This window comes from Panicum virgatum, chromosome 9N, assembly GCF_016808335.1.
Source record: "Panicum virgatum strain AP13 chromosome 9N, P.virgatum_v5, whole genome shotgun sequence".
NCBI classification, from domain to species: Eukaryota; Viridiplantae; Streptophyta; class Magnoliopsida; order Poales; family Poaceae; genus Panicum; species Panicum virgatum.
In genome coordinates, this window is record NC_053153.1 from 82610313 (window position 1) to 82752156 (window position 141844).

The window sequence follows — 141844 nt, forward strand, 5'->3', positions numbered from 1 at the left end:
ATACCGCCTCCGTGGGTGTGGTTGGACTTGCTGAGTATGTTTGTACTCACCCCATTCTTAATTTTTACAGAGGAAGATCCCGACTTTGTTCTCGAAGACGTTGAGTAGGAGTCCGTCCTGCACCCAACCTTGCCTGTGGATAGGGTCACCCGAAGGAAGTTCCGTATGGCGCAAGACTCTGATGACCCCCTCTTCGTAGTTAATATCGTTGTGTGTGTGTGTTAGTTGTTATCCTCGCGACAGTGGCACTTCACTACCCCGCGTAGAGTTGTACGGTGATGTACCATCTGATGTAATAAAAGTGTTATCAGCCTCCTGGGACTGATATTGTATCACTTTTAAGTCTTCTCTTATCAGAGCCGTAGGTTGGCCGTAGAACGTGATCCTAGGATCTAGACCCCTTTTTCGAGCCTTTCCACATTAGGACTTTCTTTGCTTAATCCTTTATCCACTCATACACTCACCATTGACTCTTGCTCTGTTCCAGATGGCTGACAATGGATGGAGTGGCAGAATCGCCCATGCAAAGGCTGGCCTTCCTAAGTTATTGATACTCAGCCTGGAACGCATCGGAGTGGTGGACCCACCAGAGTACGTTTACCGGGAGTACGACTCCAGGGGCACTCTTCGGTGCGACATGATGATTTTTGTGGGAAAGAGCACCCGCTACCCTAACGTGGACCCCTGGTTCATCTCCACCACTGGCTTTCGCTTCCCAGACACCTACCGAAAAGCCCTGCGACGTCTGCGTGTGATCTACAAGCATCATCTTCAGCGGACTTCTATGGGATTTTTCCCGCCTACTGGAGAAAAAGGACGCTCATGGATTCCGAATGAGGGGACTTGGAAGAAAAGAAGAAGACTTAGAAGATACAGTCTCCCACCTATCCATCTACCTCACCGGCCTGGATGAACTCTACCGTGAACAGGTGGCACAACTGAAGCACCAAATCCACAGGGCAGAAAAGGCAACCCAAGAAATGGAGGAACAACGGACCAGAGCCATGCGAGCCGAGTATTCCCTAGCCACTCTCCAAGCCCAATGGCAAGAATACGAGGCTCACAGAGGAGTAGAAGGGTGGATAGAAGAAGAACCCGAACAAACCCATTGGGATAGAGGTACTCAGACCGAAGATAATGTGATGGAGCAGTGTCTTCCATTAAAGAAGCGCCCTATCCAGATCGAGGAAGAGTCCCCATGATAGGAGTAGCACTCCAAGCTAGAACCCCTATCCTAATAATCATGTATCCATGGAAACTGTACCCCTCCATATTGCAATAATAAGTACCATCTGTCCCCTTTGTATCCAAATACTTGTGCAAAATTTGTTCACCCTAGCTTTGTTTTCAGATGGCTGAGGAAGGATGGACCCAGGGCAATTGCCAAGCTGCACCTGGCTTCCCCAGCCTCTTGATCAATGCCCTGGAAAACCTTGGCGTTACGGAACGCCCAAGGTACTACAACAGAGAGTACGAGCACCATGGTACCCTCCGCTGCAGGGTGATCCTGGTCATCGCCAGAAGTGACCGCTACCCCGACATCCAGCCATGGCGAGTGACCGCCACAGGGTTTAGGCACCAAGACACCTATCCCTTGGCTATCAAAAAGGTGCTCCGTTATCTATGCCGGATTTTTGAAAGACGCCTAGCCCCCACACCAATGAGGTTCTTCCCTCCGGCCATCAGAACTCAAGTTTGGGAAGCTCGTATGAGAAGCCTAGAACGGCGCCGCCACGAAGAAGACTCCCTGTACCAAGTGGCTACTTACCTAGCCTCCTTGGATCAGCTCTTTGACGAGCAAGCCAGCATCCTGAGGGAGCAGACCCATCGAGCCGAGCAAGCAGAGCTTGTGGTAAGACTGCAATAGATCCGGGCAGCCCAAGCCGAGGCAAGAGCCGCAGCCACGGTCAGAAGCGAAGTGGTCGCCCAGGAGAGCCTCAGGCAGGCCCGGGACCGGGACCGGCGTATGCAAGAATGGACCAGAAGTGGAACGCCAGTCCCGACCATTGGGGAAGACCATGTTCTACTCGGGACGCCCTTCATAGGATGGGGACCACTCTTGAGAACCCCACAAACTCCACCAGAGAACCCTGAAGGGTCTACTGCCGCCGTTGAAAGAGAAGCTGCTGTGCAACCCTTGGAAAATGGAAACCTAGAGTATGGCGAGCAAAGACTACTCGTACACTCCGCCCCGGAATGAGGCTCGCCCCGCGAGTAGAACACCCGACGCCACCCTAGTGTTATACCCTCCCAGCCCCTTTGGCTTAACTTGTACCCTTAAGTGTGAACCGATACCCAGACGTGTAGTACGCATTTTAGTGTTGCCTCGTGTTGTACCCTCCCTTGCAGTAATAAAGTTGTGTGTGCTTATTGTTTGCTTATTTGTATGACTGTGTGCTTTTTGGCGGAAGGTGAATTCTGCCTTTTCAAAAATATGAATTAAACAACTTAAACATCACTTAATCCTAATCCCAATCTCACAAAACTCTACTCAATCTACAGATGGCTTCCTGAAGCGGTACGAGGGCCTCCCGCAACCGGACCTCTGCGGCCGCTGATGCAGGAGTACAGCCTAATGGACATAACCCTCCTCAGGAAGAACAGGAAGTGAGCCAGAACAGAGGTGAAAATCAAGGATAAGTGCCACTACCACCACCACCACCCCTCGGGGACCTGGCACAGATAATACACAACCAGACCCTCATACTGGAAACACTGGCCAATGCCCTCGTCAACAAGCGGCCACGAGAGCAAACCATGAATGACAACCTGACAGCTTTTCTGAGGACCAAGCCGCCCACCTTTGCCGGATCCAGCAACCCCTTGGATGCAGACGACTGGCTGTGTGTGATCCAGAGGAAGCTCGAGCCGTTCTAATGTCAAGATCGAGACAAAGTTCTCCTGGCAGCCCACCAACTCACTGGGACTGCCTTAGCCTGGTGGGAGAATTACTGTGCCGCTGCCGAAGATGCCTCCACCATCACTTGAAAAGAATTTGTGAAGGAGTTCCGCTGCTATCATATCCCCTCAGCCACCATGAAGCGCAAGGCGGATGAGTTCCGCGCACTGCAGCAATGAAGCATGTCAGTTGAATAGTACACCCACCAGTTCATGGAACTGGCCCGATATGCACCAGAGGAAGTGGACGATGATGAAAAGAAGCAGGACATGTTCAAGAAGGGATTGAACCCAGAACTCCGGACCTTGCTTACCCCTCAGATCTACCTGGACTTCAACACTCTGATGAACAAGGCCATTCTCACAGAAAGGGCCAAAGCGGAAGAAAGGAAGGATAACAAGCGCAAGTTTCTGGAAAGAAAGGCCCGCCAGCAGGACTGCTTCCAGAAACCAAGGAATTCCGGCTACATGGCACCAAGATATCAGGCCCCAATGCAGTATAGGACCCAGTCACAAGTGATGGGATCCCAAACCCTAACACACAGTTCAGAAGCCAGAACACCATGGAGGCCCCGCAGAGCAATGCCAGCCAAGTCACCACCAACAACAGCAATGCTAGGGCCTGTTTCAACTGCCGAGAGACAGGGCATTTCATTGCTAACTGCCCATATGCCAAGAACAAGCCTGCTACATCAGCCTTCTCCAACTCTGTGAATGGACCAAGTCCAGTTCTGTCAGGTGCCAACCGAGTGCCCATCCGCAACAACAACAACACCAACAACAACAGTCAGCAGATGAGGCAGCCCCAGCAGTCATTTGGACGAGCCCGCGTCAACCACATCAACGCGCAGGAGGCTCAAGGAGCTCAGGGCATTGTGCTCGGTGAGTACCTAGTCAGCTCAGCTCTTGCAATAGTACTATTTGATTCTAGAGCATCACACTCGTTCATATCCTCAAGTTTTGTGGTAAAGCACAATATACCTACAGTACTACTAAAAACACCCCTATTAACCCGGACACCTGGAGGTGACATCAAGTGTAAACTGGGTTGTCTACGGGTTAGGATCAATTTAAGTGGGGTAGAATTTCTAGCAGACCTAGTAGTACTTAAGTCTAAGGGAATAGACGTGATCCTTGGAATGGACTGGTTAAGCCGACACAATGGTCTCATAGGTTGTACTGACAAAGTGGTTCACCTAACGAACCAGAGGGAGTACGAGTGACCTGCCATACCCAGGGAAGTGGATCTGACCCAATGGTGTTTAGCATGGAAGCCAAGTCCTTGGAAGAAGTTCTGGTAGTAAACGAATACCCAGATGTTTTACCTGAAGAACTTCCCGGAATGCCACCAGATAGGGATATAGAGTTTGTCATCGATCTTGTCCCTGGAACCTCTCCTATAGCCAAGAGACCCTATGGGATGGCAGCCTCTGAATTGGTAGAACTAAAGAAGTAACTGGAAGAACTACAACGAATTAGCTTCGTCAGGCCAAGCTCGTCGCCTTGGGGAGCCCCAGTACTATTTGTCAAGAAGAAGGATGGGAGTATGAGGTTGTGTGTAGATTACCGGGCGCTGAATGAAGTTACCATCAAGAATAAGTACCCCCTCCCCAGGATTGATGACCTTTTCGATCAACTAAAAAGAGCCAAGTACTTCTCCAAAATTGATCTGAGGTCAGGATATTTTCAGCTCAAGATTAGAGAAAGTGACATTCCAAAGACAGCTTTTGTCACCCGTTACAGGCAGTTTGAGTTTACGGTGATGTCTTTTGGACTCACCAATGCACCTGCATATTTCATGAATCTCATGAACAAGGTGTTTATGGACGAGTTAGATAAGTTTGTCGTAGTCTTTATCGACAACATACTTATTTACTCCAAGAGTGTTCAGGAACACGAGCAACATCTGCGAGTAGTATTGGAAAAGCTGAGAGTACATAAGCTTTATGCCAAATTCAGCAAGTGTGAATTCTGGCTTGAAAAAGTAGCTTTTCTTGGTCATATTCTGACCGTAGAAGGAGTAGCAGTGGACCCTGAGAAAGTCGAAGCAGTCTCCAACTGGCAGCAACCAACCAATGTTAGTGAAATCAGAAGCTTTCTTGGATTAGCTGGGTATTATCGGAGGTTCATTGAAAGGTTTTCCAAGGTGGCCCGGCCCATGACAGAGCTGCTCAAGAAGGATAAGAAATTCACCTTGACAGAGTCATGTGAAAGAAGTTTTCAAGAATTGAAGAATAGGTTGACGACCGCCCCAGTGCTGACCCTACCGGATATTCATCGAGATTTTGTTATTTATTGTGATGCATCCCGACAAGGATTAGGATGTGTCCTCATGCAAGACGGGAAAGTTGTTGCATACGCTCTCCGCCAACTCAGGCCGCATGAGCAGAATTACCCAACACATGATCTGGAGTTTGCAGCCGTAGTGCATGCCCTCAAGATTTGGAGGCATTATCTAATTGGAAATAAGTGCGAGATCTATACAGACCATAAGAGTTTGAAGTATATTTTCACCCAACCAAATTTGAACTTAAGGCAAAGAAGGTGGTTAGAACTGGTTAAGGATTATAATGTGGAAATTCATTACCACCCTGGCAAAGCTAATGTGGTAGCCGATGCCTTAAGCCGGAAATCTTATGGACCCAAGGATGCCCATCTACAGGAAGAAATGGCATGATTGAATGTGCACATTGTCCCTCGAGGTTCCATTCGCAAGATGAGCATTCAATCCACTCTGGAAGATAAAATTAGAAAAGCCCAAAGTTCGGACAAGGACTTGATGGAAATCCGAATGCAGACTGGAGAAAATAAGGCACCGGATTTTAGAGTGGATAATGAAGGAACTTTATGGTATAAAAATAGGATTTGTGTGCCCCAGAAATGAGACTTCCGGCCCCAAAAAGGAGACTTCCGGCAAATAATCATGGATGAAGCCCATAACTCGGCCTACTCCATCCACCCAGGATCCACCAAGATGTATATGGACTTAAAACAAAGATATTGGTGGAAAGGAATGAAGGCGGATATTGCACAGTTTGTCGCCCATTGTGATACTTGTCAAAGGATCAAGGCCGAACATCAGAAGCCAACAGGATTGTTGCAACCCCTACCCATCCCGGTTTGGAAATGGGACGAGATAGGAATAGACTTTGTAGTGGGTTTGCCCAGAACACAGAAAGGACATGACTCCATATGGGTAATAGTGGACCGACTCACTAAAGCGGCTCATTTCATACCTGTGCAGACCAATTACAGTGGAGAAAAGCTAGCTAAGCTTTATGTGGAAAACATAGTAAAGTTGCATGGTGTGCCTAGCTGAATTGTCTCAGATAGAGGGACCCAATTCACATCGAGATTTTGGAAAAGTTTGCATAAAGCTATGGGCACCAAATTGGATTTCAGCTCCGCCTATCACCCGCAAACGGATGGCCAAACAGAAAGGGTAAATCAGATCATGGAGGATATGTTGAGAGCATGCGTCCTTACCTATGGCAAGGATTGGGAGCAGAGTTTGTCCTATGCGGATTTTTCATACAACAACGGTTATCAGGCAAGCTTTGGCATGTCACCGTTCGAGGCTCTTTATGGAAGAAAATGCAGAACTCCCCTGATGTGGTCAGAAGTTGGAGAACGTGCCCTAGTTGGACCCGCACTCATAAAAGAAGCCGAATAAAGAGTGGCTGAGATTAGAGAAAAGCTTAAGGCCGCCCAGTCTCGACAGAAGAGCTACGCAGACAAGAAGAAACGATAATTAAGTTTCAACCCGGGAGAGTTCGTCTACCTTAAAGTTTCACCTATTCGGGGAACTCGAAGGTTTTAAGTACAAGGAAAGTTGGCCCCTCTATACATTGGACCGTACCAAGTTCTGAGGAAAGTCGGAGCCGTAGCATACCGACTGGAGCTACCAGAAGGAATGTCAGATATACACCCGGTGTTCCATGTATCTTAGCTAAGGAGATGTTTGAGGGTACCCGAGAAAGAGCATGTGCCAGAAGAAGAAATAGATCTGCAAACAGACCTTCGGTACCAGGAAGTACCCGTCAAGATTTTGGACACAGCCACTAGGAGGACAAGGAACTCAGAAGTACAGATTTGCAAAGTGCAATGGAGCAGACACGGAGTAGAAGAAGCTACGTGGGAACGCGAAGATGCCTTGAAGAAGGAGTTTCCCCATCTCTTTAGGAGCCAGCCGAAAATTCATTTTAAGTGGGGTAGGTTTGTAACAGCCCGAAAATTCATATTAAAAAATCATTCGAATTCAAGACTTTTTTAAAATCTAATTGCATAAACTCTTTCTTGAGCTCAACTCCTTGTGCGCCTAATCTTCCTCAAACTTAATCATCATTGTCTCTCACACACACTTGAACCAATCAGCATCCCTTTATCTCCAAATTTCTATTTCTCTCTTCATCAAGTGAGCTCACACGTACCCCATCCACACATGCAGCAGCACACTTAAGCATGCGCATGCAGCCACTTGCATGGATGCGAGCTTCTCGGACCAAACTATGCACCACCTGCTCTCGAAGACATTGAGACACAGCGGCAGCATGCACGCGCACACTCGAAACAGCGTCGCCGGCGTCTTTTACTTCTTGGCCTCACCTGCCCGTCACTCGCGACCACACGCGCCACAGTTAGCTCTGCCGCACCCGTCACCTCGCCACAGTTCGCTCTGCCGCACCCGTCACCTCGCCACAGTTCCCTCTGCCGCACCCGTCACCTCGCCACAGTTCGCCCTGCCGCACCCGTCACCTCGCCGCAGACCGCCGCGCATCCCGCTGCCGGCCACCAGCGTGCCGCTCCACGCCAACCAGCTCTGCGCACGCATAGCTGCAGCGCCATCAAGCACAGCGCCGCGTTCGGCCGCACATGCCCGGCTGCATCCCCATCCCCGGCCTATAAAAGGCGATGTCGAGTTCTCTTCCCCGCCGCGCCATCCAGTGCTCGCTAAGCCTTCCCGCTCCACTAGCTAATCCAACGCTCACAAGAACCGAGAGTCGTCCCCTCGCTCGAACTGTTCCCGGTGAATGTGAGACCCATGACAGCTTCTCTCATCAACTCCACACATCCCCATTGTAGCCTCCTCTCCTGAGCTGAGCTCAACGAAGCTCAGGAAGCCACAGCCATGGCTGCCACGCGGCCGGAGCCGACTTGCGCCTCCCATGCTCAAAACTGCCAAACCGGAACCCCCTCGGCCTCCTCTTTCTCCCCATGATCTCAATTTCTTTTTACGATGGCTGTGCTGCCGTTTGGCAAGCTGCAGAAGTTTCACATGCCTCCCATGGTGGCCAACGGAGGGAGCACGAAGCCCCTGTATGTCGTGCCCTTTCTGTTGCTTTCTTCTTGGGCCAAGGTGTTAATCACATCTAAAACCCCAAGTACAGATAACACATGCTCAGCCCATCACGTACAAACCATGCCCGTGATTGGAGCTGATCCATTTTATTTAATCACCACACCCTATATTACACTTCTCATATTTCACCCACCCAAGCTCCAATTCAATTAATTCTTTTTCCTAAATTTTTCTTCTAAAATCACATACTATCTATTACTCCTATTTTATTTCCTTTCCTTCCGAGCTAATTTTATTTTTATATGTTGTGCTTGTTTGTGTGCCGTTCTCGCTCGTAGCCGACGGAGTGACCGAGGAGGAGAACGCCCAGGAGTTTGGTGGACAGTACCGCGAGCCGGAGTACACAGAGCAGTACTGCGAGCCGGAGCCCGAGAACGAGTACCACGAGCAGGAGCTCGACTTTGAGAACGGCAAGTTCAATCCCGCCCTTTGATGCATATTTTGTCCTAGTTTTTATAAACACAACCTATTGGCCTGTTTTATAAAATTGCATATGTTCTGCCTGCTGAAAACATGGTTGGATAGCCACCCCTTGATTTGTTATAAACATTCCTTGACCACCTAGATTAATGTCTGGATGTGATTTGTTTGGACGTTAATCACTGCTAGAACGCTTAGAACCTTATACATGGTACAACTTGTTTCATAAATAAAATACGTGAGTGTGTGTGGGATGGGAAAACGTGGAATTTTCGAAAGATAAGTTTAGACAGGATGGATGACACTTCTGTGTGAATTGCCAAATGGTGTGCTCGTGCCTGTGTGGTTGAGCAAGGAAGGGAGATATCCACCTTGTCACAATTAAGGACCGAGTTGGTGTGTCATCTCACCTAACTCCACTATCATGCAAACCACTCGACCGTCGTATGGGCAACGACTTAGCATAAACCCCACTAGTTAGTCTAATAGCCATCAGGAGAGCTGAGAGCAACGGGTGATCAGGGAGAAGGGATTAGCTCTGTGTGACTTTTGCCCCGGTTAAAACCTATGTGATAGATCAATGACCCCTTGGTGGATCCCGTGATGGCTAGTCAAGTCTAGCTAGGGTGGGTAATGGTTTTGTTGGGATCTGCGTCGACACTAAGGTGATCGAGTTGCGGTACCCGCTTGTGGGTAAAGTTGCACACCTCTGCAGAATTAAGAATCTATTCGAATAGCTGTGCCCACGGTACTGGGCGAGTTACGGTGTGGTCACATAACTAGTGTTTCTTCTGGGATTGGATGGGTTGGCGTGAGTTATTTTGGAAAAGTGTCCGGCAGCTGTGGCGTGTGCTACGGCGGATGAGGAGTCCGGTAGCAACTTAAAACTGGGATCATGTGTGCATCAACCCTACGTGCTACTCAGTGCAAGATGATGGCTTTGAAAACCCCTTTCTTTCAAATAAACCTCTGCATAAAAATTAGCTTTCCGCAAATTAAACCCTACCCTTATCCTTGATTTATTCCGTGCATTATATTCTGTTTATACCCTCTCCGTGGGTGTGGTTGGACTTGCTGAGTACGTTTGTACTCGCCCCATTCTTAATTTTTAAAGAGGAAGATCCAGATTTTGTTCCCGAAGACATTGAGTAGGAGTCCGTCCTGCACCCAACCCTGCCTGTGGATAGGGTCACCCGCATGAAGTTCCGTATGTCGCAAGACTCTAATGACCCCCTCTTCATAGTTAATATCGTTGTGTGGGTGTTAGTTGTTATCCTCGTGATAGTGGCGCTTTACTGCCCACTTCCGCGTAGAGTTGTATGGTGATGTACCATCTGATGTAATAAAAGTGTTATCAGCCTCCTGGGACTGATATTGCATCACTTTTATGTCTTCTCTTATGAGAGGACGCTTCAATAATATACTAATAAATAAATTAAATCTTTAGTAGTATTGATGAAATCAAATTATTTTTAAATAATTTTTCTTTAAATACGTGTCTGTGGCACGTGCGTTTCCACTAGTTACTATATAAAAGAATTAGTTAGTAGCTATTTTTCTGCTAGTAATAAATAAGATCAAACACGAAAGAAAAGGATGAAGTTCTTTAGGCTGAATCTTAGCCCACCTGGCCCACCCCTAGAACCGCCCATTAGTAGGAGTACTCCAGCTCTATTGCCACTCTTGTTTCTATCCTCCCTTCTAGCAAGGATAAAATCGATCTGGCTCGAGTGTTGTCCACTCCGGAAGGTCACAAATGGGATTCTCTCTTCCTAAACAGGGTATTCGCTATCAACAAGTCGTAGGCCAATGCGAAGTTCAAAACATCCTCCCCTTCTTGACTCCTACTATCATACCCAAAACCCCCGTGCCCCCGCTCAAACCCTACATTAGTCGCACCCACATGGCCGTTGAGATCTCCTATGAGGAGTTTCTCGCTAACTGTTGTCGGTCGAAACCCACCAGCGAGCAGCGACAGGCAACACGAAGAGCCGGGAGGTCGCCGGGGCGCTGGCAGGCACTGCTCCCTCGTCGACGGCCCGCAATTCCGTCACGCGCCCGGAGAATGTATGGAAAGCCGGGCGTGCCACCTGACCTATACCCGATCAGGAGGGTGCGAACGTGCTCCAAACAGTTTCCTGCATAAAAAAACACGTGTAAACATAAGTCCGAGCCGTGGTCGGCTCCCCGGGACAACTCTTGCATCGGCTTTAAAGAGCTGATCGAGTCCCGGTGTCAGATGGGATCTGTTGCATCCAGATATTGTTGAATAAAGCAAATAACTATAAAGCTGCTTCAAATAAATCTAATTAATCTAATCCATGATGATAAAAGCCTCACTGCTAGATCGGAACATCCTACACGTGACTAGGCCTAATGAACATAACGGACAACTAAACCATAACCCAAAACAGAGGCCTAAGAACTAGCAAGAGCCGATTACCGGAACAATCCCTATCAAGGCTAAGGTAAAGCATCTACTACACCACCGGATCATCCAACCCGTTTGCAAGGCCTAACCTAGCAGATATTATGCAAACTCTTAAGATAAGAGCAAATCATAACAGATTAGATCTATTAGACTCAAAAGAAGCAGGGTGTTGCCTCTGTGCAACTAATTCTATGCGACAAGAACTAGTATGAGATTGAAACGTGACTGCACAGAGACAACATGATGTTCATAGATGATAAGCAACGAAGCACAAAAGATCTACTAAAAGCCATGCTACGAACATCAAGATAACTAGCATTACTCGCCATAAAAAACACTTCAGTACGAGTAATACTAAGGTAAAAGCAAGTACAACGCTGCCCTGATCGCTTCGCGATCAGGGCAGCATGGCACTTACTTGGATGAAACCCTAGGATTAGGGGTGGCGATGCGCCGAGAGTTGTTGTTTGCGAGACGTGATGACGCTCTCCTTTACGAATAACAAAGGATACATATTTATAGTCCGGAGACTTGGGAAACAATCTAAACTAATCTTGTCCCGATCGGACTCTATCTCTAATCTTAAACTAAATCTAAGGATACATGGCCCATGTGGCCCAGATGCTCACGCAGGAGCCGATTTATAAGTCTTCTTAGTCTTCTGCTTTGAGCCCATCTTGCTTTCGGCCCATAAATTAATCCTGTTAATTTATGGCGATACCACATGCCCCCCTGGTTTTGGCAATGATAGTTCCAAAACCAATCCGTCGCTTCATCTTCCCGTTAATGCTCATTAAACACACTGCAACAACCATGAAAGACGCAACGTCTCTGCAACTGGCTCCTCGTAGAACGTGAAAACTGCCGATCCGTCTTCCATCTTTTCACTATTTAATCTCGCCCGAATCGGCTCTTCTCCACAGCAAACTCCTTCTTCCTCCCAGAGCCAGTAGCGCAGAAAACCCCAATCCTCCAGCACCAACAATGGCGATCTCTTCTTCCTCCGGCTCCAACTCCTTTGGAGATTCCTCTTCTTCCTCTTCTCCCTCTTCCTCTTCTTCCCTTTCCGCCTCCTCCATTGATCCTACTTCAGAGAGCCGAGAGCCGACCCCTGAATGGGACCCAACAGCAGCCTACGAGGCGCTGGCTCCTCTGCACTGGGATGCAGAGGAGTTCGACTTCGGGGTCGCCTCTGAGGAGGACGAACCCATGACTGAAGGAGAGGAAGACCTCCAATTCCTCTTCCAAGAGGAACTAGAGAGTAGTGAAGACGACGCCTTCTCCTGGGAAGGAGCCGACTCCTCTGAAGAGATCGGCTCTTCTTCCAGCGACGATACGGCGGCAGGAGGAAACCCCCACCAGTTCCTCAAAACCCCCATGGAGGGAAGCGAAGAGGGAAGCAGCAGCAGCGGCGGGCGAAGCAGCAGCAGCGCCGAGGACGATGGCAGCGGGGATGTGCCAGCCCGAAGCCCCAAGCGCCGTAGGTACTAGGTACCTACGAGCAATAGTAGTAGGTAGCATCGTATGGGTAGAATCACAAAGCCGAAGGATTATTCCTTTGTAAAATCGGCTTTCCTTGTAATGAACTTTCTTTTAATGAAATCAAGTTCCCTTTAATTCCATGTGTCTCCGTTCACTTTCCAAAAAGCCGATGGCAACGCATCAGGCTTCTATAAATATCCAAGAGCCGACGGAATTCAAACTAAAAGCAATCCGCACAAGAGTAGAGTATTCCTTCCACCTTGAACTCGACAAACTCTTGAAACCGAGCATAATTCGAAAACCAAGCTCTACAAATCCGACCAAGAACTCTCCAAGTAGTCGGAATTCGAATCAGAACCCATAGCAACTAAACTTCGAGTCAACAGATCTGAATATTGGTGGATTCTGCAGCTCAGATGACAAGCTCAGCAAACGACGATGCGGTAATCTGTGGCCTGAAGGTAATATTCAGCCCAATCCTTTAGTTTTCTTTAGCTTCCCAAGCTTCTGAAACTAAAACTTTAAACTTGACACCATACGCATACTTCTGAACTTCAGGTGTCAGACATCCTTTTGTTGCATCCCTTCAATCCAAAATCTTTCTGTCTTGGCCCACAAACCCATGAAAATCCCACAGATTTGATCTCTTGTGAAGCAAATAGGATTCCTTTTGTGAGTCAAAACATCGATCTGAACCTCTGGGCCAACTGCTTAAGAGCCTGGCCTAATCCCCCTGAGAGTTGGATTACATTGTACAACAGAGTAGCAAAAGCTCACATGCCCCTATGGCAGGATTTGAACATAGCCGATGCACTTAGTTTATCACTGTCTCCACTTGACAAAGATGAAAATCTTCTGAAAACCATCGGCTACTTCTGGTCTGATGCCCTGAATTGTTTCCTCTTTGGTCATGGACCCATGACCATTACTCTGCTGGATGTTACCATGATCACTGGCCTAGACATTAATTCTCCTAATCCTGCTGCTCACAAAATGGCAGAAGTCCCCTTCAAGCTTTCTTCCAAAGTTAACTGCACAAACTGGGGCACTTACATGAGTCAGCACATGAAAACAAAAGGTCCAGTGACTGAGAAGGAACACACAGCCTTCTTAAATCTTTGGCTAGAGCACTTCATCTTCTGTGGTCCTTCTTTAGCTCCGACTAAGAACTATCTTCCCTTAGCCTATCACCTGGCCCATGGCAATCGCACCGGCCTAGGTAAACTTTTCCTTGGAGAAACCTACAGATATCTCCATTTGATGACATCTAACTTGCTTAACCAAAAGAAACTGAGAACTGGAGGCCCTTGGTGGTTTATTCAGTTGTGGGCACAACTGTACTTTCAGCACCATATCCCAAACTTCCAAGGCCTGACCAAGAACTCTTTCCCTGATGAGAATGGCAAACCAATTAGATGTACTAGCTACGGCCAAGCTTTGTTCAGCCTTCCTGGCAGTAAATTGAACTCAACAGATGCAGCAAATTGGTTCAGAGTCTTCTACAAAGGACTAGATAATCCTCTCTACTTCCCATTTACTGAATCTGAATCCTTTGAGAACCCAACTGCCTTCAGATTAGATAACTTTGCCGATGACGACAGCACTCGGCATCTATATTCTCTGATGATTCGACCTGGCTTCCTCCCTGTTGGCATCAGCACCTCTAATAGAATTATCAAGCCAGGTTATGAATCTTACCAGCCAGCCATAGCAGCTCGGCAATTTGGCCTAGGACAGGTCCCTCCCCACTTCCATATTCACCACTTGGTGGAGAGCAGAGCCGATCTGCCTGACGGTCTCACCAGTTCAAGATGCTACAGCATGTTTGATGACCTCCACATCCCAATACCAGCCGATCTGTCCTTTACCTCCTCATCAATCGGCTTTGATACTTGGTGGATCATGTGGAAAACTCATGTCTTCAGAAAAGCTCTAGGTCCTCCACTGCAGCAAATCGATCTTGAATACGTAATCCCCGAGAAAGAGGTACTGAATTTATGCATTTTATTCCTTCTAAGTCCTCTATCCCTTTCTCTTGGCTAATCCCGCTCATCCTGTTAGCAGCAACAAGATGGTCCAGAACCTACGACCAGCACTGGGAAGCCATTCCACTTTCTTCCAACTGCTCCTGATGCACTCTTCTGCAAAGGATCACCACCAATGAAGAAAGTGATAATGTCTATTCAGCCAGACTTACTTCAGTCGGTTTCCAAGCGAAGACAAACTTCTGCAAGCGTTGCCCCCCGAGTCTTGACCAAGAAAAGGAAGATGATCACGAGGCGAGTGATCAAGAAACCAGCACCAGCTTCTTCGAGTCCATCAGAGTCCAATACCAACCAGGTAACTCATTTCTCTGAAACTTCTTCTTTATCTCATACATGTGTGCTCTGGTTGACTGTAACTTTGCCTCCAGGACGCAGTCGAAGAAAACCCCAATGCAGAAAGCCTGGATCAACATGAGCTGGCTGCAACTCCTGATACACTGATGAACGTAAACGAAGAACAAGCCGATATGGTCAATGTTCTCGATGTCAACACAAGCTCTAACAGGACGATTGCTCCTGAATCGCCCAACACTTCTTCAGAACAGGTAACATTACAAAACCAATTCTGAATCAGCCGATAGCCCCATTAATGTATCTTGCCCTAACTCCAGAAATGTCCATAGGATTTTGACATTTCAGGTTTACTTTCCTTTGACCCGGCATCAATGGGTCTGACTCTCCCTGGAGCAGAAACATCATCTTTACAGCAATCGGCTAACTTGGCACACCAGCTTCAACTCATCAAGGATCTACTATCTGCTCCGATCACTGCTCTGGTTGATGATTCCAGCAAGATAAAGAACATCTTCGAGCAAATAGAAACCCAACTCCCGGAGCCGTTGCAAATCAAGCTCTGGCCAGCCAGCAACCTTCCATTCTTTCGGATAGAAGTGAATAAAGCACAACAACGAATGGAAGCACGCCGCTCTCAAGCTTCTCTGAAAGCTGACATTACCCAAAAGTGCAAGGCCCTCAACCAGAAGAAGGCAACTCTAGATACCAAAGCTGACGTGTCTGCCAACAAGAAGCGACTTGACCTCCTGAAGAAAGAACTGGCAGAACTCGAAGAAAAGGTCCGTACCACCAAGAAGCTCATCCAGGCTGAAGAAACTTCCATCGCAAACTCCGAACAAGAGACCCAGGAAATAACCGAGCAGATTCAAGCAGAGTTTGCAGAGATAAGCACCTTGAGTCGGCAGATAGTAACAGGCGATGACAAGGATGACGAAGCAATCATAGCATGAGCAGACGCCGTCCAAATAGAAGCCATCCATGTCATAGAAGAATTCCTGAACCAGTAGATAGGCTCAAGATACAATTAGTACTGCCTGTTAACCTGAAACTTGTAACTGTTTTAAAAACGTCTTAAGTCGATGGTTACACATCAGCTGTTTCGTTCCTCATATATCTTTTTTTTGCGGCCAACTCAACGTGTTGGCCTATCTTTTTTTTTCTTTTTTTTACTGGCCAACTCAACGTGTTGGCCTATCATGATTTTTTTTTGCGGCCAACTCAACGTGTTGGCCTATTACACTGCAGCCAGATGGATCTCATCGGCTTTTCGTTACTCGCCTTCCCACATGCTCGGGAAATACTTCTTGAGATGTTGGCCATTCACAGCAACAGGAAACATGACGCCATCCAATTCCTCGAGCATGTATGCATTGCCAGGCAAGACCTGATCAACCTTGTACGGACCATGCCAAGTTGGAGACCATTTACCAAACTTTTTATCTTTAGTTCCTAATGGCAATACTGCCTCCCAAACCAAGTGTCCAACCTGGAAATCCTTAGGCCTGACCTTCTTGTTGTACGCACGAGCAACCTTAGCCTTATTTTCTTTGATCTTCTCCAGCGACCAAAGCCTTAGTTCTGTCAGGTCCTCCACATTATCGTTCATCAAGGCTGCATACTGTTTGGCGGATAAATCATTCTGAAACTCGACACGCCTTGATCCGGCTGTGATCTCCCATGGTAACACAGCGTCTTGGCCATAAACTAGATGGTACGGCGACGTCTTGGTGGACCCATGACATAAAATACGATATGCCCACAAAGCTTCTGATAACACCTCATGCCAGCACCTAGGATATTCATCGATTTTTCTCTTTATGAGCTTGATGAGGCTCTGGTTGGATGCTTCAACCTGTCCATTAGCTTGGGCATAATATGGAGATGATCTGATCAGCTTAATTCCCATGTCGTCGGCAAACTTTCTGAACTCCTCCGATATGAAGACCGATCCTCCATCGGTCGTAATAGTTTGAGGAATTCCAAATCTATGGATGATGTGCTCTTTAACAAAGCTGATCACATCTCTTGATGCTACTGATCTCATGGGCACTGCCTCCACCCACTTTGTGAAATAATCTGTAGCAGCTAGAACCCATTGGTGACCCTTGCTAGACGACGGGTTGATCTGTCCAATCGTATCCATGCCCCAACCTCTGAATGGCCACGGCTTGATGATAGGATTCATTACTGATGCTGGCACTATCTGAATTTTGCCAAATCTTTGACATGCCTGACATCCTTTATAATATTTGAAACAATCTTCAAGCATGGTAGGCCAATAATATCCCGATCGCCTAATCAGTCACTTCATCTTATGAGCCGATTGGTGAGTACCGCAAGCTCCTTCATGAACCTCATGCAAGAGCCGATTTGACTCTGAAGGTCCCAGACATTTAAGCAGTAGTCCTTCTAAGGTCCTGTAGAACATGTCATCCCCTATCAGAACATACTTCATGGCCTTGAGTCTTATCCTTCTGGGTGCCCCCCGAGCCGAATCCTTCAAGTAATTGAAGATATCGGCTCTCCAGTCTCCGGGTTCTAGAAACTGAACCTCCACGTCAACTCCATCGGCTGCTTCCCTGTACCTGGAAGCCATATGTGCCAAATCATTGGCTTCATTGTTCAGAGTTCTGCGTATCCAGTGAAAATTGATGTACCTGAATTGCGACATCAACTCACGACACTGCATCCATATTGGGAAAAGAGCCTCGCTCTCGCATCTATATTCTTCCGTGAGCTGAGAGATCACCAGCTTTGAATCTCCAAAAATTTCCACCGCTTCTGCACCAGCTTCAAGGAGCAGTTCCATCCCTTTGCGAACGGCTTCATATTCCACCAAATTATTTGTGCATGGGGCAGTCATTCTAATGGAAAAAGGAGTAAGTCGCTCCACGAGGCGAGACCAACAGAATTCCCACACTGCACCCATCATCACAAGCCGATCCGTCGAAGAACACAGCCCAAGCATGAACAAATAGTGCAGCAATATCCGTGCTGATCCTGTCTGCAACAAGATCCGCCAGTGCCTGCCCTTTGATTGCTTTTGCAGGCTGATACCGAATATCGAACTCTGACAATGCAAACATCCATTTTCCCAGCCGGCCTTTCAGGACAGGAGCCGACAGCATGTGCTTTATGACATCCGATTTGCATATGACAATTGTTTCCGCCGAGAGCAAAATATGGCAAAGCTTTGTACATGTAAAGTATAAGCAAAGACAAAGCTTCTCGATTTCAGGATACCTGGTCTTGGCGTCTAACATGCGCCTGCTGAGGTAGAAAACCACCCTCTCCTGGCCGTCGTGCTTCTGGATCAACACCGAAGCAATAGAAGTGTCACCCACGAATAGGTACACGTAGAACGGCCTATCTTGCTGAGGAGGAACCAACACTGGAGGCTTCGATAAATATTCCTTGATTTCATCGAAAGCTTGCTGCTGTTCTGCCCCCCAGCAAAACTCATCATCGGATTTGATCTTTACTAAACCCATGAACGGCTCAATGCGCCCAGACAGATTAGAAATAAATCGTCTGACAAAATTAATTTTACCGATAATCCTCTGTAACTCTTTCTTTGTAGTAGGTGGCTTCATCGTCTTCACAGCTTCTTGACTTTTCAGGCCGATCTCGATTCCCCGTTCATGCACCAGGAATCCCAAAAATTGACCGGCTGATACTCCAAAGGCACACTTCTTTGGGTTCATTTTGAGCCCAAACCTTCGAGTTCGCTCCAGAACTTGACGTAGATCTTCTAGATGCCCCCCAGCTGATTTGAACATGACCACAACATCATCAATATAAATCTCTACCAACTTGCCGATGAGATCATGAAAAATATAATTCATGGCACGTTGGTACGTTGCACCGGCATTTTTCAGTCCAAAGGTCATCACCAAATATTCGAACAAGCCGACCGCGCCTGGTACTCTGAACGCGGTTTTGTTCACGTCTTCTGGGGCCATGAAGATCTGGTTGTAACCGGCATTACCGTCCATAAAACTCATCATCTTGTGGCCGGCAGCTGCGTTGATCAATGTCTCTGCAATAGGCATCGGGTACTCGTCTTTTGGCGTCGCTCTGTTGAGATCTCTAAAATCGACGCAAACACGCCATCGGCCATCCTTCTTTTGCACCGGTACCACGCTAGAGATCCATTCTGCATACCGGCACGGCCTGATGAACCCAGCATCCAACATTTTCTCCACCTCTTTCTTGACTTCTTCTAGGACTTCGGCCTTCATCTGACGTGCTCGTTGCTGAAACGGCCGAAACCCTTTCTTAAGCGGGAGCCGATGCTCGATGATGTTTCTATCCAGACCGGGCATCTCGGTGTAATCTCATGCAAAACAGTCCCGGTACTCTTTTAGTAGTGCAATCATCTCCTCTCGCAATGCCGGATCCAACTTCTTGCTGATAAATGTCGGCCGTGGCTTATCCCCAGGACCGATGTCAACCTCTTCCAAGTCATCAGCTGACGTGAACCCGTATCCGAGTTTGCCATCGTCTGAAAAATCAGCTGCGAATGCAAGCGAGTCTTCGTTGTCCACAACATCAACGGCAAACACAGGGAGATGACAGGAAAAATTATTTGGCCAACCGCGTGGGCTGGCCGCTTCTACACTTCCATTATCATTCGAAACCCAATAGTCGATAAGTGGCCAACTGCCAGAGCAGGCCATCGTGTGTACATGATGTAACAATTCCGAACCCAAACAAGATTTTCCTATTTTTTTGGGGCCGATCGCTGGGATCGGCCTCTCTATTTCTATTACATCCCGTAGCATGCCAGGATGCGTCTACTCTGTGAGGCCAGTGGATAAGACCAGCCTCAGTCCTTTTTTTGTCGCCTCGATCTGATCACAGTCTTCCAGGGCGATGCCTGAGATCGGCTCTTGCCCATCTGCATCCCAGGCATTCATATCTGCGAGTGAGACTTCGCTGGAATCGTCTGCATGGACCACTTCTACTTCATCGCCATCCCATTGGACCATATACTGATGCATTGTGGAAGGGATACAGCAGTTGGCATGAATCCAGCCCCTCCCAAGCAGTACTGTGTATGTACTCTTGCTGTTGACGATGAAGAACGATGTTGGCACAGTCTTGCGACCCACTTTCAGCTCCACGTTTAGGACCCCCATCACCTCTGATGGCTGTCCATTGAAGTCATTAAGCATCACATTGGTCTTGATCAGATCGGCAGAAGAACGACCCAATCGGCGCAGCACAGAGTATGGCATCAGGTTGACTGCGGCGCCAGTGTCGACCAACATCCTGTTCACAGGCTTGCCATTGTTGAAGCCCTTGAGATACAATCCCTTCAGGTGCTTGTAGCTTTTCTCCTTGGGCTTCTCGAAGATGATCGGCTGTGGGCCCAGATCCAACTGTGCGATGGCCGATTCTTCCGGTTGGGGTGCCCGAAACTCCGATGGGAGCACGAACACCATGTTCACATCAGTCGATGGCTTCTCATCGGCTTTTGTCTGCTTGGGGCGCCACTCTTTTCTTGGAGGGCGCCTCTCCTCCCTTTGCGGTCGCCTGACTTGCTCCGCGAGATCCGGACGTGCCTTCCTTAGCACGTCGAGGTACTTTGCTTCTGCCTCTTCCAGATTGCGCAAGCACTGTACTTTGCGCTTCTGTGACCGATTAAGCCCGTCAGGACACCACCGTGGGCGATGGTACCTATCTTCTTCTTCTTCTTGCTCGGAATCGCCCCTGGTTGGCCTCTTCATACGGTCATCATGATGTGTTCCGGGACCCAAGCGCCGGAACACTGATGTCTTGTCCTGCTGGTGTCCTCGAGGCCTGCACTCCAAGCAATCATCTATAGTAGGCAATCGGCTCATGCCGGAATTCCAACAGTACCTGAAGAACGGGCAATGCCAGTGGTCGCGTATAGCCTGGCGTCTCCCCAATGTCCTTCCTGAGCGGTGCTCATACTCGTCTTCTTCCGATTCATATCGGCGTCGCAATTGGTACTGGTACTGGTATTTTTCCAGAAGCCGATTAGAAGCTGGAAGCTGATTGCGGATGTGGCGCACCTGCCGCTGTTCCAGCTCACGTTCATCTTGCGGCCGTTTGCTAGAAGCGGCCTCTCTCCTCTGCTTATCATGGCGGCGCATAGGTCCCACCATGTTGATCTGGAATGCCAAGTCCTGGCCCTCGGATCTGAAAGCTGACAGCTCCACCATGTTAGCTTGCGGGAAGGGCTTGGTGTCAACCTTCATCGTGTGTTGAGCCAGGATTAATCGGCCTTGCTCGATAGCCGATTGTATCTAACGACGTAGCTCCTTGCGTTCACCCGTGGAATGAGTGAACGAGTGGTGCCATTTGCAGTACAGTCTTCCCTGCAGCTCTTGGGCCGTCGGCAACTTGTGATTCTCTGGGAGCTTCAGCTGTTTTTCTTTGAGGAGTAGATCAAATATCTGCTCCGCCTTGGTCACGTCAAAGTCGAAGCCCTTCACAAGTCCCTGCTATTTGACCCACTTGCACGGGACAGGGTTTGCCCCCCGGGTCCACTCTGCCACGGCTACTTCTTGCTCCTCGCCAGAGTCGTCAGATTCTTCCGCTTGTGCCATGTTTACATGGCGCTTGAACTTGTCCTGGTACAGCTCAGGATGGTAATGCTCGTATGCTGTAAGCTTCTGCACCAGGTGCGCCAGAGACGTGAACTCCAACTGAAAAGCCGCATCCTTGATCGGCTTAGCAAGTCCCAGGATAGCCAGATCGACTGCCTCCTTCTCTGTGATGCGCGACGAGTAGCATCGGTTCTTGACCTTCCTGAAACGCTGTATGTATTCTGACACAGTCTCTCCTCGCTTCTGCCTAACTTGGGCGAGGTCGGCAATTCCAGCTGCAGCAGCCTCCGAATGGTACTGGGTATGGAATTGATCTTCAAGCTGCCTCCAAGTTCGGATCGAATCCGGAGCCAGTGATGCATACCATCCAAAAGCTGGGCCTGTAAGGGATTGGCCGAAGAACCGGACCCTCAATGGATCCGATACTGAGATCATCCCAAGCTGCGTTAAGTATCGGCTCACGTGCTCGATGGAGCTAGCTCCTTCTGACCCGTTGAATTTGGTGAACTCAGGGAGCCGATACTTGGGTGGCAGTGGGATCAAGTCATAGTCGCTGGGATACGGCTTGGAATAGCCGATCGCTTTCCTCTTGGGCAGGATGCCGAACTAGTCTCTCAGTATTGCACTCACCTGCTCCACACTAAGAACTCCTGGGGCCGATGGCTCAGCACTCGGCCCAGTAGCGTACTTTGCCAGCCACGCTTGTTTTTCTGCGTCTGCTCCAGAAGCTCCTGGGTTCACCATTTGCACCGAGCGTGCTGGACTGACGCTGTCAGGAATGTAGGCGCACGTGTAGCCGTGCGAAATCTCCTTGGGTGGCTCGGTGAGGAACTGGCCTTCTCCAGGATCACCGCCGATCTTGTGGACGACGTAGATCGGCGAGCTCTATGGTCTGGGAGCTGCAAATGAGAATGGCAGTTGCGGCCTAGAATGCAGTGCAGCTTCCTCTGTGTGACTCCCCAGGGTTGGCCCCGATGGAGAGTACTGGTTCTTGATTATCTCCTGGATGACGCGATGCGCCATGCGCTCGAGTTCGTTCATCCGGCTCTGAGAGTGCCGATGAAGCGCATGGGCCACCATGTAGTTCATCTCCTGACGCAGGGCTCTGGTGCGCTTTTCAGATGGTACAGACAGATCTACATTGTCAAGAGCGCCTTCTGGTGAGAACCCCTTCCACCTGATGGCATGGTTGCGAGTCTTCTCAAAAGAGCCGATGAGATCGGCCTCCAGCAGAGCTTTGATCTCATCATACTTCTTCTTGTGTTCAGGAGGAAACTCTTCATACGTGACGGGCTTGGGAGCGGGTTCTTGATCTTGAGCTCCAGTCATCGTTGTAGTGGACGTTTTTGCCGAGAGTGGTCCCACCAGGCGTGCCAGAATGTGTTGTCGGTCGAAACCCACCGGCGAGCAGAGATGGGCAACACGAAGAGCCGGGAGGTCGCCGGGGCGCTGGCAGGCACTGCTCCCTCGTCGACGGCCCGCAATTCCGTCACGCGCCCGGAGAATGTGTGGAAAGCCGGGCGTGCCACCTGACCTATACCCGATCAGGAGGGTGCGAACGTGCTCCAAACAGTTTCCTGCATACAAAGACACATGTAAATGTAAGTCCGAGCCATGGTTGGCTCCCCGGGACGACTCTTGCATCGGCTTTAAAGAGCTGATCGAGTCCCGGTGTCAGATTGGATCTGTTGCATCCAGATATTGATGAATAAAGCAAATAAATATAAAGCTGCTTCAATTAAATCTAATTGATCTAACCCACGATGGTAACAGCTTCACTGCTAGATCGGAAAATCCTACACGTGACTAGGCCTAATGAACATAACAGACAACTAAACCACAACCCAAAACAGAGGCCTAAGAACTAGCAAGAGCCGATTCCCGGAACAATCCCTATCAAGGCTTAAGATAAAGCATCTATTACTCCATCGGATCATCCAATCCGTTTGCAAGGCCTAACCTAGCAGATATTACGCCAACTCTTAAGATAAGAGCAAACCATAACAGATCAGATCTACTAGACATAAAAGAAGCAGGGTGTTGCCTCTGTGCAACTAATTCTATGCGACAAGAACTAACATGAGATTGAGACGTGACTGCACAGAGACAACATGATATTCGTAGATGACAAGCAACGAAGCACAACAGATCTACTAAAAGCCATGCTACGAACATCAAGATAACTAGCACTACTCGCTATCAAAAACGCTTCAGTACGAGTCATACCAAGGTAAAAGCAAGAACAATACTGCCCTGATCGGAAGGAGCGATCAGAGCAGCATGGCACTTACTTGGATGAAACCCTAGGGTTAGGGGTGGCGATGCGCCGAGAGTTGTTGTTTGCGAGACGTGATGACGCTCTCCTTTATGAATAACAAAGGATACATATTTATAGTCTGGAGACTTGGGAAACAATCTAAACTAATCTTGTCCCGATCGGACTCTATCTCTAATCTTAAACTAAATCTAAGGATACATGGCCCATATGGCCCAGATGCTCACGCAGGAGCCGATTTACAAGTCTTCTTAGTCTTCTGCTTTGAGCCCATCTTGCTTTCGGCCCATAAATTAATCCTGTTAATTTATGGCGATAATAGTTCCAAGATCAAAACCTTTCCCTCCCGCATACTGTCACTACACGAGGATAATCGGTAACGAATCAACAAGAACACGATAGTTGATGTAATCTAAGTAAACCATGCAAGAGCAAAGCAAACTCAAAGCCAAGTCACGAACTATTAGACATCAAAACATCATCAACAAGAATCGTGATAGATCAATCTCATAAAGGATTCGGCAATTACAACTCAAGATCTCCTTACAACCCCATGAACAAACAAGGACTTTACCCCATGAAGCTATGAGAAGCATAGTCGATCATGATGACGAAATATCCGGCAAGGGATGGATCCCTTGCTGTCCTCCAACTTGCAGCGGCACTGAGGGACGATGAGGCCTCCGGTGTCGCCGTTCTCTTGTGTCTAACTCGAATGGATCTCTGAATGATCTTTCTCTATGATCTCTGCGATCCCTCTGGATGACTCCTCTTTGACGGCGGCTTCGGGGTATTTATAGGCAGATATAGTCGGCGGTTTTGGTAAAACACAGATTAGGGTTGACGCATACTTTGCGCTGAAGAAAACTGAGACCGATTGGGCCCCGAAATGGGCTAGGCCGGCCGGCCCAAGGACTCCAGGCCGGCCGGCCTGGGCCCTTTCTGGCCCCTTTCGGTCCCATCTTTTTTGTGTGACCTCTTGCTCTTAATCCTCATCTTAGCCCACTTGTAACCATGCGTCAAAACATCTCCGAAAATGTCCAATTTCCTGTCAAAATGCAACATGCTCCAAAATCCAGGACAAAATCGAAAACGGTCAAGTTCGGGTGCAAAGTGGCGGGTTAGTACATGAATCATCCCGAAGAATTTACCAAAACCTCTCCTAATTGTATAATAAAATGGGTACTTAAGGAGCGCCAACATTCCCCCCATGCTTAGCTTTTGCTCGTCCTCGAGCAAATCAAATAATCAAATCCTTCCATGGGTTGCTCAAGAGTTCTCGAACTGCAAAATTTACTTATGCAAACAAGTCTAACAATATTTCTTCAAACAAAGGTCAGAGGAGCAGCGAGGATAATCATATCATGGGCGTTTAAAAACTCATCCAATATTACCCCACAACTCTTACCTTTAGCCGGCAACTCGAATATCGACAACACTTGCTTTTCTTGCCATCCTTGGAGGTTTTTCTCTCTCTTTTTTTATTTAAGAAACAAAATACCCTGCAGCAAAGGTTAGAGCAAAAATTCTTGCACAAGTCCTTTCATTTCTCTCAATATAAGTGGCTATCCTATTTTTATTTGCAAGCTCTCATCTCCCGAAAGTCTCTCAAATATAAAGTGGGGCTATAGGTGAGGCTTAGCAAAGTATATACATATATTGTCAAATTAAGAAAACCTTCTAATGATTGCTTACCTTCCGAGCCAATGATCATGAGAGTTTCTCCATAATGTAAAGTGTTCAAGGGTAAGAAGATTTAGAATGGTGGACATGTACAAAGGCATACAAAAAGATTGACTTCAAGGCACAAGCATCGTCCTCGTTGTCGGATTGCACATGGTTGGAATTGATGATATTGTTCTCAAACAACAAGGTGATATCTCTTTGCACTTCTCTAACCATAGAATCCCTTCATTTATTTTATTTTTTCTTCTCTTCTCATACATTTTTTCTTTTCTCTTTCTCTTTTTTATTTTTCTCTCCCGAATTTTCTCTCTCTGTTCCGAACCTTTTCATAGGACACTTTCTATAAAACATAGATAGGCAAATCTCCAAAGCGTCTCCCTAAATTTTTAGAGCCCGAACCGAGGCCAGAGAGGCCTAGGCCGGCCGGCCTGGGGCTTTCCCAGGTCGGATTCGGTCCGTCTTTCCAGTATTCCTTCCTTTCTTCGTCCCAAAGTTATGTTTTATACAAATCATGCGCAGAAACAGAACGTATCCTCACAATTGGGTTGTGGTCAAGGAAGATGATAATAAACAAGATAATCTCGGGTTCGGGTTTTGGAATCCGGTAGATTTCATGAGTTGTTCCAATGAGGAATTCTCATTACCGAATATTGACGTGGCTAGCAATTCAGAGATGAAAAATACGGACATGATCATTGCTCGAAATTAAAACTCCCAAGAGAAAGAAATCCTAACTCAACTCAATGTACATCCAATACTTATGGTGGAACGAATAAAGCTTTTGGATGATAGGATTTTTACTCTCGACTTGTCAAGAACTTGATCAACCTTATGTTTGTAGGGGTTTTATTATTTTTTTTGAAATTAAAGTCCTCCAAATCATGCCTTACTCGCAAGCATAATCAAAACCAAGTGCTAGATCAAAGCTCAAGTGTGGGTATTATTATGGACGAATAATTTACTAAGCTCCACAAATAAGATATAAATTTCATGACAACGCTCGTGAACAATTGCTTTAAAGAAAATAAAGTAAAACTGAATGCAAAAATAAAATTGCACGATCCACCAAAAACAAAGACTCTTTTTATTTTGTTTTCATGACTCAATGCTAATTTAAGACTCACTCTCACACATGCAAAAAATAAAGCACACAACGCTAGACTATGACTCTCACACATGCGAAAAATAAAGCACACTCACACGACGAACTTTCGAGTAAACAAAGACTAAAATTCAATCTACGAGTCGTCACACCTTCCCCCCATACTTAGATTATGCGGCGTCCTCGTCGCAATGATATAAAAGACGGGTGTGACGCTCGTCGGTGTTCTCAACGGCACCTCGGGCAATTGCATCTTGGACGCCCTCCTCCTTGCTTTTGTAGATTTTCGACCATCCCGAATAACTTCCTTATGTTGCGGAGAAGGAAGTTGTAATCTCTTTCGGCCAAGCTCTCGATGTCGTCCATCCTTCTATCCATTGCCATGATTCGATCGTGGCACCTATCAATGGTGGCATGGAGGTCCGCGATGTCATTGCGGCACTTGTCACAGCACCCGAAGTGATGCCCGCTGCGGTTGGGACTGTCGTCTTCGGGCTCGTCGTCATCCTTCTCCTTCTTGCCGCTATCGCCTCCGGAGGGGTCATCATCTTCTTTTCTCTCCTCTTCGGCCCACCCTGGCCAATCATCATCGTAGTCACGACCGGTGGCGCCCCATGAACCAGGGCTCATGATGCTCTCCCAATCGCTGTCCCCCGCATAATCCTTCGGCTCTGGGGTGTGCTCGATGTAGTTCTTTCTTTTGACTCCGAGGAGGCGCAAGGAACGCCTAGGCGCGGGTGGCTTTTTGTCTTGTCGCTTCTCGCCTTCGTCTTCGTCGCTGCTGATGACGATGACCACCCTTTGGGCTTGAGCTAGCTTCTCGTTGCACCATTGAAGGCCCTTCCCTCCGACGCTCATCCTTGCTTGAGTATTGAATTTCTTCGGAGGGGCTTTTGCTTCACATCGCTTTGCTTCGACAAGGAGGGGCTGCGCACCGGTTGCCGAGATGGGGCTAGGCGTCTTTAGCGTGGGGGTGTCGGGCGTCCAACCCCTCTCCTCGATCTCCATTGTTGCAATCATGGCTCTTGCGCTCGCTGGACCGGCCATTGTCGAAGTCTCTCATGAGGTGGTGGTGTAGATTGAAAAGTATGAGAGAATAGATCTACCCCGCGCCTCTATTTAAGTCTCGAAAAGATTTGGACGAGAAGTCCAATATCTCTTCGGTTTTGGTATGCGAAATCTATAAGGCACAAGTTTGAAATTTCCTTATCTCGTACCTACCAAAAATTGAGACCGATTCTCACACGAGGAGGCTTAGGCCAGCCGGCCTAGGGGTGTTGGGCCGGCTGGCCCAAGGGGTTTTTCAGCCCCCTAGACTCCAACTTTTTCCGAGGTGCACACCAATAAATTAGAAGCCTATGTTTTACTCAAAGTTCGTCCAGAATAGAAATAAAACTATGAAAATAAAATCTAAAAGAGAATATTTACAAACTTACCTTGCTTAACGTCGTTAGGCTTGACGTTCCGGTTCCTCATCCATGGTGTATATGTCAATGTAATGAAAGGGCACGACGTCGAGCTCCAAGAATACCTTTAGTCGCTGTCCGCTCACCACATATTGGTCGCCTTTTGCATAATGATTGTCACCGCTCCCGTGGGTGAAACTGAGTGTACGACGTATGGTCCATCCCATTTGCTTTGTTATTTTCCTTTGCCAAAGAGTTTGAATCTTGAATTGTAGAGTAGAACCTTGTCTCCTTCTTTGAATTCCTTGTTTTGTAATCATTTGTCGTACCACCTCTTCATCCTTTCTTTGTAAATCGATGCACTATTGTACGCTTTCAATCTTAACTCCTCCAATTCGCTTATTTGGATTCTCCTTTTAATTCCAGCAGCTTCCGCATCAAAGTTCATTTTCTTCATTACCCGATACGCCTTATGTTCTAGCTCAACCGGCAAGTGGCATGTTTTTCCATAAACAAATTGATAAGGAGTCATACCAACCGGGGTTTTGTGTGCCGTACGATATGCCCATAGTCCATCATCTAGTCTCTTCGACCAATCTTTTCCTCCTTTTACCATGGTCTTCTTTAAGATATCCTTCAATTGCTTGTTCGAAGTTTCCGCTTGTCTGTTTGTTTGGGGGTGATAAGCCGTGGACACTCTATGTTCAATTCCCAATTTCTTCAAGCATTTACCAAAGTCTTTGCCCGTGAAGTATGTTCCTCCATCGCTTATCAAGATTCTCGGGACGCCATATCGAGGGAAGATTACCGATTTAATCATGTGTGTGGACTCCTCCGTTGATGCCTTCTGACACGGCATAGCTTCAACCCACTTAGAAACATAATCCACCATCACCAATATATGTTCGAACCCATGTGAGTTCACAAATAGTCCCATGAAATCGATTCCCCAGACATCAAATAGATCTATTTGCAAATTGTAGTTCAATGGCATGGCATTCCTTTGCAAGATATTCCCCATCCTTTGGCATTCCGGACAAGTCGAAACAAATTTTTTCGCATCTTCATGCATCTCGGGCCAATAGAATCCACTAGCCCATACCTTAGCTTGAGTTCTAAAGTGCCCATAATGTCCTCCATATCCCGACGAGTGACACTTTCTTAGAACTTCTTAACGTTCCTCCCTCGGTATGCATCTTCTTAGGACTCTATCTTCTCCATATCTATATAAGTATGGTGGATCCCAATAGTATTTTCTTCTTTCCGCGACCACTCTTCTCCTTGCATTCTTGTCCAAGTGATCCAAGGGCATCACTTTTATTGCCCTTATTATTTCATTCATCAACTATCTTTGTCGAGAATTCTATATAGATGGTCATCTCTCATTTGATCCTCGATAAGTTCTTTTCCATCATCTCCATGGTTCATCCTTGATAGGTGGTCGGCCACAACATTTTCTGCTCCTTTCTTGTCCCTTATCTCCACATCGAATTCTTGTAGCAATAGGATCCATCGAATCAAGCGTGGTTTAGCATCTTTCTTGGACAAGAGATACTTGATTGCCGCATGGTCGGTATAAACTATCACCTTAGAGTTTACTATGTATGATCTGAATTTTTCGAAGGCGAATACCACGGCAAGCAATTCTTTCGCCGTTGTTGCATAATTAACTTGGGCTTCATTGAGAGTCTTGCTTGCGTAGTAGATAGCACTTACCTTCCCCTCTTTCCTTTGTCCAAGAATGGCTCCTACGGCGTAGTCGCTTGCATCACACATGGTTTCAAAAGGTAGATTCCAATCCAGAGTTGCATGATAGGAGCACTTATGAGGGATTGCTTGAGTGTTCGAAATGCGTGAAGACAATCACTATCGAAGATGTATTCCACAACTTTTTGGAGAAGTTGTGTCAATGGCTTGGTGATTTTTGAAAAATCCTTTATGAACCTCCTATAGAATCCGGCATGACCGAGGAAGCTCCTCAAAGATTTGATGTCTGTATGTGGTGGCAATTTCTCCACGGTTTCTATTTTTGCTCTGTCCACCTCTATCCCTCTCTCGAAGATAACATGACCGAGAACAATTCCTTCTTTCACCATGAAATGACACTTCTCCCAATTAAGCACAAGATCAACCTCTCCACATCTTTTAAGAACTTTCTCTAAATTTCCCAAGCAATTATCAAAGCTAGTACCATGCACCGAGAAATCATCCATGAATACCTCCATAATCTCTTCTATGAAATCTGAAAATATAGCCATCATGCACCTTTGAAAAGAAGCTGGCGCATTGCACAATCCAAAAGGCATCCTCTGATATGCAAAAGTTCCATACGGGCAAGTAAACGTGGTCTTATGTTGGTCATCTGGATGAATAGGTATTTGGAAGAATCCCGAGTATCCATCAAGGTAACAAAAGTGTGAATGCTTTGCCAACCTTTCTAGCATCTCGTCGATGAATGGTAGTGGAAAATGATCCTTCCTCATTGCCTTATTCAATTTTCTATAATCGATGCACATCCTCCATCCCGTGATGGTTCTTTGCGGTATCAATTGCTGCTTCTCATTTTCACAACCGTGAGTCCTCCTTTCTTTGGAACGCAATGAATGGGGCTTACCCATTCACTATGTGGTACGGGGTATATTATTCCGGCATTCAACAATTTGATAACCTCCTTCTTCACCACATCACTCATAGCATGGCTCAACCTTCTTTGATGCTCTACGACCGGCTTGTACTGCTCCTCGATTTGTATACGATGTGTGCAAAAAGCGGGGCTAATACCTTTCAAGTCATTAATCGAGTAGCTGATCACCTTTTTGTGATTCTTCAATAATTTCAGCAACTTCTCCGTCTCTTCCGGGCTCAATTCGTCGCTAATAATCACCGAAAAACTCTTGCCATCTCCCAAAAATTCATATTTTAATCCCTTGGGGAGTGGCTTCATCTCAACATCGGGCGCACCATCCTCTTCTTGATCTAACTCTCCAATGTCTTCAAATTTTTCTTCCTCCAAATTCCCGTGTTGCGGCTTTAACTCTTCCATCATTTCCACTAGTTCTCTGTCTTGATCATCTTGAGCGTCTCCATTCTCCAAAGCGCGTTGGAGAGGATCCCTGAAAGAATCAATGGAACGAATGCTCTCTACCTCTTCGTTATCAAGAGGTAGAGGTGAAGCAAAAGACGGTTTCGAATGAAATTCGAATGTGCGCTTCTCTCCATCTAGATCAAAAGTGAGAATCCCTTTTCCAACATCTAGAACAGCATTTACTAATTTGAGAAAGGGTTTTCCAAGGATTATGCTTTCATATTCATCATCACTAGCATTAATCACAAAAAAGTCGGTAGGAATATCTTTACCCGCTATAGTAACTTTTAAATTTCTAAGCACTCCTAGCGGTTTGATTAATCTACCATCTCCCATTATCAATTTAATGATTGTGGCATCTAGGTTCGGTGTTTTGTTAAAAACATAGCATAAACCTTGGAACTCATCACACTAACATGGGCGCCAACGTCACATAGAACATTGCAACATTTTGTTCCGTCTATCATGCAATCAACACGAGGTGTGGGTGATGGATTACCTTCGCCTTGATCGCTTCCAATCGCATATACTTGGGCTATGTGCACGTAGGGTGATGATTCCGATTTCACTCCTATGATCTTTTTGACCTCCAGCACTTCATCCAAGTCAATCTCTTCCTCTTTTTCTTCAAAAAGTTTCCGAATAATATCACCGGCCGATTCCTTGCCAAATGTATATCCTGTGTGATTATCTGGCAGGAAGTCTTCCGCTATCACCTTCGCCATTCCTCGCTGATTTGGATGCGGTCTTGCTTTGTCGAACAATCTTCCGAAGTCAATTGGTATCCAATCCATTTGCTCGAATTCCCTTAGGATTTGGCGGTGCCCATGGTTCTTCCTTTCTTTTCCGGGTCATCTTTCGTTGCACTCCGGATCGATGCTTCTTCATCGTGGTTTGTCTCTATGACTTTCCCATGCTTCGGTTGTTCTTCCCTCACTTCCGATGCCTTTTTTCTGAAAATTCCAGCAAGCACCAGCACTTGAGATTCTTCCTCAGAGCTCGCCGAACATCGTTTTTCCCAATCTCTTCGCCAAGGGGCCATTGACCTATCTCCGAGGTTTAACCAGGGCATAAGTCACACCGAGCTTATCCCTTCTCCTTAGTCACCCGTTGTTCTCAGCTCTCCTGATGGCTATCAGGCTAACTAGTGGGGTTTATGCTAAGCCGTTGCCACATACAACGGTCGAGTAGTTTGCACGATGGTAGAGCTAGGCAAGATGACATATCAACTCGGTCCTTAATTGTGACAAGATGGATATCTCCCAACCCTGCTCAACCACACAGGTACGAGCACACCTTTTGGCAATTCACACAGAAGTGCCATCCATCTCATCTTTCTTTTGTTTCTAAAATTTCCACATTCTTCCTTCCCACAAACTCACACATTTTCCTTTTGTAAAACAAGTTGTACCATATGCAAGGTCCTAAGCGTTCTATCAGCGATTAACGTCCAAATAGAATAAATCATATTCAAACATTAATCTAGGTGGTCAAGGAATAGGTATAACAAATCAAGGGGTGGCTATCCAACCATATTTTCAGCAAGCAAAACATATGCAGTTTCGTAAAACAGGCTAATAGGTTGCGTATATAAAACTGGGACAAAACATGCATCAAAGGATGGGATTGAACTTGCCGTCTTCAAAGCCTTCCGGGAAGTCCTAATCGAGGTATTGTCCTTCGGGTTCGGGGTCGTGGTACTGGTCCTCGCACACTTGCTTGCGGTACTGCTCGTCGATGGATTCTCCCTCATTCACACCGTGATCTAACACGCACACAACAAGCACACAATAAATAAAAAGAAATAAAGGCCTTATCGTTGAGCTCAAATCGGGAACAATTAAGATATAGAGATAAGAGTAATATTTCTGGGCGATTTTCTAATGGCACGGCCGAAACTATATTAGAAATGACGTGGTAGAGTTTCGGGGCAAACGGAGGATTTTTGGCGCATGAAATGATAGGCCGAAGAGGGGTTTAGGGCTAAACGGGGGGATTTAGAGGCCTCTTTGTAAATAGTTTTGAGGGTGGAAGGACTTGATTGTAATTTCTAGAAATATCTGGGGCATACTAGAAAGGTGTAGGGGTCTATTTAAAATTAAGTTTATATGGTGGAGGGTTAGTTCCCTAAATAAATAAAAGTGGAAGGGCCTTTATTCAAAAGTGACATATAAGGGGGGGGCTCTTTAAGAAATAGAAGGAAGGGCAGGGGGTTAAGGGCAAAACGCCCTTTCTTCCTCCTCCCCTTCACTGGGAAACAGAGGAGGGGGCCGAGGGGGCGCTGGCGGCCTGGGCCGGCGGCCCTGGGGGTTCGGCGGCGGCCGTGGGGAGGGGGAAAAGGGAGAGGGGGCCGCGGTGGTTTGTTTCCCCCACTTAATTTGGGCGGAGGTGGCATGTGGAGGCGTGGCCACGGTGGTGGGCGGCGGCGGCTGTGGTGGCGGCGCTGCAAGGCCGGGGTGAGGCTAGCGGCATCGGACGAGCTTGTGGAGACGGAGGGGGGGTCCTATCCCACTGCTCACCTGGGGCTGGAGCGGCTTGTAGGGGTGGCGCGACGGCGGCCAGCGGGGGTGGGCAGCGGTGGCCGGCTATGGTCGTGGCGGCGGCTCTGTGGGCGTGGAGAGGGGGCTAGTGGTGGCGGTGAAGGTCGTGGAGCTTGGGAGCGATGTGGAGGGCCTACTTATAGGCGAGAAGAGGCGGTGCAGGAGGGGGAAAAGGGGAAGGGCGACATGGAGCGGTGCAAGCGTCAAGGGCGTCGGCGCGCAGGGAGTTGTGGCGCAAGTGGACGAGTGGAGGGGCCGGTGCTCGGCGTGGAGCTCGGCGTCGAGCTCTGCTCGAGCAGTGTGGGCTCAAGCGGCGAGGCGGCAGAGCTGTGCCGGGCGGCGCGGCGAGCACAGGGCAATGGGATGGGTCGGGCAAGCGGCGAACGGCGCGGCGGGCATCCCGGCGCGTGGAGCGCGTGGGGGCGGCCAGGAGCAGGCGCGCGTGCGTGTGGACGGGAGTAGGGAGCGGCCGGTGTCGGGCACGCTCAGCGTGCCACGCGTGCGGGAGAGGAGAGAAGCAGGAAGAAGGAGAAGAAAGGAGGAGGGAAAAAGAAAAAAAAGAAAAGGGAAAGAAAATGGAGAAAAAGAAAAAGAGAGAGAGAGAGAGAGATAAAAATTGCTAATTTGCTGATGATGATTCATGAAGGGATTAATCAAAGGGAGATTAGGCTTGGGAGGGATTTTAGATGGAAAAGGAATTGAGCTCGAGACTAGTTTTGCAAAAATTTGAAAAAAAAAGATTTTTTAACGAGTGATTTTAATTAGTGAGTTGTTAGAGATCGAAAACGCGGGCGTTACAGAGGATGGGGAAAGACTCGAACGAAGGAAGGTGTGCTCACTCCTCTTCCTCCTCTCGCTTCTTGGCTCCGGGCTCCGATGCAGGGGAGGCGGAGAAGGTAAGGGAGGCTAAGGCAAGTGACAAGGTAAGCCAAACCTATCCCCCCTGTTTCTCTTTATTTGCCGCGCCGGGCGGATTCGCTGCAGTGGCCCCGGATCTGCCGCATTGAATGCTGTAGATTTCGAAGTCACTGGCAGCTGGGCCACACGCCTGCGAAACTGCCCACGCGCACACGTGATAACTCGCGCAGTGCGGTAACCGACATGGGCGGCGGCACTGTAGCGCCGTCCCATTAGCCAGTCGCCGCCCACGCCGCTCCATCTACTCAAGGCTGCCACCTGAAAAGGTGCGCCCGCACCGCACATGCCGAGCCACGTCGCCCACGATCAGCGGGAGCCCCGCGTACGACCCACGACCCCGCGCCGTTTACAGACTGTGACGGAATATTCCCTTCGGGGGTTCCTTACCGTCGAAGGAACTTTATTCCGAGGCCTTACTGATTAGGGGTTCGAAGCCTGGCCCGCCGAGGGTTCGACAAGCGCCCCAGATCACCAAAGTCAGGGACTGCATGGACACGCCGTACAAGCTACCCTCGAACACGGAGTTCGAGATGTCCTACGCAGTGTTCAAGGCCGGCCTAGGGTGCCTAGTAGGGGGATCCCATCGAGGGAGAGCATCGAGCCCTCGGACCCTATCTAATGGGTCCGAGCCCCGTCTAGTGAACCTTTGCGAGCACTTTATGTGACGTGTCCACGGACCACGAGCCGACCCTTATCGAACGGGGTACGGACGTCCACTTGAACTACCCGCTAATAGGTCACCGAAGCAACCATGGCTCGCAGCCCTGGCATGGGTAGCATGGCGCGCTTCACCCCCCTCCCTGCGGAAGGGCGACGAGGGTCGTATCACTAAGTCGAGGGTTCCCCTGAACGCCTTCACATAGGACAGGGCTCGTGGGCTCCTCGCACGCCACGGCTAAGACTGCATCCTCAGATAAATCGGCTGCCGCCGATCGTGAAACTCCACGTGTCGAACAAACCCCCCTTGTACCCTCAGTAAGCTATTCGGGCTGGTCCAAATAGGGTCGTGGCCGTCTTATCAGCTCAAAGAACGCCGGAGCCGGCTGAAAGGAACGCCGAGGCCGGCTGAAAGGAAAGCTGAGCGGTCGCTCCACCTGATCAACCATGCAATGCGACGTCTATAGCCCTTGGACGAGTGCTAGCACTCCTCCAAGGCCTCGGGGGCTACACCCATGGGTGCGTCCAAGGCCTCGGGGGCTACACCCACAGGTGCGCTGACGCACCCCCGTGGAGGAAGCTTCACATATTCGGGGATCAAAACCCACAATCTAGCATCCGAGTCACCGCTTTGAGGGGTCAAGCCTCTGTCTTCTCCTCATTTCTATCTTGCTCCGTAAACCAGCCTAAACCCTCCCGTCAGTGCTGCGGTGACATCCCCAGCGGCGACGCCATGGTGCTTGAGGTATGTCGTGCGCCCTACCGCCATTTCTCTGTCGGCGAACTCCGATCCTGAACTAAACTCCTCTAGCAACACACACGAAGGAAACTTTGCACATTCAAGGAACTAAACCCCCACGGACAGCATCCGAGCTGCAGCTTCGAGGGATCAAGCCTCTGCAAGACTGATACTCATCCCTACAAAGGCTCGGGGGCTATTGTCGGGTACCGTAATTAGGGGCGCCCTAATCTAAGAACTAACTCGCCCTCAAAAACACAAAACACGATTGGGCAATCGGGCCCACGGTGCCTACCGCTGTGTCAAACACTACAGTCACACCGGGCCAAGGCAAACAGTCTCCCTCCTATCCGAAGGGAAAGAAGGACTACTCGACGGTGATCTTGGAGAGGAAGAAGCCACCAATGATGACAACTCTGTCGTCGCTCTGCATCCGGGTACCATGGAACGACTCCAACTCTCCCACAATAGCCCAGATCCTTTCCAGATCCCGAAAGGGCCCAATTCGCACTCAGCCCACAGCCTCGCTCCGCGGTACGGCCCATCCGAGACCCCCTCGAACCCGCGGAGCGATCTCCGCTTCGCTCGAGGCCTTCCCACCGAGGCCCTCAACAGCGCACCGCATCTCCGCCTCGATCGAGGGTAGCAGACCTACCCTCGAGGACAGGCCAACTCCGCCTCGCTCGAGGCCTCCCCTCAGCAGACGGAACTAGTAACCCATCTAGTCACCTGCATGGCTGACAGGGGCATTAAATGCCAACCACTCCACCGCAGAGCGCGGGTCAGATGGCGTCAGGTCACCATGCCGCACAGTAGCTATGACCGGAGTCCCGCCTTCCAACTCCGGTCACTGCTCCGCCATCCCCGGCACTGTCGCGACACTGTGGGAACCGGCGACAACCGGTGCAGACGTGCCCGGCACTGCTCCTGCCACTGTGCTACATACTCCTCATACTTTCTCTGCTGCAGAACCCTCGATCGGCATGGGCGCGACCCTCGAACGCGGCTCGGCTCTTGACCGGAGCAAAACTCCCGCCCGCAGGACCCTCGGCGCCCTGCCACGTCACGCATGGAGGACGGTACCCTCCACAGCGACCACCACGACGCCCACAGGAGCTATCAGGACGCCGGCGCGATCTCCGCAAGATCAAGGAGCCATCCAGGATGACTGCCACGCCCGGCACCATGCCCTCCAGTGCGACACAGTGTACTTCCAACAGTGATCGACCACTGCACACCCCCGATTAGGGAAGAAGCCGACGACTTCTGACCTCCTCGTACATGGACCACGCCCCTCCTTGTGTCTATAAAAGGAGGAGGTGGGCACCTTCGTCTAGAGACACATATCCATAGACACTCATACGACCAACCCCTCTAGTTTTCACTCGCTCGCTCTCCCGATATTGGCACTCACCTCAATCACTTAGTAGAGACTTGGGAGCATCCCTTCCTCTCTCGCCTCGCTTGTACCCCCTACTACAGGCACTCCGGTGCAAGATAATACAGCGCACTCGCACACCCCTGCTGGACGTACGGCCCCACGGCCAGAACCAGGATAAATCCGTGCGTTACTGTGTTGCCTCTTGCATCAACCATCTAGGGTTAGGGACCACGCAGCATCATCACTCGTTGGCTCCGGGACGCCGGGTCTGGACACCGACAGTACCGAACCTAACAGGCGCATGTGTGGTGCGCTAGGCGTGCCAGTTAATTTGACCAGCAATTGACAAGGAGTGTAGACGTTAGATGCAAAAAAACTATCGGCTAGCTAGCCGATGAAGATAACGCCAGCAATCGGCTATCGTCCAACTGATCGAGGGGATGCAAGCCATGCTTAAAACGGCGCAGCTTAGGAGCAACGCCTAGATCCAAGTCAAAATCAGCCTGCATGATCTGATCACAGAAGGTAGCCGATCAGGATAGATCTAAACTGGATAACTCGTGACAAAAAAATAAAAGCAAACCAGATTAAATGGATTAACATAGTAAGATCTAAGCAGATGCCAGTAACTTGTGGTAAAAACTTAAAGCAAACCAGATTAAACGGATTAACCTAGCAAGATCTAAGCAATTACTGATAACTTGGTGATAAAAGCAACAACAAGCTAGATTAACGGATAAATTAACCTAACAGATTGATAACTTTTTTTTGGGTAAATTGGTGAACAAATCAGATCCCGCCAGACGGATCTAGAGTGCTCGATAACTAGTAAATAAACCCCGCCGGACGGATCTAACTTACTTAATAACTTTGAACGCTATAAAAGAGAAAGAAGTGATACGCAATACGCCGTCAACCTGGATTGTCTATGCAATTCGACATGGAACTTACCAATAAACGATGAACCTGCCTGCTGAGAAAAACTTGTAGAAAGGAAAAAAATATTGCAACTATGGCGAAGTCGTCTTCTGAAAAGTAGATGTGCTGAATGTAAAGGTTTTGTTTGGAAGTGGTTGAACAAAGTTTACAAATGCTGGAGGCCTGCCTTTTATAGCCTAAACCTAAACCCCGTTGCCGATACGGTGCGATTACTCTTGCGAACTCGAAAGAAACTTGCTTAACCGAATGATACAAAATCTAAAAGATAACTTGCTGACTTTAATGCTAGCTCTTTCCTTAGCTCCATCGGCTGCGACGTCTTTCTCTGGCTCAAAGGCTCAATTTCCCTAAGCTTCTCTCTTTACTCCAGTGTTGGCCGATTCTCATCGGCCATCTGCCCAAAAAATTGACACGTGCCAAAAAAAGTGTCAATAGTGACCCGCCCCAAAAAATACCAGTGGCGAATCACCCCATCATCCGCCCTTATAAATTATTTTCAATTTTATTTCAGAAATTTACTTAATTAAAAAGAGCATGAGGGACGGTCCGGCCTTATTGGACGGACTGTCCACTGGTTCGGATATCCGAACCTCACTGCAGAAGATTCGGATGTCTGAACGTCTTTACACGGTAAAAGGCAGTGAAGTCGGACCTCCGAATCCGCGGACCATCTGAAAGCTATAGTCAGACCGTCCGCGGTGCTATTTTTTTGTTTGAATTAAGTAAATTTTTTTAAAAAATTGAAAATCATTTTTAGAGTCGGACGAGGGGCAGTCCTCCTCGGAAAATGGATGCAAACGTGACTTTGCCCACCGTTGTTTACCGTATGTCTCTGCTGTGTGCTTTTGAGGTTTTGCCGTGTGGCACACGACAAAGGCTGACTCCCGTATCGATTTCGCATGAACGCACATATATACACTACTGTACTGTGAATGAACGAACGACCAAGCAAAGGTACTGCCTGCCTTAATTGTTGCAGCAGATTAGCACGGACAGCATGCTGACAGCAGGGGGCCTTCAATGCAAGTAAAGCAAAGCCCATCCGCACAATTGGAACACGGCCGGCCCATGGTCCATGTATTAATGAGTTGAGTTTGTTGGCTGTCGGGTGTCGGATCCTTCTTCTCTCTGGCCCATCCGTCCGACCCACCCAGCTGCTGCTTTCATTACCTGCCCCATTGCAAATGAACAGGATATCTACCCAAGGCTAAGGTCAGTCTCCATTGTATTATAAAAGTGTCATGAGTAAATTTACCAACATGACAGATGAAAAAGAAGAAGTGTCATAAAATGTGGGAGGAGTGTAATCACCATAACACTTTTCTGGCTAGTTCACAGTCTTGTAACTCTGTGATGACACTCTCCATTGAAGCTGACGGAAGAAGAAGATGTTGCTGCCGCCCATTGGCATTGCCAGTCGGACCGATCTCACACCGATCAAGGGTCCATTGGACAGCGTGCGTTCGTTAGCTCACCATCGTCCTCGATCTGCCACTTGCGGCGTATCTAGCAGGGTGGCCAGTGGGCCCTGGCCCATCCTAAATTTTGCATCTCCAATATATACATATAAAAAATTATTCATCTGACAAATAACATATATACAAATTTGAGGTTTAATTGTTGGTTTTCTAATGTTTGAAATTGTAAGATATCTTATTACTATATTATCAGATGTCTTTGATGAGTTTTATACTAGTACAGTATAATATATTTGGCATGATAAAAAATTTATGTCGAGTTGGACCATCCTAACCCAAAACATTTCCCAGCTTGCATTGCATACTTGCCAATATATATATATAGATAGGCAGACCGACAGATGGATGGTGGAAAGTGGCCAATATATATACGGGCTTGCTAGAGCACGGATGTACGACGGGAATTTTCCTATCAGATGCTTCGTTGCAATATCGCAGCAAGAAACCTGCAACATCAAAAATCTATAGATGCAATGTTAAAAAATATATGAAAAAACTAATTAAGTCATTTGACTCTCGAACCTCGGATAGAAAATTCTCACCGCAACATAATAAACACTATGTTTCATGCAACATTGACCGTGAAATATGTGAAAATAATAACTGCAATATCAAAGATCAACTATTGAAACATATATAGCACCGTCCAATTTTTTTTCTCATCCGGACGTTGCCTTAGCATTTCCGATACATATATGTGATGCCTCTAGCTAGCTAGTAGCTATAGCTATAATAATAAACAGTCTAACCAATACCAATAGTCGTATAGCATGCATGCATCAAGAAGCTACGGATCGGACACGGTACAAGGGGGCAATGCAAATAAGAGGCAGAGGATCGGAGAGGTTTCTTTTTCTTTTTCTTTTTTCTTTTTTTGAGTTAGGCAGAGGAGAGGTTCCAGCAAAAGGAGGCCGGGGCTCAGCCTCACTATGTAGCAAAGATGATACTATATATGATGGAACTCAACATGCAGATATGGACGATCTAGCTAGTAGCTAGCAAGTCACCAGCAGCTATATATATGACAGCAGAATAATGCGTAGCTAGCTTAGCATTAGGCTTTTTTTTTAAAAAAAAGGTGAGAGAATAAGTTTCGATGATCTGATGGCACGACGACGAATGCGAATGTCGTCTCTGCAGCTAGTAATAGCTTTGTTGAGTGCAGTTATGGTTGAGTGCGGGCTGTCCAAATAAAACTCCAAATTCATATACAGGCCAGCGCTAGCTAATCAAGCAGTCCGTAGTATAGCAACTGTGCGGACGGTGGACCAGAGCATTTCTCACCTCAAAACGCTGCGTGCATTCACCATCAGCTAGCTAGCTAAGCTGCGACATGATGATCGGCGTGTTGATTATTCTGTATCCTGATGTGTTCAATCACCCATGCATGCAGCTAATTCTCACGTACGACTCCTGCAGCGGCTGTGATCGTCCGCCGTGTTCAATCACAAGTTTTTCCGCCAGTAAACCTTCGGCACCTGGGCTACATACCTTACCGGCCAGTGACCTTGCAATAGTAGGATGACGCCCAACCTGTGTTCTGTAACTGTCAGACGTCAATATATATTTCTTTCTTTTTTTCATTTGTAAGACGCCGAGATAATGTCGGCTAAAATATATAGTCGATCGTTCCACTGCTAGCTGCACTAATTAATAATCAATTATTCATATATATATGCATCAAAATCAAAACAATATAGGTACCTAATTTGATATATATTATTTGCACTGTCAAAGGATAGATGCAGAGATGGAAAATACATGCCTTAATCAATTTTAGGTTTTTCTTTTTCCTCCGCGCCAAAAAGACCAAAGCAATGTGCTTTTATGCATGCATATCCACTCATGCCATCTTTGAATAATGATGGATCTTGGCTATATTTATTTTTAATTTGCATGAAAAGGGGCAATTCTAGTCTCTAGATACAAGGTAGAGTGTGTAGCAGAGCATTTGGGAATTTAGGACCATGCCTATTAACGAGTGAACAGTGAAGGTAGTAACTCAGTATGTTCGTACTACTACATTATTTTGAATAATTGTCAAAGATTCATTCTCTTGGCTACTTCCAGGAGAGAATTATTTTCTTGACCCTAAAAAGAGTTGTGCTTAGGTTTTTGGCCTTTTTCTTTTGAATTTGGCTATTTGGCCCAAAAAAACGAATTTCGTTTAGTTTCTTGGCCCTTCCGCAACTTACAATTAGATTTATAGTCTAATTATATTCAAACGCATCTGTTTAGGTTTTTATCCAAGATAATGATAACATAAAGAAACTTTTCATGAATTTTTGGTATTTTCCCCACTTGTAAAATAATTTCTAGGTATTTATAAATCTATTTTCAGTTTTAAATCACAGAAAATCGCAGGAACATGATAAAATAGTGAAAAATTCACTGGAGTCATATCTAAGCATGTTGTATCCAACAAAAATCACTAAGATACCATTTGAGCTACCAAAAAGTAGATATTTCTATGAAACTTATTTTGGGGCCAAATAGCTAAGTTGAAGAGAAAAAGGGCCAAGAAACTAATCACAACTTTTTTTAGGGCCAAGGAAATAATTCTCTCTCCAGTCTCTACTTCAATTCATGTGTGCAGATATTTCACTCTTGTTTGATTTCCTTGCTGGCAATATATAACCTGGCTATAAACTATGGTTCCTTTAATAATACATATCTTTTGTAATCAGTAACTGCTACCAACACCAGATGCAAAATTATGTAGTTGGTTAATACCAAATGGATGCACGAATAGTCTGGGGTGCAGATCAAATGAAACCACACTAGGTATGCACCGTAAATTAAATAACAGGTCTCGGCAGCCGGGATATTGCTTGATACACATAGTATAGTTGACACCAATAATCTGGAAAATTTGTAGCACGTATTCAATATTTTCTTCACATAATGAAGTGCCCACTTGTGCATGTTTAGTGTGGCAAATTAAATAATTGCACTCAAAAGCTAGGAGCATTTCTTCCCTGTTGGAGGAGTAGGTGGGTTTGATGTCATTGATGATAGCTAGATTATATATGATCAACATCAGTTTCAATAAAAAGGTTGGCCAGAAATGGAACATGATTTATTTTATATATATCGATAAAAGCAAGTATATAAATAGCAGTTCGTTCACCTTTAGCTAGTGGCCCTCGTGGTGCCACCGTACGGCGGCATGTCACTTGGAGCAATGTTTGAGTGCACCCGGACTGAACAAATACCTTGAGCACACACTATGTATATATCCTCCAGGTTTAAAAGCTTTAAATTTTCTTTATACTCCAACAAAGTCCAACAGAATGTCGACACAACTTCCAGGCAAATGTACCTGGTTACTAAGTTCTTGTGTGCCATATGCGTGTTCAATAGTATTTCTCCAGCTTTATATATATATATATATATATATATATATATATATATATATAAAATAAAGTGGAAGGTAAATGTAAAAGAAACTTGATCAATACTCCTAATTTGAGTCATGAGGTGGCTAGACATATATATAGACAACGTAAATACTCACGTACTCCCTCCGTTCCAAATTATAAGTCATTCCAAGAATCTTCTAGAGTCAAATTTTTTTTAGTTTGACCAAATTTATATAATAAAATAATAACATTTACAATATCAATTAAGTATCATTAGATTCTTTATTAGTTATATTTTTATAGTGTACCTATTTGATGTCATAAATTTTTGTGTTTCTCTCTATAATTTTGGTCAAACATTGAGATGATTTGACTCTCCAAGATTTTTGGAATGACTTATAATTTGGGACGGAGGGAGTACATATATAAGCTGTGCTTGTCCTATATAGCATTGGCCATGCATAAAGCAAGCCAGGATGGAGACACCGTAGCATGTGTCACGTCAACCACGAAATGGAAAGTGTTGAACAATCGACACATCAGTCTAGTTTATTCTGCTGCAGATACGGCTGGGCCAATCGCCTGCAAGTATCGGCTGCTGCAGATACATGGCATGCATTCATTCATATATATACAACTAGTAGCTTGTTGGCAATTATATATATTAATAACGCTAATAAGTGAAACTACTAGCTAGGTGAAGTTGACAGTATGCATGCATGCATGCTAGAATAAGCAAGTTTAATTATATGTCAGAACTGAGATTGCTGAATGTTACCTTTATTTGGTGATTAACACCGTTGGACGCTTGCTTTTCACTAGATAGTGCATATCATATGCTTAGTATTAATCAATGCAATCATGTATGTATATATCATGCGGCGTCCATATACGTATGATACTAGAAAGGACGCGCGGCGTTAACGCCGCGCTGGGCCATTGGTGGTCCAGCCATTTGTTTTGGCACCAAAGAACTGGTTCCTCTGTTTTGCCTGCAGGCGTGTGAACACATGGGTGTTGAAGACATTGAAGTTTAACAAAGCGGAGAAGCTCGTAGTCATCATGTAAGTGCTGTACCAATAATATGTTCCAAAGTTTTGAAAATATTTCGATACAGTGTATTTGGAAAATGATTATAATAGGAGATTATAATAGGATGCCGTAAGCGAACCACTTAAACCTGCACGGGCCGTAGGTAGATATGATGCACATTATGATTCTGATGAGGCAGGCGTTCCGAATTTTACAATCGCTTTCCGCGCTGTTTACTGCCCTGATTTTCTAATATAGGCGTCCCGGATTTGGCACAATTGTATGTGAATTTATTTAAGGCTCGGTTTGAAAGCCCCTAGATTTCCAGAATCGAGAATCCAAAATGCATCTGGGGACGCCTCTGGATTTGAGATGCAAGCTTCCCCAAGATTGCCCAATCGCCTCCCTCCTAGCTCTGATCTCCAATCGTTTCCACTTCCTACCGGCAAGCCGAGCACCTCCCCACTTCCATGGCCGACCAGGCCCCGCTCTGGATTTCACAATCGTCTTTTCTCGCCGAACAAGAGAAGGTGCTCGCGGCCACCCGCAGTAGAGGAGGTTCCTGTCGTGTTGCGTCCGATGCGAGCCCAGGCTCCGCCCCTCCCCGACGCGGCTAATGTTCCCAGTCATCGCGCGGTAGCGCTGGCGGTGGAGGTATCCTGTTCCTTCGCTCGGGAATTTGAGGGCGGCGCCTGGGCATGGGATCGGACAAGGCTGATGCTGAAATCGAGGCCGAGGAGGCGGCGTCCGCGGCGGAGATGTTGAGTGAGGAAGAGAAAGGCAGAGGCAACGTCTGCAGAGGAGGAGGTGTCGAGGAAGGAGGGCCATAGCAGGGCAGAAAAAGAGAGCGGCGAAAGCTGCGGACTGCGGAGTAGCAGATGTCCAGCCTGCGGAGGCTCAGGGCCATCCATTCCCTTCCCCCCGCTGCCCTCTATCGCTAGATTTGGCGCGTCAGTGGGCGCAGACGGGTGTTGGGGGGGTGGGCGGGTCGGCGTCGGCGGGCGGCGGGCCACACCGGTGGTGCAGGCTGAGGAGGTCAAGGCGTGTGCGGTCGTCGTCGTCGTGCCAGTAGTGGAAGCTGCCGCGCCGGCGCCGAGTATAGAAGGAAAGGGATGCCATCTTATGCAAGTAGAGAAGATGGCCGTAGAAGCGGAGGGAGGCTTCAGGAATCAGGACTCGCCGAGAAGGGCGATAGTTGTTTATCTCGGGAAGGGCGACAATTGTTTGTCTCGGGCTTCTCAACATCCGTTCGATCTATGTCCGACGGCTCCTAGAAAATTTGATGTCGTGGCCCAATGTCAGCTCGGGAAATAAACCCAGGTTTCGATTCTTAAAAGATATACTTGACAAGGTGCATGCTTTGGAGGGCTTGGTGCCAGTAATATCAGAGTTACCGACCGACGACACATCGGCATGCAGCTAGTTTATTACTACTTTACATTATCCGGCGGCTTCAGAGCAACTCCAGCAATAACCCATAAATCACACTCTCTAAATATCAAATGCAGATTGCCTCTATTTTTAGGGGCTTTTAAATTTGTTTCAACTCCAGCAATAGTCCTTAATTCCAATATATAATACATGGCTCCCTAGAGACCCCCTAGGAATGGAGGGTGGGTGAGGGATTTTGGAGGCCTCTCTAGAATAGAAGGTGAAGTAGAAAGTCTGCAGGAGTGCATTTTTTCTGACTTAGCTTTTTAAACTTGGGATAAGGGGCTGTTTAGAGAGTCTGTTGGAGTTGCTCACTCTGATCTCATGCATTGTGCTATTTGACTCTGAGCAGGCAGGCCTTGCTGGCATTGGATGAGCTAGCCGGCCAGCCGGGCAGATGAATATGAAGCATGCATGATGTCACCCTATATATACTTGACATCAGCCGACGATGGAGCTGCTCCATTGATCGGCTAGCTGCTTCTATTTATAGCCGCGAGAAGAAGGCTCTCTTCCCGTCCGCAGCAGCAAGAAGTAAGGCTCAGTACCCATCCATCACTTGCCCAAAGCAAGTAAGGATCGATCTCAAGGACACATATATAGCTAGCTACTTCCCTAGCTAGGTAGCCCACCCAGATCATCATCGACTCAGTAGCAGATCGATCGAGATCATGGCTCTCGCATCTCTGTCCAAGGTGGTGCTCGGCTCCATCGCCTTCGGCGTCTTCTGGGTGCTGGCCGTGTTCCCGTCGGTGCCCTTCATGCCCATCGGCCGCACGGCCGGCGCCCTGCTCAGCGCCGTGCTCATGATCATCTTCCACGTGATCAGCCCCGACGACGCCTACGCCTCTGTCGACCTGCCCATCCTCGGCCTGCTCTTTGCCACCATGGTGGTCGGCACCTACCTCAAGAACGCCGGCATGTTCAAGCACCTGGGCACCCTGCTCGCCTGGAAGAGCCAGGGAGGCCGTGACCTGCTCTGCCGCGTCTGCATCGTCACCGCGCTCGCCAGCGCGCTCTTCACCAACGACACCTGCTGCGTCGTGCTCACCGAGTTCGTGCTGGAGCTCGCCGCCGAGCGCAACCTGCCGGCCAAGCCCTTCCTGCTCGCGCTCGCCTCCAGCGCCAACATCGGCTCCAGCGCCACGCCCATCGGCAACCCCCAGAACCTGGTCATCGCCTTCAACAGCAAGATCCCCTTCCCCAAGTTCCTCCTGGGCATCCTGCCCGCCATGCTCGCCGGCATGGCCGTCAACATGGCCATGCTCCTCTGCATGTACTGGAAGGACCTCGCGGGGACCAGCGGCGGCCCTGCTGCTGACGACAAGCCGCAGATGGAGGCCGTCGAGGAGGGCCTGCAGGCGTCAAAGACTCCCTCCCCGTCCCCAGGGAAGCTGAGGACGACCAACGGAGGAGCAGGATACAGCTCGCCGTTGATGACAGAGGACATCTCCACCAAGCACCCCTGGTTCATGCAGTGCACGGAGCAGCGCAGGAAGCTCTTCCTCAAGAGCTTCGCCTACATCGTGACCGTGGGCATGGTGATCGCCTACATGGTTGGGCTCAACATGTCGTGGACCGCCATCACCACGGCCATCGCCCTGGTGGTGGTGGACTTCCGCGACGCCGAGCCGTGCCTGGACAAGGTGTCCTACTCGCTGCTCGTCTTCTTCTCAGGTATGTTCATCACGGTGAGCGGCTTCAACAAGACGGGGCTGCCCGGGGCCATCTGGAACTTCATGGCGCCCTACTCCAAGGTGAACAGCGTCGGCGGCATCTCGGTGCTATCCATCATCATCCTGCTCCTCTCCAACCTCGCCTCCAACGTGCCCACGGTGCTGCTGATGGGCGGCGAGGTGGCCTCCGCGGCGGCGCTCATCTCCCCGGCGGCGGTGACGAGATCGTGGCTGCTGCTGGCGTGGGTGAGCACGGTGGCGGGCAACCTCTCTCTGCTGGGCTCGGCAGCCAACCTGATCGTGTGCGAGCAGGCGCGCCGGGCGCTGCGCAATGCTTACGACCTCACCTTCTGGAACCACATCGTCTTCGGCGTCCCATCCACCCTCATCGTCACCGCCATCGGCATCCCCCTCATCGGCAAGATCAACGTCTAGCTAGTCCTGCCGCCAGCCACCATGCATATCAACGCCGGCCGGCCTGACCAGCATGCATCCATCTGCATTATTAATTTATTATTGCATCGCCTGGGTTCAACTTCAACCTGGAATACCACATATATGCAGCATACGTGTATGTGTCTATATATATATACACACACACGAAAACTGGACATTAGTACCGGGCAGGAACCCATGGTCAGTACCGGTTCCTTGCCCGGTACGGTCCGATCGGTACTAAATGCACTAGTATTTAGTACCGGTCAGTCCGATCAGTACTAAATAGCGCATTTAGTACTGGTCAGAAACACCAACCGGTACTAAAGATATTTTTGTCCAAAAAAAATCAGGTTGCTTCTCCGGCTCCTCATCCCTTTCTCTCTCCTCTTGTTTTTCTTTCTACCATTCTTGCTCTTTCTTTCTTCTCTGTTTTTCAAGAACAGATCGACATTTGTTCTTTGTTCTTGAAGAACAGAGAAAAAAAATAAAGAGCGACGGTGGGAAGAAAACTAAGAGTAGAAAGGAAGGAGTGAGGAGCCGAAAAAGCTTCACTTAGGTTACAACATTCAAGCTAAGATTACAAATATCAAAAGTAATAAGAAAAATTATACAACACAAGAGATTCAACTTGAAAAATTCAACATTGATCTGAAAATGAAAAAAAAATCATGGGCCAGCGGTGGTGCAGGCCATAAGCCCTCACCCGCCGCCTGCGGGGAGCCGGCGCCGGGGCGTCCGCCACCGTTGCCGGCCGCGCTCGCGCGTAGCTCGCCCCCGTCGGCGTGCCTCTGCCGCCCCGCCCAGAGCCGCGCTCCACGGCCTGGCCGCGCTGCCCGCGCGCTTCTGCCGTAGGGGTCGGGTCGCTCCGTCGCCGAGGCCGGCTGCATCTGCCCGCGGCGCACATCCGCCGCTGTGGCTAGGCCACACCCACGCGCGCGCATCTCCGCCGCCGGGGCCGGGCAGCGCCGCCCCCGCGCCTCCGCGGTCGGGCCGAGCCACTCCCGCGCGCGCGTCTCCACCGCCGGGGCCGAGCAGCGCCGCCCTCGCACCTCCGCCGCCGGGACCGGGCCGCACCCCCGCGCCTCCGCTTTCGGGGCCGGGCCGCAACCCCCCGCGCATCTTCGCCGCCATGCTGCGGCCGGCCGGGGGGGCGCCACGCGCCGGGGAGCTGCCCCTGCACGAGAGAGGAGAGAAGGGAGAAGAGAGAGAGAAGAGAGAAGGGATGAGGGGGAAAACGGAGAAGGGAAGGGGAAAAGATAAGGCCGCTGCTGGCCGTTCGTCCATCGCGAGATTTTTTCTGTTGGGTCATGTTAATACCGGACGAAGGCTCCAGCCGTTACTAACGCGCCACATTTAGTACCGGCTGGTAGTTCCAGCCGGTACTAAACTGTCACTAGCTGTTGGTGGCGGATGTCAGAGCCTGTCGGTGGCGGACTTTAGTACCGGCTAGAGCCAACTGCCGTGACCGGTACTAACGGCCGCGGATGAATATGCGTTTTTCCAGTAGTGTACAGTACTTGTATTAATTAGTTCCGTATATGTACGTGTGGTGTCACTCTGTTCGCTTTTGGCCGTGGCTAGTGGCTGGTGCTGATTTGTTATAAGAGAAAAATATTGCTGGCTGGCTGGTGCTGATTTGGTATGAGAGAAAAGTACTGCTGGCTGGTTAGCTTACAAGCCAAGCGAACAGAATTATATCTCAGCAAAGACAAGATACATATGCATGCAACAAGATAGTGTTCTAAGCAGTGCACTGTTGTCAGCTGCCCGAAATATATATACACACATACATATGCATGCATGCATGTGGTCTTCAAATCATAATATATATAAATATCAGTTGCCTTTCTAACTAATTACCTGCTGGTTGAAAAAGAATTGGCCAACTATCTGATGATGATTGCTTGGATTAATTAGTCATGCATTTAGCCACCACGCCCAGTGCATGCATGTTGGCGCGGCATTGGGAGAAAGCTGCCGTAGGCAGTTGGAGTTTGAAACCAAGAAACCTGGAACCAGATCCTCCTTTGTCCTATTGAGAATTGATATATATTTGCACCTCTTTCTCAATCTCACTGACCTTTATTAAAGGAAAAGAAGCATCAGAGTATCATCAGTTCTCTGCAAAAAAATAATAATCAAGAGGGACCGTTACAGAACAATCTGAGCAATACGTTGCAGATACAAGCTGTGATGCGCAATAATGACATAATTTTACCTACTTTTGCATCCATCCGTTAGCTAATAGCCTCATATTTCACTAAACACTAATTGTTTTGCTATGTGCTAGGCCCTTGCACCCAAGTAGACCACAAATACCTTAAACAAATAGACCACAAATTAATATTTGTTACCGTTCCTGTGCCTATGAATGGTGATCATTATTATGGAATGGATGTTCTTCACTTAAGCAGCTGACTATAGATCGATGACCCTAGAATCAAATTTTCATGCATGCGTGGTGGTAGCTGACAATAGCGCGTGCTTCCTTGCAGTCTTGTTAATTAAACTCAAGGTAATTATTAGTAGTCTGTAGGACTTTGATTGGCTGGCTGTTTATATTGTCGAGAGGATAATAGTACAGAACACTGAGTACTCTGTTGCAAAATGCTCCAGTGGATACAGAAGGGGGGGGGGGGTGCGTCTTGTTAAAGCTAGTATATTAAAGTTTCTGAGAATATATAATTGCTAAGCTAGTATATTGATGTTGCTTAAATAACAGTACGCGAATTTGAAGAGAATATATAATAGCGAGTGAATTATTGTTTTGCATATGGATGGCCGGTTAGAAATATATATTGCATTGTTCCATGTGTGCCTTTATGTTTTCAGTCTTAGATACTTGCAACTCGATCAATTCAGAAGTCTTATATTCTCTCAGAATAGAAAAGCTAAAAGGGGGGAAAAAAGGAATAGAACACATGCATGAGAGAATACCTCATGAGCATACACTTCTCATTGGCAGTAATATATATAGGGGGAAAGGTCAACTAAAAGCAACATTTAATGTACCTTTTCCCTGACAGGAATAATCTCCTAACCGACCCGAAGTTAGTTTCTCCCATATATCTTGATATCTTCCTAACTACCCCTCTTCTATAATTCATAGGATGATGCAAACGTTGTTACTCTCTAATCCAATGGCCATCCGACAACACATTTATAAATTCATAAGTATCAATACTTTCAAGGATGATGCAACATCGCTATTGTCCTCTACTAAATGGAAACATTGCTATTGGAATGGACCGAGCCTGCATCCAACAGCACATTTCTCCACTGCATATATAATATAAATATATTAGCATAATATTTTTAAGTTCTCATGAGCAGTGGCCCTGTGCATGCATGCGACAACACATTTTGCATACGTATAGATATTTTTTGAAAATAATAACATTTGTAAGGGCCGGGTGACGCTGGAAACTCACCTGCCAATGTGATCGTGAGGCTTGCTAACTGCACCACCATAAAACTACTGAGGCAAGAACCAATTGATGCATATGCACAGCAGTTCCTGCAGACTCCAGCAGCCACCTAAGTCATGCATGACCTGCTCGATTGCCACTGTAAACACTAAAATAATTTTAAATCTACGGAGATAAGATATTAAACACCACTTGGAAATTTATAGAGTGCTTGAAGATTGTGTCACGGTGCTATTAGCGGACGCAATTACCTGATTGAGTAACAATCTGAAGGTCAATGAAATATTATCCTCCTACTTTCTTTAGATATATAATTTCTGTCCAATTTATCCCATCCACACTCACGAAAGTTTAATTTTCCAGCCTTCAACTTTCATTTTTTTTTGAAGAATTCAACTTTAATTATTGATCCAGTGCTGGACATAAACTCCTTCCAGCTCAATGTGGCAGAGGAAAAGAGAAAAAGAAATCTGAAAGGGCTGAAATCCGAAACAAGCTATACTAACAAATGGAATATATCCTCCTACTTTTTTGGAAGGCAAATGTGACGAAATTAGGCCCAGGACATCTGATGAGGCCCGCAGCAATCATCAGAATGAACAAAGCAGCAGCAGCAGCAGCAACAGGAGCTTTGATTTCTTCATCAGGGCCCATCAGTGATTTATCTTTGGATTTACACTGTCCATGTGTTAGCTCACTGGCACCTGAAAGCCAAAAGCACTAACTGAAAATGGGTCTGCAGTTGTTATTGCAAGGAACCCTGTAAAAAATGGAGGCCCAGTTGTGAAAGCCAACCCAGGCGTTTTTTATATTTTTATATTTTTCAAAATCGTTTTTTACAGAAATATATTTTCAGTTTCATAATTTACATGTTTTTACCCCTACCGCCCGGCAGGGGGCCTGCCGCCCATCTGCGGGGCGGCAGGCCGGGCGGTAGGGGCTTATATATAATTAAAATTTCTATTTTATCGCATGGAGGCCCCTACCGCCCGGCAGGGGGCGGCAGGTTCCCACCCCCAATATAAAAGCTGAGGTCCCCCCAGGTCCCCCCACACCTGCATTTACAACAAACAACATCCATAGAGGGAAAAAGGAGAGATGTGGGGTGAGGGAGGGAGTTGCAACAGCGAAACCTTGTTGGATTCCGCACTTGTGATCTGCAGGTAAGTTACGTATGAATCCATTAATATTGTAAAGCAATTTAATTTAATTAATGCTATAGTATTAAAATTTCAGTTCAGTATTAAAATTTAAGTTTATTACAGACTTGTTTCTAAATGAATTATAAATTAAAATAGAATTAAGTTTTGGATAGTAAAATATAGTATTAAACTTGTTTTTAAATATTGCAGCATAAGGCAATGGCTGCCTCCAATTTTGGAGGATTTTCACGGACCGAAGAAAAATCTAGTATAATACTTGAGATCATGACACATCTTGTAATCAGTAAGAAGTTGGATGTATTAGCGGATGGTACGATAGAGATAGTGTTGTCAAAATTAGTTCAGTTTAAAGATTTCACATTGTTTCAAAGTATACATGAGGGTATATGAACTAGCGAATCATCCTAATGTTATTGGATTCTTACAAAGTACTTGTAAGATATGGATGCGGTCAGAGGTGTATGAAATATATATTAAGGTAACTCTTATTCAGTTCTAATCCCGTCCGTCATTCGTAATCCATATTTACGAAATAGTAAAATTATTGTGTAATTATATGTTAGGATTACCCCGAGGACACGGAGTTGATTAACAAATCGATACCAAATTTCCGTAAATTGGTATGTATCTTCGATGGAGTTATGCTGCAAACTAGACGAAGGAGGTGGAAAAGATCTTCGGGTGATAGTTCTTGGCCTCTGCAAGAACAGATGACCGGAGATTCGTCAAGTCATGCTGCACCACCTCAAGCACCAACTTGTGTTAACTGGGATGACGATATGGATAACTTCATGCCCCCCAAATCATGCCCTCCAACACATGATGTTCCTCCCCCTGTACACGAACCTAGAACCAGAAAAGCGAGAAAGGGAAAGGCAAGAGGTTCGTCAAATAATGCTGCACCACCTCAAGCACCAACTTGTGTTAACTGGGATGACGATATGGATGACTTCATTCCCCAAAACCATAGCCTCCAACACATGATGTTTGTTCCCCTGTACATGAACCTAGAACTAGAAAAGAGAGAAAGGGAAAGTCGAGAGGTTCGTCAAGTCATGCTACACCATCTGCAGCACCACCATCTGTCAACTGGGATGACGACCTAGATAATTTCATGACATGATCTATAACATATGATGTTCATCGGTTTTAGCTTGTGATGTAAATTGTGACGGGACGGCAGACCTCCTGTACCTTTAATTGCAATACTTATATGTTTGCTATGTTTGATTGCAATGATTATATTTATTTATGAATCTTGAACCTCGTGTGGCTCTATGATACAATACCACATAAGATACAATGAAGGAAATATAAATAGAACGTTAAACAAAATACCACATAACATATTACATTGAAGGTTTCATTCGTTACAACCAAATTCGAGAGAAATACGCACTGCCAACTAATTAAACAAGACATCAAGACATAATATATACATAATATACTTAGTTTCGTACACACAAATACATTGCAAGATGTTACGTGCATAACTAGATGCGGTGAATTCTTGTAGGTGGAGCCGATCCATCCATCGGATTCCCGGAAAGTCCAGCCTCGGCAGCAGTAGTGGGTACTGTAAGCTGTGGGCACTTCTTGTAAGTGTGATCATCTGCTCCACACAAGTTGCAACGTTTTTTCTTCTTTCCAACCTTGGACTTGTCCATTCCGTTCTGGATACGACGCGTCTGCCGTCGGCCTATGCCCCTCTTCATAGCTGTATCTGGGATGAGCATTGGATGGGAATTTTTTTGAGTGAATGGTCCTAGAATACCGATGCCGTATATCTCATGACACCAAGTCTGTGCAGCGGCTTCCTTTGTGAAATAGTGAGAAACATACGACGCAGCATCTAACCCAGATACAGAACAAGCCGCGATGCCATGGGAGCATGGTAAGTGATGCACCTTTGGCTTCTGACATCTGCAGAACACCCTCCCGTCAATGGTTATCAAAACTTCTTAAACTACCCTTTGTCTGCGGACACCCTGTCCGGTCCTGTCTCTGCATGATACCTCAAACCTTTGCTCTTTTGTGCCCATCGATATAACTGAGTGAAATCGAGCCTTTTCCATCTTTTTTTTCCATGTACTCATTGACTCTTCCACAAAAACGCACTCCTGGATCATGAAGTAAGGAAGCGGCTGATGCGTACCGCTCCCTAAAATACCTTACACATCCATACATGATGAACTCAACAATGCCAACAAAAGGAAATCCACGAACACGATGCATTACCATATTGTAACACTCAGCATAGTTGGTCGTCTCGATCCCGTAACGCCTCCCATCTGTGTCATACAGAAGTGACTACTTCTCTTTAGGTGCACCATCAATCCACTGTGTAAATGGTTTGGCACCTCGAACTAATAAATCTGTAGAACGTCTCCTGTTGGATGATGAGGTCTGGCTCTTAAGCAATTCAGCGCTCATGTCATCAATTATACCCCACAAAGCATCGAACTTCCTCTGCTGATTCTGAGTGCACAATCGCTTGAACAAATCCATCAGATCCTTATTCTTGAACCGCTCATAAAAGTTAGCAGCCATATGCCTCACACACCACCTATTGACAACATCTGGCCATATAGGAGGTGAAAATTGACTACCTTCTTGGAGCTGCCTTATAGCTGCAAGTAGACCTGCATGCCTATCACTGATAAGGCAAACATTAGGTCTTCCAGCAACAACGTGAATCTTCAAACGTTCAAGAAACCAGTACCAGCTTTCTGTGTTCTCATTCTCAACAAAGGCAAAGGCGATGGGAACTATCTGCTTGTTGCAATCAATTCCGATCGCCGTCAATATTGTTCCCTTATATTTCCCTGTCAGAAAAGTGCCGTCAATACACAGAATAGGAAGGGAGTAAATGAAGGCCCTCACACATGCACCAATGCAGAAGAAAGCTCGCAGCAAAATGCTTGGCCCCCCTGACAAGCTCGGTACACTGTATGTATCATAAGCACTTCCAGGATTTTCTGTGCACAATTGCTTCAAGCATACGAGGTAGGTTGTCATATGAAGCCTCATAAGTGTCAAACCGCATCTCAAACACTTTTTGTTTAGCCCGCCAAGCCTTTGCATAGCTGATCACATACTGGAAATTCTGTTCAATGTCCATAATTATCAATGCAGGCTCGTAATCCATTTTGTCAAGAATCACCCCATACATCTTTTTGGCTACGAAAGTAGATGTGATATTACGGTGATGTCCCACAACACCTGTCAATCTACAAGTATGTGGTGTAACAATTGAACATTCCAAGTGTGTTTTGAACTTCCCCTTATAGGCATGCACTCGCCATGTACAGTCTCTATCTGCACACCTCACCTCGTATTCTTTGCTGCTAGACTTCAACACTCTGAATTCCTTCCTCAGAGATATAGCCCAGACCTTCACATCATCCTTCACATCTTCAATGGTACGATACTTTGCCCCTTGTATGGCCTCATTCACTCTGTATTCAAACTCCGGACATCTAATATCTTGTACCACTGGATTTCCAAAACCCTCTTCACGCCATTCACCTAGCACTGGGAAGCGCTCATCGTCCTCATCGTCCGATGAGTCCCCACATTGCTCTATTATTTGTGCATCCTAGTCTTCTTTCTCCATGTCCTCCACAATTCCAGGTATCCACTCGCCTTCATCTGCTAAACCTTGTGGTTCTGGTTCTGGTTTTGTAGCTTGTACGTTCTCTTCTTCTTTATCCTCTTCCAACTCTTCATTCACCTCATATGTTGTGTGTGTTGATCCTTCACCTAAATCACCGACATTTCTGGTGAATTTGAATTACCATTGCGAGAGGCCACCCTCTTTGAAGAGCTGCCTACATGTAATATTTCCATTCTTCCATACTACTTATAAGCGTCAACTCCTAGAAATCCCCATTTGTTTCCCAGGAAGTCACGGTATGAACCGTAAGCAAATGAGTCTTTGGATTCACATTGAACTTCCCATGAAGCCACTTGCGTATGGAACCAAAACTCCTCTCTTGGGGTTTATCTAGGCTGCACTGTCTTCGTTCCAATGATGATAGATTTACTCCATAGGAATCACGAGTAATTCTATAGAAATCACCGTAATGAACTTGAAACGCCACCTTGCTCGACATATCTAGCCATCCAAAGACTTAATTTTAATTAAACCAGTTTCTAAAACCATGGTACGACTTCAATTATAACTACTAATCCGAACCCTAAGCGGTTACAATTATAAAAAACACTAATTATAGAATTAAAAATACAAAAAAATTAGAATGACAAATTTGAGAAATATTGGTTACCTGCGGTTCGGATCCAAAATCTGGCAGGGCTTCGCTGTTGCAACTCCCTCCCTCACCCCACGTCTCTTTTTTCCCTCTATGGATGTTGTTTGCTGCTAGGGTTGAAAATGGGACGGGAAAATCCCGTCCCGACCGGCTCCGTTTACCGTTTAAACCGACCGTAAACCGTTTCCGTGGAAAAAATAGGAAAATGGGAAAACAAAACGGGAAAACGGGCGGGAACGGGAACGGTTGGGGTGTTTTCCCGACCGTTTTCACGGTTCCCGTTTTCAGCCAGGAAAATTCCCGCGGGAATTCCCGTATTTGTCGTAGTCGGCTGTGTTACCTGTGTTGGAAACGTGAATTGTTGTTTGCATGTGTTACAACGTGTATTGTGAATTCGTGATTCACTTTACCTGTGTTTCTTAGTTATACGAGTCTTGTTTCCATGTTATTTATGCATAGTTGTAATTATTTTATCGAGTTAAATGTTTGAAGTGGTTGTATGTATTTTCCCGTTTTGAGTTATCGATTCCCGATCGTAATCGGCATGCTCCCGACCGATTGATTCCGTTCCCGATATCCCGTAATACCGATTTCTTTTTCCCGTCCGATTTTTCCGTTCCCGACCAAAAAATACAATTGCGGGAACGGTTAAGGGATTTTCCCGACCGTTTTCATCCCTATTTGCTGCAAATGCATGTGTGGGGGGACCTGAGGGGGACCTCGGCTTTTATATTGGGGGTGGGAGCCTGCCGCCCCCTGCCGCCCGCGGGTGGTAGGGATACAAACGTGTAAATTGTGAAACCGAAAATATATTTTTGTAAAAAATGATTTTGAAAAATATAAAAATATAAAAAACCAGCAGCGATGGCCCAAATAAGAATGGGCCCAAGGCGCAGTGCGGGCGGATAAGGAGGAGGAGGATTTCTCACTTGTTGCTTGCTCTGCTCTGCTCTGCTCTGCTCTCCTCTCCTCTCCTCTCCTCTAGTTCTCCTCTGCTGGTGCTGCTCAGTGGCTGATGAGTCCTCCCTCTCTTAGCTTCCTCTCCTCCCTCCCCCAACACAGCAACGACAAGGAAGGAAGGAACCCACTCAAACAACCCACCAACCAAACCAAACAACCTCGCCGCCGCCGGAGAAGCTAAGCTCAAGCCGAGAGCGCACCGCTCCTCCTCTCCCCCCCTTCCGGTTCCGGAACCGCCTGCCTCATTTCCTTCCAGGTACGCCCCCAGAACCATCCCTTCCCGCTGCTCTGGGCTAGGGTTTTGTTCGGCCTCGCCGCCCCCTTGCTTAGGGTTTAACCCCACCCCACCCATTCCGCTGCTCCGGCCTTCTGATTACGTTGTCATCTGTCATCACAGGGTGCATCTCTGCTAATTAATTCAGGGAAAAAAGATTTATTCCGTTGATAAGCCTAACAACATATGGGTTAGTAATGTCATGTGTCACATATTGCCCATCATCTCAGCTCCATCTAGTTCGATTCCATGTGCCCAGCCATTGCAAATGCTCCTGCTGTATCTGTATTTTTTAAATTAATAACATTTTGTCATTGCTAGCGCCTGCAACTTCAGTACAACTGCTGTGCGCCATAAAGTATGTACTCAAAATTGATTATCCTGCGTGCTCCGCCATTCCTTACATTTTCTGCTCTCCTGTTGGATGTCACCTTTTGCTTCATTTTTTTACTGTTCACTCATTCATCCCATGCTATTGGCAAAATCCCTTCACTCATGCATCTCTACTGTGGACTAACTCATAACATGAATCCATTTAGTTATGCTGTTGAAGCCAAGTTTGTCTTTGATCTGATGCCAAAAAAGATAATTCCCTGATTTCTTCTACAGGGTTCATTTTGCTCATTTACTTGCTGCCCACTTGTTCAACTGATGGTTGTATTGTATACCTAGAAAGGAGTTTCTTGTAAATTCCCACCCATATTCGACTCTGCTACCATCATTTTCTTCGCCGGCATTTGGCAATAATGTCCGAGAGCGAGTTAGCAGTAATAAAACCAGAGGTAACGCACCCCGTGCATTTCTTAACTGCAACTCTTTCTGCTGCCAATTGGAGAGAAAGAGCTGCTTTGCAACCTTGTGCCGTTAGTCTCAGCCTACCTTGAGCGCATTGTTCAACTCTTTACAGGCATTGAAGACTTATATTTGGCTTCAGTGCTTTGATGGTTCCATACAACAAGTGGAGGAGGAGGTTGCGATGTTCTGCCCCATGATATGTCGGGAAATAGTGAAAAATGGCACAGGGTCATCCAAAAATCATGCCATTGCTCTCCCGGAAAGAGTTAATCCGGCCAGTTTGAGTTTGATTCTTGACTATTGTCGGTTTCATCAGGTCCCTGGGCGCTCAAACAAGGTATGCCGCAATTTCTAGTTTTCCTGTACATCTCTTTTGTTGAGTCTATATGTGCTCCCACGTATCTTAGTAGCGTTTTCCTTATACTGTACAGGAGCGGAAGTCATTTGATGAAAAGTTTGTTAGGATAGACACAGAAAGACTCTGTGAATTGACTTCTGCAGCAGACAGTCTACAGTTAAAGCCACTTGTTGATCTTACTAGTCGAGCTCTTGCTCGAATAATTGAAGGAAAAACACCTGAGGAAATTCGTGACATTTTTCATTTACCAGATGACTTAACAGAGGTAAGAGTGCCTTTTATAGTTTTAGGTCAGATATCAACTCATTCAATACTTATTGTCTAAGCTCACATGCACACTCAGGAAGAGAAATTGGAGCCTCTTAAAAATACAAATGATGATCCTAGGATTCGCTTATTGAACCGATTGTATGCAAAGAAGCGCAAAGAGCTCCAGGAGCGCCAGAAGCTAAAGGTAACTACAATTGATTCTACGAGTTGTGTTCAACAAAATTTTCTGACTTCATTGAGCAGTGTTCATGTTGTGTTAGAAACTGAAGTTCACTTTATTTCAGGATGTTCAAGTACAAGAAGAACAAAAAGATGAGAGATCTTTGGATGAGTTACTTTGTTTTATAAACGGGGATGGAGGTACAATTACAGTGAGTTATATTGACTGTATAGCTTATGTTATTCTGTTCATCGTTTGGCCCTGAATTCTAGGGATGCCTTAGATGTAAGGCCAGATTTTGGCTTCTTTTACTTCCTATGATTCAGTAATATTCACTAACTGTTAGACTGTTACATTGGCTGGTTTTTGCCATTGCTTCAAGTTGAACAAACAAAAGCACAAAAGCTGTAGAAACAAGCAACAGATCAACTTGCTCCATGATTTTTTTTTAAAAAAATAAATATAAAAATATTCTTGTGTCCCGTGTAACCATTTGACAGGTTCTGGAGGTGTGAAAGCTGCCAAGAATAAGAAAAGGAATAAAAGGAGGAAGGATCAACCTAAGAATCCACCAAAAGCTGACTCTGAACCTGTAAATAAGGTTATTTTTCCTAACTATTTTTTTATTCTGTACATAATATGTATTTTTTAATGATCTATCTGGGGTGTTCAGGAGGGAGCTGTTTGTGTGGTTCTGCGCAAAGTGGATAATTGCAATATATCTAGACATCCGTGCCAAAGTCCAGATATACAAGATGATGTTGAGGATCCCTTTGAAGATACTGACCTCGATGATGGACTTGATCCTGCAATGAAAGAAGAGCTTGATAGGTGGGAATAGAGTCTTAGCTTTGTTTTAGTTTGGCAGTATAAACCCATTCTTTTCTTTTGAAGTGTTAACTTTTTAGTGATCTCTATTTTGTGCCTACCAATCTGTTTCTTAATTCAAAGAATGTGTGCTTTACTCTGAAATGGTAAATCTTTTAAAAATTTTATATGTGATGTGAAGAACTTAAATTGTGTCTGGAAATCCTGTACGTAATCCGTGAAAATCAATTTCAGGTAGTACTTGCTCGTATTGCTGCTTGAGTTCGTTGTTTGCTCTAGGCACAATGCCATGGTCTGCAGTAATGACAAGCTTTGTTTTTAACAAGCAGAGAAGTTGAAGACTTCGCAAGGAGGTTGAATTCAGTGTGGCCTGAAAGAATGCATTTGGGACAGGAGAAAAGGAATGAGTCACATATTGGTGGTAATGGTTCTCTGCAGAGGTTTACTGGTAAGCTTCTATATATATTATAATTTTCTTGATGAGAATCCTGGTATTATTGATTTATAGTAGTGAAAAACCTTAGGGTGAGGGTGATACAATCAGAGAGAATGCAGGCCGAGTGCCAAACCCTATAACCAGAAATTTATTAAAAAAACACGTCTGTGATTTATTTCTTCTGCTCTTTAGGAGTTAGCACGGCCACTTTGCAGTTAGCATTGCTAGTATTAGCTTAAAGCTGCTGCCTCCAGGACCCGCATCCTTTGTATTGAGGGTGGTGTTTCATATGAATACGGTGTCTTGTATTCAATAGCATGTTTCTCCCGCCGATTTAGTTCTTGATTCAGTACAAAGAAGGCTCTTACCAAAGCAAAGAGCTGATCACCACACTCTAGGGTTAACCTCACTCCAGTAGACGGTCAACTTGGTGGTCTTTATTAGGTCATTTTGCTAAATCATTAGATGATCCTATTCATATTACAACATTTGAAATACTGTCCATTCAGTCCAAGATGGAAGAACCCAACCCGTTCAGCAATACATCATAGTTTACTTTTGATATTCCTAATCTGAACATATATACTGACCTCAGCTGAGCTGTCATTATCTAAACTAGACTAGGGAGCTTAGGCATTCTGTTTTATCCAGCAGTTGAAGTCTCTAAACTCCCTTTTCGGGGAAGTCTATTGACATGCATATCTTAGTTTGTTTGGCACATTTAATTTTGCTTGGCAATTTGCAGGGCTCAATCACAGGTGAGTTTTTCTGTCAGGATCAAAAGACGGAAGCAGAGGAGATTTGTGGGCATACAGCTTGGAAGAGATGGGGCTAAATACCAAACTGGCCACCTGGCACGTGAGTGTTGGAAATGCTTGATGACTCGGAACCAAGCGTGCGAACAGTGCAGCTGTCGTTTCCCTTGGCCATTTTCTGCAGGCAGGGGGTCGCCAAGTCAGGATGAAGCATAGCGAGGTTTAGGCTCAAGGAAAAATACAGGGACCCCCTTATTTCATCATCGGGGAGGGATGGTTAGAGGTCTGTTGTTGACTCGATCGGTTTTTCCTTCGCTGCTGTGTTACCAATTTTCCTGGATAGATAAGAGTGGTGATGGCAGTTAAGTTGGAGCTAGCTGTTACATTTACATACAGATATATCTTCGTGAAATTCCGATCCGTTTATTCACTCACTCAATTGTGTGGTGCACAAAAAAAAATGTGGTGGTGGTGTCTGTTGGTGCCCTGACCTGACCTGTTCTTGGTTGAAATTACCAGCTAGCTGTTCATATATATGTGAAACTTAACTAGCTAGCTGTTCCTCCAATTGATTTGAAATAAATGGTGGACGATACGTTTTCCAAGGTACCGTGGTGCTTGGATTGACTAGCAATTTTTACGGCATTTTTTCTATAGAGATATCTATCTTAAATTATCATTGGGGATTTTTCTTTATACTACTAGTATAGTGCTCGTGCGATGTTAGGGGAAATATATTCGTTACTAGAATAGTGCTCGTGTGATGATACGGGTAATATAATAGACCTACACAAGACTACCAATTTTATACTTTTTTATTTTGTGTACAGACTGTCGTGTTCGTGCGAGGCATTGATTGTTCGGATTCTGATTAGCATTCTGATTGATTTATATACACGGGTTCCGATTCGGATTATGATTAATTTCTCTGATTTTGATTAGGACTCCAATCGACGGATCAAGGAATCGTTATTTGCTTTAGAAACATAAAAAAAGTATATATATATATATATATATATATATATATATATATATATATATATATATATATATATATATATATATATATATATATATATATATATATATATATATATATCCGACACGCGGATGCCGCCAGCAGCACCACCGATCGTTCTCGGTCGATGTCTCCTCTCTTCTCGGGACGCCGCGCAGTGTTGGCGTGCCAAGTGTTAAGAACTTGGGGAGCAAATTAAACCTAGGGCCAGCAGGGGCGACAGATGACCGATGGAGCTGCTAGGAGATGCATGCAGCCCCGACATGGGCGGAGCGCCCTGCGTCGGTCTCTCGCCGGTGAGCATAAATACCCCTCCTCGCACCCGGCCCATTCATCGATCACAAGCTAGCCACGCAGCGGAATCGGATCGGAACAAGCTAAGATCATCGATGGCAGCGCTTCGTGCGGTTGCGGTGGCGGCGGTGGTGGCGGCGCTGGTGGGCGGCGCCTGGTGCGGTCCGCCCAAGGTGCCCCCGGGCAAGAACATCTCGGCTGAGTGCGACGGCAAGTGGCTGGACGCCAAGGCGACGTGGTACGGCAAGCCGACAGGCGCGGGGCCCGACGACAACGGCGGCGCCTGCGGGTACAAGGACGTGAACAAGGCTCCCTTCAACAGCATGGGGGCGTGCGGCAACTCGCCCATCTTCAAGGACGGCCTCGGCTGCGGCTCCTGCTACGAGATCAAGTGCGACAAGCCCGCCGAGTGCTCCGGCGAGCCCGCCATCGTCTACATCACCGACATGAACTACGAGCCCATCGCCGCCTACCACTTCGACCTGGCCGGCACGGCCTTCGGCGCCATGGCCAAGAAGGGGGAGGAAGAGAAGCTGCGCAAGGCGGGCATCATCGACATGCAGTTCCGCCGCGTCAAGTGCAAGTACCCGGCCGACACCAAGATCGCCTTCCACATCGAGAAGGGCTGCAACCCCAACTACCTGGCAATGCTCGTCAAGTACGCCGCCGGCGACGGTGACATCATCGGCGTCGACATCAAGGAGAAGGGCGCCAAGGAGTACCAGTCCCTCAAGCACTCCTGGGGCGCCATCTGGAGGATCGACACCCCCAAGCCCATCAAGGGCCCCATCTCCGTCCGCATCACCAGCGAGGGAGGCAAGAAGCTCGAGCAGGAGGACGTCATCCCCGAAGGCTGGAAGCCCGACACCGTCTACCCCTCCAAGCTCCAGTTCTGATCCATCCATCATCATCTATCTATCGTCCGATCGAGGCGCGACGATCTTTATTTTCCATCATCAATTTTGTTTTTTTCTTCTTTTGTTACAAGCAACTTGAGTGAGTGAGTGAGAGAAAGAATTAATTGTTACTTATATTAATTAGCGCCTGACACGACAATCAGGAGGCGCTCATGAATCAATAAAGGAGGCGGCCGGCAAATAGCATCCGACGATCCCCTCAGCCCACCGGTCGTCACCATGTAATAACAATGAAATACTTACTATACATCAAGTCCAATGTTTTTAATACATGGATATTTTCTCCTTTTTTTTATCATTGTGCCATTTAATATAATTATTTGTGCCCCATATATATAAGTTCTTTTCCAGAGTGTGGATCAAACTACCAATAGTCACAGTTCAACACCTCACTTATACAGTAAGTCATAATATTCGAAGAGATTGATTCAATCACAAGAATTGTATCAAGCAGGTATTGCCTCAAACAAAACTACCATGCATGATCCTACCAGTATATGCAACATATATATTTCTATACCCATCCAATCGAACGGCAGAAACTACTATCATGAATATCACTATATGATCATCAACAGCATAGACGGCCCTTGACTTGCCCATCGACATCGATCATCATATGCTCATGGATGCTGAAAGGATCGCAGCCTGAACCCATCGACTGAGATGGCTGTGGCTAAAGCCAACGGACGCAAACAGACCATGGAACATTTCAAGAAACTCTGTCTTCTATCACGTTTCATTTATCACAAAACTTGAAAATTCCATCTTCACATGCTGTTGTTTTGGAGGTTTAATAATGATGAAATTGGATATCATTAACTAGTGACGGAAGAGAAGGCATCACAATATGTTTGAAAAGATGGGTGTGAACCTGGTGGTTCTTCGAAGAACTCCTGGGCCTCCTGGTATTCCTGGCCCTCGATCAGCTCCTCGGTGGCGGGTCCTATTCGTAATTACGTATAAATATAGGAGCCAAGATGCAAATACACAAAAAAAAACTTTCAAATAAGACCCAAATAGCACTAAAAACCTATTCTAATGTGTAGATCGTGTTTTTAGAAAAATTATGAAGCTGGTTTCATAATTTTTGGAGCTCCAGTTGATTTATTATGAATTTTCGAAGTTAAAAAGGATTTCTGAAATTAAGAAATGATTTTTTGGAAAATAAAAAGAATCCAGGGACACATGGCGGCCTCTGGGCATGCCATGTGGCATGCTGACATCAGCATGATGTCATCCCGGGGCTCGGCTCTGCTGACGTCAGCATGGGCCCATGCTGCCGTCAGCGTTGACCGGTCAAGGATCCGTGGGTCCGGCGGGCCCACACGTTAGCCTCAGTGTGTCACGTGTCAGTTTTCAGAAAAGAAAAAGAAAAAGAAAAAGAAAAGTGCAACTGTGCTTGTGGGCCTAAAGCGGCGCTCCTGGGCCGCGGCCCATCACCTCTACCTCTTCTTATTTTCTTTTTCTTCTCCTTCCACTCATTGATGGCTTGGCCCCACACGTCATCAGCTTCCTCCTCTCTCTAACAATCGTGCCCCGCCTGTCGGCCTCTGCTGGATCCCGTGTGGTGTGCTTTTGATCCGGTGCGGCTGGCTCCTGTGCGTGCGCGCGCGCAACGACCCAAGGGTGTTTAGCGAAATGCCCCAAAGGGGTTTGCCACGCCGCGAACGCGACATCGACTGCGAGCGCGCGGTCACCAGGCTTGATGGTAGGACAACGGTGACGTTCCACGGCGGTGGCAGCTCGGCTCCGGCATCAAGGCAGGCAAAGGCCCAGCCATGGGCGTTGACGAGCGTGTGCGGGCACAGGAAAGGGGGTCATGGGCTCGGCCTTTGGTTGGCATTCGCGCCGTGCTCCGACGAGACCACGGCAAGGTCGGGTCGCGGCCACCGGCGGCGCGGCCTCTGCTGCAAAGGCAGCAGGTGTTGACGGCTGTTAAGTGCAAAATATATGCCATCGACTCCTGCATGAAAACATAAAGAATAAACATCAACAGTAGTGGTAGGAGTTATTACTAATGAATTCCACGAGTGTTGGTGAATTATTGATTGCAAGGACGCAAGTCGGGAATAACATAAAAACACGCAGAGAACACAGAAGAAATACACAAAAGATCCTATCATGCGTCTGACTTACAAGAAGGGCCCACAAACCGGAGCAAATGGGCTTGCCACGCAAGATGCACCCCGCGATCCCCATAAGGAGCCCACAAGGAGTATGCCGACCAAAGATGGACCCAAATGGTGACAAAAGTGGTTCGGCCAAACCCCTATTGAGCCCAACCAGGCCCATCTTTGACGTGCAGTGCCCCCTACTCTTCCTCAAGGCGGTGCCGTGGTGCTTCCTTGTATACGGCGACGTGGAGTAGCCCCTACTCCTCCTCAAGACTATAAAAGGGGGCCTCCTCCCCTCTCAAACACAACCATCAAGTGCTCAACACACCTCCCAAGAAGATGTAGTGCTCCATTCCAAAGGTGAGGTCCGGCCTAGGCTAGCGCTTAGAGTAGGAGGAGGGTGAGGAGTAGTTCGGGGAAGCGTCAGACTTGTCGGCGGTCTTCTCCAGTCTTGTACCTCTATGGATGTTGGCTTCCTCTGGTATGAGTAAGTTAGTATTTATGATTCTTGTATTGCATAGTACTATTGCTTGAGTGAGATTAGTTCTCTTACTCGCGGGTTTGTCGCTCTGTATTTATACAGAGTGCCATAGTTTGTTACGGGAGCTCAAACGTAGTTAGACTATGGTAGTAATCTGTAGCATAGACATGATGTCTAGGCTAATGGTTACCTTTGTTTGCCTTATATCCCACAGTATGTGAGGAAGGCCGCAGGTGGTGACAGCCCTGTCGGTCCTTCATAATCCTCCACATTCGTGTATAGCTAGAGCTATTGACCGGAGTCTCCTGACCATTTCAGGGGCAAGCCGGTGCCCGAAGCGAGTATTCTTACCTGATAGATCGACCTTTAACTCATCTCTAGTGCTACCGCAGGAATCCTCTCCAGCCTTGCCACTTAACCTTGGTGTGTCCTTGGACCGACTAAGTTAGGAGTTAGTGCACACACGTTCTCTATGGATACGATACCCTTGAATACTCATGGGGAAAGCTACGACGGTATCCGTAAGCTTGCGGATTTATTCGCATCGTTAAAATACCCAACAAGCTTTCTGGCGCCGTTGCCGGGGAACGGTTGCTGTTCTAACTTCGAACCTAGTTGGTCCTCGTATCTTTTCTTTTTCTTTTCAAAAAAAAAATTAGCATTTGTCTTTCTTTCCTTACCTCTGCCTTCACCCATGCTACCCTTCCAAATCTCGTAACTTTTTGCTTTTCTTTATCTCTACCTCCACCCCGCTACCCACGAAAGGTTTTCCTTGTCCATACCTTTTGACCCGTTGGGGTGAGTCTCTAGAGCCATCCTCTCTGGACCTAGTTCCGTGTTCTGCTACGAGATTCATCCCTCACTCATAGAGCTAGTTTAGGAAAACTCCTTCTCAAGGTTAAAGCTGTGAGCTTCCCTATCATCATCTACGAGAGGAGGAGGACGCTTTGAGCAACTGAGAACTTTCGTTAGCAAAAATTGAGCTTTCATCTCGAGTATGCCTAAACTTCTGCTTAAAGGAACCTCCCTTGAACAACTAGAATCTTGGGAAAAAGAGCGCTTCATGCAAATCCTACCCTCCCAGATTCATTCGTGGTGCATTCTTCTTAATTTTCCTCGAGGCCATGTCTCAAGGGAAGTTGAGAAAGGAGTGGTTGGAAGAAAAGGGATCATTCTTTATGACTCGTCTATTTCGACCACAACTCCCTGGAAGAGGTACCATATGAAGCCCATCATATTCCCGTGTCAAGGCAACCTCCAAGGTGTTTTCACCGAGGAATATGCCTTGACCTTGACCACCGTATTATAAGTCCATAGGGCTCACCTTTTTGGTCAAGGGATCATAGGGCCATACCGATCGAATCGAGTAAAATAAATTCACATTCAATTCCTCGATTACCGATCGATGCCAATCAAATCAAGTGATTCGAAACTCACATCTTGTTCCTTAATTTTGATTGATGCCCAATAGAAGTTATGTTCACCCTTCACTTCAAATGAACTTCTATTGGAAACTTAGGATGGATTGCTTTGCCATCACATTCATCTTTGATAAAGTGTGAGGCTTTCTATCTAAGGAAGGGACGAGTTGAAAGATACTCATTCTCCTCATGATCCGAACTCAGAATCATTCCAGTGGCTATGGCTGGGCAGAAAACCCGAAACCCGAAGACCGAATCCGAAAAACCCAAGTCCGAACCCAAAAAACCCGAGCCCGAAAAATCCGAACTCTAATTCGGGTTCCAGCCCACGGTACCCGAAATTAGTACGGGTAATTCGGGTATTGGGTCACGGTACCCGAAATACCTGAACAACCCGAAAATTAGCCCGTCGAAATCTGTTTATTCATTGTTGGCCCAGCCCACCAGGCCAAAAGTGACCAGCCCACCACCAGGACTCCCTCCTAACCTAGCGCAGTAGCAACCCAGCCACGACACCCCCCTCCCAGTGTCCCGCCGTCCCCAGGCGCCAGTGCCCCACCGCGCATCTCATCCTCGTCTCGAGGCGGAGGTGGCCGAGGTGCCCACCGCGCCACCGCCCAGGGGCCCGCCGGCCGCCGTCGTGGCGCCGCCCTCCGCCCAGGGGCCCGCGGACCACCGCCGCGGCGCCCTCCGCCCAGGCACTCCCCGGCCGCCTCCGCAGCGCACTCCGCCCAGGCTCCTGCCGCACCTCCTGCAGTCCCGTGACGGTGCATCTCGACGGGACGCCAAAGCCAGCACCCACCAGCCACCGCAAAGCGAGTGTGCGACGGCCGACGGTGGCGCCGTCCTTACCCCCGCCTCCTCGTCGAGCTACAGGCCAGCAGCGGCTTCTTCTTTTTCGGGTATTTCGGGTATACCCGAACCCGAACCCGAATTTTAGGGTACCTGAATTGTCGGGTTCTTCTTTTTCCAAGCAAATTTCGGGTAGCAATTTTGAAAACCCGAAATTTCTAAAACCCAAATTACCGGACCCGAAATTTTCGGGTTAGCCGAATGCCCGGGCCTACCAGTGGCCCACAGAATTACACATCCTCTTTCATTATGGGCTATGAACATTCTTGAGTTGCTCTCTTCGGAGATCAAACCCCTCACTCTATGAGCATGAAGTTCCGTTCTGATTCATCACAAAATCCATGCTCATCCTTGATTTCTCTGAGATCTTCTGTTGTGCCAAGTCTCTATGAGCCATACGATCATCTTAGGGTTTCCTACCATAGATGCCCTTTAGGATGGTTGTTTTGGGTTTTGCTTATCATAATATCTATGCAGCCGTAGGCACACCGTTGACGGGTGGAGTCACACCTACACACACGACCTCCCATACCGAAGGGTGAAACCCGTAGAGGTGCATTTTCATATCAAAGGCCCACTTGGGATAGTTCGTACCGTTAAAATATGGAGTACGTCCCAAGTGGATGGATTGAAATTGAGAAGAAGAATACTGTGGTTGCTCGTAGTTGTGATGAACTTGATACATGTCGAAGAAGGGATGCTTCTCCTTCTCTTCCTTGATTCTTTTCTTCACCAACTTCCTCGACGTTGGCATTTCTTAACGTCGCTACTAGGAGGGGTTAATTCCTAGCAACGGCGCCAGAAATGCCGGTGGGCATTTCATAGCTCCTTCACTATGAACGGGTTAGGTTCATGGCAACGACACCATGAAATGCCGTGCGGTATGTATTAACGATTACAAAAGGATCCACAAGCGCACGGATATACCGTTGTAGCATTTCACCTAGAAGTATTCTGAGTATCGTTATTTATATTTTTCCACGGGATGGTGAGTTTGTGTAAAGATGCTTACTAGTTACATAACCATAACATTATGAGATAAGGTGCAGACTGCTGATTATACAGGGGTAAGTGATAAATAAGGATAATCAGGGGTAATATGACACACACAGAACAACCAACTCTCATGATTAAAGAATAAACGAATACACCTAATGTTAGCGGGAGCATAGGCAACAGATCCTAGTATACTATTTATGTTAGCAGGTAAGTTATGTTAGCCACATGCTTTTCGGCTTTTCAAAAGTAGCCGATATAGGTTCCAAATTCATTTGATTCACAGCTTCTTCCAAACTTTGTCTTTCATCATCACTATCTGGTGCCATGAACTCACTGGGCAACATAAAAACCATATTGTCAGGCGCAGCCGACAACCATGGATTTTGCCTATTATCAGCCTTAGACACACCAAACCTTAGACCTAACCCCCTTCTTCTTGGGAGCTTCCTTTCTTTCCTCTTCCAGCAGCTCTGTCTGACGCAATCTCAACTCGCCTCTTCTGTGATCTAGTCAGGCCTGCCGGACACTATCGAGGCTGATCAATATTATCATGAACATGCTCTCTTTCTGGATCCCTATGATGTGGGTACTCATCTGAAACTCGAGCATTAGCAGTCTGCTCGACCCACTCATCAGCAGAAATCCTTCCTTCTGCAATATCACGTAGCATGGTCCTGCCCCCCAGCCGATCATGCACTGAAACCCTGCCCCCAGCCGATCATGTACAGGGGCGCGTCTGTCATCACCCCTTTCTCTGATGATCGGCCCCCGAGGTCTCTGGTCGAATCGTGGCTTCTTGTATGACCGGTCTTCATGGTAGAAACCATTGCACTCTGGACAGTTATCCACTGTCGGTAGAGTCAAGCCTTCCTCCCAACAGTACACGAAGAAAGGACATCTCCAATGGTCTTCATGACGCCGTGCAGCTTCCTCCCTGTACTGTCGCCTCTTCTGGTCACGCTGGAACTTGTTTAGCAACATTTGGGACGTGATCTTCTTCTTCGGTGCCGCGGATCCTTCAGCCTCCTCCTACGGCTCCTTGCCCTTAGCTTCATCAGCTGTTATCTGAGCTTTAGGATCAACAGCTCTAGATTCCTTGGCCGATTGTGATGTGAGCACCTTGGTTTGCAATGCAATGCTCTTTCCCCCAACATCTACCATATTTGTAGGGAACGGGTGCCTATCTATCTTCATCGGCTTCTTAGGTGCCTCAAATTTGAGCCTCCCCTACTCTATACCCGATTGTATCTGCTGACGAAACACTTTGCACTCGTTTGTGTCATGAGACGTTGCATTGTGCCATTTGCAGTACTTGATGTTCTTTAGCTCTTGATCTGTCAGGATCTTGTGATATGGCTTCAACTTGATCTGACCCTCTAACAGCAACAGATCAAAGATCTTGACAGCCTTGGTAATGTCGAACCCATACTTATTGGGTTCCTTGTTGCCAAACGGGCATGAGATCGGCTTCTTGTTGTTCTAAACCCACTCAGCTGATCCCACCATATGGTCAACATCGGAGTCGGAGGAATCTGAGTAATCAGCAAAATTAACTTTCTTCTGAAAGTTATTTCTCGCCTGCTCATAAGGTTTGATATCCCCTGTCATCCTATGGCCATCTGACTGATGTTGTAGAACTCTTGGAAGCATATTTCTCCTTGATGTGTGGCAAGAGTCTTTGGAAAGCAACTTCTGCAAGCTGCTGATCAGACAAAACCAAACTGAAGTACCAGTTCTTGACATCTCTGAACCTTTGAATAAAAGCAGCGACCGATTCATCATTCCTCTGCCTCAAGTTCATCAAATCGGTTAGCTTCATCTCATGTACGCCAGAGTAGAAGAACTGGTGGAACTGCTTCTCTAGATCGGCCCAGAACAACATAGAATTGGCTAGTAATATTGTGAACCATGTAAAGGCCGATCCTGAGAGAGATATGGAGAACAGACGCACTTTCAACGTGTTGTTCTGTGCTGCTTCTCCACACTGCATGATGAATCTTTTGATGTGCTCTACTGTGGAGACCTCTCCTTGTCCAGAAAACTTGGTGAAATCTGGAAGCTTGTACTTGTGGGGCAGAGGGAGTTGATCATACACAGCTGGATATGGCGTCTTGTACATCAGATTCTGCTGCTTTGGCCTTAAGCCAAACTGATCTCTCATCACCTCATCAATCTTGGATGTCCAATCAATCTGCTGACCAGCGGATGACGTTGACTGTGACGCTGGTGAAGCTATCGGCAAGACTGCCGATGCTGGTTGTGGACTGGGTGTAGCCATCGGCTGAGCAGCCAATACTGCTTGTGTGACATGCTGAGTGACTTTATTGGATGATGGCTGATAGAGGACCATCTCATTGCCATGACTGGCCTGCGCTGACCCTTGATTGTCTTGCTGTTGTGCCACAAGATGTATGTTGGGCACATTCACATGACGAACATAGTTGGTTGCAGGGTCATGGAATATCCAAGTAACTCCATTGGCGTGAGGATGTCTGGACACAAGAACTTGTAGGAGACTTGGGTTGTATCATCATCGCCAGATTTTGTTGTTGAGGTGTCAATCCAAAAGCCGATATGTTGGTTGGACTTGCTGGCGATGGTGCTGATGCAGTTGGAACCGACGGCTGTGGAGCCGGTGCAGCGTCTTGAGATTGGGTCGGCTGTGGTGCCGACACATAAGCTTGTTGATTCATCGGCTGTGAAGCCGATGAGCTTGGCTGTCTTGTTGCAGATGACATCATGTACTCCGGGGGCATACCATAACCAGTAGCAGGATTCCATCCAATCGGGAATCTTGTCATGAATCCTCCCTGTGCTTGTGTGGCCATTGGCGTGGAGTTTGTATACACAGGAGCGAACTGAGACGACGTTGTTGTACCAATCGGCTGTGTGGCTCCAATATCCCCCTTTGCCTGAGCCTGAGGATTAATCGGAGGTGTTGCAGTAGCTGATCCGGTAGGGGTGAAAGCCATCTGAGTACCCTACTGATAGGCTGGTCCCATCAAACCAAGTAATCCCCCTTCTTGCAATGTCTTGAGCACAACATTGTGAACATAATTAGCCATGATCGAAGCATATGGTTAATGAAAGCCTGCTCGACCGCTTGATTCACCATATGCTCCATCCTGTCCTCTTTTTGTGCTTCATCATAGGGTGGAAGAGTAGGAAGGTCATACTTCTTGATCACTTCTCCACTCCTATTTGCACTGAAGGATAGAAGGCACCGCTGCTCATAAGCATCAGTAGCTTCTTTGAGTTCTGCTTTCTGTTCTTCCTTTAGCATGTCTTTGTCGATCGGGATCTGGTTGCTTGTTGAAACCTTGTCCTTTCCGTCAGACATCTTGATTCTTCTGGTCCCACTGGGTGTGCCAAAAGATGTGTTGACGTGAAACGATCACACACCAAAGCCCGAGAGCCGCGTACGCCAAGCTCAGACTGCACTTGATTCAAACCAAGGTGTGCCAGTCAATTTGACCTGTAAATTGACAAGGAAACAACAAACTGTCAAATACAAGAACGTATTGGCTGGATTTCCGAATCACTCTTACGCAGCGTATCGGCAAGGCTCTGCCGATACAGAAAATGACAGCAGATCGGGTATAAAGAGCGTATATTAAGAGCGATTTGAAAGGAATCGGCAAGAAACAGCCGATACCGGTATGCAACTAGACGACTAGATCTAAAACCGACACGTGCCAGATAACAATGCGCAAACCCACGAATGTATGGATCTGAACAAAGCTAAGCTTGTAACTGATCTAATCAGCTTTACAAGGTTTATCGTGATAAACAGAGAGCTTACAGCCAATTAAACAAGTTACTAAGCTAGGTAGATTGTGAATAGATCTAAACGAGAAAACAGCGATGCGCCCGAGATCAAAGCTTAGATAAATTTGATAACTTTTGAATAGATCTGAACGAAGCCACAGCGATGCACCCGGAAGCTAAAGCTCAGATTTACTTGGTAAACGAAAACTTACCAGCAAACCAAGTCGCTCGAATGTGAGGCGTCCTTGATCAGCTCGAAAAAACTCGCGAAAAAGAAAAAGATGGCGAAGCCGTCGATGGAAAAGTAAATTGCAAGTATAGTAAATTTGTGTTTGTTGGATATGTATCAATCTTCTACAATGATCGAGGGCTCATATTTATACCCCACACTAACACAGTCCTAGCCGGTCATGGCAAAGTACAATTCCTAAGAAACTATTTTAAATAAATAAAAACAAGTCCTTCCAAACCGAGAGCGTCTCGAATCAGATCTGTCTATCAACCGCTGAGACATCTAATTAGTACCAAATCATGACTGATTCCCTTCTTCCTCGCACCACCGCTGTCCCTTAAACTGGCATTTCCTTCCTTCATCATCCTTTTGACGCATGCCAAAAAACGGCGTCAACACCTTCTTCTCAGTCTTGGCGTTCATCTTTTCTTTTCTTCTTCTCCTTGCTTCTGACATCTCACCTTCATCTTCATCACTTGAGCTAGAATCATCACTTGATTACGTATTTTGAATGGAGGGAGGTCGGTTTCCGGAGAAGGGGTTGTAGGAGCTTCCGGCAGCTCTGGCATTGGCGACGGACGGAATGGTCGCCACTTCTTGAGCAGCAATTTTGGCGGCGTCAGCGCCGTCCCCACTTTGAGACATCATAATCCCTTAGTGGTTAAGCCTTAATCAAGAGATTATGCACTGATACCAATTGAAAGGGTCTTGGTGATGCCTAAACCGGGGAGGGGGGGGGGGATTGGCGAACCTGCAAAATTTGAAAAATTCTTCGCACAAATCAATCCTGTCAGAACTTCCGACCCTGTGAAGGAAGTTCCGACCCTACACTACGGTTTGAATGAAATTCAAAAATAAATATGAAAACGAAAAATCTGTTTGAATCAAAGGTTCACCAATGAGTAGTAGATAACCCTGCAAATGATGTCATGCACTAGAAGACCTCAACAAAGTAGATGAGGACAAATTAAGCTTAGGTCAACTAGAACAATATAAGAAAATGTAAAGCAATTGACACAATGATTTGTTTCCGAAGTTCACTCCCACAAAGGGAGCTTCGTCTCCGTTGAGGAGCTCACAAAGAGCCGGATTGCCCTATAACCCTTTTGCTCACCCAATCAACTAGTTAGGAAGATTGAGTACTCACTAGCTCGTGTCCTCAAAGGATGGGGTAATACAAACTTCCCGAGGCGCTCACACACGAGAGGGCGCACCACGGGCGATGCCAAACCATCTAGGAGCAAGCTCCAAGAGTAACAAACGCAAATCCAAGGAATGAAGATGCTTCTAGTGCCTTGAAAAGAACTTGGCTACTCACACTTGTCAAGAACTCAAGCTCACTCTCAATTCTAGCTCACACCTATGCCCTAGCTTAAATTCACTCAAGGATTAGCTCTAGAAGGGAGTGGGGAGAAGTTTTTGGAGCTTGAGGAAGTGTTTAGGTCGAGGAAGTCAGCAGCCAATGAAGGAGGGGCTGAGGGGGTATAAATACCCGAGCCTCAGAGGCATTTTTTTGGAAACGCCTCAGAGCTATAGGCAGTGTAAATACAACATTTTCAGAGGCGTTTTTGTGCACGCCTCAGTTAATCAAATAAAAAAATAAGAAAAATTAAAAACTCGCCATAGGCCCGCCGAGCCCATCACGGACCCGGTCGAGCCCATCTGTCGCGCCGCCGCCCACTGCCGTGCCGCCGCCCGCCGTGGCCACCCACCGCGGCCGCCAGAGGTCGCCATGGCCGGATCCGCCGCGGCCAAGGCCCACCGTGGCCAGAAACGCCATGGCCGCCGCCGCCCCAGCTCGCCATGCCCGGATCCACCGTGGCCACCGCTCGCCGTAGCCTGATCCGCGCGCCGTCGTCCGCTGCCCGTCGCGGGCCGGCTGTCGCGCCGCCGCCTGTCCGCGGCCACGCTCCACGCCGCCACCCGATGTGTTCCGCCCACAGCCACCGCCGTGCGCGGCCGCCTCCACCTCGCCGCGCCGCCCGCATTCGCCGCCGCCGCCTGTGCTCGCCTCGGGCCCGCGCGCCACTCGTCGAAGTCCGCCGCCGCCGCTCAAGCCAGGACACCGACGGATGCGGGCCCTCTGCTACCGGATCCGGCTAGTGCCGGCCGCCGGCCGACCGCCGCGCGCGCTGCCGCGGCCCGCAGCCGCCGCACCGTCCACCGAGGCCGCGTGCGCTGCCGAGGCCGCAAATCTCCATGCACGGGAGGGCATGGAGGGAGGAGAGAAAGGTGCACGGAAGCGGAGAGGGAGTGAGGGAGGAGAGAGAGAGTGAGGGAGAGAAAAGGTTAGGGTTTGGTGAACCGGGCTCTTTGGATTATTATTGGGCCCGACCTATTTATTGAGGCGGACATGTATAACACAAATGCCTCAGAAAATAGAAGTATTTACTGAGGCGGACATGTATAACGTAACCACCTCAGTTAATCGATTTTTTGAGGCGGTTTTCCTAACCGCCTCAGTTAATAAAAAATGAACGCCTCTGTTAATGCTGGGCATTAATAGAGGCATTTTCTTTTTGTGCCCGCCTCAGAGGCCTTTTTCAAGTGCCTCGCAAAATTCAAAATTGTAGTAGTGAAAAACTAGCCGTTATTGTGCTTTATATGTGTTTGTCGGAACTTCCGACCAATTGAATTTCTGCTGGCCGAGAGGGTCTTGTCGGAAACTATATGAGACCTCCGATAGGGTGGGTTGGAACTTCCGACCCTTGGTTGGAGCTTCCGACCCGCTATATTTCTGCTGGCCGAGGACCCATTGTCGGGAGAACTGTGACACTTCCGATGGGGGTCGGAACTTCCGACCCCTACTCAAAGTTCAGGGTTAAGTGCCCATGAGTGCATGGTGTCTTGTATCAGGTTGTTAGCTTCTTATCTAGACACTTTAACATCTCTAGACTATTATTTCACGCACCTCTTAATAGTATGGTGCTTCTTATACTCAAATTCAAAATTAATAAAAGTCTTCAATGAAGCTCTTGCACCGTTTCTTTAGCGAATATGGCGTTGATGCTTGCTCTTTTCAAATTCAGTGATTTTAAATTCTACTCATAACTCAATAAACACATTAGCTCCTTATTTGTGCGTGTCATTATCATCAAAACCCACTTAGGGGGCCAAGTGCACTAACAGTTCCTCTACTCCGGTGAGCTTTGGCCCGCCATGGCCGAACTTTAGCCAGCCCTAGGGATCCCCCTTGCCCTTTGTGTGACTGCTTGCAGGAGCCCTCCGCCGCCCGTCACCGTGAACCACAGCCTGCCGTCGCTCGTACCTTGCGCCGCCAAGTCGAGCTTGCTCGCCATGGCCACGCCGCTGTTGACGCGAGATGATCACACACCAAGCCCAGGAGCCCCGTACGCCAAGCCTGGACTGCACTTGATTTGAACCAAGGTGTGCCAGCCAATTTGACCTGTAAATTGACAAGAAAACAGCAAACTGTCAAATTCAAGAGTGTATCGGCTGGATTTCCGAATCAATCTTACGCAAGGTATCGGCAAGGCCCTGCCAATACAGAAGACGACAATAGATCGAATAGGGTAAGCGGATAATAAAAGCAATCTACAAAGGATCGGCAATGAGCTGCCGATGCCGATAATCAACTAGACGGCTAGGTGTAAAGCCGACACGTGCCAGGTAATAGTGTACAAACCCACGAATGTATGGATATGGACAAAACTAAGCTTAAGATCAATCTAATCGGCTTTACAAGGTTTATCATGATAAACAAGGAGCTTACAGCCGATTAAACAAATCACTAAGCCGGGTAGGTTGTGAATGAATCTAAACGAGAAAACAACGATGCGCCTGAGATCAAAGCTTAGATAAATTCGATAAATTTTGAATAGATCTGAACGAAGCCACATCAATGCACCTGGAAGCTAAAGCTCAGATTTACTCAGTAAACGAAAACTTACCAGCAAACCAAATCGCTCGAATGTGAGGCATCCTTGATCAGCTTGAAACAACTCGCGGAAAAGAAAAAGATGGCAAAGTCGCCGACGAGAAAGTAAATTGCAAGTAGAGTAAATTTATGTTTGTTGATGTGTATCAATCTTTACAATAGCCGGGGGGGCTCATATTTATACCCCACGCTAACACAATCGTAGCCGATTACAGCAAAGCATGGTTCTATCTTAAGTAACAAAAACTATTCTAAAAAAAAGATAACTCTTGCCAAACCGAAGTCAAAATATCTGGTCAACCTCTCCTTCCTCGGTCAACAAGATCTTCAATTGTGGCACACGACCACCTCTCCAAATCCACCGATCGTACGACGCAGAACCTTTTCTCCTTTGCAACACTCTTCCTTGACACGTGCCAAAATCTGTGTCAACACATGCCCCCCAATTTTGGAGTAAAAATATCATTTTTACTTTGAAATTAAGTTTTGTCATGATTATGTTGTCGAACGGTCTCTTCACTTACTGCTATCTCGCTTCCCGTGCGGGTGGCGAGCGAAAATCTCTTCTTTGCCCTCCGCCTTTCACCTTCTCATCCGCACAACGGAAATCTGCCGATTCATCTTCCGTCTTTTTACTTGCATGCCCCTCAATTAATCCTAGGGGTAAAAGCTGCACCGAGGCACGCAACCGATTCATCTCCTCCATCTTGGGCTATAAATTACCCCATCGGCACTGTAGTTTCTCCATCGGCCAGAGCTTTCTTCGCCTTCTTATTCTTCAAGCTCCCCAAAAACCCTAGCCTCTCTTCCTTTCTCTAAGCAAATGGCCAGCAACAAGCGTGCCGGCGAGGGTTCCTCCGGCGCTCCTCCGCCGCTCCATCCTCGCCTCGGGTAAGATGCTTCCTTTTATTATCAATGCTGCATCTCAGATCTTCTTCTGACCACTTTCTCATCACTGCAGAGACGCCGCCGTCGAGCTCCCCGCCAACTTCCAGAACCTGGATGAGGGCACCCAGGGTTACATCCGTGACCTCCTCCACCAACTCACTGAAGCCCGCCGCGACCTCGACCGGGCACAGACGGATCAGGTCGTCATCTGCGGCCATCTCACCAACGTCGACACCAAGGTCGCAAGTGAGTCCTCTTGGCCATGCCTCTTCTGGTGATTTTCTCCAAGTTTCTGCTTGAATCTTTCCACCTCCCAGACATGGAGTCGCAGGTCCAGACCCTCATGGAAGCCTCCCGAGTCGCCATAGACTCAGTGAACGCGAGGGGAAGCACCGTCGCCGCACGCCTCCGGAACGTCTCGGCCCGTGTCATGGAGGTCGCCGAGCATGGGGTCCACGGAGGTGCCGCCAGGGCCATCGCCGTCGTCTCCCACATGTTCGGGGCAGACTACCGGTAGTGGGAGCCGGTCTTCCCCGAGTGGGGCGCGGCACGGGACGCCTTCGACGAGCTGGTTGATGACCTCAGCCTTCCTGCCGACGCCATTGTGGCCGACGTGAGCTTGGATGGGGTTGTCAGCAACCTCTTCGGAGCGGAGTCAGATTGGATTGTAGCATGTAACAGCCTATCTAGCTCTTTGTAAATATGATTATTGGATGGCCGTCCTACCCCTTTGCTTCCTGTTTTTTGCCTTTACTGCGCATCGATTTAATTTTCTGTCTTACAATCCACATCCATCGCGCTGAACAAACCAACCCATCTCCAAGATCCAAAATGGAACAAGAAATCCGAATCAGATCCGAACCATATGCTTGGACTGTATTTTTGATCTAAGGGCGATATATGTCATATCGGCTACGAAAACACTCGAACACATTATGATACGATCAAGTCTTCTCTTGTTTTGTGCTAAAGGCGATACTTTTTCTGTATCAGCTATACTTGAAACCAACCGATTGTTTTGTGTAATCGGCTATGCATCTACCCACACACTTGGGTAATATTTTTTCAAATATTTGCCATTAAGCACACTAAAAAACTCTTCTCCCTCTAGTGTATCCAAAATGTACGCATTCCCTGGAACACATTTGCCAATCTTGTATGGCCCCTCCCATGTAGGGGACCACTTGCCGAATTTAGGGTCTTTTGTTCCTATCGGCAAGACCAGTTTCCAGACCAAGTCTCCTTGGTCAAAAGATTTGTCTTTGACATTCTTATCATACCATCGGCTCACTCTAGCTTTGTTAGCCTCAATATTGCTGAGAGCGTTCAGCCGATGCCTAGCTAAATCTTCCAACTCATCCTTCATCAATGTGGTATAATCTTCGGCTGTTAACTGATCCTGGAATGTAACCCGTCTAGAACCAAGCCGAGTTTCCCACAGAAGCACAGCTTCATGCCCATAAACCAGCTGATATGGAGAAACCTTGGTGGCCCCATGGCAAGACATTCTGTAGGCCCATAAAGCTTCATTAAGAGTCGTATGCCACTTCTTTGGCTGTTCTCCGATCTTCCTCTTAATCAACTTAATGATTCCTTTGTTAGAAGCCTCTGCCTGATCATTGGCTTGGGCATAATATGGAGAAGAATTTAGTAATTTAATTCCCATACTCACAGCAAACTCTCCAAACTCCTCAGAAATAAACATACTGCCTTGATCGGTTGTGATGGTCTGCGGAATACCAAACCGATAAACAATATGCTCCTTCACAAACTCAATCATCTCTTTGGACGCCACAGTTTTCAGAGGAATTGCTTCAACCCATTTGGTGAAATAATCTGTTGCTACCAATATGAATTTGTGATTCTTGCTGGATGGTGGATAAATTTGTCCAATCAAGTCAATTCCCCATCCTCTGAACAGCCACAGCTTAATAATAGGATTCATAGCCGATGCCGGTGCTCTCTGCACATTGCCAAAATTTTGACACCCTTGACAAAATTTATAATAAGTGAAGTAATCTTCTAACATGGTTGGCCAAAAGTATCCGTTTCTCCTGATCACCCACTTCATTTTATATGCGGATTGATGTGACCCACAAACACCTTCATCTCTCCCATTAAGACTTCAGCTTCTTCCCTATCAAGGCATCTGAGCAAGATTCCATCAATCGTCTAATAATGTAATTCCCCTTCCAGCAACACATACTTAGTCGCTTGAAATCTGATCCTTCAGCTTACTTTCTTGGAGGGATTTTCCAAATACTCTACAATCTCCTTCCTCCAATCATCAGCAGGTAATATCAAAGTCATCACACCTTCCATTGGTCGATAACCAGAAGCATGCTGTGCTAGCCGATTAGCATCTCCATTATAAAGCTTTGGTACATGTTCTATGGTCACCTTTTTGAATTCTCTCAACAATCGGCAACACTCTTCATGATAGACTCGTAGGATATCATCTTTACATTCATATATGCCGATCAACTGATTGACCACTAACATGGAATCTCCAATTATTTGTACTGCATCAGCTCCGATTTCTTGCAATAGCCGAATTCCTTTAAGCAAAGCCTGGTACTCAGCCTGATTGTTGGTAGCAGTAGCTTCTATTGGAAAAGACAACTCAAACGTTGCCCCCCGAGGTGACACCAAGACAATGCCAATGCCAGATCCAACTCCACAAGATGAACCATCAAAAAACAATGTCCATGAAACTAGATCAACAACTCCCAATTCTGGCCCACAATGTTGAACAACAAAATCGGCCATGACTTGCCCTTTAACCGCTTTAGCCGATTCATATCTCAGATCAAATTCTGACAAGGCCAAAATCCATTTTCCATTTCTCCCACTCAAAATTGGCAATGAGAGCATATATTTAATAACATCATCTTTGCTTACTACAACACACTCAGCCGATAACAGATAATGTCTAAGCTTGGTACAGGAAAAGTATAAGCAAAGACATAATCTTTCAACAGGAGAATACCTGATTTCAGCATCCAAGAGTCTTCTATTGATGAAATATATCACATGTTCTTTTCCCTCGAAGTCCTGAATAAGGGCCGATCCAATAGCACGCTCGTCAGCTGATAAATATAACTTAAACGGCTTGTGCTTTTGCGGTGAACCAACACAGGAGGCGATGTTAGATACTGCTTGATTTCATCCAACGCCTTTTGCTGTGTTTCTCCCCATACAAATTTCTGATCGGCCTTCAACTTCAATAGAGAACTGAACGGCTGTATTTTACCGGATAGATTAGTAATAAATCTCCAAATAAAATTAATCTTGCCGATCAATGATTGAAGTTCATTTTTTGTTTCTGGAGCCACTATTTTGTTAATGGCTGCAATAGTTTTCTTACTAATTTCAATAACTCTTTCATGAACCATAAACCTAAGGAATTGACCAGCCGACACATTAAATGCACACTTGTTAGGATTCATCTTCAATCCATGTCTTCTGGAACACTCTAAAGCTTTGTGTAAGTCGGCTAAATGTTCCTGATACCCCTTGGATTTCACCACAACATCATCAATGTAAATCTCAATAATTTTGCCGATGATCTCATGGAAAATATAGTTCATGGCTCTCTGGTATGTTGCTCCAGCGTTCTTCAACCCAAAAGTCATGACAATCCAATCGAACAAACCGACATGCCCTGGACATCTGAATGCAATTTTATGAATATCTTCCTCAGCCATGAATATCTGATTATATCCAGCATTCCCATCCATGAAACTAATCACTTTATGTCCTGCAGCAGCATTCACCAACATATCGGCAACTGGCATTGGGTAACCATCCATCGGCGTAGCTTTGTTGAGATTCCTGAAGTCAATGCATACATGCAGTTTCCTGTTCTTCTTGTATACAAGAACCACATTGGATATCCATTCAACATATCTACATTGCCTGATGAACTTTGTTTGTATTAACTTTGTGATCTTGGCCTTTATATCTGGTAAGATTTTAGGATTACACCGTCTTAAACCTTGCTGATGTGGCCGATACCCAGGCTTGATAGGCAACCGATGTTCAACAATAGACCAATCCAAACCTGGCATTTCATAATACTCCCAAGCAAAACAATCTTTGTATTCTTTCAACAGCTTGACTAACTCTTGCTTATACTCGGGATCTAACTTAGCACTAATAAACGTCGGCCTTGGTCTATCTCTATCTCCAATGTCTACTTCTTCCAATGCATCGGCCGACGTAAACTCATGCCCCAACTTCCCTTCATATTCTAGGAACTCATCCATTAGGAACGGTTTGGAGAACCGACTGCTTGGATCGGTAGAAGCATGGTAGCTATGTTAATAGGTGTAGCCGATGATCCTGATTGCTGTCCATCATCAGCCTTTGGCTTGACACGCCAAACCTCTGATCTGACCCTTCTTCTGTGATCTGCTCAGACCTCTCGGGCACCATCGAGGCCGATCAATGTTATCATGAATAGGCTCTCTCTCCGGATCCCTGTGATGTGGGTACTCATCTGGAAGTTGAGCAGCAACAGCTTGTTTAATTCGCTCATCGGCAGAAATCCTCCCTCCTGCAGGATCACGTAGCATGGTCCTGCCCCCCCAACCGATCATGTACAGAGATGCGCCTATCATCACCTCTCTCTCTCTCTGATGATCGGCCCTCGAGGCCTTTGGTCGAAACGTGGCTTCTTGTGCGATCAGTCTTCATGGTAGAAACCATTGCACTCTGGACAGTTATCCACTGTCGGTAGAGTTAAGCCTTCCTCCCAATAGTACACAAAGAAAGGACATCTCCAGTGCCCTTCATGTCGTCGTGCAGACTCTTCTCTGTACTGTCTCCTTTCTTGATCACGTTAGAACTTGTTCAGCAGCATCTGAGACGTGACCTCCTTCTTTGGCGCCGCTGATTCTTCTTTCTGTTGTGGCTCCTTACTTTTGGCTTCATCAGCCGTTATCTGTGCTTTGGGGTCAACAGCCCCAGAGTCCTTGGCCGATGCGATGTGAGCATCTTCATTTGTAAAGTGTTTCCCTTCTTTCCAACATCTACCATGTTTACTGGAAACGGATGCCCATCAATCTTCATCAGCTTTTTGGGTGTCTCAAACTTGAGTCTACCCTGTTCTATAGCCGATTGTATCTGCTGACGAAACACTTTGCACTCGTTTGTATCATGAGATGTCGCATTGTGCCATTTGCAGTACTTGATATTCTTCAACTCTTGATCTATCGGGATCTTATGATACAACTTCTGCTTAATCTGCCCCTCTGACAGTAATAGGTCGAAGATCTTGTCAGCCTTGGTAATATCAAACCCATACTTCTCGGGTTCTTTGTTACCGAAAGGACATGAGATCGGCTTCTTATTGTTCTGAACTCATTCAGCCGATCCCACCATCTGGTCATCATCTGAATCAGAAGTGTCTGAGCAGTCAACGAAATTGACTTTCTTCTGGAAGTTACCCCTCTTCTGCTCATATGGTCTAGCCTCCCCTGTCATCCTGTTAGCCATCTGACTGATGCTGTAGAACTCCAGGGAAACATACTTCTCCTTGATGTGTGGCAGGAGTCCTTGGAAAGCAACTTCTGCAAACTGCTGATCAGATAGAACTAGACTAAAGCACTAGTTCTTAACATCTCTGAACCTCTGAATGAAGGCAGTGATCGATTCATCATTCCTTTGTCTTAAGCTGGTCAAATCGGTCAGTTTCATCTCTTCTATACCAGAGTAGAAGAACTAGTGGAACTGTTTCTCTAGATCAACCCAAAATAATATGGAATTGGCTAGCAACGTCGTAAACCACGTAAAGGCTGATCCAGATAGAGACATAGAGAACAAACGCACCTTCAATGCATCGTTCTGAGCTGCTTCTCCACACTGTATGATGAATCTGTTGATGTGTTCCACTGTGGAGACCTCCCCCTGTCTAGAAAACTTAGTGAAATCTGGAAGCTTGTACTTGTGGGGCAATGACAGCTAATCATAAGCAGCCGGATATGGAGTTCTGTACATCAGATTCTGCTGCTTTGGCTTCAAACCAAACTGATCTCTCATCACCTCAGCAATCTTGGATGCCCAGTCGATCTGTTGACCACCAGCTGATGTTGCCTGCGGTGTTGGTGGAGTCATCGGCAAAGCTGCCGATGCTGGCTGGACCGGTCATCGGCTGAGCAGCCGATGCGGTGTGTGTGATTTGCTAAGGGGATTGATTGGATGGCGATTGGTAGAGCACCATCTCATTACCATGATTGCTCTGCGCTATCCACTGGCGAGGTTGCTGTTGTGCCCCTAGTTATTAGGACCGGGCCGGACCGGCCGGTCCGACCGGTTAAATCGGGAACCGGAGCCTCTCCCGGTCCGGGTCACTTAAAAGATCGGGCATGCAAGTGAACCAGAGAAAACCGCTTGGACCGCCGGTTTTTACACTAAAATTACTGTAAAACCGGGCAAATAAACCGCAACGGGCCGGAAAAGACCGGGACGAAGGGACCCGCTGGAGCGAATCGTGGGCAAGGGGAGGGGGCGCGCTGAAAATGGGCTAAAAATGGCCCAGATGTGGGAGATGGGGTTCGAACTCCCCACCTCAAGCTTCGGATGGGAAGGATCTCACCACCAAGACAGAGTTATGTTTGTGACTTTTGCATATAACTTGAACTATTTGAACCGTATTGAACCGCCGGCCTAACCGGTTGAACCAATCAAACCATGAACCGAGAGCCCGAGTGGTTCATTGTCCGGTCCGGTCCTAATAACTATGGTTGTGCCACAGGAGGTATATTAGGTACATTCACGTGACGTACAAAGTCAGTCGCAAGATCATGGAAAACCCAGGTGACTCCGTTGGCATGGGGAATCCTATTTGCCAGGACTTCTGTAGGAGACTTGGGCTGCAGTATCATTGCCAGATTATGTTGTTGAGGCGTCGGCCATGGGGCCGACACATTCCTTGGGCTTGCTGGCGAAGGCACTGACGCAGGTGTAACCCATGGAATCATGTATTCTGGAGGCATACCAAGTCCAGTAGTAGGATCCCAACCAGCTGGGTATCCTGACATGAAGCTTCCCTGTGCATATGTAGCCATTAGCGTGGAATTGGTGTACACATGAGGAAACTGAGTTGACGCCACAGTACTAATCGGCTGTGCATCTATGACACTCTCATCTGCCTGAGCTTGAGGATGAATCTGTGATATCCCAGTAGCCGATCCAGTAGGAGAAAAAACCATTTGACTAGCCTGTTGATAGGCCGGTCCCACAAAACCAGGTGTCCCCCAATCTTGCAGCGTCTTGAGCATAGCATTGTGGACATAGTTAGCCATGATCGGAGCATGATTCACGAAAGCGTGCCCAATTGCCTGATTCATCTGGTGTATCATCTTGTCCACCTTCTGTGACTCATTGTAGGGTGAAAGAGTAGGAAAATTGTACTTTTTGATTACCTCTCCACTCATGTTGGTACTATAAGATAAGAGGCACTGCCGCTCAAAAGCTTCCACGATCGCCTGGAGTTCTACCTTTTGTTCTTCTTTCAGCTTATCCTTGTCGATCGGGATCTGGTTATGCTCAGAAACCTCTGCTTTCCCGTCAGTTGACATCTTGATGTTTCTTGTCCCACCGGGCGTGCCAAAAGATGTGTTGACGCGAGGTAATCACACACCAAGCCCAGGAGCCCCGTACGCCAAGCCCGGACTGCACTTGATTTGAACCAAGGCGTACCAGTCAATTTGACCTGTAAATTGATAAGGAAACAACAAACCGTCAAATTCAAGAGTGTATCGGATGGATTTCCGAATCACTCTTACGCAGGGTATCGGTAAGGCCTTGCCGATACAGAAGACGACAATAGATCGGGTATGGTAAGCGTGTAATAAAAGCAATCTACAAGGGATCGGCAATGAGCTGTCAATGCCGATAAGGAACTAGACGGCTAGGTCTAAAGCCGACACGTGCCAGGTAACAATGTACAAACCCACGAATGTATGGATATGGACAAAGCTAAGCTTATGATCAATCTAATCGGCTTTACAAGGTTTATCGTGATAAACAAGGAGCTTATAGCCGATTAAATAGATCACTAAGCCGGGTAGTTTGTGAATGAATCTAAACAAGAAAACAGCGATGCGCCCGAGATCAAAGCTTAGATAAATTCGATAAATTTTGAATAGATCTGAACGAAGCCACAACGATGCGCCCGGAAGCTAAAGCTCAGATTTACTCGGTAAACGAAAACTTACCAGCAAACCAAGTCGCTCGAATGTGAGGCGTCCTTGATCAGCTTGAAAGAACTCGCGGAAAAGAAAAAGATGGTGAAGTCGCCGATGATAAAGTAAATTGCAAGTAGAGTAAATTTATGTTTATTGGATGTGTATCAATCTTTACAATAGCCGGGGGGCTCATATTTATACCGCACACTAACACAATCCTAGCCGATTACGGCAAAGCATGGTTCTATCTTAAGTAACAAAAACTATTCTAAAAATAAGATAACTCTTGCCAAACTGAAGTCAAAATATCTGGTCAACCTCCCCTTCCTCAGTCAGCAAGATCTTCAACTGTGGCACACGACCACCTCTCCAAATCCACCGATCGTACGACGCAGAACCTTTTCTCCTTTGCAACACTCTTCCTTGACACGTGCCAAAATCTGGTGTCAACAGCCGCGGCCCTGGGGTGCCAAGACCTGCGCGCGTACGTGCGCCACCTACGCCAAGCCACCGCCTTGGACCCTGTCGGCGCTGCCCTGTTGCGGCCGCCATTGCATTCCGCCATCGCCGCAGCCACTCCGAGCATGCGCCGCGCACGAAAACGCTCGATGGCACCCAAGGTAGGGCCTTTGGCCCACCTGGCCGCCCACCTCACGCTTGCTACCTTCCAGCAGAGGCCGCACCGCCGCTGGCCGCGACCCGACCTCACTGTGGTCTCGTCGGAGCACGGCGCGAATGCCAACCGAAGGCCGAGCCCTTGACCCCCTTTCTTGTACCCGCACGCGCTCGTCGATGCCCATGGCTGGGCTTTTGCCTGCCTTAACGCCGGAGCCGAGCTGCCACCACCGTGGAACGTCGCCGCCGTCCTACCATCGAGCCTGGTGATCGCGCGCTCACCGGCGGTGTCGCGTTCGTGGCGTGGCAAACCCCTTTGGGGAATTTTGCCGAATGCCCTTGGGGCGTTGCGCGTGCACGCGCCCACACACACACACACACACGAGCCAGCCGCACCGGATCAGTAGCGCACCACACGGGATCCAGCAGAGGCCGACGGGCAGGGCACGGTTTTCAGAGAGAGGAGGAAGCTGCTGACGCGTGGGGCCAAGCCATCAGTGAGAGGAAGGAGAAGAAAAATAAAAGAAGAGGAAGAGGAGAAGGGCCACGGCCCAGGAGCGCCGCTTTAGGCCCACAAGCACAGTCGCACTTTTCTTTTTCTTTTTCTTTTTATTTTCTGAAAACTGACACGTGGGGCCTGCTGGTCAGCGACACGCTGAGGCTAACGTGTGGGCCCGCCGGACCCACGGATCGTTGACCGGTCAACGCTGACGGCAGCATGGGCCCATGCTGACGTCAGCAGAGCCGAGCCCCGGGATGACGTCATACTGATGTCAGCATGCCACGTGGCATGCCCAGAGGCCGCCATGTGTCCCTGGATTCTTTTTATTTTCCAAAAAATCATTTCTTAATTTCAGAAATCCTTTTTAACTTCGAAAATTCATAATAAATCAACTGGAGCTCCAAAAATTATGAAACCAGCTTCATAATTTTTCTAAAAACACGATCTACACATTAGAATAGGTTTTTAGTGCTATTTGGGTCTTATTTGAAAGTTTTTTTTGTGTATTTGCATCTTGGCTCCTATATTTATACGTAATTACGAATAGGACCCGCCACCGAGGAGCTGATCGAGGGCCAGGAATACCAGGAGGCCCAGGAGTTCTTCGAAGAACCACCAGGTTCACACCCATCTTTTCAAACATATTGTGATGCCTTCTCTTCCGTCACTAGTTAATGATATCCAATTTCATCATTATTAAACCTCCAAAACAACAGCATGTGAAGATGGAATTTTCAAGTTTTGTGATAAATGAAACGTGATAGAAGACAGAGTTTCTTGAAATGTTCCATGGTCTGTTTGCGTCCGTTGGCTTTAGCCACAGCCATCTCAGTCGATGGGTTCAGGCTGCGATCCTTTCAGCATCCATGAGCATATGATGATCGATGTCGATGGGCAAGTCAAGGGCCGTCTATGCTGTTGATGATCATATAGTGATATTCATGATAGTAGTTTCTGCCGTTCGATTGGATGGGTATAGAAATATATATGTTGCATATACTGGTAGGATCATGCATGGTAGTTTTGTTTGAGGCAATACCTGCTTGATACAATTCTTGTGATTGAATCAATCTCTTCGAATATTATGACTTACTGTATAAGTGAGGTGTTGAACTGTGACTATTGGTAGTTTGATCCACACTCTGGAAAAGAACTTATATATATGGGGCACAAATAATTATATTAAATGGCACAATGATAAAAAAAAGGAGAAAATATCCATGTATTAAAAACATTGGACTTGATGTATAGTAAGTATTTCATTGTTATTACATGGTGACGACCGGTGGGCTGAGGGGATCGTCGGATGCTATTTGCCGGCCGCCTCCTTTATTGATTCATGAGCGCCTCCTGATTGTCGTGTCAGGCGCTAATTAATATAAGTAACAATTAATTCTTTCTCTCACTCACTCACTCACTCAAGTTGCTTGTAACAAAAGAAGAAAAAAACAAAATTGATGATGGAAAATAAAGATCGTCGCGCCTCGATCGGACGATAGATAGATGATGATGGATGGATCAGAACTGGAGCTTGGAGGGGTAGACGGTGTCGGGCTTCCAGCCTTCGGGGATGACGTCCTCCTGCTCGAGCTTCTTGCCTCCCTCGCTGGTGATGCGGACGGAGATGGGGCCCTTGATGGGCTTGGGGGTGTCGATCCTCCAGATGGCGCCCCAGGAGTGCTTGAGGGACTGGTACTCCTTGGCGCCCTTCTCCTTGATGTCGACGCCGATGATGTCACCGTCGCCGGCGGCGTACTTGACGAGCATTGCCAGGTAGTTGGGGTTGCAGCCCTTCTCGATGTGGAAGGCGATCTTGGTGTCGGCCGGGTACTTGCACTTGACGCGGCGGAACTGCATGTCGATGATGCCCGCCTTGCGCAGCTTCTCCTCCTCCCCCTTCTTGGCCATGGCGCCGAAGGCCGTGCCGGCCAGGTCGAAGTGGTAGGCGGCGATGGGCTCGTAGTTCATGTCGGTGATGTAGACGATGGCGGGCTCGCCGGAGCACTCGGCGGGCTTGTCGCACTTGATCTCGTAGCAGGAGCCGCAGCCGAGGCCGTCCTTGAAGATGGGCGAGTTGCCGCACGCCCCCATGCTGTTGAAGGGAGCCTTGTTCACGTCCTTGTACCCGCAGGCGCCGCCGTTGTCGTCGGGCCCCGCGCCTGTCGGCTTGCCGTACCACGTCGCCTTGGCGTCCAGCCACTTGCCGTCGCACTCAGCCGAGATGTTCTTGCCCGGGGGCACCTTGGGCGGACCGCACCAGGCGCCGCCCACCAGCGCCGCCACCACCGCCGCCACCGCAACCGCACGAAGCGCTGCCATCGATGATCTTAGCTTGTTCCGATCCGATTCCGCTGCGTGGCTAGCTTGTGATCGATGAATGGGCCGGGTGCGAGGAGGGGTATTTATGCTCACCGGCGAGAGACCGACGCAGGGCGCTCCGCCCATGTCGGGGCTGCATGCATCTCCTAGCAGCTCCATCGGTCATCTGTCGCCCCTGCTGGCCCTAGGTTTAATTTGCTCCCCAAGTTCTTAACACTTGGCACGCCAACACTGCGCGGCGTCCCGAGAAGAGAGGAGACATCGACCGAGAACGATCGGTGGTGCTGCTGGCGGCATCCGCGTGTCGGATATATATATATATATATATATATATATATATATATATATATATATATATATATATATATATATATATATATACTTTTTTTATGTTTCTAAAGCAAATAACGATTCCTTGATCCGTCGATTGGAGTCCTAATCAAAATCAGAGAAATTAATCATAATCCGAATCGGAACCCGTGTATATAAATCAATCAGAATGCTAATCAGAATCCGAACAATCAATGCCTCGCACGAACACGACAGTCTGTACACAAAATAAAAAAGTATAAAATTGGTAGTCTTGTGTAGGTCTATTATATTACCCGTATCATCACACGAGCACTATTCTAGTAACGAATATATTTCCCCTAACATCGCACGAGCACTATACTAGTAGTATAAAGAAAAATCCCCAATGATAATTTAAGATAGATATCTCTATAGAAAAAATGCCGTAAAAATTGCTAGTCAATCCAAGCACCACGGTACCTTGGAAAACGTATCGTCCACCATTTATTTCAAATCAATTGGAGGAACAGCTAGCTAGTTAAGTTTCACATATATATGAACAGCTAGCTGGTAATTTCAACCAAGAACAGGTCAGGTCAGGGCACCAACAGACACCACCACCACATTTTTTTTTGTGCACCACACAATTGAGTGAGTGAATAAACGGATCGGAATTTCACGAAGATATATCTGTATGTAAATGTAACAGCTAGCTCCAACTTAACTGCCATCACCACTCTTATCTATCCAGGAAAATTGGTAACACAGCAGCGAAGGAAAAACCGATCGAGTCAACAACAGACCTCTAACCATCCCTCCCCGATGATGAAATAAGGGGGTCCCTGTATTTTTCCTTGAGCCTAAACCTCGCTATGCTTCATCCTGACTTGGCGACCCCCTGCCTGCAGAAAATGGCCAAGGGAAACGACAGCTGCACTGTTCGCACGCTTGGTTCCGAGTCATCAAGCATTTCCAACACTCACGTGCCAGGTGGCCAGTTTGGTATTTAGCCCCATCTCTTCCAAGCTGTATGCCCACAAATCTCCTCTGCTTCCGTCTTTTGATCCTGACAGAAAAACTCACCTGTGATTGAGCCCTGCAAATTGCCAAGCAAAATTAAATGTGCCAAACAAACTAAGATATGCATGTCAATAGACTTCCCCGAAAAGGGAGTTTAGAGACTTCAACTGCTGGATAAAACAGAATGCCTAAGCTCCCTAGTCTAGTTTAGATAATGACAGCTCAGCTGAGGTCAGTATATATGTTCAGATTAGGAATATCAAAAGTAAACTATGATGTATTGCTGAACGGGTTGGGTTCTTCCATCTTGGACTGAATGGACAGTATTTCAAATGTTGTAATATGAATAGGATCATCTAATGATTTAGCAAAATGACCTAATAAAGACCACCAAGTTGACCGTCTACTGGAGTGAGGTTAACCCTAGAGTGTGGTGATCAGCTCTTTGCTTTGGTAAGAGCCTTCTTTGTACTGAATCAAGAACTAAATCGGCGGGAGAAACATGCTATTGAATACAAGACACCGTATTCATATGAAACACCACCCTCAATACAAAGGATGCGGGTCCTGGAGGCAGCAGCTTTAAGCTAATACTAGCAATGCTAACTGCAAAGTGGCCGTGCTAACTCCTAAAGAGCAGAAGAAATAAATCACAGACGTGTTTTTTTAATAAATTTCTGGTTATAGGGTTTGGCACTCGGCCTGCATTCTCTCTGATTGTATCACCCTCACCCTAAGGTTTTTCACTACTATAAATCAATAATACCAGGATTCTCATCAAGAAAATTATAATATATATAGAAGCTTACCAGTAAACCTCTGCAGAGAACCATTACCACCAATATGTGACTCATTCCTTTTCTCCTGTCCCAAATGCATTCTTTCAGGCCACACTGAATGTATTTCAAATCAATCAATTAGAGGAACAGCTAGCTAGTTAAGTTTCACATATATATATGGACCACGAATGACGAGTAGCTAGTCCCAGTGCAGCAGGTAATTTCAACCAAGAGCTGGTAATTATTATAAAATTGATCATTAGGCCTAATTTCTTTATAACAGCATCAACCGAATAATAATAATCTGATGATCCAGCTATCTTGCTTTTAGAGAGGCCGGTCGACCGGTTCACACTTGATCGAAAATGTGGGGATCCGAGGTGGATGTCCAAATTAAAATTAATCTCTACTTCCTCCGTTCTAAATTATAAATTATTTTTAACTTTTTCACATACATATTTTTTTATAAATCTAGGCATAGCATATATTTATTGAGAGGTTTTACAATGATTAAAAAAATAGAAGTCGTCCATCTGATAAAATCATACGGTGGTGAAGATAGAAAATACCTAGGATAAAGTACCCAATACTTCCAAAAAGTGGGACCGAATACTAATTTAATTTAACTTTTATAAATACTTTCCATAGATCAACTGCTAGAAAAAAGTTCAAGATAAAAGTACCTAAAAGTACCCATTGGTACTTTGCAATTATTGTAAAAGAGCTCATATTTATTAGGTGCATAGCAAAAAAAACTATATAAGTATCCAGAAATCAAAATAACTTGTAATTTATATGACCGGGAGTACTAACTTGTAACCTATAAGCCGTGTGCTAGGAAACCGAGGCACACGGCGAAAGAGCAGAATCCGGCAAGTAGCTAGCCTAGTGTGAAGGAAGGGAGCTATAAAGAATTGGCAGGTTAGCTAAGTCGACTTTTTTTATAAAAAAAAACAGTGTGCCATTGATGAGTGCGGTTATTGGCCTTGTTTGGTTCCTACAATTGTAGGGATCCTAGAATAGCTTTTCTAGCCTCCGCATGAAGGATCAAATGAAGTCTATTTATAAAATCTTTTTCATGGATGAGTGTAACTTTTCGCGACGAATCTAATGACGGTAATTAATCGACGATTAGCTACAGTAATGTTACAGTAACCATCCTCAAATCACGCGGTCAAAGGCTTCATTAGAATCTTCAGGGTTTCTAGCGCTGGGTTCTGAAGTTGGTTTTCTAAACTGACTTTATTTCACACCGTAATTAGCAGTCAAAATGACATAAACCAAGGTTATTCTTCCAGACTCGAGAGTCTTCCTATCTTTTTTTTAGATTATATTTTTTATTATAAGGAAAAAGATGAAAGATTCGTGGTTATATATCTTAATCGGGACTCGTCAAGCACGCTGGACTTTTTTTTAATTATTTTAATGTCCATTATATTATTATTATTGTATATAATATACTATATATATTATTACCTTGAATATTCCTGACGCTTAATGATATGATTAATTATATTCGACTATGCCTTTTTTTAACGTAACTATGCCTTTCTTTCACGCGTCTAGTTTTAAGTCAAGTCGTCCACACCACACGCAGAAAACGTTGTTGGTGATGGCTTTTGCATCTCTCCTCTCACCCTGTGCTGCTAGCTGCCTACCTCATCATCATTGCCATATCAGCTACCGGGACACTCCACATCATGTTGCCATATCAACGACTGCGCTGTCACTAGAAGAGCCCCGAGATCAACAAAAGAATTAATTACCCTCTCCGTTTCCAAATATATTTCATTTTGACTTTTTTAGTTCATAGCTTTTATTATGCACCTAGACATATGTTATATCTAAATATCTACCAAACATTACTAAATATTATATGAATCTAGAAAAAATAAAACTATCGACATTTTGGAACGGTGAAAAAATAAAACGATCTACATTGCGGAACAGCGAGAGTAGTTGTCAAGTTGTATCCTTACCGATATGAGGATCCAACTCCAGAATCCACCCATCTCTTATATGTATTCAATGTTAAGGAAAAGAAAATCTAGTCTAGGTATATGATTGAAGCAGAGTATTCTTAGGTCAATCTTAATAGGAGTTTCATCAGCCTAAATAATATATGGTACATCAGCAATTTCGCTAATCTAGATGTGATATTATAAGGGGGGATGAGAGATGAGTTTGGTCACCATAAAATCTAGCCAACAGATTGTTAATCTTGATAACTGTATAATAAAATTGTGCAATTAGCCCCACCTGCCATAGAACCCGGCATTCTCGCTAACCAACAAGAGTCAGAGCCGTGGGGTCCTAAAATCAAAGTGGGACCAAGTACCCAAAATACACCCACCTCGCGCGCGGCTATTGTATTCAGACGGCGAGGCGTCTTGACCGCCCGGCATCGCCTACCGCCGCCGCCGCCGCATTCGCTCCTCCTTCGCTTGCGAGAGCTTGCGGGCTCTGTCAAGGAAGTGAAACAGGCATTCCTAGGTTGAGGGCTACAAAGAGGAAATGGAGCTAGGCCTCGCCTCCCTCGTCGCCCTCCCGCTCCCGCCCGCTCCGCCGCTCGCAGGAGAGCTCACGCGGCACTCGCTCTCGCCGTGGCTTAAGGTCCTGCTCCCAAACTTGGCTTATTAATATGCTGTTACTTTTTTTGGTTTTTTTTTTTTTTGAAATACTTCTGGAGCGTGGACTAGGAATGGGGCAGCCAGCGAGGCTAGTAAGCACCTCTGCACCTGCTGCTAGGTCACATTACAATCTGCTATATATGTGGAGAGGAGGGAGCTTCTAGCTTGGGTAAAGCGGCTTTGAGACATGGTTAGGTGCGCGAGCTTCAAAAGATTGGGCCTTTGATCTTTGAGGTTGTTTAACCCAGTATGTGAAAACTTATTGTCTACCTAAACTAGCATTGTCCATATCATTATACTGCTGTGGTGCATTAGACAGATTATTTCCTGTGTTTTTATCACTTTATTCATGTTTCATTGCTGAATGCATAAAGTAGGTTCAGAAACTACACAAGCCTACACGGATGGCACTATGGCCACCCCTCTTTTTTAATCCTAAGAAAAGTGCATAAAAGTAATGCTATGAATTTACATAGACTCCTTTCGCATGGTCCAACAGATAAGCCCCATCACGCTTGACCTCCCTGCCCTGGCCCGAGAATCAGAATCGATCCCCCAATGTGATTACTTTTCACTGGCCTCGTGATCTAATAAAAAAAATGTTTCACGTTTTCCTTGATATGCAGATCCAGAACCACACTTATTCAACCCCAAGTCTCTCTTACAAGGTTCCTAGTGTGACAGAATGTCATGCTTCTTTATCAACTAACTACATGTATGTAACTCTGAACTACAAACTATATTCCTTACTATACTAACATCCACTTCATCATTTCCGTGGTTATGGTTCAGCTAAATTCGTACCAGTTACCTTTAGATTTGCTCTGATGGTTTAACTCTTATCAGGGAAACATCTGAGGTGGTTGATTTGGACTGGGAAAACCTTGGCTTTGGCCTTGTCGAGACTGATTTTATGTATGTTGCAAAATGTGGGCCTGATGGAAACTTTTCCAAAGGTGAAGTCCTACCATTTGGACCTATAGCAGTGAGCCCATCTGCTGGAGTCTTAAATTATGGACAGGTTGGCAAGGAGACATCCCACCTTGTTTCTTAGTCCAGTGGGTTGGGAATTTGTAACAATGATAGTACTGAGTGTGCTTAACAAATGATATTTCTGGTTTGCAGGGATTGTTTGAAGGCCTAAAAGCATATAGGAAAACTGATGGGTCCATCCTGTTATTTCGTCCGGAAGAGAATGCCACAAGGATGATAACTGGTGCAGAGCGGATGTGCATGCCTGCTCCAACTGTTGAGCAATTCGTTGATGCTGTAAAACAAACTGTTTTGGCAAATAAAAGATGGGTTAGTAATTATGTTTCTTTATGTTTTCACACCTATTCAATAATACTTGTTGTTTTAATGAGCCACTATCTCATCCACTAACATACTTTGTTTCCTTTTCCCCCTTGAAATGAAACATATAATGTTTCTAGGTGCCTCCTACTGGTAAAGGTTCTTTGTATATTAGGCCACTACTTATGGGAAGCGGGGCTGTTCTTGGTCTTGCACCTGCTCCTGAGTACACCTTTATAATTTTTGTGTCCCCTGTTGGCAATTATTTCAAGGTTTGTATTGTTTTCTTTACTTTAAATCTCACCAAATTCTGTGGCACTTATCTGAATTCTGAAATGTAAAAAGTCTTGGACCTAGAGTAAATCATGATAGCCAGTGTTCTGTCCTGCTCAGTGGACTGTGGTACCTAAATAATATTTTTGTCTTGAGCTTTGCTTATCACAGCACCATCTAGGATATGAGCTCATCCTCTGTGACGCATCTAAAAGACAAAAACAGTTGCTTTGAGCATAATGTCATTCTATTTGTTAAGTTACTTTGTTAACTTTATTGTATAGGAAGGTCTGTCTCCAATTCATTTGATTGTTGAAGACAAATTTCACCGTGCCAGCCCTGGTGGAACTGGAGGCGTGAAAACCATCGGAAACTATGCCTCGGTAACTTTATGAATCAGCGCTTATTGAAATTTTTTGAATAGTTTCAATTTTGTTACTTAATTGCACACTTTGTCATCACTACGTAGGTATTGAAAGCTCAAAGGATTGCAAAGGGCAAAGGATATTCTGATGTCCTTTATTTGGACGCTGTTCATGACAAATATCTTGAAGAAGTCTCTTCATGCAATATTTTTGTTGTGAAAGTATGATCCTTCACTCCTGTCCTTGTTAGTATGGCAGTGTATCTCCTTCATAGCTGCGGTTAAGAGTAGGCTTTAGTGCTCAAAGCATATGATAGTGATAAAACTATAGTGTTTTATCAGCATTTTTGTTATCCACAACTTTTTCTTTAACCTATTCAACATCCTTCAGTTGATAAAACATAGTACTATTTTATGGGATGAATAGACATATTTTCTTGCCTTTCTCACCAGGACAATGTTATTTCTACGCCTGCAATTAAAGGAACAATATTGCCTGGAATAACAAGGAAAAGTATAATTGAAGTTGCTCAGAGCAAAGGCTTCAAGGTAAATTACTCATAAGTCTCATGGATTTAGTGTTTGAGAAAAAAGTCTCATGGATTTACAGAAACTGTGAAACAAGTGACTGCCTTGTCAGTGTGTTTTAGCTCAAAGTTTAAGTGTTCATATATGATATATTTTCACACACATACTTCACGCCTATAACTCATCAGCATAGGGAGAACTGGAGAAGGATATGTGAAGGAGACATCATATGCTGCATGTTAGCATCTAATATATGTATTCATTATTCTTAACTGATGCAATTGGCTTCTTGTAAGGTTGAGGAGCGCCTAGTGTCAGTAGATGAGTTGCTTAATGCTGATGAAATTTTCTGCACGGGAACTGCTGTTGTGGTGTCACCTGTGGGGAGCATTACATATCTGGGGAAAAGGTGACACTTCTCCTTTGCCTTACACGTTATATGCATGTACAATCAAGAAGCCATTTGTATTATTTTCTGAAAAGACCGTCAATATATTTTTCTTGAATAAGGCATTTCCTTTTTCTTGCAATAGCACCATCATGTTACTACTGAAGTAGCACAAGATTAGCAAAACCACCTTTTTCCATCCACTAGTAAAAGCATACAGTACTGCCGTGATTAGTTTACGTAATTTCTTATTTTTCATGTACTAGTTTTTCTGATGATTTTACAATATTGCTTGTGATATGTATTTTTTTTATTTTCCCCTCTTTTTTGAGAATGCTGGTACCTTGATTTTACCTGACATCACGTCTTCATGATACGGGTGTTAGTTTCTTTCATGGGTTTCCTTCAATGTAGCATCACATGCCATTTGAACCAGGGTCATTTTCCCTGTTTTTATTAAAAGCAAAATACATGGAATTCAGTTTAAAGTGTGAGAGCAGTAATTTGTCTTCTGAGACGGATGGCTGGAGCCTTACGTAATAGCAGCCAATTTCACCGCTGCTCACATACTTACAGAGCATCTGTTATGATTGTTGATTTGTAGAAAATGGAGGTTCCATTTTTTAGAGTATGTGTAGCAATGATGGACCCTGAAACCTCATGGTCTTGGTTTGCAGGGTAGAATATGGCAACCAAGGAGTCGGTGTCATATCTCAAAAGCTATACAAGTCACTTACAAGCCTCCAGATGGGTCTTGTGGAGGATTGTATGGGTTGGACCGTGCAACTGAATCAGTAGCGGGTCACAGATATTGCCTGCGCGGATCTCTAGATCATTACAGCTAGATGCGTGTGATAATTTTCTTGTTAGTTTTTGCAGTGCACTCTTGGGATTGAGTTCCTGTTGTAGATTACAGACACAGCGCATATGCACTGTATTTGTTTTCCTTGCTTTCCTTGCGGTCTGAGCACAGATCTGTAAGATCATGTACTGCTTACTAACCCTGAGCTCCAAACCACAAGAACATCGGAACAGTCCTGTTGCTACATTGCTGATCTTTTGTTTCAAAGTAATAAAATAAATTTGCAGCTTTGCTCTTCCCATGTAAGAATAGTGTCAGATCAGTTCGTGCTGTTACTTTGACATATTGTGGTATCTGAACGGAAGTAACAATGTCTTGCACATCGATATCAAACTGTTTTCTGCAGTAGTTAGATCCGTTTGCTTTTAACAGACTGGTGGAAATGTGGCTTGACGTGGAGCAAGTTCTAATTCTGTTTGCAGTGCCTCAATTTTCAGGGAGTTGAGGTTACCATACTGTTTTTGTTTTTTTTAAAAAAAATACTTAGGGTCATAGTAAAATTTTGAAGTTACTACTATCATGACATGAAACTGTGAAACACTGACGGGAAACTCTACTTAAAACTCAAACCCAGCAAATAAAATTGAAGCAGCCATTGAAGAATAGGAATTGCAGAGTCATCCACACCCACTGTTAGGGCACCAGGTCTGTACGAGAAGCAAAACACATTATGTATATCAGCTCAAACACTTCTCTGGTTCAGGAGTTCTGATATTGCATTAGATCCTCAGCAAAGATATAGTGCTGCTCCATAGCTCGATGAATTAACATTAAATTCTCAGAACAAAAAAGGTAGTACAAGTCCTAATTCAAAACTGCAAATATAGTAGCCATCTCAACCATCAAACATGACACCATTCAAACAGAAGATGATACTACTCAAGCTTCAACAGCAACCCTCCCAGCCACTTGGTCCAGATCACGCCTTCCCTGGGAAGTAATGAGCCGTCCACTGCAAGGGAACAACAAAAATGCACAATAAGCACATCCCCACAACCAGGGAAAATAAGCAAGCAATAAAGTAAGGCACGTAGCATTTGTGATACCCCTTGGGATCAACATCAATGATGCCCATTTTCTGCAACTGCTGCAGGATGTTGCGTGAAATGGCACCGCTGCTCTTGCAGAAGTGCGGCGGACAGGAACCATTCCTCTGGCGGCCACCGTAGATTTTCTGGAATCCACCCACACCAATGCCTTGCCTCAGGTAGATCTTCCTTGCAATCGAGGCTGCAGGGGGAAGAAAATTGGTAATCGGATTGAGGAGCAAAATCTGGATATTAAAGCTCATAAATGCAATCGGGGAAGATCAAGATTCCTCACCAGCCCTGGTGTAGTACCAGTCAAGGTCATAAGGAGGGAGCTCCTTGAACCTCGCAGTCTTCACAATGTCAACCCACTCAGGAAGCTCCATCTAACATATGACAAAGCATCATACAACAACAACAACAACAACATAGCTTTTTTTCCCAAGCAAGTTGGGGTAGGCTAGAGATGAAACCCGAAAGAAATAAGTTCAAAGTTCAGGCACATTGATAGCTAATCTCCAAGCGCTCCTATCCAAAGCTATCTCTTTAGAGATATTCTAATCCTTAAGGTCTCTCTTAACCGACTCATCCCACGTCAGTTTAGGTCTACCTCTACCCCTCTTTACATTATCGACCCGCTCAAGAACCCCATTACGCACCGGCGCCTCAGGAGGCCTTCGTTGGACATGTCCAAACCATCTCAACCGATGCTGGATAAGTTTCTCCTCAATTGGTGCCACCCCGACCCTATCCCGAATAACTTCGTTCCGGACTCTATCCCTCCTTGTGTGCCCGCAAAACCACCGCAACATCCGCATCTCTGCTACACTCAGTTGCTGGACATGTCGCCTTTTTGTAGGCCAACATTCAGCACCGTATAACATCGCCGGACGAATTGCTATCCTATAGAATTTGCCTTTTAGTTTTTGTGGCACCCTCTTGTCACAAAGGATGCCAGAAGCTTGCCGCCATTTCAACCAGCCAGCTGAAATTCTATGCCTAACATCTTCATCAATGTCGCCATCCTTTTGTAGCACCGATCCTAAATACCGAAAAGTATCCTTCTGGACCACCACTTGCCCATCTAGACTAACGTCTCCCCTCTCATGCCTAGTCGCGCTGAAATCGCACATCATGTACTCGGTCTTGGTCCTACTAATTCTGAACCATTTCGACTCTAACGTGCGTCTCTACAGCTCTAACTTCCTATTAACCCCTGCCCTACTCTCGTCAACTAGCACCACATCATCAGCAAAGAGCATACACCAAGAGATCTCACCTTATATATCCCTTGTGACCTCATCCATCACTAAAGCAAATAAATAAGGGCTCAATGCTGACCCCTGGTGTAGGCCTATATTAATAGGAAAGTCAGTGGTGTTGACATCACATGTTCGGACAAACGTCGTCGCATCCTTGTACATATCCTTAACGAGGGTAATGTACTTAGTTGGGACTTTGTGCTTCTCCAAAGCCCACCACATGACATTTCTCGGTACTTTGTCATATGCCTTCTCAAGGTCAATGAAGACCACGTGCAAATAGCATCACAGGAATATAGTCATTATCCAAAGCAGACAAATGATGCAATGCAATATAGAAGGAAACATTCTCCCAACCTCACCTCTCCAATCTTAATTTCTTGCTCGTGCAACAGATAAGCTTTGTTTCTTGAAGCAACAAACACTGTAACTACGACTTCAAATTAAAAGCCAAGCAAACAAAAACGAAAGCTTGGCAGTAGTAACACTTTGCACAATGAGCAGGACAAAGTCAAAATGGTAGACACCAACAGAAAGCTATATCATAGCCATTTCGAGCATGTTTGGAAAGGAAATGTTCATTGAAGTATAAGCATTCTCAATTGTCTGGTTTACACCCCCTTTTCAACAGACCCAGGGTCCACAACTGACTGACTCTCTGGATATCCAGAGAAACAAAATAAATCACCTCACCACATGGAGCCTGTTGTGCTCAGGGAATTTTAAGCATTGTTAAAATCTGCCTATATCCCAAGCGTATGGATAAAACAGGCGCATACAATACGATAAAAGGCCCCCTCAAGACTAACTTTGACAAATCTACGACAGAAAGAATTGACCTTCCACATAGGGCGAAAAGAGGCAGCATCTATTTAGGCTGTAATAAATTGGAGCAAGGAAGGTACACCTAGTGGCTCAAAAAATCACGCTCTAATCTACCGATCAAATGCCCACAGATGACAAAACCATCAATGGACCCTTGTAAAACAAAAACCATCAAGTTGGCAATACAACCCAAATGGTATAGCAAATCACTCGAGTGGTATAACCAAAAGGCCAACTCTCGCGAAGGAGCCAGCGAACCAGAGATTGCTCCTAAAACCGCACAGGCAACGGCAATCCTATGCACTCGCACAAGATTTAGACGATCTGTAGCACTGCGTCGAATCGTAAGGGGGAGGCGGCGTTACCTTGCCGGAGCGCTTGAGGTGCGCGGAGTAGGCCTTGACGAACTCGTGCGGGTTGACATCCTTCACCGTCCTCGCCGTCGAAGTCGCCATCCTGCTGGTGCTGGGGGCGCTGCGGTGCGGCTGGGCTAGCTAGCTAGCTAGCTAGGGTTTGTATGGTACGACGGGGTTCGGATGGATGGGGGGCTCCGACCGCCGCCCGCGAGTTGGGCCGAGAAGAGTGGCCGGGCCGAGCCGGCCTCTATAATAATCAAATCAATCGGTGCCTGCCTCTGCCTACTACTCCTCCCTACAAAACAAAGCAAGCAAGGAAGAGGGCCGCAGAGAGAATTCAAATTTGCAGCGCCTCGCCGGCCATCACCGCGGCCATGAAGCTTAAGATCAACAAGGCGTGCGACCTCGGCTCCATCTCCGTCCTCCCTCCCCGGTGCGGTGAAATCCCCCGCCTAATTTCCTGGGATCCCTCTCACCGCGGCTGCTTCTGTTGTTCTCACATGTGCTTGCTCCTGGTCCCTGCTACCCCTGTTTCTGCGCCTTTCAGTAGGACCGGAGGGAGCGGCGGCACCGGCGGGGTGGGCGCTTCCGGTTCCTCCGCCGCGCCCCTGTCGGGGTCGCAGCAGCAGCGCTCGCAGCCGCTGTCCCAGCAGTCCTTCTCACAGTCGCAGCTCTCCCAGGGCTCCCTCGACGAGAACCTCCTCAGCCTCCACCTCGCTTCGCCCGCGCGCGATCAGGTTCCGCCCGTCTGCCTGCATCTATAATCTACTCCTCCCTCTCTTCGCTGCTCATGTGTGCTGATTGGAGGGCCCTTGTTTGTTCATCTGTGATCACCGGGATTGCTGGTTTTGCCTCATCAGTGGATTCGTCCGGCGATGCTATACGGTGCTGAATGTTGGCCTAAAAAAGGCGACATGTCCAGCAACTGAGTGTCCAGCAACTGAGTGTAGCAGAGATGCGGATGTTGCGGTGGTTTTGCGGGCACACAAGGAGGGATAGAGTCCGGAACGAAGTTATTCGGGATAGGGTCGGAGTGGCACCAATTGAGGAGAAACTTACCCAGCATCGGCTGAGATGGTTTGGACATGTCCAACGAAGGCCTCCTGAGGCGCCGGTGCGTAATGGGGTTCTTGAGCGAGTCGATAATGTAAAGAGGGGTAGAGGTAGACCTAAACTGACGTGGGATAAGTCGGTTAAGAGAGACCTTAAGGATTGGAATATCTCTAAAGAGATAGCTTTGGATAGGAGCGCTTGGAGACTAGCTATCAATGTGCCTGAACCTTGAACTTATTTCTTTCGGGTTTCATCTCTAGCCTACCCCAACTTGCTTGGGAAAAAAGGCTATGTTGTTGTTGTTGTTGTTGTAGTTGCTTCAGAAACGCTTCAAATTGATGCACTAGCCATTTAGTCGCAGGAATTCGCAAAATGTGCTCTGCTTGATGACTTTTCAGGTGTGTTACTTGGGCCTCAGTAGCAAAAATTTGTAGGATGCAGAACCACACTGCATAGGCTGTCCAGCTTCCTATAATTTAGCTGTCAAATCGATTCTGAGCAGTCAAACTGTTTGCTCTGGCACTGGTACCACCATCTTGCAATCTCTTTGCTGCATGCATATTACTGAAGCTATTAGGGAGTAGATCTCCTTAGCTATATCTATGACTACATATCTGTTTGAAATTTATGAATTTAATAATGTGAGTCTCTTTGAAATCCATGCCTTCTTGATTCCACCAGTATGCAATTTGGTCCCGTTATTTTCTGACCCTCAGAAATGACTTTTGCTTTATTCTTCAAGGCATGATGAGAGCCCAATGTGACAATGCTCTTGCTGCTCATATTTCATTTACAGCTCCTGTGTTTCTATATGCAGCTCACTAGTTCTCAGACATGTAAAGCTAAAGTTTCTTGCCCAATTTTAACCTCCATTATCTTTTGCTTGGTGACCAGAGAGTCGGGTTACATGATGACTCATCAAAGAAGATGCCTTCCTTGCCTGTTAACTCGGCTTCTTGTGTGCGAGAAGAAACTCAGTTGCAACTGGCAAAAATACCAAGCAACTCTGTCCACCGGTGGAACCCTTCTCCTCCCGACAGTAGATGTAATGCCTCAAGACCTCTATCCTTTTGACACAATTTCCAGTTTATTAGTACCGGCATACTAGTATTTCATTCTCCTTATCTCATGTACATGCACAAGGCTGGTCTGGTCCATGTCTTCGTAGTAGAAAAGTAATACTGAAGCCATTTTGTATCCAGATAACCCATTCATTGACCTGCCATAGTTGCATGGAATCTCTCTTTGAATCGTGTGCATGACTAGTAATATTTGACCAGGTCAGATTCCCAATGAAGATGTTGAACGCAAATTTCAGCATCTGGCAAGTTCAGTGCATAAGATGGGGATGGTACTCGATTCAGTGCAAAATGATGTTATGCAGTTAAACAGAGCCATGAAGGAAGCGTCACTAGACTGTAAGCCCCCCTAACTGTTAGCTGAATTGATAATGCAGAAGTTTCTCTTTCTTCATGAGCTTTTGAGCTCTAATTAGGTTCTGGTGCAATACTGAAAGCATGAGTTTACCATGTTCAGCTGGCAGCATACAGCAGAAGGTTGTTGTCCTGGACAATTCACTGCAGAAAATTGTGAGGATTATTAATGCTTTAGTCGTTTCTCCTACAGCATTCTCTTTTCACAGACAACAACGTTTGACTTATTTGTTCATACCATTGCAGCTTAAGGGACAAGATGATCTGAAAGCACTTGTTGAGAGCAGCATCAAAAGCATTGCTGATCAGCTGAGCGTTCTGAACTCCCACTCCAGCAAACTGGACGAGATATCCTCAACCCTTTCGGTCTGGCCGAAACAAATAGAGATAGATTTAAGGCAACTTCAGAGTGACATCTTCAGAATTTTTACAAAAGAGATGGAGGTAGTCCTTAAAGTTTCTTCACTTCTACTTTTTATACGATTCCAAGAGCTCCATTTTATTTTGGGTTCTTCTGAAGATTGGCATGTGCACACAAATAGTTATCCTTGCCAACTTCCTAGTTTGTGAATTACCTAGTTATCGCAGTAGATTCCATTTCAGTTTCACAAAAACATAGAGGTTAACTCAAATTTGGAGATAATTTAAATTATACAGTCAATCTCATATGGAATTTGCCACTTGAAGTACTAAAAGAACAATGCTGGATTTCTCAGGGAAAAAAAGAAACAATGTTGTGACAATGGTTGATCTAAACTGGCTGATCATTGCCTCTTTGTGCAGGGGATTGTTAGAGCTATCAGATCTCTCAACAATAGGCCTGCTACAATCCAAATACCAACAGTATGTATTCATTAACGTAGTAAGTAATTCAAAATTTCATCAGTATCCCCTCTTTTAGTTATATCTTTTTCATCTTGGCTGAAGGACCAGAGCTGCACGACCAACGTAAGGCCACCGATGCACCAACTACCCATAGCAAATGAAAGACTCAAGGTGAACCAAACACCAGTAGCAACCATGGTGAACCAAACACCAGTAGCAAATGGAAGACACCTGGTGAGCCAAACACCAACAGCAAATGGGAAAACTCTGATGAACCAAACATCAGTAGGAGATGGAAGATCCCTGATGAGTCAAGTACCAGCAGCAAACGGGAAATCTCTGATGAGCCAAATACCAGCACCAAATGGAAGGCCTGTGATGAGCCAGAGACCAGGAGCAAACGGAAGGTCCCAGATGAACCAAATACATACCGGAAGTGGAAAGTCCCATACAAACAAAATTCCAGCACCAGAAGTGTAATATTCTCGCATCCATTTCTTACAAATTCCAGTTATTAGATAATACTTTATTCCTGTAGAATGGAGCATTTAACTTATTTCTTAATGGTTAATCAGAGCGTAAACTGACTGCTCTAATCTTGATATCCTCAAAAACAAGGTTTAGACATTGTTATATGGTAACCTGAAAGCTGATTGAGAATTCATCATTGGATGCATGTTCTTTAAAAAGGCTACTTCTTTTTTTCATTGCATCTGGTTAATGCAAGAGTCCGAGTGTTGAAATTGCAACATGTTCAGAGGCTATTGCGGAATTGTGGTGGAATGTTAGTTTTGTTATATTCATCCTGGCTTCTTCAGTTTTATTGATTTTCCTATATGAATGTTTGTTTCATTATACTACCATGGCATTTGTTTTTTCAGTTGGACTGATTTTCATCAAGTAAGATTAAGTTGTTCTTTGTCAGTTGCATTACTAAAATTGACTGCACCTTTATGAATATATATGCTAGTACTAGTTCTCCATCTCTGTGTCATAGCTGGAGTTTTCAGTTATATCCAAAATCCCTGTGGTATGGGGGCATTTAAGTGGTGTTTTGAATGGAAATGTGAATTGAATTGTCAGATCTTGTATCATCAGATAGGTTTCGGAAACTGTTATATGCTTTTTCAGAAGGTGAATGAACATCCATCATTAGAACTATGAAAATTTTAGAAAAAGGCATTTTTATCCAACCTAGGTAGAGTCTTGAAATGGTGGGGGGTGCTGTTAATTATGAGGAAGATGGTAGCCAGCAATTGCAGTTAAGCTAGGTGCTTTTCAGTTGTGTTGCTGTTGCTAACATGATTGCCTCTTTTCTGAATATGTACTTGCAGTGATTTTGGTTTTCTGTGTCTTAGTTTGATGACTATATCGTGACTAGGCTTCGTTATTGATGATGGCAGGAATCCTGCACCTTTGGCTTGCCCTGCAAAGATGGCATATCCGCATCTGAAGGTAGAAGAAGAGGGAAAGATGAAAGCGCTTCCTCAAAAGTTGACTGGTTCTAGAAGCATGGTGACACCTAAACAGGAAGAGGTGCCAAGTACAATGGTCACCCGGACTGCGGCAGCTAAGAAGGTGATTACATTACATGTGGTGTTATGGCAACCAAACATGCGGCGGCCTTATATGTTGATGAGCGTGTGATAACAGGTTGCTTGTGAATGTGCAACACGCAGGCAGCAGCGGCCATGATAATCATTGACTCTGATGATGACAGCGAAGGTCGTGGCTCCTGCGTGATTCTCAAGTCCTCGGGATCAGGTAGTTATATATATTGATATTGGGTGGGGTACCATAGTTATTAGCTGAACCTGAACAAGGGAGACGTGCACGGGCTTTAATTTGTGCAGGTGACAAGGAGTGCCACCTGATGAAGGAAGCCACGGAAGAGAGCCAGCAGATTCTGCGGAGGGCCAGGAAGCGGCGGAGGAGAGAAATGCAGGCCATTGTGCCTGCCGCCTAATTAATAAGGTAATGGAATAATCCAATCTAGAGGCCGTATATGATACTACGATGATGCAACGAGCTAGCTAGCATCGCAGTGTCGTTTTATTCACCTAGCAGTAGATGTATAGTACAAGTTAAGGCAGGCCATATATATGTATGTATGAATTAAAAGCAGGCAGAGTTAGATCATGCGTGGTGGTGTTACTAGTATGTGTTAATATATACACACACACACACACACTTGAGGTGGTGTGACCGTGCGCTCCTCCGATTCTTTCGCTTGCTCTTGATTGATTCAACTAGTATTAATTACCTTTTTTTGTGTTGTGTGATTAAGAGCATGCATTTTATTCTTGAGCAGCTCTGCAAATGCAAATGCGCTTTATTTTACATACAAAATCCAGGGGCGGATGAGGTAGCACGCATGGTGGTTGTGAATTTGCTCGCTGCTTGCTAGGTCCACGTACGCCATCCATGCATCTCACGTATTATTTTTGGACCAATTGATAGCAAGCACCACTACGAGGACGTGTGTGGATGTGCATCCAGCAGCCATCCAAGGTCAGGAGGGATATGTATCGTCGTATCCATCGCTCGCTAGAGGCAGCCAGGCAGGCAGGCAATCAATCATTTACCCAATGAATCGATAATTTACCAAGGCTGGCCACTCGCTTTCTGGCCGGTGCAGATCGATGGTGGAGGTGGGGAAAAGCAAGAAAGCTAGCGTGCCATTGCCATTGCCATGTGCATCGATGGCTTGTGCAGGAATCGAAACAAGGAAATGCAAGATTCCTTCCTTCCTCCCTTCGTAGTCCTCCCAGCAGCTAGCCCAACAAACAACAACATCAACAACTGCAGCTCTGTCAGTTATCAGCAGGTAATTTAACCTATTAGCTAGCTAGCTGCCTGCCGCTCCGCTTACAGGCTTACTGCCCGCACTTTCGATTCTCGAGTTACCGATTATATATTGCTCTTCCGCATGCATGCATGCTCAGCTCGTATGATGAATTTCAACTGCAGATCGAGTTAGTTCCCAAACAAACAAAAATGGGCAAGACAGTAAGAAACGTCAGGACAACAATATAGGCTGCATGTCAGGCCTCATCCGCATCTTGTATTCCCGCCACAAGCTCCTCTTGGACAGGAAGCGAGGGAGCACAAGCACAAGCAGGCACACTTTGACTGGCTTTCCTGGTACCACCTGCGGGCTCTAGCAACAATCTTATCTTAATTAAAACGTACGACTAGATAGGCTGCTGCCAATTTTACCCAAGAAAACTAAACCTTCTTGTTATGATATTGCTGACCAAAGCCAATTGGTATGCACACTTTGCTTGTTTAATTCATTATAATAGGCAGCTTGGTAAACTTGTGCCAGTAAAGCATGCTCATATATGCATGTATGCAACAGCTAGCTAGCTGCTGCATGTCAATATGATGTTAGTCTATGCTGCCTTCACCCCCTCTTTTTTTGTGTCATGGTACCAACAAATCAACGAATCCGTCCCTCTAAACTAGACTCTAGGGCCACATGTATGGACTCCTGCTAAATACTTCGACATTTCAAGAAAAAATATCACATTTATAAACTTGGTTCCTGGTGTCTGTACGTAATTCTACTGATGCGCCCAATATGATTGCAGGAAGAGGCCACTCGAGAAAGAATTCCAGGGATTTGGACGAGATAGATGAGGACGGCAATGTAAGCTTTCTTTATGTACATATATGCATATACATCTCTAGCAAGATGTGTCATTGTGTTCTCCAGAGTGTTAAAACATTTTGTCAAATGTTGGCTGGTCAATAGTCTGTTTAATGGTTTTGTTTACTTTGCCAAGATGCAGCCCATGTCCAATGAGAATAGCCATTCTTGATCATATATAAGGTTGCTTGCATCATAATTTCCTCCTGACGCTGATAGCGCTACTTCAGGCATATGTGTACTTTGATATAATTCCGCAAAATAGAAAAGCATGATGGAATGATCCCACAGATTCTATTTAGCTGTACAAGTCTTGATGCAGAAAAGGCTTGGTTCAAGCTTCGACTTATAATCCGTATCGATACCTAACATATTGGTTTGTATATCTGTTGGACTGCAAGTTACTGCCTCGAGAGTCAAAACTAAAACAACAAAACGTCGCATAAAATTGATTGCCTAATAAAATCAAGCATGCTTCACATGTACTGTAAACATCTAACTGGAAGTGGTCTAGTTTGCACTAATTTCTATGTAACCTATAATTGTATGCATTATCCCATTCCGTAATGCTTATGCTGCATATTGTAGCTTATATTCTAAATGATTGTAGATCTGCTGCTCTCATGTTTCTCAGAACATGGAGGAATGCAGTCCAAGCAAACCAACAGTTAAAAGACTTGTGGAGGACGAGCTAGTTAAGGTAAAACAGTTGAAGATTCCAAATGATGAGGTTCAAAGAATATTAGCTGACCTGGGAAATGACGTCTGTCTGGACAAAAGATCAACACAGAACAACAAATCAAAGCGAGACCAAAATCACAGCACAAGCATCACCGTGTCTGCTCCATCTAGATCTTTGGATCCTAGTGGTTCCAACAGCACGGAAGCAGCAGAAGAGAATGAACTTGATTGTGCCTTGGCTGGTTTCTTGGGACAAATCCAGAGGTACCATGATGAGCAGCCGCATAAAAATTGCAGGAATAAGGGTGAGCTATGTACAGAGCTGAAGGTCCTAATCCAGACAAAGCTTAATGAGTTAGATAATCCTCCTTGCAGTCTTGGTTATGAGCAAACTCCACAGGGTGAAGAAAAGGATATTGCTGACGGCAAACGCTTGCATAGCAGCAGTGTAACTAAACCCAAACAATTCAGAGACACACTCGAGATGCTAAGCTCAGACACTGAACTTTTCATCAAGATACTTGAGCAGTCGAATTTAAATAATTTGGAGAGCGTTCAAAGGCACGAAAACAGACAGAGAGGAACTGGGCTAGTAACCACAAAAATGCCAGAGAATACCAAAGATTCTAAAAGTCCGAGTCAGCATGAGTTGGTCACCAAGACACGTAGTAGAGAGAGTAAGCATATATTTTTCTGGAAGAAGGAAAGACCAAACAGAACGCATACTGCAGAACAAACCAATAGTTCTCAGCCAGTTAACAAAATAGTTATACTGAAGCCAAATACAATAAGAGGGGCTAACCCAGCTGCGGCTATTAGTTCAACTCAATATCCAGAATTAAGTGCAGCTGAAAGTTCAAAATTTTCAATTTCGGAAGTCAGGAGGAGATTCAGAATCGTGACTAGTGAAGCTAGAAAAGGAAATCCGACAGTGTGTGAAGATAGCTTCCAAAAAGATCCACATTGGTTCAAAAAATCAGCTTTCACAATAAAAAAAGATACCAGACAGCTCACTGTACAGACCTCAGAAGGGAAAGCTTTGTCTACTGGTACAAAGGATTTCAGATCTTCAAGCATGAGTAAGAAAAAACAAAGGAATGATGGACCAAGCGAAATTAACAATAACATAATGACATCACCAAAGGATGAATCTGTCTTTTATGCCGAGGCCAAGAAACATCTAACAGAAATTCTGAAGGACAAAATTCAAACAGCCAAGTACCCAACACTTCAGATCTCAAGGTCCTTGGTAAGGATGCTTTCCCTCCCTCAATGCAACACACCATCACCTAGGAGTAGCCCTAGGGCAAAAGATTGCATTTACCTTTCACCTGAAGAGGCAAACATTCATGCCATATATGAGGAAAAGAGAGAAGAATTTGCAAAAGAAGAAAGCCACTTGGGAAAATTTTCAGAAAGTGTTGCATGTGAAGCACAGGATAAGCAGGCTGTTCAGGAAAGGCATTGCATCAAAGAAGGAAGTCAAGAAACAACACAAGACAGTAAGTAAATGCTTTCTTAGTCATCAAAATAGTTGAACAAACATGGTTATTTTGTCATAAGGATAAAATATTTGTAGATGCTGAACTTGGCACTCTGTGCTCTGAAGAAATTGACAAATTAGATTGCATCCCAGCAGATCAATGCAGATATAAACCATCGCAAGTATGTTCCAGCCAATACTCAAAGCTGTTCCAACTTGTTTCCATTGCTTTTCTTATTTTGATGAATTTGTGTACTTAACATTGAAAAAATATGGTGGGAGAAGCAGAAGCAGGCAAAGAGCATGTTGCAATGGTTCCAAGCCCCCCTAGGAATGATGTGCCAGAATGCCAAGAGACCACAACTCCCCAATCAAGTGCACCAATTGAGCTGATATCGCAGTTTTCTCCTGATGGAAACCACGAAAAGCAAGAGCAATCCACTGTATCTGTTCTCTATCCGATCTTCCATGCAGATGTCGACAGTCCTAATAATGAAAACATTATAAAATGTATAACTCAATTTTAAACTTAACATTTCCATTTATATCGAAAAAATGAGTGTTTCAAAAATCTAAATGATTTTTTTGGTCCTCCAATGATCTATAGGTGAATTGCACGGAGATATCTTGAGATCACAGTACACCACAGCGGATGGTTCAGACCATGGGGTTTTCTGGGAGGACAAGGATGTCCGGTTAGGTTACATAGAAGAATTGCTAGAGCTGTCAGAATTATGCACATACCAGAACTTAGAGGTATGGTATCTAGAAGATGAGTTAATCAGCCCTTGCTTGTTCGAAGAATTACATCAAGGCAATCAAATAGATGATATGAAGCTTGTCTTTGACTGCATTTGTGAAGCTGTGACAGAAGTCCAGGGTATCTACTTCAGTCCTGCATGCTTATCTCCTCTCAAACACAACATAAGGGGACCTCCAACAGGACGAAACCTTATCTCAGAAATCAATAAGCAAGTTGAGCGCTATCTCCATTATCAATTCCCGAGCACATTAGACCAGCTAGTTAATATGGATCTTGAAGGTGGCAGTTGGATGAATCTTCGACCAGAAAGTGAAGAGATCACTGTGGTAATATGGGACTGCATACTAGATGAACTATTGGTAGAAGCTGTTTATGATTTGTCGATTTGAAGCTTCAGTCCCCTAGTCAACGTTGAAGTCCCTAACACTATTTGTATATTGGCCATGCAACAACTAGAGTCATCACTCGTAAATAGAAGTTACCATACTGAGTACTGACAATAACCTCTTTGCAAATTTCAACTTGGAGGACCACAGAAACAACATTGCTTGCAAATTTGAGGATATAACACTTTAGAGCCCAAGTACAGCAGAAATCATTCTTAAATATGCCAGCAGCAGATACCAGCTAATATGTGAAATTTTCCTGAGCAATGGATATAATTAATACCAGCACTGGGTCTGTCCTTTTTATTGGATATAATTAACTTTCAACAGATTCTTAAATCTGGCTTCACGTTCTTGGGGCCAAAAGCATTATAGCATGTGGCTGACTGAGTCTTGTGAGTTTTATGTGTCCCATGTGTGTATTCTTTTTTTTTGGGCAAAGTTAAGAACACAGTGAGTGTGTGAGCCTGTGAGACAGAGACGATGTGCGCTTGGTTGTGTGTACTATCATAATTCATAAATGAATGCATTTCAGTTAGCCCAGATTATACTTAAATTGTGTCTGCTTGAATAGCTCATTTGCTGGATTGACATGTGCGGGTTAGTAAACTTAAAGTTGGAAATTCATCAAACTGAGTGAAAGTTGTGAGACTACATTTTCTTTCCATATTATTTGTTTTAGAGTGCGGACACTGGGTTAGCAACATAGAGGCAAGCTACCCGAGGTACCAACCCCCAGAAAAACAGTCGAAACAGTGCAGACAAAGTGAGGATCGAACTGGATTCTCCAGCTAGAAAGATGAAATAGTCGGCTACTTTTGTCCTTCCTAACCTAATAAACAAACGATGATTTAATATAAATGATTCATTGAGTAAGAGCAGAAGTAGTGATATGGATTCTTCTTACTTTTGTTGGGATCGGGCGAGCTGAAACCCAGCAGAAAAGATAAAGAGGGGGTCAAAGCTCAACTTAGTAACCTTAGAGTGAGAGTGAGAAGGAGAGCAAGCCAAGTAAGCAAGAGAGCAAATGGCCAAAAGTCCCCTCCTCCAGCCCCTAGGCCTCTATTTATAGGGGAGGAGGAGGCGGTCGTTTACATTTATTCCATTGGTGGGGTCGAATATTACAAGAAGATCCCTGAGATTTACAAACAGGTCCCTAGATGCTGCAACTAAGTCCTTAGGGCCCTTTAGACCCCCTAACTTAACCTATTTTACACGAAGGGGGTCCCTAGCCTTAGGTGGCGACCTAAGGCACACCCCCAACAACTTTTCCAATCCAAAAGAGTAAACTGTGTCATATACATTCAGTTCAAAAGGAACATGCATGTACAATTGAAAATAACATGGTTGGTCAGTGAGACTGTTACACTAGTGAAACAAGCCAAATCTTGGTCACGCCTAAGAAAATCGGCATCCGCTTCATTTGATTCATGGTTGAGTATGACGAGACAAGAAGGCAGTACTGATATACTATACTAGCACAACAGATGCTCTCTCCTTTTCTCGAGTAGGATAAGAGATAAAAAAAAGGAAGGGAGGAATAGCCTGAGTCATTTTTACTGTAACTAAGTAACTAAGTTTATAGAATCTATAAAAAGCAAAAGCGCAGTTGTTGCACAAAATGAAATCGCAGTGATGATGCTTCCCTCAAGGAGGCACCAAGTGCGTCTATCACTAGTGTCTAGTGGTCTTTCCAGGAGGAAGAAAGCACTCTATCTACAAGTATTTGGTAGTGCCTGAGTGTCTGGGGCCTACTCGTCCCCAGGACCAGCAGCATCTGATCCACTTCCTTCCTAGAATGGAACTCTTATATGCATCATGAGATCCAAGTGAGGGGCAATATAAATTTGCATTGGAAAGGAGAGCGACGCTTCAACTGTCTATTACACGAAATTGCATCCTCCTTTTTCTAATCTGCAAAAAAATTGACTGAATCCCCCGTTCAAAGCCAAGCCAGCGACAATGATGTCCGTGCCGCGAACCAATAAGATTTGCCGATTCGGTTGGGAGGGGGGAGGGGGATGAGTAATCCAATGTTCCCATACCTCATACCTGATTCAATCGAGAGGGGAAGGGATGCTTGCGGACAGAGCGAATGCCTTGCCCTAGACGGACGTCAGGAGCCGCTAGGCGCGCTAATTGGAAGCCATAAGGAATCAGGCGCGGCAGACCATGAATCCGTCGCAATTAGCTCTGACCGTTCAGGTAGTTCGGGTAATTCACGTAAATAGAAGTTTGAGTAATTTAAAATGCTATCCAAAATCTATTGAAAAATGAAATACTTGAAACTTCGGGTACCTGAAAATATTATGTTCAGGTTCAGATTTTTCTGAAATACCCGATCAACTATTAAGTCTTTGTCTCTCCTATTAGGTAATAAGTAAAAAAAGATCAAATACAAAAGTAAAATCAATATATTACTATTATTGTACAATCAAACAAATAAGCAATTAACAAATCAAACTAACAAATTTCTTATTGGGTTATTGGGTCAAGTGAGTGGGTTAGACTATTATCTATTAGGTTTTCAATAAAATTCGGGTACTTCGAGTACCGGGAGTCAGTATCCGAACTAAATTCGAGTTTTTTAACTTCCTACCTAAAATAGTGATCTGGTATATCAAGTTCGAGTAATTCGAGATCAGATTTGAGGTAATTCAGGTTCAGGATCGGGGTTTGGAAAATTGTGCCCACCTCTAGTCGCGATGCGACCAGAAATTTTTAAAGTCGAGTGAGTACTTAGGGTTGCCTATTAAACATGTACTTCCGCCGTTCCAAAATATAAGTTATTTTTATCTTTATAGTGTTTGCTCCAAAATCTAAATATTTTATCTTTTCAAGAGTTATAGTGTTTTCTATATATATATGGATATAACGGCCTTATTTGGATACTCCTAAAAATCCTAGAATGGACTTTGACTGCCCATTAAGAGTGTAAAACAAAAGCAGTTTACAAAACCAACTTTAGAACCACTGCGCTAGGAACTATGAAAAATCTAATAAGTTCTTTGACCACGTGATTAGAGGATGGTTACTATAGCATCACTGTAGCCAAACATCGATTAATTATCGTCATTAGATTCGTCACGAAAAGTTACATCTATCCCTTAAAAAGTTTTGCAAATAGACTTCATTTAGTACTTCATGCGGACGATTCTTTTCTTGAAAAACGTATCCTAGGATTTCTAGAATGAACCAAACACGACCAAATTGTAACAAAGGGTAGAAGTACTAAATGAACTACTAAATAATCTACGTATACATAATAAAAACTATCAACTTAGAAAAATCAAAACCATCTACTCCCTCGGTCCCTAAATATAAGGTATTTTGGGATTCAAAATTTGTCCATAAATATAAACCATCTTGGGTTGAGAGTGGATCCAACCATTTTAATTGTGCATCGTTTTCAAGTCTTTCCCAACAGAAAGACGTGCATGTAGTCATGTAGAGGGAGATGCATGTGAGGGAAGTGCATGGAAAAAAAGGCATGCTACTTTAATTAGCATATATTTAGTTACCCAAATAGAATCCTAATGCTATAACTAGGAGTAGGAGAGTTTTTTCTACGCAGTCATAATCTGTCTTAAAAACTCCAGAATGCTTTATATTTGAGAACGAAAGGAGTATATTTGGGAACCCCAGAAGTATTAGTTAAGTCAATATAATAAACGGTACGATCATAAAATTAGCTATTTAAAATTACTATAAAAATGAGAATAACGGGATTCAATAACCTACGAACCAATAGCCTTATGTAGATGGCATACTCCTACTTTAAAATATAGCAGGCAAGATATGGCAAAAAGAAAATGTGTCATACATATGATAAAAGATCAATATTTTTCATCATACTATATTTATAGAAAAAAGAAACAACATACACGTCCATTCATGGGGTAAGAGTATCTCAACTAAGAATTATTTAACGTACCAAAAATAGCTAAAAGTCATATCATAAGTCTCTTATGAAAGAACTAGCATAGTGCCCGTGCGTTGCTACGGGTAATATGATAAATATATATAATATCACCAATGAAGTAATATCATTAACTTTGTGCTCGTTCACTCCATATATAGGCCGTGTTGTGATCATGCGAGTCATTGATTGTCCGGGATCCGAATCAGATTACGATTAATTTGCCTGAATTCTGATTACTCTCTCCGTGTCAAAATAGATGACACCGTTAACTTTTGATCTCAAGTTTGACCATTCGTCTTATTTAAAAATTTAATAATTTTTAAAAAACTTATGTATGACTCACTTCATCATCTAAAATATTTTAATCATGATTTATATTTTCATGCTTTGCATAAATTTTTTTAATAAGACGAGTGGTCAAATTTGTAATCAAAAGTAAACGGTGACATCTATTTTGATATGAAGGGAGTATTATTCTAATTGATTTATCGGAGTTTCAATTAGGATTCCGATCGATGACAGTCTAAAAATTAAGATCCACTTGTCAATGACACAAGATGGATCAAACTAAAAATTTAGATGAAAATTTTACTCGTTTTAGAAATAATAGGTATAGGGTAACAGATTACGAGTACAATCGTCCTATACTCCTATTAAGGTCTATATTGTAAAATATTAATACGACTCCATCGCATTAGCTGTTCTTCTTTCTCACGCGTCGCGTCTACTGGCGAAGCAACTACCTTGATTGCCTCCAGCTCGCTGGCCAATGCGTGACGGTAGGGCCTCTCCAGCTGGTGCGGTGCTCGGCGCGGGACCGACTTGCTCTATGGGCTAAGGCGTGTTTAGTTCCCAAATTCAAAGTTTCAAATTTTTTTTCCAGCACATACATGGAGACTTAAATCTAGACGAAATAAAAAACACATTGCACAGTTTGCCTGTAAATCGCGAGACGAATCTAATAAACCTAATTAGGCAGTAATTAGACGCTAAATTGCTACAATAATACTACAATAAACAACCTCTAATGACAGATTAATTATGCTCATTAGATTCGTCTCGTGATTTACAGACGAGTTCTGTAATTAATTTTGTGATTAGTCTATATTTAATACTTCAAATATAGAAAAATACTCATTCAAAAATTTTACAAGAGACGACTTAAGAGGATCTAAGTATGAATCGCAGCTCCGAGCAGTTCGGTGCGGCCGGAGGGGCGGTAGGCATGATGAGACGAGCGGCAGCCACGATGCCGAGGGCAGTCTCGGCAGGCTCGGCGCAGCCGGCGGATGGCAGGCATGGAGTGGTAGGAGGACTCAGTGCAGCAGGCGAGCTTGGCGCGTGGGCGGACTCGGACTCGGTCGGCTCGGCTCGGCTCGGCAGGTTAGTTTAGCACATTGGGCAAACTCGGTGGGCTCGGAACGATGGGCGGGCGGCAACATGGGATGCGGGGTGCGCTCGGTGACGGGCTCGGCGATGGCCTGTACTCATTTCGTCCAAAAAAAAGTCATTCTAAGATTTAAATTTTGTCTCAAAAAATGTCATCTTATTATATTTAGAAAGTGCATGCGCATATAAAATCAATCAGCGCCAAATAAAAATAATAAATAGGGAAAACATGATCATTTTACCCTCTTATTAATTTGTCCTAAAATTCCTAAGATGATTTGTTTTTTTGGACGGAGGGAGTAGGCTGTTGGCAAGATGTGGCAGGTGACCTCGGCGTAGCCAGCGGGCTCAGCGCGGCCGGTGTGCGGGCTCAGCGCGGCCGGTGTGCGGACTCGGAAGGTGAGCTTGGAGCAGCGGGCAAGCTCGGTGCGACGGACAAACTCTAAGCATGTGTTTGGTTTGGAGATGAATTGGGTCCATTCCTATTTTTCTAGATTGGGTCCAACCCATGTAGTGTTTGGTTAGAGGGATAGGTCCAACCCAATTTTGTGTTTGGTTGGAGGGTTTGGGAGGGATGGCATGGACGCCAACTTCACACCGTTAGTAACGTCCATTCGTGGGTCTCATCTGTCATCCTCTTCTTTTTTTTCGTGTGAGCCTCATCTCCTTCCTCTGTTTCTCAAGCCGAGCGCCGCCACTCCGTCGTTCCTCTCCGCCGTAGTCCTGCGCCGGCGTGCTGCTCCGCCCGAACCGACCGCCGCAGGCTGAGCACCCCCGCCGCGCCGCTCCACCCTAGCCGGCCGCCGCGACCCGAGCTCCCCGCTGCGCCTCGCTCCGCCATAGCTGTCCCCGCCGCGCGCCGCTGCTCCGCCTGGACGAGCCACCGCGGGGCCCGCTCCTCCGCCTCTCCTCTCCTCATCTCGCCTCGCCTCGCGTCGCCCCGCTCCCGCCCCTACCCCGCAACGCGCCACCGGTCCGCCCCAGAGCCGGTGAGCTTGCCCGCGCCTCTACCCGCCGCTGGCCGCCGCGTGCCGCTGCTCCGCCTAGGCAGGCCGCGCCGGCCCGCGCCCACCCCGCCACGCTGCTCCCGGCGACCCCCAGCTCGCGCCCGAGAGACGGGGCAGGACGGCGTCCAAGTGGGTCGGAGTGGTCCGCTCGATTTGGGCGGACCACTCTGACCCAGATCTATAGGGAATATATCTCTTTGGATTCAACCCAGCCCATCTCAAACCCCAAACCAAACGCGGGTCTAGCTGGGTTGGACCAGTCCCAACCCACTCCAACCCAGCAACCAACACTACAAAAAATCTGTTGATCCATAACGATTAAATTTCGTCACAGATCACTAAAAAACCGTCATAAAACAGTATCTATGACGATCTCAAATAGCGTCATGTATTGAGCGTCACAGATCACACCTCGTGACGAATTGCTTGATCCATGACGTTTTGAAATCATCATAAAATGTCCCCAGGGCCCCCTAAGTCCAACCCAAGCCCATTTTCTATGACGAAAATAACGTCACAAACAGTATATTTTTCATCACGAATTCAATTGCCATGTCATATATTGATGACATGGAGGATGACGTGGCTGTTGACATGGATGGCAATGATGATATGTAAATTGACGTGGACGATGACATGGCTGCTGACATGGGAAGTGGGGTTGACATGGCATGTGACGTGGCAATCGACGTGGCATGTGACGTCAGCAACACAGCCCATGAGTTGATGGGCCGAATTCAAAATGGGCCACCAAGTTGGGCCTGATTTCAGGCCTAGATTAATTATCAGCTAACAAAATTTCAGCTCAATATTAATAATCAACTAACAAGATTTCAGCCCAAAATTAATAATCAAAATAAGATTAATTCAGAATTCACATCACAGCCATAATAACAAGATTAATCCAGAATTCACATGACAACTCAGAATGCAGAATTCAAAACAGTAACATTCCAGAATCCACATGACAATCCAGAATCCATAATTCAAGCCATACAGTTTTTCAAGGCAACACAATTGACCAGAAACAACAAAAGATAGTTTTCATCAAGACAACTAAGCAAAAGATGAAGGCCACCCAAAAGCTACCAGACCAGACCACCATATGCTCAGCTTTGTGCATTTTGGCATAGCAGAAGCTCAATTTTCTTCTCCAACTCAGCTTGTTTCTTCCGATTCTCCTCTTGGTCTTTGATCCTTGCTTGTTCTGTTCTCTGGACTTGATTTTTCAAACCATCCATTTCTTCACGCTGGTTGTTGACGATCGATTGAAGCTCAGAATTGGTTCTTTTCTCCACCTCCAATTCTGCTTGAACATTTTGTAGTGTAGTCCTCTACTTTGCAATCTGGATGCCCACATTCTGAAGAAAGTGATTGGTTTTTGTGTTCTGATGCAGCACAGCACGTACAACTTGGGTTGCAGACTTGGGTTGTTCATCTTCTGTTGGTGCAGCCAACTAATTTTTCATTTGAGTCTAAAAAAGATGAAAGCAACAAACAATAGAAAATTGGTTTATGATCACAAGATATTTGAAAATAAGCATCTCTAAAAAAATATTGGGATCTCTTCCTTTATTTTAGCCAACACATCCTTGTTAAGGGTTTTGCTGCACAACTCTCTGAAAAACTTCCCTAACTCCGCTATTGCTTCATAGATATTATTGTCCAAAAACCCTCTCATGGCAGCTGGTAAGATTCTTTGCAACAGAATGTGATAGTCATGTGTTTTTAGCCCTTGAACCTTGGTTCCATCAGCACTAACACATCTTGAGATGTTGGAAGCGAAACCATCTGGAAACTTTACCTCCCTAAAAAAGTCACAAAATGCCTTTCTTTTTTCTTTGGACAAGGTATATCGAGCATTAGGCATCTCACATGAATCTCCATCCTCTGTTAATTGCAGCTCCTCTTTAATTCCCAAATCTTTTAAATCGATCCTAGCGCTTTAGCAGTGTCCTTTGTCTTCCCTATTATGTTCAGAATTGTCCCAACCAGATTCTCACATATGTTTTTCTCAATATGCATGACATCAAGATTATGTCTCAGCTTTGATTTTTTCCAGTATGGTAACTTCCATAAACTAACCATCCGCTGCCAAGTGTTTGGCCCACGTACCCTGTCCAAGCCTGAACGCTTCCTTTTCCCACATTCCTGTTGCTGCCCAGGCCTAATATCTTTAACTTTCTCCAATTCAGCAAGCAACTCATCTATAGAGAATTTACCTGGTGCCTCACTGCTTTCATGAAGTCCAGCATACTCATTGTTTCTCCGCAAACGATATCTCTTTGGAAGGAAACGAAAGTGCCCAACATACCCAATTTTGCTCCTAAGGCCATATGACAGAGGGGGCTTGTCACAGTGAATACATGCAAAATATCCTTTTGTGGTACGGCCAGAAAGAGTGCTCAAAGCTGGATAATCATGGATGCACCACAAAACTGCAGCACGGAGGTTAAATGTTTTCCGAGTAAGAGCATCATATGTACGGACCCCATTCCAAAGCTCAAGTAAATCATCTATAAGAGGCTCCAGAAATAGATCAAAATCCTTCCCGGGGCATGTAGGACCTGGAATAAGCAGAGCCATCATGAAATTTGACTCCTACATGCATGCCCAAGGAGGAAGGTTGTATGGCACAACAAATACATGCCACATGCTGTATTTTATGTTCTTCTTTGAAAAGAGATTGAAACCATCAGTAGCAAGGCCAAGTCTAAGGTTTCTTGCATCATTTGCAAAATCTGGATATTCTCGGTCAAAATCCTGCCATGCCTCACCATCAGCTGGGTGGCTCATTTCCTTCTCAATGGGTTGCCGCTTTAACGTGTGCCATTAAGCTTCTTCTGATGCTTCTTTGGTTGCAAACATCCTTTTCAGCCTCGGTACTAATGGAAAATGACGCAACACTTTCACTAGAATATTCTTCCTTTCTGGGTCTTTCCACCTAGAGAGACTACAAATGGACAATTGTCAAACTTGGCAAATTCCTTCCTGAACAACACACAATTGTTCTGGCACACATGTATGGATTCATACCCAAGACCTAATTCCTTTAAAATGCTCTTTGCTTCATTATATGATTTTGGAAGGGTATTGTATTCTGGGAATGCTTCAGCCAATAGCTTCAATATTGCAGTAAAAGCAGAATTGCTTATCCTGTATAATGACTTCATATGAAGCAACTTTACCACAAACGAGAACCTCGAAAATTTGATACAACCGTGATAGAGCATACGCTTTGCCTCTTTCATGGCAATTTAAAAAATGTGTTTTGCTCACAAGGTTCTGTATCACCATCCTCATTTTCTCCAACCTCTCTATCTTCCTGTGCTGCAGCAGTATGTAGGTCTCCTAAAAATGCTTCCAAAGGATCAATATCATTGTTGTCCTCCTCTGTCACACCTATTCCATATGTGGACCAATTATGACTGTCATGCACATCACTAGCAGGAACATGCTCAATAACTTCCACATTTAAATCCTCTCCGTGATGAATCCATCAAGTATAGCTATTGTCCATGCCATTCATTAGTATGTGTTTCTTCACAAGAGGCTAAGCTAGGTACTTCTGATTAAGACATCTACTGCAGGGGCATAGAATTTCAACATTGTCTCTGAATTTCCCTTTAACAAAGCTCATAAATTGTTTGACACCATTCATGTATTCTGGGGAAAATAATTTACCACGCACCCAACTTCGATCCATCTAGACAAGCATTGCATAAAAAACCCCAATTAACAAATCTGCTTGAATCCATAAGCTACCGTCAACACAACCAAGAAAAAAAATGATATACCTTTGGATGCCGGCCGGTGCTCACGCGAGGAAGAAGGGGAAAGACGAACCGGGGTGCCCACCAATCGATGATTCCAGCGTGTCCAAGCTATAGAAGGCCGCCATGCCGGAGGGGAGGAGCCGCGGGGGGAGGGCGTGCCGGAGGTGAAGAGCCGCGGAGGGGGAGGGCGCGCCGGAGGGGAGGAGCCTCGGCGGCGGCGCCAGTCACGCGGGATGCCAGTTTTGGCCTGTGTTATGCAACTAGACTATAAAACAAATAATGTTCACAACATTATCACAAACAAGCAAGTGGCGTGGTGGCAAGGGACTTCACTTCCTACCCGCAGGTAGCGGGATGGATTCCCAGCCGCTGCGCAAGGTGGAATTTTTTTGATTAAAAGTTCTCCAGGCGTTGGGCAAGTGGGCCCCGCTCGGTTGCTGACCTGGCTCGCAAGTGAGCCCCACTCGGCAGACCACGTGTGCGCTGACTAGGCTGCCACGTAAGCATCAAATAAGAGAAGAAAAAATTTGAATTAAAAATGAAAATGTCTAAACATATAGTTAAAATAACTATGACGATTTCTATGACATTAATGTTAAAATGTCATGTTTTGTGGGCTCAATTATGACGAATTCAATAAAACGTCATATTTTGTGGGCTCAATTATGACGAATTAAATAAAACGTCATGTTTTGTGGGCTCAATTATGACGAATTCAATAAAACATCATATTTTGTGGGCTCAATTATGACGAATTCAATAAAACGTCACAAAATTATGGGCCTAGGGTTCATACCTTCAAATTCGTCATAGATTGTGTGCAATTGTGACGCTCTTTTAAAATATCATAAAATTTTCGTCATAGATCACCACATTTCTTGTAGTGCAAACACACCCTAAGGGGCTCGGAGTGGTTGATTGTCTGTCTGACATATGGGGCCCACCTGTCAGGACGGACCAAAGTCAACGATGCCGCAGAAACAGTCCGCTCTTTAGAAATAGGTAAAGATAAAGATTGTCGAATACTGATAACAAAAGAGTAGAGTCCTAGAAAGGAAAGGAAGAGTTGAAAAAGTGAACCACCTATTTTATGTGTAAAAGATCTGAGGGCGTGTATATAATAATTTTAATTTCTATATTACTAGGTAATACATGTTATTACATAATTATAAGAAATATTATTATTTTCACTTATTTGAAGAGAGAGAGAAAAGACTTGTTGCTGAGAAAATCCCAAACACGGGGTCATTGTTTATTCGCACGCCTAGACTTTTTTTTTTATACAAAGCATATCTGTATTAAACTAGGCAAATCGCCTACATCAAGGTTTATTACATTAGTCTGGACACATAGCTCATAAAAATTTCAGCGCCAGAGGTCAACATATATGCTCCATGGGCCGCTAAGCAGTCCGCCACCTAATTACTTTTTCAATTGCACATAGACATAATACAAGAGGAGAACTCTAAATCAATTACACACAGACACAATACAAGAGGAGAACTCTAAGGGCCTTTTTGGAGACCTGGCAGGCAGCTCACTCGCCAGGCAGTGATCTCAGCCCCAAACGATCAAAATCGAACGTCTGGGAGCGCTGCCTAGCCCAGGCAGGTTTGGTCAGTCTCAAACCAAACAGATCCTAAATGCATATATATCACCAAGCCACCTCCGATCAATGCTACTTGATTTGAGTGTAGAACCAAGTACTATGGCATCTATCTCCAAGTTTATTCATGACATACCTTACCTTGCTGCCTGAAGGATGCTCTTGTACGCTGCAACAACTTCAGCTTGCAAGGATGATGCTGCATAGGTGATGTTACCCGTCCCTGCAGCTAGAACCTCACCACTACTATCCCTCACAACAAAGCCCCAACCCTCTGATCTATTACCCGGATCAAAGGACCCATAGAATTATTTTTGTAAGTGTCCATACAAGGTGGTTTCCAATTGTTCCGGACCACACCTATTTCTTTCATCACAGTCCCCTCAAAATTTTCAAACTCGATCAGGAAATAACATACAAAGCTATACATCTCATTCGCACTTTGCATCCTTCAACCATCATTGACTTTGTTTCTTGCTGACCACCATCACCAAAGAAGCACAATAACTTTCAGTTGTACGTTCCTTTCCATCTCCCAAATCTTATTAATTGTTTCCAATCCTGAATAATATTTCACCAATTCAGCTCTAATATCTTCCAATTCATGAGACGCCAACACAATTTAGCATACTTACATTTGAAAAATAGATATTCGCAGTCTTCATCAAATCTTGCACAAACAAACAAGGTATGTAGTGTAATATCAATATCGACACCTTGGTTAGCCACATTTCTTCTTACTGGTAGGCTGTTATGTGCTATACTTATACAAACATCTTAACTTTGTTGGGGACTTTGAGCTGCCAATTTTGTGCCATTTAAAGTCACCCTCATCTCCATTTGATTTACCAGAAGTAGAGCCATCCCGACCCGTAAAAGCATCCCTTCTTGCCATCGCCATCTTATAAGCTGATTTAACTGAAAATAATCTCTCTGTGTCAAAATGCTATGGAAGCCGGTCCTCCATATACGATTGCAATCCGTAAGATCTCAGCTACATCAATTGCAATCAGCAACATCTCAGTTGCATCAATATAAGGTAAAAAATTATCCCAAATTAGTTGCATGTTCATATGTAAGAGCATGTTCAATAAGTGTTTATTAGTCTGTCCATGTCAGCAACAGTCCTACATGGATGAAAGAGAAATGAGGTGAGAAAGTGTCACGGGCTCTTCTGTAAGAGACGCCTCCAGCACGAGAAACAAAGCACAAGAGTCGATTTTGGAGCCCAACCCGTCTATTGCGCACGCATCACATGAGCTTTCATTTATTTTTTAATGTAAAAATTTAATGTTCCTATACCCCACGAGAGACAATCTAAAAGACAAATTATTGTAGTATATGTCTCTAAATGGTGTCTCTAGATGATATGAAAGGAGCTTAAAATCTCTTATTGCTCTTGCTCAAATTGGATCAATAAGTTGATTAACTCTTTGTCGGGAAGAAAGAAAAGTTGATTGATTCATTCATTCATCAGACGGCGGCGGGGCACAAGCTGACGGAATAGAAAAGAGTCAACCGCCTGGCTGAGTGGCTGAGGTGTTAAATAAAGAGAGGCGAGGCAAGGCAAGGCAAGGCAAGGCAACGGGCAACGGACAACGGAGACGGAGTAGAGGTGGAGCAGGCAAACGGCCACCCATCCATCCATCTTCCTCCCGACCCGAGAGAAAGAGAGACGAGGCAGAGGAGGCGGCGGCGGCAGCAGCAGCAGCACACAGGCAGCATCCACGAGCGCAGGGCCAGGCCATCCCACTCCCATAGTCCCATCCCACCTCCACCTCCACCCCCGCAAGCAAGCAGAGCAGCTGCAGCTTCCACTCCACCCTCCCCTGCTTGATCCGCCATCCTCCACCCTGCTCCAATCCACTCCGCCCGCAAACCCTAGCTCGAGGTCGCGCCCGCCATTAAGGTGACTTTCCTTTTCCTCCCGCCACTTAAACCCTACTTCTGGATTTCGGATCGCGAATCCGGACGGGGTGCGCGCGGATCCCCCTCCAATCGCCTGCGAGCCGCCTCCCCTGATCCGCTTCCTAGGGTTTCGCCGCCCCGCGATCTGCCGCCGCTCCTTTCCCGCTGCTTTCTTTATTCGAATTTCACTGTTTGTTCCGCCCCCCCGCTGACCTGACCTCCTCCTCCTCCACCACCAGCGATCGGCCCGCCCCCCTGATCTGTGCTCATGTTCGGGGCACCACTCAGGTGACTTGCTGGGGGCCATGCAAAGGTACACGGCCGCCGCCGGCAATACTGCTGCCTTCAGCAGCGCAGCGCCCGGTGCCAGGGATACCGCAAGGTTGGAGGGCTCACCCTTCTCCTCCTCCTCCTCCTCCTCCTCCAACTACCCCGTCAGCTCAAGGTGACTCTCTATTCTTCCACCCCTATTCCTCAGTACCTAGGCTCTATGGTTTCAATCAATCAAGGCAATAAATGTACCTCTTATGCAACTGAAATGACACGTTACTTGTCTCGTGCTCTCCATTGCGCTCACCAACTTCCAGGAGCAAACTGCCTGCATGCTGTTCAGGCTTATTACCAGCCAAATGAATGATAATCGCCATGGAACCATACTTCAATCTATTTGGCCTGTGCACGGAGCACCTCTTTCATGTTTGCTGTAAGGTCAACATAAATTAGATGCAGGGAGCTTGTGTGGAACCTGCTTTCACTGCTACTCTGCCATAGTGCCATCACAACACACTTTCAGAAACTTGTCCTCATTGCTGTGGATCAACTGTCTCCACTAGTTAGACTTCAATGTACATGTTCTGTAATCTTCCTGTGTCTGCTGTATGATAACTAGAAATGCTTCTACTTCAAGATTACATATAAGCTTGCGTCACTCACTTGCTTCTTTGAGATGAGGCAATGTGGCGCACAAGGAGCTACCAAGTAGTAGTAACCTCTTCTTTCAGTATTCTGTTCTTATTTATATCTTCCTTGTGCATTTTCTTCGCACGGTGGTGAATTTCTGATTCATTTTGCTTCCTAACCACCCCTGTCTTTCAGGCGGCAACAACAGCTAGCTCCGTACAAGCTAAAGTGTGACAAGGAGCCACTTAATAACAAGTATGTGCTTACCTCTGAGTGGTCATAATCGTTTTCCCCTTTTGGCCCTTCCTTTCAGATTAGACATGATTTCTGCTTGTAAAACACATTTTCGTATTGTTAGTTTATAGCTTACATTTGTTGGTTTCTCCCATGATATGGTTTCATTTGATCTTATGTGGTACCCCTCTACATTACATCTTCTGTAGGCTTGGGCCACCTGACTTTTATCCACAGACGCCAAACTGTCCTGAAGAGACATTAACCAAAGAGTATGCACAAGCTGGGTATAAGGAGACTGTTGAAGGAATCGAGGTGCGTATGGAAACAGAAGTTGTACTTGTATACAACGCATTATGGACATCAAGTTATTTTTCACTGCTACAAATACTCTTGGGAGTTTAGACACTAAACTCTGATCCATTATTCTATGCATCTGGACTTCGCTTTCACTTCCAGAGTTTGTACATATTCCAACAACCTGTTAAATTAACTGAAATTAAACTTTCCTGGGCATGATAGGAAGCTAGAGAGATTGTACTCAGCCAGCTCCCGCACTTTTGCAAGCCAGATGTCGTCGTAAAATGCAAGGAGGTAAGGAAAGTCTGCCTATATGTGCTGAATTAGCTCATAAGGCAACCATGTTTTCCCATTAGGTCGAAGAAGCTTGTTTTCCCATTGTGAGTAAACCTGTTTTTTTGTAATTTGATCCCTGATGAACTCATGATTGGTTGATTTTCATTGTGCTATTTTATGCTCACTTAGATGATTGAAACAATAATTTCTTGTTTTACATGGGAAATGCTAGGTGCCATAACATTATGCATATCTTTTTACTAAATATAGCTGACCAGCCCTGGAACAGACTACAGACTGCTTCCGTGGCTAGCGAACCTTTTTTTTAATGATGAAATGCTTGCTTGCACTAGCTGATCATAGTCAGTAGGAACATTATACCTGTGGTACTCTGAAGGAATTTTTCACGGAAAAGCTTAGTTTTGGCAATTGGGATTCTTGTTTCTAACACAAGGCATAAGTGGGCATACTAAGGCTGTAGTGCTTGAAATGGATGATACTGCAGTATTTGCAAGGAAGCATTGCCTTGACTTTCAATTTGCTGACTTTCTTGATCTGTTGGTTTAATTATATGAGCTGGGGGCCCTCCAAATTTTATTTTGTTCCGTCTTTCGTGTTTCTATGTTCACAAGCTGTACATCCTGCTGGAATTAGGTCTAGTAATTATTTTTCTCCCCCTCTCCCCCTCTCCCTCCCCCTCCTTTTTTGTGTGTGTGTGTGGGGGGGGGGGGGGTTGGGTTCTGTTTGGTGTATGGATTGCGATTAAGCAGCTAAGGCTACAAATTGACACTTTCTGGCGTTTGTTGTTTGATGAAGGCACTAAAGAAGAGGTTAAGAGCTATCAACGAATCTCGTGATCAAAAGAGAAAGGTATTTATGCCATCAGTCTTGTTTGGTGTATTTACTTAAGTGTTGCTGCCTGCAAAAAATAGAATCCTTCTTATCGCCTGACATTGCATCAAACATTAAAAAAATGACGCTCTTCCTTTTTCAATAGGCTGGCCAAGTTTATGGAGTTCCGCTTTCTGGATCTCTATTGATCAAGTCTGGAGTTTATCCGGAGCAAAGGCCATGTAATGAAGACACACGCAGAAAATGGGCTGAGGTCGAGCAAACTAACCTGTCATTTATTGTTATAATGTTCTGTTCAATGGGACCTTAGTAAATATTTCATGTATTGCTATCTAAATTTTCAAATTCTCAAGCTTGCCTTGGTAGTTAGATTCTCTGCTTCCTTTGGAATATTTGATAGTGGTGCTGCAGGTCACTAGGTCCAGAATTGCAGCTATGGAAACGTGACCATTCTTAGTATGGTGTTGATTTTGACATTTTAATTTTGAACTGTTTTACTGGCATAGAGGGCAGCTTGCCCTTTTCACCTCCCCTACCAAATCGCAAGAAGAGGTGCATAATGGGTTCAAAGTCATATAGCTTGGAAGACTTAACTAATTGTGCTGAACATATTGTGTGTGTGTGTGTGTGTGTGTGTGTGTGTGTGTGTGTGTGTGTGTGTGTGTGTGTTTTACTTTTGTTACACCGGTGCTGCACCCATGATCTCGGCTCCCTTTAAGTAGTTTCTTCTCTTACATGCATCATTGCCTTGCAGGCTCTTGCTCAGCCAAACAAGCGGCTGCGTTCACTATCTGAGCATGTTCCTCATGGTTATCGTAGGAAATCACTTTTTGAAGTTCTCACTCGATACAATGTCCCATTGTTAAGGGCAACATGGTTTGTGAAAGTCACATACCTCAATCAGGTTTGCTATCTCTTGTAACCTATCTCATCCTTTACTACCAAATGGCAACATCATTGTGATACTGTGTATTTGATTATAGCTACAGGCCCGTCCGACACCAAACAGTATTTCAGCTGGTGCTTCTGATAGTCAGCGATCTAATCAGTGGACAAAGGATGTTGTTGAATATTTACAACAGATTTTGGACGAACTTTGTTCGAAAGAGGGTGCTGTTGTACCTCCATCTTTTAGAGAGCAGTCATCACCAGGACTTTCTGGTACCAATCAAATAAAAATGAAAACTGAAGCATCCCCAGCTGGTGGAGATGGTGAAGAACCCTTGGTGCACTACAAATGGCGGTATATGGTTCGTCTCATCCAATGGCATCTCACAGAAGAATTGCTTGTTCCGTCGGTACTTATCGAATGGTTATCTAACCAACTTCAGGTAAGTTCGATACATCAAAGGACACAATATTTTATGTTTCAGCTTCTGTCATCTATTGGGATTATTGATCTGTTTATCTACTTTGTTCAGGAGAGAGATTCACTTGATGTTTTAGAGCTGCTTTTGCCTATTGTACTTGGTCTGGTTGACACCATTACTCTCTCACAAACATACGTGCGCATGTTCGTGGAGCTACTAATTAGATGTCTCAATGATGCTTCTGTTGTGGACAGTCCAAAAAGGCCATCAGTTTCTTCTGTTATAGCAGAGTTATTGCGATACATGGTACTAGCAGTGCCAGATACATTTGTTTCTCTGGATTGCTTTCCGCTTCCGTCATTTGTGGTTCCTGATGTATATGGTAGAGGTGCTTTGTTGAAGATAACTGGTGGTGGTGGAATTGCTAGTTCTAAGAGGCGAGATGCTTATCGCTACTTGTCTTGTGGTTATGCTGTTTGTTCAATCCAGAAACGTGCATCTGATCTTGCAACTGTTGCCAACCCTAACCTTCAAGTGCGTGGTGCAGCCAAAGTGGTACGGGCTTTGGACAAAGCTCTCATCACAGGAAATTTGTCAATTGCATACTCTTCACTCTTTAATGATTTATCTGATGCGTTAATGGAAGAGAGATGGATTAAAGAAGTCAGCCCCTGTTTGCAGTCTTCTCTGATGTGGATTGGAACTGTTGAGCTATCCCTAATCTGTTCCATATTTTTCCTTTGTGAATGGGCGACAAGTGAATACCGTGATTGCCGTGCATCTCCCCGTCAGAATGTAAAATTTACAGGAAGAAAGGATTTGTCTCAGATACATGTGGCAGTATCTATCTTGAAGAATAAAATGGACGAGTTGAATAACTTGTCCCGTTCTAAGAGTAGCAATCGCATTACCATGAATAATAATGTCAAAGGTTCTTCATTGAATGATGGTTTTTTGGTAGCAGCTGCTGTCAATGATTCTTCTGGATTAAGAAGTAATGCAAAGAATGTGGATGAGAAGAAGGATACGAATGGTATCTTTGAAAGCCCTGGTCCGCTGCATGATATTATCGTATGTTGGTTGGATCAGCATGAGGTTAGCAGTGTTGCAGGTTTTATGCGGGTGGATGTTCTCATTGTAGAACTTATCCGCAATGGTATATTTTATCCTCAGGCTTATGTCAGGCAGCTAATTATTAGTGGAATTACTGACAAGAATGACACAATGTCGGATGTTGAAAGAAAAAGGAGGCATCACAGAACTTTAAAACAGCTTCCAGGATCTTCTTTATTTGATATTCTTGAGGAAACCAAAACTGCTGAAGAGCAACAATTATATGAGATGATGTCAACATACTCTAGCGAGCGCCGCCTTGTTCTTTCAGAACTTTCATGTGGTCCCTCATTTTATGAAAGTAGCAGGGGTGAGCATACTTCAAGTTCAGGCATTCGGAAGCAGAATACAGTTGCATCAGGAGGTGATAAGCATGGAAGGGTGCCAGAACAAGTTGAAGATGTAAAAGCCCTAGTGTCAAGTCTGTTGAGTTTTACATATCCTCAGCCAGTGGAATCAGAACAATGCCAAATCAAAACAAGCTTTCAAGAATCATCAACTTCAACCCTCTCACAAGTTGAAATTGGAGAATTAAAAAATGGATGCGAGGATTGTATGAGGTCTGGGGGGCAGAAATTGGATGATGGTGCCACTCAATTCCAAGGGTTTCCATTGATTCAACCAGACGAGGAAGATATTTGGTGGGTTAGGAAAGGGACAAAGTTACATGAATCTTTCAATGTTGAACCTGCACAGAAGTCTGTTAAGCAAACTTCTAGGGGTAGGGCAAAAGTGGTTCGTAAAACACAAAGTCTTGCACAGCTTGCTGCTGCTAGAATTGAAGGTAGCCAGGGGGCGTCTACTAGTCATGTTTGTGAAAGCAAGCTGAGCTGTCCGCACCATAAGCCTAATAATGATGGTGACGATGTCAAAGATTTTGATCACACGAGGATGGCAAATCTGACTGAAGTTGGAAAGTCACTAAAAAGACTTAGATTGATCGAAAGACGATCTGTTTCTTTGTGGTTGTTGAAATCAATAAGACAACTTGTTGAAGGAAATGAAATGACAGCTTCTAAAACTACCAATTCCATGAGCACCCTTTCCTTACAACCTGATGATAAATCTGTTTCCAAATGGAGGCTAGGTGATGAAGAATTGTTGTCAGTTCTCTATGTACTGGATACATGCTGTGATTTGGTCTCTGGTGCTAGGTTTCTTGTATGGTTGCTGGCAAAAATTCGTGGTGGATTGGGCTCCTCAGGCCAACCTGGGAGGAGTTCTATGCATATGAGGAACAGAGAACACCAAGTTTGTCAGGTCAGCGAGGCACTTGTGTTCTCATCTCTACTTAGGTATGTTCGTCCTGATTTCTACTGTTTTCCAAAAGATTCCATGCAATGATTTGTTTAGACAAATGGGAAACATCCCGTTGACAAGGGAACAAGAAAAGGACATACTATGTTTTGATCAATAAATGACTTCTGGTAGACATTTTGCACCACTTTTTCACAATGATACCTTTAGTAGAAAGGACTAAAAATACTATGTTCTGGTAGTATTTGTAGTAAATCTAATAATATTATTTTTGAACAGCTTTATACATAAGCTGTCAAAGTTAAGGATGTTTGATCACTCCTAAAACTTGTTTCTTTGTTGTCATGTTTAAAAGTGTAAAAAACGTAGTGCTTATTATGATATGAGTTCTTATTATGATATGAGTTCATTTGGGCCCTATCTGGAGCCGGACATGCACAGTTGTCATCCTTTGTTATTTTTTTGTATGCCCTCCAATTCAAAATCTGCTTTGTGACTGGTTTAGTACACAGACATGCTTTAGCTTTTAATATTTCCATATACTTGTGGGTACTTCTTTAGTGTTTCAGTTGAACATTTATTTTTTTAAGAAAAATATTAAAAAGCATCTAAGAAATAAAATAAAACATATCTAGTATCCACCACCACCATACTTTTTGAAATTTACTTTTCAATTTTTTTGGTCTCAGATAATGTGGTCCATGTATGGAAAGGGAAACATGCACACAGTAGGACCATGTGCATCCCCTAGTAGATTTTTATGACGTTATCATGTGAAAGGTTGGAAAGAGGGACATGCCTGACAGATTGCATCATAGATAGGCGTGGTTAAGCCATATATTACGTGATTAATTAGGAAATAAATGATAATGGATGACTGTGTCAGTGAGGGATTTTAGTTAGCAGCTATACAAGATTGTTTGTCCATGGATTGCTACGGTTGCATTCCTATCTTCCAACATTTTGAACTTTGTCATGCAATATGGTTTTGATATCTTTAGTATGCAATGCTTGCAGGTATGAGAACATACTTCTTGCAACTGATATCTTGCCGGATGTTCTAAGTGCTTCAGTGAACAGAAATTCTGTGTCAGCAACTGGCAGGCATCCGGGTTCAGCAGCTTTTGCTTATGTCCGATACTTTTTGAAGAAATACAGAGACGTGGCTAGCGTGGCTAGGTGGGAGAAAAACTTTCGGACCACATGTGACCAGCGGCTGTTAGCTGAGCTTGATAATGGGAGGTCAATTGATGGCGATTTGGTTTCTTCTTCGGGGATTTCAGCAGGTGACGAGATTGATGAGCAGGTGCGCCAAAAGTTGAATGGACGGAGTTCAAGACTTTTGCAGAATATGAAAGAGATAGTGCAGCGGCAAGCTGATGAGGTTCAACGCAGTTTAAAGGAAAAGAAAGTTCTTGCTGCACCCAAGAGTCCACCCTCTTTCGAGAAAGAAGATAGTTATCAGATTTCACATGACATTGTTTTGGGCTTAGTAGAATGTATCAGACAAAATGGGGGTGCAAATCCAGATGGAGACCTGTCAATAGTTGCTTCTGCTGTTTCTGCAGTTGTTGTCAATGCTGGGCATGTGATAGCAAAGCATTTGGATTTTGCAGGAGGTAATTATCAAGGTGTTAATTCTGTGAGTAATTCGCTAAATTTTGTTCGACACACTTTGCGTATCCACATAAATTCTCTTTGCTTACTGAAAGAATCTCTTGGGGATCGCTTCAGTCGTGTATTTGAAATAGCTCTGGCAGCTGAAGCTTCTGCAGCTGTTACAGCAGCTTTTGCTCCTGCAAAGATACACCGCAATCAGTTTCAACCTTCTCCTGAGACCCATGATGCATATGGAAATAATACAAGTGACCTCGGCAACTCAGCGAAAGGTTTTGTTGGGAGGACTGCAAAAGTAGCTGCTGCTGTTTCTGCTCTTGTTGTGGGGGCTATTGTTCATGGAGCTGTTAGCCTTGAGCGGATGGTTTCTGCTTTAAAAATAAAAGATGGTTTGGACATTCTGCAGCTCCTAAGAGGTTTGAAAACAAGTACAAACGGTGTATCCCGTCCTGCTGGAACTTTCAGGATGGAGAATTCCGCAGAAGTTTCGGCACATTGGTTTAGGATTCTATTGGGGAACTGCAGAACTGTCTACGATGGGCTTATTGCTGATATTCTTGGTGAATCATACATTCTTGCACTCTCAAGGTTGCAGCAGACTCTGCCTTTGAGTGTGATCTTTCCTCCAGCCTACTCAATTTTTGCAATGGTTCTTTGGAGACGATATATTTTTAACCGTGAAGATCCACAGCTTTATCAGTCTCTATCAAACGCAATAAACGATATTACCAGACATCAGCCTTTTCGGGAAATCTGCTTCCGTAATACACATCAGCTGTATAATCTTCTGGCTTGTGATGTTGGTGATTCGGAGTTTGCAGCATTGCTTGAAAGTCATAACCCTGACAGGAATTCAAAAATATTGCCGTTTATACCTCTCCGCGCCCGGCTTTTTCTGGATGCTATCGTTGATTGCAACACACCAACTACTACTCAGGGTGATGGTGCTTCAGAACCTTGTGACCCCAAAGATAATGAGTTAAAGCTCTCAGAGAGGCTTATGCAACTACTTGATACTCTTCAGCCTGCAAAGTTCCATTGGCAATGGGTTGAGATGAGGCTTCTTTTAGATGAACAGGCTCTTATGGAAAAAGTTGCAGCAGGCAAGACAGCACTTGAATCACTTCGGTCATTGTCCCCTAACGCTGAGGGTTTTGCCCTCTCTGACAGCGAGAAAGGGTTTACTGAAGTCATTCTATCAAGGCTACTTGCTAGACCTGATGCTGCTCCTCTCTACTCAGAAGTTGTCCACCTTCTTGGAAAACTTCAGGAGTCACTTGTCATGGATGTAAAATGGATCTTACAAGGGCAAGACGCTATTCTTGGGCGTAGGTCAACAAGACAGCAGCTTGTTCATATTGCCCAACGAAAAGGGCTTTCAACAAAGGCACAAGTTTGGAAACCATGGGGTTGGTCCAGCGTGCTTAGTGATGTCATTGCTAATAAAACTGCAAAAAGGAAGTTGGAAGTCACATCAATTGAGGAAGGAGAAGTTGTGGATGACACTGTTGATGCTAAAAGGCCTAGCAAGACTTCCTCCCATAGTGTGGATAGAAGCTTTGAAGGAATTAGATCTATAAATAAATATTTAACTGAGAAAGCCCTAGTTGAATTAGTTTTGCCATGCATTGACAGAAGTTCTGCTGATATCCGTGGTATACTTTCTGGTGATTTGATCAAACAGATGGGAGCCATTAGTGAGCATATCAAAGCAATATCTCGAAATGGTGCTAAACAAGCTGGTTCAGTTTCTTCAGGAAATGAGATGCCATCAAGCAAATCCAGTGGTCGTAAAGGAATTCGAGGTGGAAGTCCAAATATTGGCAGAAGAACTCCGGTTGGTAATGACCCAAGTCCTCCTTCAGCATCTGCTCTGCGGGCAGCGCTGTGGTTACGCCTCCAATTCATCATTAGGTTGCTTCCAGTAATCATGGCAGACAGGTGAGTTTACATGCTTTGTTTATAGTTGACCTCGGCATTTGATTCTACGCGTGGTTTTGATAGTTATGCATGTACTTAGTTATGGAACTATAAATTTATGATGTTTATAGACAGGGTATAGCTGGTCCTCAAGTGAATATTGAGGTACCCTATGATAGAAAATGATCACTCTCTTATTCTTACATATACTATGGAAATTCTAGGAGCATGAGACATACACTTTCTTCTGCAATTCTGGGCCTGCTTGGAACACGCATGATTTATGAAGATGCAGATTTGCCCCTTCCTCCTACCAATGCAACTGCTTTAAGGCGGGAGGTGGATTCCTTGCTGGAGCCTCCCCTGGATGTCCTGCTTGATCGCCCTGGTGAAAGTCTTTTTGAGAGGCTGTTATGTGTACTCCATGCACTGCTTGGCAGCTGCAAACCAAGTTGGCTGAAGTCAAGGTCAGCCTCTAAGTCAACTATTCGAACTCAGCGAGATTTCTCCGCATTTGATAATGAAGCAGCTGAGGGCTTGCAGGTTAGTTTGTTTGATTGAATTCATATTCATAAATGCCTGTACAAAATTTTCTTTTAGACAGTTGGATCTGTCTGCACAAAGTTTCTTTTCCTTTATGGTTCGGTACAAGTAATTGGTTTGCACTTCATTTTTCCCCTCATATGCTAAAAATGATTGATGTGTACTTGTCTTCGTTTACTATGTGTCGTGATTTGCAGTCCTTGTTCTAATTTGAAATCTTTCTTGCAGTCTGCATTGGATCACATGGAGTTGCCTGAAACAATCAGGCGGAGGATCCAAGCAGCAATGCCTATTCTGCCCCCATCTCGACACCCTTCTATACAGTGCCAACCTCCTCAGTTGTCGTTGGCTGCATTGACACCACTCCAGAGCTGTACATCAAGTGCAGGTCCTCAACAGAAGCAAGGTTGTGTGAGTTGGGTGCCTACCAATGTCTCGAGCAGAAGCAAGGCGGTATTGCCTTCTCATGATCCTGAGATGGAGATAGATCCATGGGCTTTACTCGAAGATGGCACAAGCTGTCCCTCCACGTCATCTGGAAGCAATGGAACGAGTGGCGTGACGGGTGACCATGCTAATCTGAAAGCGTGCAGCTGGCTCAAGGGTACTGTGAGGGTGAGGAGGACAGAACTGACCTACATTGGGTCACTAGATGATGACAGCTGATGCATATATGATTATTTTGATGAATTGGACACAAGGAAATTAGGTTCGATTGTTGGCACCGGACCATAGTGATGCTCTTTGACATTTGTGCTGTGTGCAAATCAAACAACAAGCAAAGTGGAAATGGCGGCCTTATAGGTTGGTCTCGGTGCAGAAAACCATGGTCGCCCCCGTTTAGTTTTAAGGCCGGGCCTGCGGGCGCGACTATGTATATATAATGGAGAATATTTTTTCCGTTCTTCAAGCATGGCCCGAGAAGACACCCAGTGGGGAGCTGTGTAGCTTATTAAGAACTAGGAAGTGATGCGGTAGATATATATTTTTTGGGCTGGAAGTCATGTATCTGTTTTTGTTTGAGATGTAATGGATAGCACATACAGTATATTCTTTTGATCTACTAATGGCTAATGCATTTGCCCGTGCGGTGGTTTGGCCAACTGATGTGTCGTGGCAGGTGGCATTTGCCTTTCTCTGGTTGGATTGGGTGGAGTTGTATTTGCCTTTGCCTCGTGGCGGGCTGCATTTGCAAGAGATTCTACCTCTCTATGCCTCTCCATTAGGGATGTAGGATGTAAATGACACTGCCTCCGTTCCAAAATATAAGCATTTCGAGATTTGGTCAAAGTCAAATTTGTTCAACTTTGACCATCAATATTCTTATAAATGAGTTATTTTAAATATAAATATTTACATATTATGATAATTGCTTTCATAACAAATCTATTAATATTATATTTATCCTATAAATCTTTATAAATTATTTACAATTTATAGTCAAAGTTGAATAAATTTGACTTTGATTAAACCTAGGAATGCTTATATTCTGAGACGGAGGGAGTACGTATATTTGGTGACCGTATTTGAATTTGAGGTTCGGAATGATTTTTATCCATTTGTATCCGATTCCGGATATTTAATATCCGTAACCGATCCGTATTCGGATACTAAAAATTATATTTTTTATAATATTAGTATATATTATAATCTTATTCAGTAAAAACTAACATTATTCGTATTCGACTTCGTATTCGAATAAAAATATGAAAACAAATATAATATTCGTAATATCCGTCTGTATTGAATCCATTTACATCCCTATTTCTCAATAATAGTCCATCTGATTTGGACTTGTGCATTGCTCTGGACAATATTACTACAGTACTCCCTCCATCCACTTTTGATAGTTATATTTCAAAACTTCAAATGTTCAAAAATGATAGCTATATTTGCTATTGGCATGTGTTGTGGCAATAAATAGCACTAGAAACGAAGAGTTTCCATCTAAAATATTGGAGGACCAACAAAAAATCTATGTTGCATTTATGAGATTGATAAGCACACTTGGTGACTTTGGTCATTGTGCCATATGGAAATATATCAATCAAAACTGGATGGAGGAAGTACTTGATTATTATTTGTAACTTGCTAGTAGTAAGTACTCCCTCCATTCTCTTTTGATAGTCCTATTTCAGAAAGTAAAATGTTCACAAATGATAGTACTATTTTGCTATTGGCATGGGCCATGTCAATTAATAGCACTAGTAACGAGGAGTTTCTAATTAAAACATTGGAGGGCCAACTAAAAAGTCTGTGTTGTATTTATTATATGATAAGTAAGATTATTTTTTTAATCACTGTGTCAATTTGAAATAGGACTATCAAAAGAGAATGGAGGGAGTAGTTCATTCATTCATTCCTATGAGGCTGTTGAATGGATTGGGAATTTGGGAGGATCTAGAGTAGTAGTACTGCTGTTGTTTGAAGCTTGCAGTTGAGTCGCTGACGTGAGGGTCCACCTGTCTGTCGGTGATGTGCATGATCCATTCTCCGCCACAGAGAGGGCCGGCCTCGGGCCTCCACACCATTCAATGGGCAGGGCCATGGCGGCGCCGGCGCCCAAACCCCCGTCGACGGCGAACCTCATCCGCCACCACCTCCACGTAGCCCGCTGCTTCCCCCCCGACACACCTCCACCGCCACCGCCCACCTCCAACCCTCTGCTCTCCCTTCTCTCCGCGGTTCCTGACTGGGCCGACGCCGTCCAGGAGCGCCGCATCCGCGACCGCCGCCCGCTCTACGACCACGCCTCCTGGCGCGAGCACCGCAGCTCCCGCCGCCACCTGCGCCACCTCCTCACCTCGCTCTCCTCCCGCGTCATCCTCTCCCTCGCGCCCCCTGTGTCCGCCTTGACCGCCTTCGCCGCCGCCATCGCCACCTACAACACCCTCCTCCCGGCCTACGCCTTCACCGCGTCCGCGCTGCCCTACCAGCTCACCGCGCCCGCGCTCGCGCTCCTCCTCGTCTTCCGCACCGAGGCCTCCTACGCGCGCTTCGACGAGGGCCGCAAGGCGTGGATGCGCGTGCTCGCGGGCGCCGCCGACCTCGCAGGGATGGTCATGCATCGTCCTCGGCATCGCCAGGCTGAGGACGAGCCGCTCAGGCGCGCGCTCCTCAACTACATCCTCGCCTTCCCCGTCGCGCTCAAGGTGCGTATGTACTACCTAGTAGTACTTGACACTCTTCCTTCTTCAATTCATCGTCCTCCTCAATCAGTCTTGAGTGCGTGTTGCAACTGATGTTTCAGTGTCACCTCATTAGCGACTCCGACGTCAAAACGGACCTTCAGGGCTTGCTCACCCAAGATGACCTCGATGTTGTACTGGCATCGAAACACCGGCCCCGTTGTATTATCGAGTTCATTTCACAAAGTGTTCAGATGCTAGATCTCGACGAACAGAAGCGGAGCATCATGGTAACTATATATATATGTACATATTCTACTGTATGTATTGCTATATGGATGGAAAATCCTACTTACATATATAGCTGGAAATCACATCACTGGATCAGAGCGTATATATATAATTATATATTGATTCAGTGGCTATCCCGTAATAACCTAATGCTATTTATTTTTTCTTGCTTTGTAGGAGTCTAAACTGTCTTGTTTTCTTGAAGGAATCGGTGTGTGCGAGCAGCTCGTTGGGATTCCTATTCCTCTCTCATACACCAGACTTACTTCGAGGTTCCTTGTTCTCTGGCATCTTACACTCCCAGTGATACTCTGGGATGAATGTAAATGGATTGTTGTTCCAGCTACCTTTATCAGTGCTGCATCACTCTTCTGCATTGAGGAAGTAAGTTTATTCTTTCATTTCAGCCTGCAAATCACGCTTGCATCCCAAACTGTGCGAAAATCAGAGCACTAGCAGCCATTCTGTTGTACCACACCACCCTAAACCCTTTTTATATCACTAGCTCTCCCAAAACAGTGGACGTTCTCCAACTAGTACTTCAGGATAGCTATTTTTGTCAGTACAAAATTTAGTCATAGGTTAACTTGTAAATGATATTTTAGGTGTGTCAAGAACAAACAGCTGCAGTAGTAATTTGGGTCGACTTGGCAACCCGCATATATCTTAGGCAGTGCGGATGTTTATTTCTATCATGTCTACCATCAATCTTCAGAGATCCAATAACTCGTCCATTCCAGGTTGGTGTTCTTATTGAGGAGCCGTTCCCCATGCTAGCTCTTGATGCTCTATGCAAGCAACTCCACGACGGCATTAAGGATGTGATGGCGGTGCAGAACACAGTTCACACACGATTAGTTGCCCAGAATAAGAGCCATGAGGCCCGCAGCAGGTGTGCAGAAAATGGGTGGCCTAGCTCAAAAAGAGAAGAAGCGAAGATTGATTGAGCACGCAGATCAGTGAATTACTCAAGGGTACACTGCAAGCAATCCAGGCAACCCGATGTCATCATTGAATTGAATTCGATCGAGAACCTGAGCCCATGGTCCTGCCCCACTTCTTCCTGGTTCTATGTAAAAATCCACTCACTAGTGTATGTGTATATGGGTATAGTTTGGGAGCTACTAGTAGTTGGGAAAGCTGGGACCGGTCTTGAGATGAGTTGAGCCGAATTACTAGAATAAAAGTGAGGAACTGCTACCGTGTGGTGTAGGTCCCCTGAGCTGAGCATAGCAGAGCTCCCAGTCCCAGATATCCTAGCTATGTACATAGATAGTCTTGTTGAGCTATCGCTGACGCTCGATATGTTTGATATTAGCATGATGTGCATGAATGATGCGTCGCTCTGATTGTGGACTACTACTCAGAATTGAGCTTTTGAACTGGAGGCGCTTTGGAACTGACAGTTTCGGGCTCGGGCCGCCATTAATCTATCTACCGCTAGGCTTTCTGGAATGCAGTGCCGTTGCAGCCCTCGGCGTTGTTGCCGTGCATCGTGATTTGTTAAACAGTTACTACCTCCATCTACTTTTATAAAACATTTGCAACCTTTAAACAATAATTTGACTGTTGATTTTTTATTTTTATAATGCAAACTTTATATGTTTGGATTTGTAATCAAATATACTTTAGCATGATTACAAATTTATATCACAATTAATATAATATATGTTAAATGAATGGTTAAAGTATTATTTGGAAGATCGTGCCTTGTTATACAATACTCCCTTCGTTGTACAAAGATCGTTCGTTTAAAAAATTTCAGACATATTACTAATACTGGAAAATAACTATGTTACTCCTAATTAATTGTACCAGTTGTGATTAAAAATCGCAATGTTTATTTGGTTCCCTGGATCCTCAATAAATGTAAGTGCATTGGAACTATAAAAATAACATCTATTTAAACATTTAATCGGCTCCGTACTCTTCCCAATAATTCTTTCTTGGTATTTGATTTTGATGGAATTTACTACAATTTAAACAATCAGTCTTTAGCCTTTAAAAGCTAAACTTGTGGGTGAGAGTTAAAAAGGGAGCACAAAATGGTGCTGGGATCTCGAGTGGTCTCAGTGGGGAGTGTCATTTTACAATTACTAAGACTGGAAATTTGATAATTGTGCATCTTATGGAACTTCGCCTCCTCTCTCCTTGTAAATGACTCTGCCATAACATTTAATACTCAAAACACTGCTATGATACTCCAAAATTTGAGTGTTATTTTTTCGAGAACATGCCTGAGCAATGATGCAAGCCGAGGTCGCCGCACAACACAAACATCACACACTATCTTACATAGCAAGGGGAGCAACCCCTACACAACAAGAAAAACTACGAGCCTAATGAAACCACCAAGCGTGTAGCCTGAACTTGCTTGCAGCAACGAAACACCACGAAAGCTTGGCAATGAGAGGGCACAGGAAGAAAGAGCGAACACCTCAGCTCCGTAAGCAATGA

General features: G+C 45.4%; 10 protein-coding genes and 2 long non-coding RNA genes across 25 annotated transcripts; 8 read left to right on the forward strand and 4 right to left on the reverse strand.

The window, feature by feature from the left end:
- Positions 1-46038: 46038 nt before the first annotated feature.
- LOC120693090 (silicon efflux transporter LSI2-like) lies at positions 46039-47782 on the forward strand. Its single transcript, XM_039976496.1, has one exon. The coding sequence runs from the start codon at positions 46210-46212 to the stop codon at positions 47647-47649; it is 1440 nt and encodes a 479-aa protein (XP_039832430.1). The 5' UTR covers positions 46039-46209; the 3' UTR covers positions 47650-47782.
- Positions 47783-57466: 9684 nt separating this feature from the next.
- LOC120691143 (SKP1-like protein 21) lies at positions 57467-61905 on the forward strand. Of its 4 annotated transcripts, XM_039974134.1 has the most exons (11): positions 57468-57730; positions 57872-57938; positions 58358-58530; positions 58656-58880; positions 58975-59166; positions 59245-59355; positions 59456-59531; positions 59832-59932; positions 60005-60162; positions 60489-60607; positions 61371-61905. In XM_039974134.1, exons 3-11 carry the CDS (start codon positions 58495-58497, stop codon positions 61472-61474), a joined length of 1122 nt encoding a protein of 373 aa, XP_039830068.1. In that variant the 5' UTR covers positions 57468-57730; positions 57872-57938; positions 58358-58494; the 3' UTR covers positions 61475-61905. The 4 variants fall into 4 exon arrangements, 3 of the variants coding, with proteins under 3 accessions (XP_039830068.1, XP_039830067.1, XP_039830069.1); XR_005682118.1 differs by lacking the exon at positions 57872-57938 and having other exon boundaries at positions 57467-57730; positions 60394-60607; positions 61341-61905; XM_039974133.1 differs by lacking the exon at positions 57872-57938.
- A 593-nt stretch (positions 61906-62498) lies between these two features.
- On the forward strand, positions 62499-63851 carry LOC120687610 (expansin-B11-like). Its single transcript, XM_039969633.1, has one exon. It carries the CDS (start codon positions 62599-62601, stop codon positions 63556-63558), a length of 960 nt encoding a protein of 319 aa, XP_039825567.1. The 5' UTR covers positions 62499-62598; the 3' UTR covers positions 63559-63851.
- A 24861-nt stretch (positions 63852-88712) lies between these two features.
- LOC120687651 (expansin-B11-like) lies at positions 88713-90116 on the reverse strand. The gene has a single exon (XM_039969680.1). The coding sequence runs from the start codon at positions 90020-90022 to the stop codon at positions 89063-89065; it is 960 nt and encodes a 319-aa protein (XP_039825614.1). The 5' UTR covers positions 90023-90116; the 3' UTR covers positions 88713-89062.
- Positions 90117-90685: 569 nt separating this feature from the next.
- On the reverse strand, positions 90686-92073 carry LOC120692847. Its single transcript, XR_005682750.1, has 2 exons — positions 91984-92073; positions 90686-91250 (listed from the first exon to the last, which is right to left on the reverse strand). It is a non-coding gene; the product is annotated as an uncharacterized LOC120692847 (long non-coding RNA).
- Positions 92074-94287: 2214 nt separating this feature from the next.
- Positions 94288-98537, forward strand: LOC120688481 (branched-chain amino acid aminotransferase 2, chloroplastic-like). Its single transcript, XM_039970820.1, has 11 exons — positions 94288-94411; positions 94454-94566; positions 95210-95298; positions 95430-95604; positions 95709-95885; positions 96017-96148; positions 96434-96532; positions 96619-96735; positions 96967-97062; positions 97338-97450; positions 98107-98537. Exons 2-11 carry the CDS (start codon positions 94468-94470, stop codon positions 98225-98227), a joined length of 1218 nt encoding a protein of 405 aa, XP_039826754.1. The 5' UTR covers positions 94288-94411; positions 94454-94467; the 3' UTR covers positions 98228-98537.
- A 404-nt stretch (positions 98538-98941) lies between these two features.
- LOC120688482 (40S ribosomal protein S19-like) lies at positions 98942-101981 on the reverse strand. The gene is made up of 4 exons (XM_039970821.1): positions 101772-101981; positions 99615-99705; positions 99338-99521; positions 98942-99243 (listed from the first exon to the last, which is right to left on the reverse strand). Exons 1-4 carry the CDS (start codon positions 101859-101861, stop codon positions 99171-99173), a joined length of 438 nt encoding a protein of 145 aa, XP_039826755.1. The 5' UTR covers positions 101862-101981; the 3' UTR covers positions 98942-99170.
- On the forward strand, positions 101895-107663 carry LOC120688480 (protein PAIR1-like). Of its 4 annotated transcripts, none has more exons than XM_039970818.1 (11): positions 101895-102499; positions 103710-103860; positions 104096-104233; positions 104352-104404; positions 104495-104692; positions 105032-105091; positions 105176-105549; positions 106477-106651; positions 106753-106837; positions 106927-107047; positions 107534-107663. In XM_039970818.1, exons 1-10 carry the CDS (start codon positions 101924-101926, stop codon positions 107037-107039), a joined length of 1923 nt encoding a protein of 640 aa, XP_039826752.1. In that variant the 5' UTR covers positions 101895-101923; the 3' UTR covers positions 107040-107047; positions 107534-107663. The 4 variants fall into 4 exon arrangements, 3 of the variants coding, with proteins under 3 accessions (XP_039826752.1, XP_039826753.1, XP_039826751.1); XM_039970819.1 differs by lacking the exon at positions 107534-107663 and having other exon boundaries at positions 101895-102195; positions 102310-102499; positions 106927-107335; XR_005681112.1 differs by lacking the exon at positions 107534-107663 and having other exon boundaries at positions 106727-106837.
- A 420-nt stretch (positions 107664-108083) lies between these two features.
- LOC120688479 lies at positions 108084-112581 on the forward strand. 2 transcript variants are annotated; one of them, XM_039970815.1, is made up of 6 exons: positions 108084-108217; positions 108667-108725; positions 109336-110908; positions 110986-111072; positions 111160-111399; positions 111497-112581. In XM_039970815.1, the coding sequence occupies exons 1-6, from the start codon at positions 108115-108117 to the stop codon at positions 112039-112041; spliced, it is 2607 nt and encodes an 868-aa protein (XP_039826749.1). In that variant the 5' UTR covers positions 108084-108114; the 3' UTR covers positions 112042-112581. The 2 variants fall into 2 exon arrangements, with proteins under 2 accessions (XP_039826749.1, XP_039826750.1); XM_039970816.1 differs by having other exon boundaries at positions 109360-110908.
- Positions 110910-114209, reverse strand: LOC120688483. Of its 2 annotated transcripts, none has more exons than XR_005681113.1 (2): positions 114084-114209; positions 110910-111375 (listed from the first exon to the last, which is right to left on the reverse strand). It is a non-coding gene; the product is annotated as an uncharacterized LOC120688483 (long non-coding RNA). The 2 variants fall into 2 exon arrangements; XR_005681114.1 differs by having other exon boundaries at positions 114091-114200.
- An 11102-nt stretch (positions 114210-125311) lies between these two features.
- LOC120687225 (mediator of RNA polymerase II transcription subunit 12-like) lies at positions 125312-137071 on the forward strand. Of its 6 annotated transcripts, none has more exons than XM_039969217.1 (13): positions 125312-125647; positions 125886-126091; positions 126742-126801; positions 126990-127095; positions 127303-127374; positions 128173-128226; positions 128354-128461; positions 128963-129112; positions 129192-129539; positions 129630-131926; positions 132906-135446; positions 135650-135968; positions 136197-137057. In XM_039969217.1, exons 2-13 carry the CDS (start codon positions 125952-125954, stop codon positions 136632-136634), a joined length of 6633 nt encoding a protein of 2210 aa, XP_039825151.1. In that variant the 5' UTR covers positions 125312-125647; positions 125886-125951; the 3' UTR covers positions 136635-137057. The 6 variants fall into 6 exon arrangements, with proteins under 6 accessions (XP_039825151.1, XP_039825150.1, XP_039825152.1 ...); XM_039969218.1 differs by having other exon boundaries at positions 125322-125647; positions 129198-129539; XM_039969216.1 differs by having other exon boundaries at positions 125312-126091; positions 136197-137071.
- Positions 137072-138474: 1403 nt separating this feature from the next.
- Positions 138475-140790, forward strand: LOC120687228 (UPF0187 protein At3g61320, chloroplastic-like). Its single transcript, XM_039969223.1, has 4 exons — positions 138475-139120; positions 139219-139386; positions 139565-139771; positions 140128-140790. Exons 1-4 carry the CDS (start codon positions 138503-138505, stop codon positions 140332-140334), a joined length of 1200 nt encoding a protein of 399 aa, XP_039825157.1. The 5' UTR covers positions 138475-138502; the 3' UTR covers positions 140335-140790.
- Positions 140791-141844: the final 1054 nt, after the last annotated feature.

Coding starts and splice junctions, on each gene's coding strand:
- LOC120688481 (XM_039970820.1), top strand. CDS start 94,468: ATGGAGCTAGGCCTCGCCTCCCTCGTCGCCCTCCCGCTCCCGCCCGCT. Junction 95,605..95,708: donor GAGTCTTAAATTATGGACAG/GTTGGCAAGGAG, acceptor TCTGGTTTGCAG/GGATTGTTTGAAGGCCTAAA. Junction 97,451..98,106: donor ATTACATATCTGGGGAAAAG/GTGACACTTCTC, acceptor CTTGGTTTGCAG/GGTAGAATATGGCAACCAAG.
- LOC120688480 (XM_039970818.1), top strand. CDS start 101,924: ATGGTACGACGGGGTTCGGATGGATGGGGGGCTCCGACCGCCGCCCGC. Junction 104,405..104,494: donor ACAATTCACTGCAGAAAATT/GTGAGGATTATT, acceptor ATACCATTGCAG/CTTAAGGGACAAGATGATCT. Junction 104,693..105,031: donor TTTTTACAAAAGAGATGGAG/GTAGTCCTTAAA, acceptor CTCTTTGTGCAG/GGGATTGTTAGAGCTATCAG.
- LOC120691143 (XM_039974134.1), top strand. CDS start 58,495: ATGTCCGAGAGCGAGTTAGCAGTAATAAAACCAGAG. Junction 59,933..60,004: donor ACTCTGAACCTGTAAATAAG/GTTATTTTTCCT, acceptor TGGGGTGTTCAG/GAGGGAGCTGTTTGTGTGGT. Junction 60,163..60,488: donor ATGAAAGAAGAGCTTGATAG/GTGGGAATAGAG, acceptor TTTAACAAGCAG/AGAAGTTGAAGACTTCGCAA.
- LOC120687651 (XM_039969680.1), bottom strand. CDS start 90,022: ATGGAGCTGCTAGGAGATGCATGCAGCCCCGACATGGGCGGAGCGCCC.
- LOC120688479 (XM_039970815.1), top strand. CDS start 108,115: ATGTCAGGCCTCATCCGCATCTTGTATTCCCGCCACAAGCTCCTCTTG. Junction 108,218..108,666: donor CACTTTGACTGGCTTTCCTG/GTACCACCTGCG, acceptor ATATGATTGCAG/GAAGAGGCCACTCGAGAAAG. Junction 111,400..111,496: donor TAATGAAAACATTATAAAAT/GTATAACTCAAT, acceptor AATGATCTATAG/GTGAATTGCACGGAGATATC.
- LOC120687225 (XM_039969216.1), top strand. CDS start 125,952: ATGCAAAGGTACACGGCCGCCGCCGGCAATACTGCTGCCTTCAGCAGC. Junction 126,092..126,741: donor AACTACCCCGTCAGCTCAAG/GTGACTCTCTAT, acceptor CCTGTCTTTCAG/GCGGCAACAACAGCTAGCTC. Junction 126,802..126,989: donor AAGGAGCCACTTAATAACAA/GTATGTGCTTAC, acceptor CATCTTCTGTAG/GCTTGGGCCACCTGACTTTT.
- LOC120688482 (XM_039970821.1), bottom strand. CDS start 101,861: ATGGCGACTTCGACGGCGAGGACGGTGAAGGATGTCAACCCGCACGAG. Junction 99,706..101,771: donor ACCTCAAGCGCTCCGGCAAG/GTAACGCCGCCT, acceptor GTCATATGTTAG/ATGGAGCTTCCTGAGTGGGT. Junction 99,522..99,614: donor CTGGTACTACACCAGGGCTG/GTGAGGAATCTT, acceptor TTCCCCCTGCAG/CCTCGATTGCAAGGAAGATC.
- LOC120687228 (XM_039969223.1), top strand. CDS start 138,503: ATGGGCAGGGCCATGGCGGCGCCGGCGCCCAAACCCCCGTCGACGGCG. Junction 139,121..139,218: donor CCTTCCCCGTCGCGCTCAAG/GTGCGTATGTAC, acceptor CTGATGTTTCAG/TGTCACCTCATTAGCGACTC. Junction 139,387..139,564: donor AACAGAAGCGGAGCATCATG/GTAACTATATAT, acceptor CTTGCTTTGTAG/GAGTCTAAACTGTCTTGTTT.
- LOC120687610 (XM_039969633.1), top strand. CDS start 62,599: ATGGAGCTGCTAGGAGATGCATGCAGCCCCGACATGGGCGGAGCGCCC.
- LOC120693090 (XM_039976496.1), top strand. CDS start 46,210: ATGGCTCTCGCATCTCTGTCCAAGGTGGTGCTCGGCTCCATCGCCTTC.